This window comes from Nerophis ophidion, linkage group LG08 (assembly GCF_033978795.1).
Source record: "Nerophis ophidion isolate RoL-2023_Sa linkage group LG08, RoL_Noph_v1.0, whole genome shotgun sequence".
Lineage (NCBI taxonomy): Eukaryota > Metazoa > Chordata > Actinopteri > Syngnathiformes > Syngnathidae > Nerophis > Nerophis ophidion.
In genome coordinates this window covers 55,124,997-55,269,175 of record NC_084618.1, presented here as the reverse complement: position 1 = coordinate 55,269,175, position 144,179 = coordinate 55,124,997, and the positions used below count along the sequence as shown (strand labels likewise).

Here is a 144,179-nt window from a genome sequence, read left to right as displayed (position 1 = left end):
TTTTGATTTTGATTATGGCTTCTCACGATCTCAAAAAAATTATAAAAATAAAAAAACAATTAATGGGCCTCGCAAAGTACATGCAAATTCCAGAGCTTGTAATAATGAAAGGGGGAGTAATGAATGAATGAAAAAAAGAGTTAAAGTTGGGGAGGAGACCCTGCCCCAAGTGGAGGAGTTCAAGTACCTAGGAGTCTTGTTCACGAGTGAGGGATGAGTGGATCGTGAGATCGACAGGCAGATCGGTGCGGCGTCTTCAGTAATACGAACGTTGACCGAACCGTTGTGGTGAAGAAGGAGCTGAGCCGGAAGGCAAAGCTCTCAATTTACCGGTCGATCTACGTTCCCATCCTCACCTATGGTCATGAGCTTTGGGTCATGACCGAAAGGATAACATCACGGGTACAAGCGGCCGAAATGAGTTTCCTCCGCTGTGTGGCGGGGCTCTCCCTTAGAGATAGGGTGAGAAGCTCTGCCATCCGGGAGGAACTCAAAGTAAAGCCGCTGCTCCTCCACATTGAGAGGAGCCAGATGAGGTGGTTTGGGCATCTGGTCAGGATGCCACCCGAACGCCTCCCTAGGGAGGTGTTTAAGGCACGTCCAACCGGTAGGAGGCCACGGGGAAGACCCAGGACACGTTGGGAAGACTATGTCTCCCGGCTGGCCTGGGAACGCCTCGGGATCCCCCGGGAAGAGCTAGACGAAGTGGTTGGGGAGAGGGAAGTCTGGGTTTCCCTGCTTAGGCTGTTGCCCCCGCGACCCAACCTCGGATAAGCGGAAGAAGATGGATGGATGGATGAAAAAAAGAGCATGTTGACTAGAATTTAAAGCTCTCACATTGGTTGCTATTTTTATGTTTGACACAGCACTATTATGCATAATCAATAATGACGAATCACATTATTGGCCAATAAAAGGGAATTCGCTGTAAAACGCAAAATATCAGGGAAGTTTACATAAATATGACTAAAGTGCTGTCATTGTGAGAAGGTGAAACATTTGTTTGGGGAAAATAATGTGTCCGATACCACTCATTCATCCCCGAAACACTCAACCGCCCGGTCCTGAACTAAATAAAGCATGTGGCCACTTAAAACAGCGACTAAACTACAAAGCTTAAAGCTCGCAATAACAATCAATCTTATCTTATCTGCTCGTGTTGTTCTGAATGACATCTTTGATGTAACATCAATGTACAAACAGCAGTCGCAACTTGAGAGTTGGCTCTTTTTCTTTGTTAAGAGCCTCAGGTCGCCTCTTTACTCGTCAAGCTGAGAACAACAGCGCAGCACACTTCCCCTTTCACCATGATACTGCGGTCCTCCAAATCCGGTCTCACTGTTGTAACAATATAAAGGTTTCAAAAAACTACCTTACACCAGCATAATCCCTTTAAAGCATATATGTATCATATTGACCTAAAATACTGGTCAAAACTTTGTATTGCACCAACAAATGTGAGGATTTTTGCATTTAATTAAAAATGTTGTAACATTTTATTGGACACAAAAATCACACATTATGTGGTGTAAAATAAGTTTAAAAGGTAAAAAACGGAATTAAAACATAAAAACTTAGTTTTTTATATTGCTTTTATTAAATGTATTGTTATCACTAATGTCTTACTAGTTGGGGTTTATTCATTACTACTCTTATCAGATTTGTTTGACTATTTAAAGTTGAGTCTTGATGGTACAGTAAATACTTATGTTTTCACATTAATGAACAATCGGGTGATTAATCATGATTATCACTATCAAAATTAATCGTGAGTATTATTTTTGCCATAATTGTTCAGCCCAACTGTAATCTGCATGAAACAATACATTTAATACGGTCAAATAATGCATTCTTAAATCCAGATCAACATGTTAAGATTTACAAAAAATTTTCCCAAAGGTAATGTTTAAACGAACATTGACATAATACAAGTGTAAAATAGGATTACAATATAAAACCAGTAGGCATTATCTAACTTGTAGCAGTTTTAAGTAACAATAAACTGTAATACATGTGTAAAAAAAAGTTAATCACTGTTAATATTAAATTGTAAAAGCACTTAAGTTTAATGATGAATATGTAATGCTAATGTGTTTTTATTTTAGAAAGTACACCTGCTTGACGATGATTTGAATCCCTAAGTGCACAACTTTTTACATATGGTTTAATTCAGTAATTGTACAACCTCAGGAGTGTAGAATTTCCACTTCCTGTTGACTGCAGTGTGTTAAGCTCCACCCTGCTATTGCCAGTGTGCACCTCAGTTACCTGGTACCTTTCTCAACTGATGAAGTTCCTGCTAAAATGAGCACTAAATTAGATCCTTCGCGTATTTATAAATGGTTAACTTATATAGACTAGTAAAGTAAAGTTTTTGTACCTGACAAGTTTCGGCTACTAACTAGCCTAAATAAATCAACCATTTATAAATACACATCAGTAGGCTATATTAACCTCTTCAACATACAGTGGGGGAAAAAAGAATTTAGTCAGCCACCGATTGTGCAAGTTCTCCCACTTAAAATGATGACAGAGGACTGTAAATTTCATCATAGGTACACATCAACGGTGAGAGACAGAATGTGAAAAAAAAATCCAGGAATTCACTTTGTAGGAATTTTAAAGAATTTATTTGTAAATTATGGTGGAAAATAAGTATTTGGTCAACCATTCAAAGCTCTCACTGATGGAAGGAGGTTTTGGCTCAAAATCTCACGATACATGGCCCCATTCATTCTTTCCTTAACTTGGATCAATCGTCCTGTCCCCTTAGCAGAAAAACAGCCCCAAGGCATGATGTTTCCACCCCCATGCTTCACAGTAGGTATGGTGTTCTTGGGATGCAACTCAGTATTTTTCTTCCTCCAAACACGACGAGTTGAGTTTATACCAAAAAGTTCTATTTTGGTTTCATCTGACCACATGACATTCTCCCAATCCTCTGCTGTATCATCCATGTATCCATTTTGGTATAAATTCAACTCGTCGTTTTTGGAGGAAGAAGAATACTGAGTTGCATCCCAAGAACACCATACCTACTGTGAAGCATGGGGGTGGAAACACCATGCTTTTGGCCTTTTTTTCTGCTAAGGGGACAGGACGATTGATCAGTGTTAAGGAAAGAATGAATGGGGCCATGTATCGTGAGATTTTGAGGCAAAACCTCCTTCCATCAGTGAGACCTTTGAATGGTTGACCAAATACTTATTTTCCACCATAATTTACAAATAAAATATTTAGAATTCCTGGATTTTTTTTTCACATTCTGTCTCTCACTGTTGAAGTGTACCTATGATGAAAATTACAGACCTCTGTCATCATATTAATTGGGAGAACTTGCACAATCGGTGGCTGACTAAATACTTTTTTGCCCCACTGTAGATCCTTGGGGACGGCATGGCGTGGTTGGGAGAGTGGCCGTGCCAGCAACCTGAGGGTTCCTGGTTCAATCCCCACCTTCTACCAACCTCGTCACGTCCGTTGTGTCCTTGAGCAAGACGCTTCACCCTTGTTCTTGTTGGGTCGTGGTTAGTGCCTTGCATGGCAGCTCCCGCCATCAGTGTGTGAATGTGTGTGTGAATGGGTGAATGTGGAAATAGTGTCAAAGCGCTTTGAGTAGCTTGGAAGTAGAAAAGCGCTATACAAGGATAACTTGTTTACCATTTATCCTTGATGGATAAAAAAAGACATCCCTTTCATGATCTCTTTGTACCCCGACAGAAATCACAGGTTTTAAGGCCAACCCGGACCCGTCCCTTGCCCCTTTGCATTCAGACCCGCCCTCCCCTTCGTCCCCTCTCCGCCTTTCCCCTCAACGCCCCCTGGTGGAGTCCTGCACAGACGGTGGCGGGCGCCTGGAGGACTTCCTGGAGAGCACCACGGGGGCCCCGTTGCTGGGCGTGGGGCTGGGCGGCGGCCTGACGCTCATCGACGACCTCCACAGCCAAATGCTGAGCAGCACCAGCATCCTGGACCACACTCCATCCCCCATGGACACGTCCGACATGGGCTTCTCCCCGCACTCCACGGGGCTGGACTTCGGGGACCCCACTCTTGAATGCATGGACTGGCTGGACATCTCCATGGTGGGCAGCGCCGACGGCGGGAGTGGCAGCGGCTGTGAAGGGGAAGCCAAGGAGGGAGACGGAGGGACAAGCTTAACCCCGCTGGCGCCGCACACGCCGCCCAGCGTCTTCTCTGCAGACTTCCTGGACAGCGCAGACCTGCAGCTGCATTGGGAGTCCTGTCTGTAGTACAGAGCCCTGACTTGATCTCCATGCTGTCTATCACTGTCGGGCTCTCTGGCGCACGCACACACGGCTCTTCTGTTACTAGCGCTTTATGCACTGGAAGGTGGAATAACGGCAGATTGTACTTGACCTGCGCACACACCTCGTTACACATCACAGACTCTGTATGTTTGTGGCAGTGCCTCCTAAACTTTGCACTTATGTTGCATCTGATTGGTTTAAAAGGGGGCTTTCAGGTCAGCAGCCCCGATTTGCCATCTTTGTGTTGTTTCACTGATCAGCCAAGGTGTGGGGGAAAGAAGGCAGCTGCCAGTGGCCTCCTTTCACTGTGGCAACACTAGTCAAAAAACTCATTGGCTGGCAGTTGCTGTTGAAAAGAATCAGTGGCAACAGTTTTAATTGAAGCCTCGTTAGAGGTTGTGTATTATTGGTAACATTATGGTAGACCACTATGTTCTGTGCATACAGAAAATATTCACTTTGCTTCAAATCTTCCACATTTTGTTCCCATCCAACCTGATGGAGCTTGAGAGGTGCTGTAAAGAGAAATGGGCAAAACTGCCCAAAGATAGGTGTGCCAAGCTTGTGGCATCGTATTCAAAAGACTTGAGGCAGTAATTGCTGCCAAAGGTGCATCAACAAAATATTGAGCAAAGGCTCTCAATACTCATGTACATATGAATTTTTTGTTTAGTTTTTTTTTTTTTTCAAGAAATTGATCAAACTTAACATTGTCATTGTGGGGTTTTGTTGTCTAGAATTTTGAGGACAAAAATGAATTCATTCCATTTTGGAATAAGGCTGTAACATAACTAAATGTGGAAAAAGTGAAGCGCTGTGAATACTTTCCGGTTGCACTGTATTGCTGTATATGGGGTGTATATTATCAACTGTTCATATGACATATTTTTCTTTGCTGGTTGTTTAGTTAAGCAAGCCAGCTGGAGAAAATAGGGTGACTACAGGGCCTCTGAAAACTTGGACCTTCTTTCTTTTTAAATAAAAAAACAAAAAACACTGAATAAACATGCTATGATCAAATCATTACAGTGATATCTCTTGTTTTAACAGTTTGTATTTGTACCTCACACTTTTTAAAAGTAATGGAACAGTTGGCTACTCATCTGTTTCATGACCAGGTGTGTGTTTTTTACCTCATTATCTCAACTAAAAGGAGTAGATAGTCTCGAACAGGGAGGGGTCTTTTCCAAACCAAGGACCCCCAAACTGTTAATAGTATATTATCAAGATATCCTGTATAAAAAATGTTTTTTAATTAAAAGGTAGCTTATTGTGCAATACAAATATATACATATATATATATATATATAATACAGTATAGTGCCGCTAATTGCTAGCTGGCAACCATTGTACTAATCACTAGCTATCTTTAAAGGTAGCAAAAATGTAATGCAATAAATCATGTTTTTGTTTTAAACCTACAAGTTATATGGTGAGTAGGGGGACTATTTCTATTAACTCCATTATATAGTGAGCTAGAATTAATGCTGTCAAATTATTTATAAATAAGTTTAATCTTACTTTTGAACACTGATTAATGATGATTAATCACAGTAAATACTTGCCTCCATAATTTATGTTAACCTATAAAAAAGAACACATTTAAAAACAAATGCGATTTTATTGTTAGAATGTCATGCAGGAACATTTATTAAATGTTTTACTTGAATCATTAATTTTCGCAAAATTTGGTGACAGTGTCTTTTTAGGTGGAATTATGCAATATTGATTTTAATCAATCACTTGAGTTAACTCGTTATTTTTGACATTCCTAAAACATATATATATTAAACAAAAACTGATCATACAGCACATCTATACAACATTTTTTAAATATACTTATGTTGTCTCGGCTTATTATAACTGACACATTAAAATTGAATTTTAGGTTTCAATAAGTAAATAAAAATACTAGAAAAAGTTACCTAAATATAAGACCAGTGAACACTAATTGCTTTGTTTATTGTTTTGACCATATTTACATTGACAGGTCAAATTATGATTATTACCATAATTTTTTTTTTTTTACTTGATAAAAGTTATCAGCTCTTTATCGTGGCGTGGAGTTATTTACAAATCACAGGAGATTGGATACAACTATAAGCACCAATGTTCTCCACCTGCATGCGACAACTTCAGGTTTAGGTTCTTATTTGTGCATGTTGGTAACAATATTTACTAATTAACTGTACTTAATTATTATTATTAATATTATCATTATTATTATGAATGTTATTAATTTAAGCAGAATGCTGGTGGTAACTCAGCTCACTAGAGCCGATCTAGTTAGCTTTCACTGTTATGCTGATGACACCCAACTTTACATGCCCCTAAAGCTGACCAACACGCCGGACTGTAGTCAGTTGGAAGCGTGTCTTAATGAAATTAAACAATGGATGTCCGCTAACTTTTTGCAACTTAATGCCAAAAAAACGGAAATGCTGATTATCGGTCCTGCTAGACACCGACCTCTATTTAATAATACAACTTTAACATTTGACAACCAAATAATAAAACGAGGTGACTCTGTAAAAAATCTGGGTATTATCTTCGACCCAACTCTCTCCTTTGAGTCACACATTAAAAGCGTTACTAAAACGGCCTTCTTTCATCTCCATAATATTGCTAAAATTCGCTCCATTTTGTCCACTAAAGACGCGGAGATCATTATCCATGCGTTTGTTACGTCTCGTCTCGATTACTGTAACGTATTATTTTCGGGTCTCCCCATGTCTAGCATTAAAAGATTACAGTTGGTACAAAATGCGGCTGCTAGACTTTTGACAAGAACAAGAAAGTTTGATCATATTACGCCTGTACTGGCTCACCTGCACTGGCTTCCTGTGCACTTAAGATGTGACTTTAAGGTTTTACTACTTACGTATAAAATACTACACGGTCTAGCTCCAGCCTATCTTGCCGATTGTATTGTACCGTATGTCCCGGCAAGAAATCTGCGTTCAAAAGACTCTGGCTTATTAGTGATTCCTAGAGCTCAAAAAAAGTCTGCGGGCTATAGAGCGTTTTCCGTTCGGGCTCCAGTACTCTGGAATGCCCTCCCGGTAACAGTTCGAGATGCTACCTCAGTAGAAGCATTTAAGTCTCATCTTAAAACTCATCTGTATACTCTAGCCTTTAAATAGACCTCCTTTTTAGACCAGTTGATCTGCCGCTTCTTTTCTTTCTCCTATGTCCCCCCCTCCCTTGTGGAGGGGGTCCGGTCCGATGACCATGGATGAAGTACTGACTGTCCAGAGTCGAGACCCAGGATGGACCGCTCGTCGGGACCCAGGATGGACCGCTCGCCTGTATCGGTTGGGGACATCTCTACGCTGCTGATCCGCTTGAGATGGTTTCCTGTGGACGGGACTCTCACTGCTGTCTTGGAGCCACTATGGATTGAACTTTCACAGTATCATGTTAGACCCGCTCGACATCCATTGCTTTCGGTCCCCTAGAGGGGGGGGGGTTGCCCACATCTGAGGTCCTCTCCAAGGTTTCTCATAGTCAGCATTGTCACTGGCGTCCCACTGAATGTGAATTCTCCCTGCCCACTGGGTGTGAGTTTTCCTTGCCCTTTTGTGGGTTCTTCCGAGGATGTTGTAGTCGTAATGATTTGTGCAGTCCTTTGAGACATTTGTGATTTGGGGCTATATAAATAAACATTGATTGATTGATTGATTGATTGATTGATCTCCTGACCCTGAAAAGTAAACATTGTATCTATATGGATGATAACTATAGCGATATAGTATAACAGGGGTGTCAAACGTACGGCCCAAGGGCCGGATCAGGCCCACGAACAACTTCTATCCAGCCCGTGGGATGAGTTTGCTAAGTATAAAACCGAGCCGTAATTTTTTAATGAAAGAAACTGCTGTTCTAAATATGTCCACTGGATGTCGCAATAGCAATTATTTGTATCTTTGTAGATCATGGGTGTCAAACTCTGGCCCGCGGGCCAAATTTGGCTTGCCGTGTAATTTAATTTGGCCCTTGAGGCAATATCTAATTAACAGTAGAGCTGGCTCGCCGGTATTATACAACGGTGGTGCTGCTGTAACACCGCATTCACCGCTAGTACTCATACTTGCCAACCCTTCCGATTTTCCCAGGAGATTCCCAAAGTTCAGTGCCCCTCCTGAAAATCTCCCGGGACAACCATTCTTCCGAATTTCTCCCAAATTCCATCGGGACAACAATATTGGGAGCGGGCCTTAAGGACATTGCCTTTAGCGTTCTCTGCAACCTGTTTTCAGGTCCGCTTTTCCTCCATACAAACAGTGTGCCGGTCCAGTCACATAATATTAACGGCTTTTACACACACATAAGTGAATGCAAGGCATACTTGGTCAACAACCATACAGGTCAAAATGAGGGTGGCCGTATGAACAACTTTAACACTGTTACAAATATGCGCCACATTGTGAACCCACACCAAACAAGAATGACAAACACATTTCGGGAGAACATCTGCACCGTAACACAACACAAACACAACAGAACAAATACCCAGAACCCCTTGCAGCACTAAGTCTTCTGGGACGCTACAATATACACCCCGCTACCACCAAACCTTGACTCCCTAGCTTGTTCAATATTCAATGCAAAACTAGTTTGGGTCCCTATTAAAAGGTTAATTTGTTCAACCTTGGCCCGCGGCTTTGTTCAGTTTTAAATTTTGGCCCACTCTTTATTTGAGTTTGACACCCCTGTTGTAGATGATGCTACATATGTAAAATAAATAAATAAAAATCACATAATGTTAGTGCATCAGTTGAGGAAAATTAGTAAACTGCATAAATAACATCCTGTAATTTAATTTTGATATTATTATTATTATTATTTTTTTTTTTATCTTGATATATTGAAAATGATCACCAATGAGTAGACTGATGAACATTATCACATAATTTATTCAGAAAGTATAAATTACAATAAATAAAGATCAAATAACATGTAAGTGTAAAAAAAAATCCCCAACAACATTATGATTTGTACATTTTCAGAATGTGCTTGTTGTATTTTTAAACAAAGAAAAGAATATGAAATTGTCTTTATTTTTAAGTTATCGTGGTGTGATTTTACAAGATCGGCCTTTTTGGGAGTAGATTTTTCTCCAAGTGGCCCCCGATTCTAAAAAGAGTTTGACACCCCTGTATTAGATGATGGCATGTACAGTTGTACCTAATACAGGGGCTAACAAATAAATGTCGACCACAGTTACATCATTTTACACGACAATGACGATGACGACGGGCACACTCCAATATAAATAGAATATATAAAGATAACATCAAAAATCCCTTAACTGAAAAGGTCGCGCCTTCTCTTTGCAAATTGGCTTAACATGGTCTAAAAAAAGCACTTCTGCTCATTTTCAAATAAACCTGCTGATGCTAAACTTACAGCAATAATATTCCATCCATCCATTTTCTACTGCTTGCCCCCCCCCCCCTTTTTTTTTAAAGTACATTTGTGTAGTTCACATTTATCTTTAAAGGGACGCACTACTTGGTGGTAACCACTAGATGGCGAAACATATCCAGGCCAAACAAATGTTGTCCATTGAAGGACTGACGAAGTCAAAGAAAGTACTTTGACTCTACGTTTTCAACAATATTTGGGAGAATTTTGAGCTGTTAGCAGGCATTTTGTGGCTCAAAACAATATTTTGAGTTTGTTGGAATTACTTCAGAATAATTACATTTTACATTGGTGTTTTTACTAATCAGGATTAATAAAATAACGTAACAAGCCAGAGCAATTTCCTTCACTTTTCTACTCTTCTGTCTTCGGAACTTCTGTAAAACTTCTTTCTTCTTCATTTTGTAATCAGCACTTATTTCCTCTTTCTGATAAATGATAAACAAATTGCACTGCAGTCTTATCGTCGCACCTGCTTATCTTAATTCGTGCTGGATAGACCGATACAAATATCGGTAGCATCGATATCCAAGTCAGTATCAGTATTTCTTTTTATTCTAACTTGATGGGTCAATATTTTTTAGTTTGTTTACTGTCACAAATATCATTTTTTTGTGTGTGTTCATATCATTGCATTGTTACCGCATTATTGTATTTATGCTGTATAGGTAATTCAGTTGATTTTCTACAAACCAAAAGGTAAGATCTTGGACACAAGAAAGCTGCATTCGGGTGGAAGGCCGGGTACACCCAGGACAAGTCGCCACCTCATCGCAGCAGGCCCGGGATTGAACCCAGGACCTTGTTATTGTGAGGCACATACACTACCCCCTGTGCCGGTATACTATATACAAAATAATATAAAATAATCTCTCTCTCTCTCTCTCTCTCTCTCTCTCTCTCTCTCTCTCTCTCTCTCTCATATATGTGTATGTATATATGTATATATATATATATATATATATATATATATATATATATATATATATATATATATACATACAAACCCCGTTTCCATATGAGTTGGGAAATTGTGTGAGATGTAAAAATAAATGGAATACAATGACTTGCAAATTCTTTTCAACCCATATTCAATTGAATGCACTACAAAGACAAGATATTTGATGTTCAAACTCATAAACTTTATTTTTTTGCAACTAATAATTAACTTAGAATTTCATGGCTGATACACGTGCCAATGTAGTTGGGAAAGGACATGCTCACCACTGTGTTACGTCACCTTTTCTTTTAACAACACTCAATAAACTTTTGGGAACTGAAAAAAACTAATTGTTGAAGTTTGACAGTAGATGTCTTTCCCATTCTTGTTTCATGTAGAGCTTCAGCCGTTCCAACAGTCCGGGATCTATGCTGTCGTATTTTACGTTGCATAATGCGCCACACATTTTCTGGGGCAGGTCTGGACTGCAGGCAGGCCAGGAAAGTACCTCCACTCTCTTTTTACGAAGCCATGCTGTTGTAACACTTGTCTTGCTGAAATAAGCAGGAGCGTCCATGATAACGTTGCTTGGATGACAACATATGTTGCTCCAAAACCTGTATGGACCATTCAGCATTAATGGTGCCTTCACAGATGTGTAAGTTACCCATGCTTTGGGCACTAATACACCCTCATACCATCACAGATGCTGGCTTTTGAACTTAGCGCCTATAACAATCCGAATGGTTATTTTCCTCTTTGTTCTGGAGGACACCACATCCTCTTTTTCCAAATATGATTTGAAATGTGGACTCGTCAGACCACAGAACACCTTTCCACTTTGCATCAGTCCATCTTAGGTGAGCTCGGGCCCAGCCAAGCCGGCGGCGTTTCAGGATATTGTTGATAAATGGGTTTGGCTTTGCATACCAGAGTTTTAACTTGCACTTACAGATGTAGCGACCAACTGTAGTTACTGTCAGGGGTTTTATGAAGTGTTCCTGAACCCATGTGGTGATATCCTTTACACACCGATGTCGGTTTTTGGTGCAGTACCGCCTAAGGGATGTAAAGTCCGTAATATCATCGCTTACGTGCAGTGATTTCTCCAGATTCTCTGAACTTTTTGATGATTTTACGGACCGTAGATGGTAAAATCCCTAAATTCCTTGCAAAAGCTCGTTGAGAAATGTTGTTCTAAAACTGTTCGACAATTTGCTTACAAATTGGTGACCCTCGCCCCTGTTTGTGAATTACTTATCATTTCATGGAAGCTGCTTTTATATCCAATCATGGCACCCACCTGTTCCCAATTAGCCTGCACACCTGTGGGATGTTCCATATAAGTGTTTGATGAGCATTCCTCAACTTTATCAGTATTTATTGCCACCTTTCCCAACTTCTTTGTCACGTGTTGCTGGCATCAAATTCTAAAGTTAATGATTATTTCCAACAAAAATAATGTTTATCAGTTTGAAGATCAAATATGTTGTCTTTGTAGCATATTCAACTGAATATGGGTTGAAAATGATTTGCAAATCATAATATTCCTTTTATATTTACATCTAAATCAATTTCCCAACTCATATGGAAACTGGGTTTGTATATATATATATATATATATATATATATATATATATATATGTACATATATAAATATAAATACACATACACACACACACTCACTCACACACACACACACGCACGCACGCACGCACGCACGCACACACACACACACACACACACACACACACACACACACACACACACACACACACAGGTATAAATAGATTGATTGATTGAAACTTTTATTAGTAGATTGCACAGTACAGTACATGTTTTGTACAATTGACCACTAAATGGTAACACCCAAATAAGTTTTTCAACTTGTTTAAGTCGGAGTCCACGTTAATCAATTCATGTTAGAAGAAGGTTATAAAAAGCATAGATACTAGGTATTTATTATAAATAGAAAAATATAACATTTTAGAATACCATAACTAATTTCCATTGTATCATAGCTACATGTTTGAAGTTTGTCTTAAAAAAATAAAAATAAAAAGTGCGAAAATCAGTTTAGTGTTTAAAAAATGTATGACAGATGAAATGTGCTGTCAATTCATTGCGCCTGTCACTAGATGGCGATGTCGACCGGTTCAAGATGGCGGCCCCACACTTGTCAGCGCCAATGGGCAGTTGCAGTCGATGCAGCATCCGTATATACAGGTACATCCATCCATTTTCTAACGCTTGTCCCTTTTGGGGTCGCGGGTGGTGCTGGAGCCTATCTCAGCTGCGTTCGGGTGGAAGGCGTCGTACACCCTGGACATGTCGTTATCACATCATAGGGCCAACACAGATAGACAGACAACATTCACACTCACATTCACACACTAGAGCCAATTTGGTGTTGCCAATCAACCTATCCCCAGGTGCATGTCTTTGGAAGTGGGAGGAAGCCAGAGTACCTGGAGGGAACCCACGCAGTCACGGGGAGAACATGCAAACTCCACACAGAAATATCCCGAGCCCGGGATTGAACTCCTATCATCCATCCATTTTCTACCGCTTGTTTCGTTCGGGGTGTTGGCGGGTGGCTGGAGCCTATCTCAGCTGCATTTTGGCAGAAGGCGGGGTACACCCTGGACAAGTCGCCACCTCATCACAGGGCCAACACAGATAGACAGACAACATTCACACTCACATTCACACACTAGGGCCAATTGCAGCAAACAGACTAATGTAATGACAACATTATAATGTAAATACTCTTTGTTAGGAGATGCAGGCTATTTTGTCTTTAAACACATAAATTGGTTGAGTATCTACGTCGGGTTGGTTTACAAACTCAACATTATTTACAGTATGGAGGTCCTTGGTGGAAAAAATTAGGACACTCGTGAATTAGACAAACTTGGTATTGCTTTGGTGAAGTCCCCAGTGGCGAAATGATGATGAGGATGAACTGCATCCAAGCACATTTCCGGATAGCAGAATCAAAGCAAAGAAGTTAAGTATCACAGACTTCTTAACAAAGTGATCTCTGCCTCTCCACCATTGGACTGAGCGAGCTTTAACGCCTCGTTTGAGTCATGTGCTCCTCCCAGTCCCCGAAGCCTCAATTCGACGTTGCTCCTCATCTTTGGTCAAAGGCGCACAGATGATCCCATGGTGCTGCAGCTCTCATATACATTTTCGTCATGCAAACATGCAAGGCGCCTCTTTCATGTCACACAAGACACAGAAGGTCAAAGCTTCTCTACCTCTCGCTCTTCTATAGTGCAGATATAAAACCCTAAGGCCGTGCCACTAATTAACGATAGCGAGCTCTACTGCTCTGGGGCCACAAGGGCTGAAGATGTCTCCTCTGTCCTTCTTCCCACCGACACCAATGCAATAAGTGGTCACGCATCATTTTTAATAAACAACTTGCACCATGACAGACATGAATATGTGTTGACCCTTCTAGATCCCTAAGGCCCAAAACGTATATTACATGTGTTCCTTATACGATATGATTGTTTCAATTGAAGGATAGCGTTCTGAAATTTCACAAGGGATTTTTTTTTTAGTAAACTTAAATTGTGTTTTTGATTGCAAGGTTGTTAGAATAAGATTCAAAGTATGCACAAGTTCTCATAAGACCTACTTCCGCACCATTGACTCCGGTTATAACGTCTGATGCCAAGGTACTGAACAACTATCAGCCCTTATCAAACCTGACATTTTTGGGCAAATTCTTAGAAAAAAATGTGTATACCAACAGCTCATTGACTTTCACCTGTACAACAATCAATCAATCAAAGTTTATTTATATAGCCCTAAATCACGAAGGTCTCAAAGGGCTGCAAAAGCCACAACGACATCCTCGGCTCAGATCCCACATCAGGGCAAGGAAAAAGTCAACCCAATGGCATCTTGAGTGGAGACAAGTCGGCAGTGCAGAGACGTCCCCAACTGATGCACAGATGAGTGGTCCACCCCAGGTTCTGACTTTGAACAGCTAGCGCTTCATCTGTGGTCACCTAATATGTGGCCCCCCTCTCCATGAAGGAGAGGGGGGCAGAGAAAAAAAGAGACTGGTCTAAAAAGGGGGTCTATTTAAAGGCAAGAGTATACAAATTAGTTTTACGATGGGACTTAAATGCTTCTACTAAGGTAGCATCTCTAACTATTACCGGGAGAGCATTCCAGAGTACTGGAGCCCGAATACAAAACGCTCTATAGCCCGCAGACTTTTTTTGGGCTCTGCGAATCACTAACAAGCTAAGTTCTTTGAAAGCAGATTTCTTGCCGGGACATATGGTACAATACAATCGGCAAGATAGGATGGAGCTAGACTAGGGGTGTAACGGTACACAAACATTTTGGTTCGGTACATACCTCGGTTCAGAGGTCTCGGTTCGGTTCATTTTCGGTATAGTAAGAAAACGACAAAATATACATTTTTTTGATTATTTAACAAATTTGCTAAATCTTCCACCAAAAATATTTTTCTTAGTGGAATATTTGATGTGAAGTAATCGGAAACTTGGATAGGTCAATAATTCATAATAACAGATTTTGATTCAATATTATTTTTTGAGCAATGACAGTTTGAAAGAAAAAACGGCTTTGTTTTGTTAGTCAACGTTGCAACTTTTTCTAAATTACATTTAGCCTTTAAGCTTTTGTATTTCACTTTTGTTTATGTTTTTGTTTATTTTAATAGTATTTTTCGAATGTGCCTTGGGCCTTTAAAACATTAGCTGTGGGCCGCAAATGGCCTCCGGGGCACACTTTTGACACCCCTGCGGTAGATAATAAAAAAATAAATCTGATAAATCTATGGATAAAAAGCAGAGCCTGGCGACGCATGCGTGTTTATCATAATTCTCTCGCTCTCTGTCTCTGGCTCGTCCTCACGAATGCTGCTGCGTGCAGCACTTTTTTGGGGGTTTCTTAACCCAGAACGTACATTGAAAATACACGCAACCCTAACTCAAAATGCCGGACATTCGAGGCATTTAAGAAACTCCACCTGGACAGCTCCGCAAAGAGGACATATCCGGTGAAAAGAGGAGGTGTGGTCAGTCTATCATAGCCCAGTCGTTGCTACCATTCCGTGTGTTGTTGTTTTAATTGATTGAAACTTTTATTAGTAGATTGCACAGTACAGTACATATTCCGTACAATAGACCACTGAATGGTAACACCCCAATAAGTTTTTCAACTTGTTTAAGTTGGGGTCCACGTAAATCAATTCATGGTGTCTCGGTCTGCATTGTTTACACAACGTGCGCGGTGCGCTTTTTAATATGTCCGTGTCATTCGGTACACCTCCGAACCGAACCGAAACCCCCGTACCGAAACGGTTCAATACAGTGTAGCTTAGGGGTGTAACGGTTGGGTGTATTTACAAATACACGTACCGTTACACCTCTAAGCTAGACTGTGTAGTATTTTATACTTAAGTAGTAAAACCTTGAAGTCACATCTTAAGTTCACAGGAAGTCAGTGCAGGTGAGCCAGTACAGGCGTAATATGATCAAACTTTCTTGTTCTTGTCAAAAGTCTAGCAGCCGTATTTTGTACCAACTGTAATCTTTTAATGCTAGACATGGGGAGACCCGAAAATATTATGTTACAGTAATCGAAAAGAGATGTAACGAACGCATAAATAATTATTGTTGGATTTACTATGTGTTTTTGTTATGTGTATGTGTATTTATGGCGGGTTTGCTTGGGAATTTTAAGCTGGGCGTGGCTACCACTGTCAGATGACTACTTAGGTAGCTTTTAAAACTGGCGTCATACATTTAATAAAGTCACATTCAAATAAGACAACAAGAGAAGTATCTTACACTTCTCTTTTGTAAAGTAAATCTGAACAGCCGATATGGGCATTTACATCAACTATATGATTTGCGGCTTCACGGTGGCAGAGGGGTTAGTGCGTCTGCCTCACAATACGAAGGTCCTGCAGTCCTGGGTTTAAATACAGGCTCGGGATCTTTCTGTGTGGAGTTTGCATGTTCTCCCCGTGAATGCGTGGGTTCCCTCCGGGTACACCGGCTTCCTCCCACTTCCAAAGACATGCACCTGGGGATAGGTTGATTGGCAACACTAAATTGGCCCTAGTGTGTGAATGTGAGTGTGAAGCTTGTCTGTCTATCTGTGTTGGCCCTGCGATGAGGTGGCGACTTGTCCAGGGTGTACCCCGCCTTCCGCCCGATTGTAGCTGAGATAGGCGCCAGCGCCCCCCGCGACCCCGAACGGGAATAAGCGGCAGAAAATGGATGGATATATGATTTGCCTGAGAAGCTGGACAGGACAAAAAAAAAAAAACTGGCGTCATTGCTCGTTTGGTAAAAAAAACAGCGTGCTTTGTCACCGACATACCCCACTGGTAAGATCCTTTTATGTCCGCTTTTCTTGGTTAGATCAACTGAATTATTGTTTAAATTCCATGCTTGCTCGCTTCCTTTCTTTTTTGTTTGTTGTGTGTTCGCTAAATCCGTGGCGCTTGTTGTGCGTCTGGCTGGCTGTTTGACAGCCAGAGCAAACACGCACTGTTTTAGCTTTTCAACGACATCGGCAAAATGATTAAGTTAAAGGGTACAACCACAGTAATGTGCAGATTGAAATCTGTTGTATTAGAGTGTTGTCACGTTGTGTGTGTCCGGCTGAATTTGAGTGATCGTAGGTTTATTCTTGGCTTGAGTTTGAAAATACCGGCACTTTACTTCCTTGTTTGGGTGATGGGATTTGTAGTTCTTAAATGTAGCCAAGCTTAAATGTGTAATGTGTGGCTCAAACAGAGCGCCTTTGTTTGTTCTTTTTTAGTATGGTTGGCCATGAATCATGGCGACATTATAAATAATTCTGATCACATTTAAAACATTATTTGACATAAATTAATGGTGATAATAAAATGTAATGCTAAAATTAATGAGTTAGGATAAAATAACAGTAATTGATCATATGTCATATCATGGTTGACAACAATATGATTCAGTTGATTATTTCATGTCTATTGTTTGCATTATGATGATTCAAGATACATACATTGTTTTGTTGTGTTCATGTTTACTTTTAGGTTATTACCTGCTGCTGCTACTGCTACTGCTACTGCTACTGCTGCTGTTGCAGTACCAAATAAAACAAGCAAAAAAGTGCACAGCGAGTAATTCCTTTCATGCTGAGTGACGACCCCTATTCAGAGGGCCAATACGGAAAAAAATGAACATTATCTCAGCGTCACTGGTAGACAAAATGGAACAAATGTTTGCGATATTACTGAGATGAAAGAAGGCCGTTTTAGTAACATTCTTAATGTATGACTGAACTGAACTTTTATTCTTTCTTAATATCATAACATGTTTGAACTACATTTTTGTTGTTTGCGCCGCAAACTTCACAGTGCAATGCGGCGAGGTACGACTGTATTATAATACTCACTAGACTGCAGTCAGACCTATAGTCCCTGCTGATATCAACCAAACCTAACCCCTCCGCCCCAACCTCCTCCACATCCCACCCCTCGGATTGGAAATAATGTAAATAATTCAATGTATATACTCTGATGATTAACTTGTGTGAAGACTGTATTACGCTGATAGTATTGGTACCATGAATTGATTAACGTGGACCCCGACTTAAACAAGTTGAAAAACATATTCGGGTGTTACTATTTAGTGGTCAATTGTACGGAATATGTACTGAACTGTGCAATCTACAAATAAAAGTTTCAATCAATCAATCAATCATGTTACACAGTAACAATAATCAAACAAAATATTGTTTTGAGCCACAAAAAGCCTGCTAACACAACATGAGAAGTGTCCTGGCTGGTCTACCAGCACTAGATGATCGAAGGGACAGGGATGCCATTCTCCCCATTACAAGCCAGTGTAACAGCCATCAAACTGATCTTTGAACAGAAACAGACAAGAAACGGGTTCATCAAAGTGTGAACATCCCAATGGAGACCGCAGAGTTTAATAACGTGACACAACAGAGCGTGCATATCTTTCCAATTAGAACTTTGGAATAAAAGATCTACATCTATTGCATCTGGTCTTAAACAGAAATAACCCGAATGACATCACTGTGACATCTTTTGTCAATTGTAAGCATAGAAAGAATGACACACTTCCCCTTAAGAGCACTAAAAGTTTGAGGCGTTCACTTCCTCACGCCAATCACACAGTGTTCTTCATTTAATGATAAAAAAAATGATCCTAATTTCATCTTTGCATCGTTACTCCAGTTACAAACAACTATTGGTGTTTCCTGCTACAACTGTGAAGACTTTGATAGCAGAGAGGATGTGAAGGACCTCATTTGCACAGGCTAGACAGAGCTGTGGTTTGAAGAGAGAGGCGTTAGCCCGGCTGCACAGCGGCTGACAAAGAGGTTTGAAAATAGAAACAGCCGTGGAAGCTTTGTTCATACACTTCGTTTACAGCACAAGCAAGTAGGGGAGAACTGGAGTTGGTTGTCGTAGTCATATTTTACCACCACAAGGTTCTGCCTCTCAAATTGTGGTATGGAAAAGTACAGCGTTGATGTCAGCGCTCACCTACAGTGGGGCAAAAAAGTATTTAGTCAGCCACTGATTGTGGAAGTTCTTCCACTTAAAATGATGACAGAGGTCTGTAATTGTCATCATAGGTACACTTCAACTGTGAGAGACAGAATGTGAAAAAAAAATCCAGGGATTCACATTGTAGGAATTTTAAAGAATGTATTTGTAAATTATGGTGGGAAATAAGTATTTGGTCAACCATTCAAAGCTCTCACTGATGGAAGGAGGTTTTGGCTCAAAATCTCACGATACATGGCCCCATTCATTCTTTCTTTAACGCGGATCAATCACCCTGTCCCTTTAGCAGAAAAACAGCCCCAAAGCATGATGTTTCCACCCCCATGCTCACAGTAGGTATGGTGTTCTTGGGATGCAACTCAGTATTCTTCTTCCTCTAGACAGGACGAGTTGAGTTTATCCCAAAAAGTTCTATTTTGGTTTCATCTGACCACATGACATTCTCCCAATCCTCTGCTGTATCATCCATGTATCCATTTTGGTATAAACTTAACTCGTCGTGTTTGGAGGAAAAAGAATACTGAGTTGCATCCCAAGAACACCACATCTACTGTGAAGCATGGGGGTGGAAACATCATGCTTTTGGGGCTGTTTTTCTGCGAAGGGTACAGGACGATTGATCCGTGTTAAGGAAAGAATGAATGGGGCCATGTATCGTGAGATTTTGAGCCAACACCTCCTTCCATCAGTGAGAGCTTTGAATGGTTGACCAAATACTTATTTTCCACCATAATTTACAAATAAATTCTTCAAAATTCCTACAATGTGAATTCCTGGATTTTTTTTTCACATTCTGTCTCTCACCGTTGATGTGTACCTATGATGAAAATTACAGGCCTCTGTCATCATTTTAAGGGGGAGAACTTGCACAATCGGTGGCTGACTAAATACTTTTTTCCCCACTGTATATAGCAGGGGCGCTCACACTTTTTCTGCAGGCGAACTACTTTTCAATTGACCAAGTCGAGGAGATCTACCTCATTCCTATTTATAATTTATATTTATTTATTTATGAAAGAGACACTTTAGTTAACAAGTTAATGGTGTTTAATCATAATACAAGCATGTTTAACACACATAGATTCCTTTCTTTCATGAAGACAAGAATATAAGTCGGTGTATTTGATTCTGATGACTTGCATTGATTGAAATTAGACAGTGGTGCTGATAACGTCCGCATTTTCAAATGGAGGGAAAAAAAAGTCCTCCTTTCTGTCCAATACCACATGCAAGTGGTTGGATTTGGCATCTCATTTGTCCAACTTGCATACTCGTTTTTAAACACTTTGTTATGAGAGTAGCATATGTGTGTGGCCCTTTAATGTCTGGCAGCAGGTGAGTGACGTCAGTGAGTGTGCGGGTGGGCAAGCAAGTGAGAAAGCGGTCGCTGAGGGCGGGGGAGAAATACATTGGCATCAAACACCGTAGCTTGCTAGCTTGTGCACACTAGCTTTCTGAGACTCTTATTTTGTTAGCACAGGCAGGATGAAACAGGTCTTTTATGGTGAAGACAGGAACTGTGCTGTCGGTCTTTAGAGTTTTGACAGTAGGTACGGAGTCTCTAGAAATAAAATGTGTTTCTCTGCGTCCGCCCTGTTAGTGATTTTTTTCTTAAATATGAGCTCACAGCAGCCAGCGTCATCTCACAAGATCCTCAGGTGCCGAGAATGTCAAACAACTGACGAAAGTGAAGTCTTGGTATGATTGATGATTGCTCATTTTTATGTCTATTTTTTAATGCCTGGCTTGAGAGCGACTGACACACCCTCCGAGATCGACCAGTCGATCGCGGTCGACGTAATGGGCACCCCTGGTATATAGTCTTCTCTTGAGTAAGACAGCTAAAGTTGAGGTGAGGAGGGAAAGTATTCACATTTGTGTTTTTTATGTCACAATGGCATAACAAAACATGCCATTGTGACAGGTGCGTTTACTGTCCGATTGCTTATTTTGTGTTAGGTTCAGGGCTGTCAAAGTTTCAGTTTCAGTTTATTTCGAACATGCATACGATACAATGTAATGCATCACATATTTCCAGTTGTTTCAGCACATCCGAAAAGGAGCAGGAAGAAGCTGAGCTTATTTAATCCTACCCCTTTTTAATACCATAGCAATTGTATCCTATTTCTTTGTTCTCTGTAACAGAACAGTAAACAATATATCATAGTAAGTAAACAAATATTAAATACGTAAAATATCTTTGTCTCAATAAATAAAAATTTTAAAAAAGGGTTCAAGATGTTCATCATAATTCTTGTTCTGTGTACTTTGTGAATACTTGTAGTTTGAACAGTCTTCTAAACTGAATCATATTGGTGCTTTCTTTGATTTCTTTGGTAAATTCATTCCATAATTTATTTCCACATACTGATATTCTAAAGGTTTTAAGTGTTGTATGTTCATACAAATGTTTTAAATTGTATTTTCCTCTGGAGGTTATATTTCTCCTCTTTTGTTGAGAAGAATTGTTGTACATTCTTGTGTAGCAGGTTGTAGTTTGCTTTGTACTTCATTTTGCAAATGCACAAAATTGTTGAATTTCAATATTTGTGATTCAATTCGGTTAACACGATAATAATGACTTAACAAAAATGTCCTTTAAAGGCACTATTTTAATTGACACACAATTAATTATACGTGTGTCCTGTGCAAAAAGGAGATGCTTTCCAGTTCATGTTGAGCCACAAATGGGAAAAAAATAGAAATCAACAAAAAAGAGGGTACTTTGACAAATTCTGATATTGATATTATTATTCATTTCATTTTCTGATAGATTAACAATTAACACTAACGGGAGCAATTTAAATCTCTGCCAGACTTAATTCCACCTATTTAATTGATAATTATTATCACATCATCTACTCCGAAAGTATTACAGACATTAAAACATTGTAATTTTGTACGTTTTCAAAATGTGCTTTTTTTATTTTTATTTTTTTAACAAAAGATACAATCTGCATTTGTCGTTATTTCTAAGATATCATGCCAGGATTTCACCAGTCCAACCTACTTGGGAGTAGATTTTCCGCAATGTGGCTAAAATGAGTTTGACACCCCTGCTCAAGTGGGTCAGTAGAAAAAGTTGTTCTGATGCCCTCAGGTGGTCAAAAGAATTTTCCCCAAAAAGGTTTTGCATTGTTCATTTCTAAAGTTGCCACTTACGATGTTTAATTTCTGTGTCTTCATCTAAATATATTTCCATTGCATTATCAATATTTGTATACATTTTAAAATGTTTAGGATTGGCCAAACCGTATTTCCATGGTAGCAATGATTAACTAAATGGGATATTCTATTTCAAGAAGGTCAAGTTTGAGCCAAATCACTGCATGTGGAGTTTGCTGGGGAGTGGAAAATGTGTCTGGACTGTGAACGATGAAGCCTGAATACCAAGCTTACCTGCTCATGTCTGCAAGTGTGTTGGGGCTGCTAAGTCAAATGACTGACGTGAGTATAGAGAAGCGATAAGATCACCTACCTATCCATCCATCCATCCATCTTCTTCCGCTTATCCGAGGTCGGGTCGCGGGGGCAACAGCCTAAGCAGGGAAACCCAGACTTCCCTTTCCCCAGCCACTTCGTCTAGCTCTTCCCGGGGGATCCCGAGGCGTTCCCAGGCCAGCCGGGAGACATAGTCTTCCCAACGTGTCCTGGGTCTTCCCCGTGGCCTCCTACCGGTTGGACGTGCCCTAAACACCTCCCTAGGGAGGCGTTCGGGTGGCATCCTGACCAGATGCCCGAATCACCTCATCTGGCTCCTCTCGATGTGGAGGAGCAGCGGCTTTACTTTGAGTTCCTCCCGGATGGCAGAGCTTCTCACCCTATCTCTAAGGGAGAGCCCCGCCACACGGCGGAGGAAACTCATTTCGGCCGCTTGTACCCGTGATCTTATCCTTTCGGTCATGACCCAAAGCTCATGACCATAGGTGAGGATGGGAACGTAGATCGACCGGTAAATTGAGAGCTTTGCCTTCCGGCTCAGCTCCTTCTTCACCACAACGGATCGGTACAACGTCCGCATTACTGAAGACGCCGCACTGGAAATGTGTTCGACTTACTGCCGGCAATGCGGACCAAGCTCTGGCACTGATCGTACAGGGAGCGGACCGCCACAATAAGACATTCCGATACCCCATACTCTCTGAGCACTCCCCACAGGACTTCCCGAGGGACACGGTTGAATGCCTTCTCCAAGTCCACAAAGCACATGTAGACTGGTTGGGCAAACTCCCATGCACCCTCAAGAACCCTGCCGAGAGTATAGCGCTGGTCCACAGTTCCACGACCAGGACAAAAACCACACTGTTCCTCCTGAATCCTAGGTTCGACTATCCGGCATAGCCTCCTCTCCAGTACACCTGAATAAACCTTACCGGGAAGGCTGAGGAGTGTGATCCCACGATAGTTGGAACACATCCTCCGGTCCCCCTTCTTAAAGAGAGGGACCACCACCCCGGTCTGCCAATCCAGAGGTACCGCCCCCGATGTCCACGCAATGCTGCAGAGTCTTGTCAACCAAGACAGCCCCACAGCATCCAGAGCCTTAAGGAACTCCGGGCGGATCTCGTCCACCCCCGGGGCCTTGCCACTGAGGAGCTTTTTCACTACCCCAGCGACCTCAGCCCCAGAAATAGGAGAGTCCACCACAGATTCCCCAGGCACTGCTTCCTCATAGGAAGACGTGTTGGTGGGATTGAGGAGGTCTTCGAAGTATTCCTTCCACCTATCCACAACATCCGCACTTGAGGTCCGCAGAACACCATCCGCACCATACACGGTGTTGATAGTGCACTGCTTCCCCTTCCTGAGGCGGCGGACGGTGGTCCAGAATCGCTTCGAAGCCGTCCGAAAGTCCTTTTCCATGGCTTCCCCGAACTCCTCCTATGTCCGAGTTTTTGCCTCAGCGACCGCTGAAGCCGCACACCGGAGTCCTATGAGCCAAAAGGACCCGATAGGACTCCTTCTTCAGCTTGACGGCATCCCTCACCGCTGGTGTCCACCAAGGGGTTTTAGGATTGCCGCCCCGACAGTCACCAACTACCTTGCGGCCACAACTCCGATCTGCCGCCTCGACAATAAAGGTGCGGAACATGGTCCACTCGGACTCAATGTCCACCACCTCCCTCGTGACATGTTCGAAGTTCTTCCGTAGGTGGGAATTGAAACTTTCTCTGACAGGAGACTCTGCCAGACGTTCCCAGCAGACCCTCACAATGCGCTTGGGCCTGCCAGGTCTGTCCGGCATCCTCCCCCACCATCGCAGCCAACTCACCACCAGGTGGTGATTGGTAGAAAGCTCCGCCCCTCTCTTCACCCGAGTGTCCAAAACATAAGGCCGCAAATCCAATGACACAACTACAAAGTCGATCATGGAACTGCGGCCTAGGGTGTCCTGGTGCCAAGTGCACATATGGACACCCTTATGTTTGAACATGGTGTTTGTAATGGACAAATTGTGACGAGCACAAAAGTCCAATAACAAAACACCACTTGGGTTCAGATCCGGGTGGCCAGTCTTCCCAATCACGCCTCTCCAGGTTTCACTGTCGTCGCCAACATGAGCGTTGAAGTCCCCCAGTAGGACAAGGGAATCACCCGGGGGAGCACTTTCCAGTACTCCCTCGAGTGTACCCAAAAAGGGTGGGTACTCTGAACTGCTGTTTGGTGCGTAAGCACAAACAACAGTCAGGACCCGTCCCCCCACCCGAAGGTGGAGGGAGGCTACCCTTTCGTCCACTGGGTTGAACTTCAACGTGCAGGCTTTTAGCCGGGGGGCAACCAGAATTGCCACCCCAGCCCGTCGCCTCTCACTGTCGGCAAGGCCAGAGTGGAAGAGGGTCCAGTCCCTCTCGAGAGAAGTGGTTCCAGAGCCCTTGCTGTGCGTCGAAGTGAGTCCGACTATATCCAGCCGGAACTTCTCCACTTCGCGCACTAGCTCAGGCTCTTTCCCCCCCAGTGAGGTGACGTTCCACGTCCCAAGAGCTAGCTTCTTTAGCCGAGGATCGGACCGCCAAGTGCCCTGCCTTCGGCTGCCGCCCAGCTCACATTGTACCCGACCTCTATGGCCCCTGCTATGGGTGGTGAGCCCATTGGAGGGGTGACCCACGTTGCCTCTTCGGGCTGTGCCCGGCCGGGCCCCATGGGAACAGGCCCGGCCACCAGGCGCTCGCCATCGTGCCCCACCTCCGGGCCTGGCTCCAGAGGGGGGCCCCGGTGACCCGCGTCCGGGCGAGGGAAATCTGGGTCCATGTTTTGTCTTCTTCATAGAGGTCTTCGAGCTGCTCTTTGTCTGATCCCTCACCTAGAACCTGTTTGCCTTGGGAGACCCTACCAGGGGGCATAAAGCCCCCGGACAACATAGCTCCTAGGATCATTGGGACACGCAAACTCCTCTACCACGATAAGGTGGCAGCTCAGAGAGGAGTATCACCTACCTAGCGTGACGCAATTCCACACTAACTTTTTTTTTTTAATGTATATTGCATGCAAGGTTGCACATCATTCAGTAGAAAGGGCTAAAATTCAGCATTCATCAGTATCCCTCAGATAATCAATTCAGTGTTTATGAGTTTCAACTGACACACACACACACACACACACACACACACACACACACTCAGAGTTGAGTGGCAGTGCAATGACTCGGTATGGTGTGAGCCTGAGGACAATATGATAATTCAAACGTTTAAAAGGGGCTGTTTGCAACTCGCTCCAAATTGCATTTTTCAAACCAAAAAAATATAACTAGAACACCACAGGCCAGTTTATGTCACCATTAGTGATTTTAACACAACGTTCTGTAACAAAGGTTTTTACTCAAAGACGTTAAAAAATACTTACATGTTGTATGATAATTAGCGAGTTTAATGATCACGTTAATTTCAGGCACACACACACCTCAAATGAATGCAAGGCATAATTGATCAACAGCCTTACATGTCACACTGAGGTTGGCTGTGTAAACAACTTTAACACTGTCACAAATATGCGCCACACAGTGAACCCACACCAAACAAGAATGACAAACACATTTCGGGATAGCATCCGCACCGCAACACAACATAAACACAACAGACCAAATACCCAGAACCCCTTGCAGCACTAACTCTTCCTGGACACTACAATATACAGTGGGGCAAAAAAGTATTTAGTCAGCCACAGATTGTGCAAGTTCTCCCACTTAAAATGATGACAGAGGTCTGTAATTTTCATCATAGGTACACTTCAACTGTGAGAGACAGAATGTGGAAAAAAATCCAGGATTTCATATTGTAGGACTTTTAAAGAATCTATTTGTAAATTATGGTGGAAAATACGTATTTGGTCAACCATTCAAAGCTCTCACTGATGGAAGGAGGTTTTGGCTCAAAATCTCACGGTACATGGCCCCATTCATTCTTTCTTTAACACGGATCAATCGTCCTGTCCCCTTAGCAGAAAAACAGCCCCAAAGCATAATGTTTCCACCCCCATTCTTCACAGTAGGTGTGGTGTTCTTGGGATGCAACTCAGTATTCGTCTTCCTCCAAACACGACGAGTTGAGTTAATATCAAAATGTTCTATTTTGGTTTCATCTGACCACATGACATTCGCCCAATCCTCTGCTGTATCATCCATGTATCCATTTTGGTATAAACTTGACTCGTGTTTGGAGAAAGAAGAATACTGAGTTGCATCCCAAGAACACCACACCTACTGTGAAGCATGGGGGTGGAAACATCATGCTTTGGGGCTTTTTTTCTGCTAAGGGGACAGGACGATTGATCCGTGTTAAAGAAAGAATGAATGGGGCCATGTACCGTGAGATTTTGAGCCAAAACCTCCTTCCATCAGTGAGAGCTTTGAATGGTTTACCAAATACTTATTTTCCACCATAATTTACAAATAAATTCTTTAAAATTCCTACAATGTGAATTCCTGGATTTTTTTTTTCACATTCTGTCTCTCACAGTTGAAGTGTACCTATGATGAAAATTACAGACCTCTGTCATCATTTTAAGTGGGAGAACTTGCACAATCGGTGGCTGACCAAATACTTTTTTGCACCACTGTATATTTTTAAAATCTCAACATCTTTCATGATTACTAATTATAATGAATAAAAACGGATTGTTTCAGACTGTCACTCCAAGCTGTCTCATACACACGTACATGCCCGCACCGTGTGCACATACACAAAAGAATGTGTATGTGAACACACACTTTTAGCTCCAAAATGTGGACGTCACCTACAGAAGACTGGAGGCAATTTCATATTGCGCCCCTTATTTTTCTGGCGCACCTGTTCATGGACGAACTGTCTATGAACAGGTCTATTTTCATACATTAGGCGCACCGGATTATAAGGCGCATTCAAAGGATGATAGGATTTTTTTTCTTCATTGAAAACACTTTCTTGTGGTCTACATGCCATGTTATGGTGATTATTTTGTCAAAATGTTGCAAAGGTTTTGTTTTACAGAACTTCTACAGCTGCTTTTTGATCGTCTCCGCAGGATGCGCCGTTTTTTTGGCCGGACTTATTTACGTGTCTCCTTTTAGACTTTGTCTTTTTGCTGCTCGCCATGTTTTTTCTTCCATAATGAGTTTTTACTGACGGATATAAATTCGAACTATGCGCTATTTCGTATTAGAAATTTCAGCAGCGGAGGATGCATGCCCCACAACAAGAGAATAAAGAAATTGATCTTTATGTCTACTGTGCGGACTACAATGACGGACGCGCGCAAGGCACTTTGGGTACATTCATACCATATATGGAGGATCCGGTGACGGTTTTCCCAATCGGTCCGGTACAATCGATGGAAGGCATCATTGCTTTATAAATTACTCCGCTATGCCTCAACAGTTTGATTTCAAATTTTTGTGATGTAGCACAGAAAGAGGCCAGACAACGCGATGATATTGAGGGAGAAGTGTTTTGGTTGAAGTTTGGATGAAAAAAATTCAGGCAAAATGCGATCGTGAAACACAGGAGTACCCTCGTGAGGAGAAAAAATTAGTTATAACCTGCAGAAAAATGGAGAAAGAAGAGATAACACCTGTTGTGGTTGTTGTCATTGTTGTGTTTGCTGAGAACTTGTTCGTGAAATTTGGACTCTGTGGGTCTTCATACATAGTACCGATGTACAAAGCAGAAAGAGATGCTGAGAACAAGCAGAGGAAGGCGATGAAGATATAAAAAATAACAGGATACTATGAAGAGAGAAAAAGAATATGAGAGGGAGGCCCTGCAGAGTCAAGGCGGTTTCCTGTAATTAACTTGGAAAGAAATAGGAAGTCTGCTGGAGGACCTACTGAAATAGTTTTTCCTTATTAAAATCAACCACTGCACCTGCCACTCATCTGGGTGACTGCTGTTTAGCATTGTAGATGCAACAAGGAACCAAACTTCACCCAGGGGAGCATGTTCTAGGCACGGGCAGGAAGTTGGGAGATAGATTTTCATCCCTCCAAAAAGACACCAGCACCTGCACAAAAGAAGCCATTTTTTAAAACAGTCAATTTATAGAAAAACTTGACTAATTCTGTAACTGGTATAATAAAATAAAAACAATAGCACAGAAATATGGTCATTGACCTCCCGCCTGGCATACTTTTGTGTCTAAAGGATAATGTTTCATACATGAGCACAACAATTGAATATCAAACTGGATTTTCCTTAATTCTGCGAAAAGTAGTTTAATTTGAGTCCAACTTTTCAATTCTATTTTTTTTCTGGGATTAACCTGAAATTATTTTTGAAAAAAGCCTGTACATGACCTCATCAATTGGTTGATTTTTACTAAAAATGCAATACAAAAGTACCACACCCTAACAAGAGAATGGACTCATACACACAGTAGGGGTGTTCCATACGATATTGGAGACTTGAGTATTGGCCGATATCAATATTATTAAGATACAATATCAGCACAAATCATAGCACATACTTTTATTATTTTGTAGTGGCCGGGACATCTTATAAAAGGCTTGATCAAGTGATATTACTCAGAACAATAGTAAGTATGAAAAACACTAGCCTTTTGAAGTTGAGTGATCATTAAGTGGTCACAATAATTTTCATGCCACAGTGAGCTGAAATATGCGACATGCTTCTTATTATAGATCAGGGGTCACCAACATTTTTGAAAACAAGAGCTACTTCTTGACTTCTTGGGTACTGATTAATGCGAAGGGCTACCAGTTTGATACACACTTAAATAAATTGCTAGAAATAGCCAATTTGCTGAATTTACCTTGAATAAATACATCTACATGTATATATATAAAAAAGTGGGTATTTCTGTCTGTCATTCCGTCGTACATTTTTTTTTCCTTTTACGGAAGGTTTTTTTTGTAGAGAATAAATGATGAAAAAAACACTTAATTGAACGGTTTAAAAGAGGAGAAAACACAAAAAAAATGAAAATTAAAATTTGAAACATAGTTGATCTTCAATTTCGACTCTTTAAAATTCAAAATTCAACCGAAAAAGATGAAGAGAAAAACTAGCTAATACGAATCTTTTTGAAAAAATGTAAAAAAGAATTTATGGAACATCATTAGTAATTTTTCCTGCTTAAGATTAATTTTAGAATTTTGATGACATGTTTTAAATAGGTTAAAATACAATGTGCACTTTGGTCCAATCTGTTATATATTTTAACAATCTATATTTCTAACAAAGACAAATCATTATTTCTTCTAGATTTTCCTGAACAAAAATTTAAAAAGAAATTCAAAAGACTTTGAAATAAGATTTAAATTTGATTCTACAGATTTTCTAGATTTGCCAGAATAATTCTTTTTGAATTTTAATCACAATAAGTTTGAAGAAATATTTAACAAATATTCTTTGTTGAAAATACAGAAGCTAAAATTAAAAATTTTATTAAAATGTATTTATTATTCTTTACAATAAAAAAAATGTACTTGAACATTGATTTGAATTTTCAGAAAAGAAGAGGAAAGAATTTAAAAGGTAAAAAGGTATATGTGTTTAAAAATCCTAAAATAATTTTTAAGGTTGTATTTTTTTCTCTAAAATTGTCTTTCTGAAAGATATAAGAAGCAAAGTAAAAAAATAAATGAATTTATTTAAACAAGTGAAGACCAAGTCTTAAAAATGTTTTCTTGGATTTTCAAATTCTATTTGAGTTTTGTCTCTCTTAGAATTAAAAATGTCGAGCAAAGCGAAACCAGCTTACAAGTAAATAAATAAAATTTAAAAAATAGAGGCTGCGATGAGGTGGCGACTTGTCCAGGGTGTACCCCGCCTTCCGCCCGACTGTAGCTGAGATAGGCGCCAGCGCCCCCCGCGACTCCAAAAGGGAATAAGCGGTAGAAAATGGATGGAAGGATAAAAAATAGAGGCAGCTCACTGGTAAGTGCTGCTATTTGAGCTATTTTCAGAACAGGCCAGCGGGCTACTCATCTGGTCCTTACGGGCTACCTGGTGCCTGGGGGCACCGTGTTGGTGACCCCTGTTATAGATACTTTTATATACTTTTGCCTTGGAGAATTAAAATCTGTAAGTGATGTGCAACTATAATTATTTAAATCTTGTCTATATTAAAAAATGTGGTGTGATGAATTGCAATATGACTTTTATTACGAATGTCTAGCTTGTGTGCTATTGTGCGCTTATCTGCTGTGTAGCTGCTAGCTCCTAGTACGTATTTGTAAAGGACTTCACGAAAATACAAGGACAAAAATAAATTTGAGAACATTTCATTGTTAACTGGCTTTGTGCAAGTAAGTACGCTGCCGGACTGCTTGTATCAGACATTTTAGATGCAAGCTGATATCATCCGAAACTCTTTTTCTTTTTCGTTGATATCGGTCGATATCCACTGCTGGGCAAGGCACTTGGAAAATGCAGCAAGCTAAGCTACAAGTTACGATTAAATGTAGCTAAGGTACAGGGGACGTTATCCCCAGAGAACTGTGGCAAGCCACAAGCTACACGGCAAAAGTAGCTTGCTACATTAAAGCAACATTTAACGGCATTTATATTTATGGGCCCACATGTATAATATCAATGTTAATGTAACTGAGAGTGTACAAATGGACTCAATAAGGGTCCATTACTATTAACTAGCTGTCATTTAGTTGGGAACACCCTACAACTACATCTAGGGGTCCTTGCACCCCACTGTTTGTATTTATTTGAGTTTGCCTTTTCTTTGGCCCACTCCTATAATGTTATTCATTTCTCTACAGTAAAAAACGGCATCTATCAATATCTTGAGAAAAAAAAAACAATGACTTGTGTGTTGTTTGGGAACAGTTGATAATGGTTATGTACAGTAAAACTTTTCACGAACTGACCTTAATGTGTGTTCCTAAATTTGTGTTGGATGTCTTCGATGAAGAGAGCAGTTATGGTTCCGGTTTTCAGCGTAAACAACAAAAAACTACGGTTTTGGGCACTGTTTTCTCTAAACGCAGACATTTGTCTAAACTTGGTCAAGGACAATGAAGTGGCGACTTTTCCAGGGTGTACCCCGGCTTCCGCCCGAATGTAACTGGGCGGGGATGGATCACTTTGGGGTCCATCCCCGCGTAACCCAAAGGGACATGTGATAGAAAACAGATGGATGGATGGCCAAGGACCCACATTGTTGTTCACATCGTCTTCATCCCTGAAAGTAAAGTCTAATCCGTGGGAGAGAATCCCGCTTCCATTTTCAAATATGATTATTTTTTTTGAGTGGTCGGCTTTAAGCGTCCCTCTGTCTCTGAGTCCCTCGTCGTTGTGTGACATGAGTTCGTATCTGTTAAGATTTTGCGTCCTGGTTTCGATGACCCGTCTTATCTTGCCAAACACCAACCAATCATCATGGATTTTCTCCCTTTGTATGGATGTTCTCATTCATCCAGGTCATTGTATTTTCTCTCTATTTTTGGGGGGCCTGAATACGCAGTCCATTTTCTCTCTTTATAGCTTTTAGCCTTGATGGAAGCTACCCAGCTACATAGGTCTAAAAATTTCAAAGCTACAAAAAAACTACTCATTCAAAATGTATAGCTAAGCTATCACCAAGCTCATACACACAGCAGAACTCTTAGTATAGTTCACCCAATAATTCTGGAGACATTATCCAATATCCATCAGTCATCTCTGTGAACGTTTGGTCACATTTTCACTTTTCCATGTTTGGACTGTCTGGCTTGTCAGAAAGTTTGTGTTGATGAAAACACCAAATGAGAAATGTTGACACTTTGACATTTAACAACAACGAGGGGGAAAACAATTGGATTGGATGGAAATATCCCTGAACTTCATCAATGGATTTTATGTCTGGTGGTGCAGAGTTGAATCTCAGACATTTTCACAATAAAACATCATTTACTGTGTGTGTGAGTATGTATGTATGTGTGTGTGTGTGTGTGTGGAAAGCACATGACTACAAAGAAAAGAAAGCAATACAACAAAAACATAATGATGGTCTCCTTAAATCAATACATTTAGTGATGAGAGCGTCCATCAGTTATTAGCATGACATTGTGTAATTCAAAATGTACATAGAGCATAGAATAACCTTTTAAAGACTTCATTATAAGAAAAGTGTATTATAACTCATCTTTTACATATGACCTTTCAACCATATGATTGCTTGTCCTATATAGAGCGACATAATGGGTATTTTGGTAGGCCAATAAATAAGTGTGAGGAAACCTGAAAGGCAGCACAGGTAGACACTGCTGGGAAATGGGATTCGTCACCATTGTGTCAAAAAAAGAAATGCTGCTGATGGAGGCATTCTTTTTTTATTTGAAAGTGGTCCTCGGGAGTGACTGCTACTCTCACAGAGCTCATTGTGGAAATTAAATGAGACATGTCAAGCATAAATAAAGCTGAATATGTGCATCTCCTTTCATTTTGGAAAAGGTCATCCATGACAGTGAGGTCCGAAGGAGCATAAATAGAAAGCACACATGCACGCGCGCACACACACACACACACACACACACACACACACACACACACACACACACACACAAACAATTCTAAATTCATCACACTATTAAATAAGCAATGAAAACATGTTTTCATTATGATGCAGTACAATCACTTCAAACTACAACTACAACAGAAAAAGTATTATACTTCATCTTGCTTAAAGTACCCATATACTCTCGGAACTTCTGCAGGTGTACCTAATGTTATGGCCAGTGAGTTCGACCATTGCTTGTTCAACAACGAAAAATAAAAATTTCACTAAAATGTCTATTGAATGCTTCGTACATGTGAATGTAAAGTGTTTGTGATGCCTTTGTGAAGTTTGTGCTTAGGGGATGTTGTTGTTGTTAATTCTACACTGTGATTCATCCCCTCTGGGCATTGATGCCCTCTTTGTCTTTGCTTTTCTAATTGAACAACTGAGTGCAAATGGTCACCAATCATTCAACGGACTAACTGACTAATTACCCCATGCTGCATTGTCTGTCTAATTCAACACTATCTGCTCCTCTGTTGAGGACACACAACAAAGTACTACAGTTCCTACATTTTCACAGTTTTGACAAAACCATCAAAAAAAATATTAATTTCTATTTATTTGCATTGATGAAATAAAAATAAAAACAATGGTGTCACATTTATGTATCGTTGCTGTAGTTGTGACCCCATCGACAGAAGCTAAAAATGTATCTAATACAATCACAAGGAGATGCACAGGAAACATAAGAAAGAAAAGCTATGCAGGTACAAAGCAAACAAAAATGTTTTCCAGTGTCAGGATGGGGGGGTCGCAGCTTGCTGTGCTGTCGTTCTCCCAGGAAGGCAGACAGACTACTCAAAACATGGCGTTCAGGTAAAAACATTTAATTTTAACTAAAAAAAAGGTACAAACAAAAATTAGTGGTGTAAAAATGTCTCTGCAAGGATTATTTTGGCGACATTGCGACAAGCAGACCAGCCAGTAAGCCACACACTCATTATTTTTAGGTTCCACACAGACAGGTAAGAATAAGAAGCGGGACAATACCCAGAAGCCTCATGTTAGGTTTGTGTGCAAATTGTGTGATTTTTACTGAAGTGATTGTTCAAAAAAGTTTTTTAATCATACAGCAGATATATTTATAACACAGTTTAATGAGCAAATATTATATGATGGTTTTCCAAACATTTTTGATACCGTTTTTACCCCCTCACCTGCCTACCCAGGACCCAAATCCCTGCAGTGGAATTTGTTTATGTCGATGGCTGAATGGAAATATGTGGTTGTAGACTTAACTGAAAACATAACTTGCCATTGCAAGCATGTTTGTTTGTCATATGTTAATTTCAGTAAGGTAGGGCTGTCTTTAAACAGTCGAAGATTTGACAATTTGATTTGGAGGAGTCTAAATCAATCACGTTGTCGACTTCACCTATCTTCGAAGTAACATCTCAAGTACAGGAGACGTGGAGAAAGACGTCATTAACATAATTGGCAAAGCTGCAGGTGTGTTCCAACGGCTCCGAAACATCTGGTCTTCCAAAGCCATCACAACGGCCATCAAGCTACGCTTTTACATGTCAGTGGTTATACCAACAGCAACCTACGCCCGTGAGATGTGGATGAAGACACCCAGTATCAACAACAAGCTGGAGGTCTTCCACCGACGATTCCTCAGATCCATCCTGAAGATCTTCTGGAGAGACCACATCTCCAACAAGGAGGTGATGAGAAGGGCAGGTGTAGAAGCATTGTCTGACATTGTCTCAGAAAGGAGAAGAAGAATGATGGGGCACGTACTCCGACTGCCAAAGGAGAGACCGACAAGTGTGGCAATGGACTGGATGCCAGAAGGGGGAATAAGGAAGAAAGGCAGGCCGAAGAAGACCTAAGAGAGATGGGTGTCAGCTAGCATGCAGCAAGAAGAGACGCCAAAGACCAGACACAATGGAGGAGACACGTCGCCCAATGTTCCAATAGGAACGGGAGGAACTAAGTCTAAGTCTAAATCAAATATAGTCAGACATTAAACTCTACTCCTTCCTCTGTGGGAGCAGTAAGGCCCAACACAAGTAAAGCAGGTGTGTTGAGAGGATGGATGATTGCGTTCATCATTAGTAATATACTCTTTTGTGCAGAGAGAGTAAGAGATCATTCTTATTTGCATAAAACTGGCTGTCACTTGAAAGCGACTACTGCTTCCGGTTGCTGATTCTTGGTGTGACATCTCCTGTGTAAAACAGCTGGCCGTGTGTTTTGGCCTCCCACGTCTCCGTTTCTAAAACGTATTTGTATGCAGACAATATTTTTTTTACTGATAGTGTTGATAAGATGTTTCTACATGGGGGACGCCCCGGAGGTGTAGTGCCCCACTGGCCAAAAGTAATGGTCCTCCCGCAGGTTCAAATATAGAAACTTTGTTAAGACTTTTACTTCTTCTATTTAGTCAACTTTAACATCTTGTTGGCGCAGCGCCAGAACAGTCAAATCTCTACCATGTTTATTTGTTTCACAGTGGTTTAGCCTTTTTCTGAGGTGTGAAAAGTTGCAACATAAGATTTGTGTTTTGTACACTTTAATGAAAGATTGTATTCCTTTAATAAAGACCTGAAATAACCACCTTACCTCAGCAAGGTTTACATTATGCAATGTTATACTTACATCTAGTGACCTATCATCACAATCTGCAATTTTTTCTTATAAAAAACACCATAGATTTGACAGATCGAACACTATGGGAAAAATCTAATTAATCAGATTTGGCTATGAAAATCCTGAGTTGAAGCCCTACCGTAAGGTACAGATGGATGATACATTTTAAACCTAAAGCAGTTTGACATGTTTATGCTTATTTGATATTTTATACTCTTTTCTCACTGCTTGTTGCGTTCTGGTCGCATCGCATACTGGGAAGGACCGGTCATGACAGGCTACTGGGCTGGAGGCAAAGGTGGTGTCGATGGATGACCCACTGGAGGGTAAGATAGCGCCGACAGAGGACCCACTGGATACCAGGTTGGCGTCGACAGAGGACCCATTGGACAAAAGTCTGGCGTCGACAGAGGACACACTGGAGACGATGCTGGCAGCGACGTTGGATCCATTGGATGTGAGGCTGGATGTGGTGTTGGCGGCGGGACCACAGAAGCAGCACTGGAGGTAACGTCAAACCAATTGGAGACGAGACTACTGGCATTGACGGCAGACCTGCAGGAAGCAAATATTTTGACTCCGACTCATTTCAATTTGCTAAATTGAAATGAATGCCTTCTTATTCAGATGAGCATGACGAGAAACAGATTCTGACTGGCTCCGAGGCGGGAAGTACTCGCTCCAGTTCACGTCTACCACTAGACAAATGTCACCGAGCAGCGACTCAGTTTGTAATCAAAAGCTTGCACCAATTTGCCACAGTAGACCCTCCATTTGTCCGAGTAAGTGAATGTTGAATTTTAGTCAGAGAAAAGTTGCATGTTTTCCTCCAAGCAGATTTTCCCTTCGTCCTTGGATGGAACTCAAAAAATTACAAGTCTATTCAGTCCATGAAACGGATATGTTATATTAATTTATTACATGCAAGGTGACAGATGTTCTAATTTTGATGATCATGGCTTACAGTTTTTGAAATCCCATATTTTCTGAGATTTTAATTTAAGTCTATAAGAAATTGTAAGCCATAATCATTAAAATTATAACAAAGGATTGACATATCCATGCATTTTCTACCGCTTGTCCTGGGGTCGCTGGAGTCTATCTCAGCTGCATTCACATGTTACCAAATGTTATATTGTTGAGTAACTTCCACATATTTTATTTTGTTAAATTCTGCAGAAGAATATTTCTTATATATATTTTCAAAAGTTATTTTTTTTTCTATGCTACGCATGTGCCTCTTGAGACCTCACTGTAGGCTTTTCAAGGTCCTGTTACCTGTAAACTTAATAAAATTGAGGTTAATCCACCTTTTTTTAAATCTCTTTTTTCCAAATAGGTATTATGTGTACAAGAGGAAGGAGACAGCACAGACAGGAGGGATGTCGTATTAACTCTATATATATACAAACCCTGTTTCCATATGAGTTGGGAAATTGTGTTAGATGTAAATATGAACGGAATACTATGATTTGCAAATCCTTTTCAACCCATATTCAATTGAATATGCTACAAAGACAACATATTTGATGTTCAAACTCATAAACATTTTTTTTTTTGCAAATAATAATTAACTACAGAATTTGATGCCAGCAACACGTGACAAAGAAGTTGGGAAAGGCGGCAATAAATACTAATAAAGTTGAGGAATGCTCATCAAACACTTATTTGGAACATCCCACAGGTGTGCAGGCTAATTGGGAACAGGTGGTTGCCATTGGTGGGTATAAAAGCAGCTTCCATGAAATGCTAAGTAATTCACAAACAAGGATGGGGCGAGGGTCACCAATTTGTAAGCAAATTGTCGAACAGTTTTAGTACAACATTTCTCAACGAGCTATTGCAAGGAATTTAGGGATTTTACCATCTACGGTCCGTAAAATCATCAAAAGGTTGAGAGAATTTTGAGAAATCACTGCACGTAAGCGTTGACATTACGGATCTTTGATCCCTCAGGCGGTACAGCATCAAAAAGCGGCATCAGTGTGTAAAGGATTTCACCACATGGGCTCAGGAACACTTCAGAAAACCACTGTCAGTAACTGTAGTTGGTTGCTTCATCGGTAAGTGCAAGTTAAAACTCTACTATGCAAAGTGAAAGCCATTTATCAACAACACACAGGAACGCCGCCGGCTTCTCTGGGCCCGAGCTCACCTAAGATGGACTGATGCAAAGTGGAAAAGTGTTCTGTGGTCTGACGAGTCCACATTTCAAATTATATTTGGAAACTGTGGACGTGGTGTCCTCCGGAACAAAGAGGAAAATAACCATCCGGATTGTTGTAAGGCGCAATGTTCAAAAGCCAGTATCTGTGATGGTATGGGGGTGCATTAGTGCCCAAGGCATAGGTAACTTACACATCTGTGAAGGCACCATTAATGCTGAATGGTCCATACAGGTTTTGAAGCAACATATATTGTCATCCAAGCAACGTTATCATGGACGCCCCTGCTTATTTCAGCAAAACAATGCCAAGCCACGTGTTAAAACAGCGTGGCTTTGTAGTAAAAGAGTGTGGGTACTTTCCTGGCCCGCCTGCAGTCCAGACATGTCTCCCATCGAATATGTGTGGCGCATTATGAAGCGTAAAATACGACAACAAGACCCCGGAATGTTGAACAACTTAAGCTGTACATCAAGCAAGAATGGTAAAGAATTCCACTTTCAAAGCTTCAACAATTAGTTTCCTCAGTTCCCAAACGTTTATTAAGTGTTGTTAAAGGAAAAGGTGATGTAACACAGTGGTGAACATGCCCTTTCCCAACTACTTTGGCGCATCTTGCTGCCATGAAATTCTAAGAAAAAAAAAGTTTATGAGTTTGAACATCAAATATATTGTCTTTGTAGTGCATTCAATTGAATATGGGTTGAAACAGATTTGCAAATCATTGTATTCTGTTTCTATTTACATCTAACACAATTTCCCAACTCATATGGAAACGGGGGGTTTGTACAAGGAAAGGCAAAAAAAGCAATTCTGGCCACAAGAACGTAAACAACGGAGGAATATGAGAGCTGCCAACATAAATATACACTCAACTAAGGAGAGGAACAACCAAACCAACACAGGACAAGGCCGGAGCGACTTTGACACTGCTGTTGTAATTCCATAGCATGTCTTGTAGATGCACAGTTTGTTAGTTGCTGTGGTAGAGGTCCAGGTCAATATTCAATAATAGCTGAAAAACGGTTTAATGGCGGTACAGTATTTTTACAAATTTTGCACATAGAGCTAACTTTGGACATAGCATCATATGTGCACACTGCATAGTCTAACCATGCACATTATTTAATAGCATATGCAAAAGGAGCATACATGCACATTTGAACCCAAAACTGAAGGGATTTTAATTTGTAATTATCTTTTCCAGTTCCATGGTGAATGAACCTTTCATATTAGTATGTGGATGAATGAGAAGTGAACAAATGAGAGCGTGGCATCGTTAGAAATGTAGCCGAAACATTGCCCAAATAAACATGCAGCATGAAATTGAATTGCCTTTCATTAAAAAGACCTAACAAGCGCAAAAGATTCAACATTTGTCAGCTTCTTATTTTGTGTGATGGGTTTATGTTCTACGGCCCGCACAAATACAGACCCTGAATCACCTCAGACCAGCCTGTGACTTCATTTTAAGCCCTGGAAGTGATTGTTTTGTAAATTCTTCCAGTCATTTTGAAAAGCTTTGACTAGTGTTTCTGCATTAGAGACATGGTATGCATGGTGTCACCAGAATATCTAAATATCTGTTGTTGCCACCATCCTATTTTTTGGCAGCACCTGTCAGTCAGTGCCCACTGGAATTTGAGGTGGGAATCTTTGGGCACCTCGCGATACAATGACGATTCAGGGTCTACGATTTGATAATAAACCAAATATGTTTCCATCTTAAATGTACAATATATCATTATTGCCCCTGTAGTTTAGTTGTGGTGCCTTATATCAGTGGTTCTCAACCTTTTTTCAGTGATGTACCTCCTGTTAACATTTTTTTAACTCAAGTACCCCCTAATCAGAGCAAAGCATTTTTGGTTGAAAAAAATAGATAAAGAAGTCAAATACAGCACTATGTCATCAGTTTCTGATTTATTAAATTGTATAACAGTGCAAAATATTGCTCATGTGTAGTTTCTTTCTTGAACTATTTGGAAAAAAAGATATAAAAATAACTAAAAACTTGTTGAAAAATAAACAAGTGATTCAAATATGAATATAGATTTCTACACATAGAAGTAATCATCAACTTATAGTGCTTTCTTTGGGGATTTTAATAGAGAGCCATCTGGATTCATGAACTTAATTTTAAACATTTCTCCGCAAAAAAATAAATGTTTAACATCAATATTTATGGAACATGTCCACAAAAAATCTAGCTGGCAACACTGAATATTGCATTGTTGCATTTTTTTCACAATTTATGAACTTACATTTCTATTTTGTTGAAGTATTATTCAATAAATATACTTAAAAAATTTTTGAATTGTTGCTATTTTTAGAATATTTAAAAAAAATCTCACGTACCCTTTGGCATACCTTGAAGTACCCCCAGGGTTACACGTACCCCCATTTGAGAACCACTGCCTTATATAACCACAGAATGCCTAGACACTCTGCACCCGGTCATTGTAAGCACTCATTCATATCCATAGCTCAAAGTGTTGTTGAGCTGTGTGGAAATTATTTCTTCTCCCAAATAATTATTCTACTTGCTAATTTCCTCTTCTTAGCTGGTTACTCTTTGCAGTGACAAAATTCCATCTCTGTCCAAGTGTACAAAAAACTTATTCTTGTCTAATTCAAATTCAGGCTAGCTTAGCAGTTAGCTGTTTGTTGTTAGCTGTCCTCTTGCTGTGTTTTGATCCGTGTGTACCAGTTTTCCAGATCTATTACTAATAATTAACTAACAACAGTTGGTTTGCTAACATTTTTTCATTTAAACCTTTTTTATACTCATCGTGACGTACGGTGGCCAACAGAAGCAAACGTCTTCAGGCTTGTCAAGCACATTAGCACGACTGATGAGGTTAGCACTAGAGTTGGTAGTCTTTGGGCAACTCACCATTTATTTCCAAATCTTGGGGCGATGTTTCTATTCAGAACCGATTCTGGATTCAACACGATTCTCGTAATGTATTATTTGTAGGGGTGTAACGGGGTGTATTGAGCAGTTTCGGTACGGGAGTTCCGGTTCGGTGCGGAGGAGTACCGAACGAATTCCACACGAACATATGAAGTAGCCGCCTACGCTAAAGTCTGAACAAGCTGCTCCGCTCCGTTCTGCCTCTGTTTCCTGCACAGCACCCTGCAGAATCCCACCCACACAACCATCGTATTGGTTTCAACAGTAGCGATAACAAGCCAATCAGCAGTGCGTATTCAGAGCGCATGTCGTCAGCGCTTCAGCGTCGAGCAGATAGGTCTTTAGCAGGAGAGCAACGGACTCTCCCCAAATTATACTAAACACTTCCAAGTCAACTACTTTCTAAACATCACTATGAGCCCGTTGACCTTCTAGAAACAAACTGCAGCTCAGCTCACTCGCAGTCCTGGCTTTAGGTGGAGGCTAGTTAGCTTTTAGCATAACGTTAGCTCATTTTGCGGTGTGTGTGTGTGTGTGTGTGTGTGTGTGCGTGTGTGTGTGTGTGTGTGTGTGTGTGTGAGTGTGTGTGAGTGTGTTACGGACAGTGTTGATTGAGGTGTGTTGAAGCAGCAAAAAAGGACATTATGTTAAATGAAAAGTTTCTGTCTCTGATAGTGTATATACTAATGTAAGAGCATCATAAAGCCTACATGAACTCCTGTTGCTATTGTACTATTTTTTAGCAATAGTTACATTAATCATTAGTAATGTAGCAGCGTAGTTTTGAATGGCAGGGTCTCTGCTATCACATGTTGATACAAATATAACATTTACATAATAAAAAAATCAACTACAGGCTTCCCCAATGCTGTAATAAATTAAGCACGATGAGTTGACTTGAAACTGTTTAATGTTGCACTTTTTATATGTAGAAGAAAAGTTGTGTCATTTTATTTCATCTAAGCAACAACTTGAGGCAGTTTAATGTGGATTAACGTGGGCAGAATTATTATAGTGTTCCCAATGTTAAAAGGATAAAGCCTTTGTTTACAAATTTGGTAAATAAATAACCAAAACATTTATATTTTGTTGTTTTCTTACTGTACCGAAAATTAACCGAACCGTGACCTCTAAACCGAGGTACCTACCGAACCGAAATTTTTGTGTACCGTTACACCCCTAATTATTTGGTGTATAGATTATCATAAAACCTTTTCAAAACTTTTGCTGGGGTGGTGTCAGAACGGTCGGGGACAGGAACAGAACAGATTATTATGATTAAGAGAGCTGACTTCCTCCTAGGTTGCCCACTTGACAGCATTGAAGAAGTGCCAGCTGGAGTTCACACCCATATTGTCCAATCCCTCTCACCCCACGCATGATACTGTAGAGCAGAGGTGTCAAAAGTAACAGGCCCGTGAACAGGTTTTATCCAGCCAGCAAGATGATTTTGGTAAGTTTAAAAATTTGCTGCAATTTTTGAATGAAAGAAACTGTTCTTTTAAATGTGTCCAATGGATGTCACAATAGCAATTCTTTGTATCCCCTGCCGCAGGAGTGCGCATGACTTCAGAGGGGGCGGAGCTATGTGCCCAGTTAAGATAGAAGACTGGGGACACATTATCTCGGGGCACATAAATATGCTGAAATAACATGTATCCCCTTCTAACTTCATGTGTGATTCATGAAATTAGTTAAAAAAAAACACATTTAGTAGTAGAGATTGCTACATATGTACAGAATAAACCACATGATGTTAGTACATCAGTTAACAAAAATTAGTAAATGACATTAATAACATACTGTAATTTGATTTTGATATTACTATTTATTACATCTTCTGATATATTCAAATTTTATACCAATGAGAGCATTTTAAAACTCTGCCAGACCTATTTGACTGACAAACATTATCACATCATCTATTGAGAAATTATAAATCCCAACAAATAAAGATAGACTACTATGAACAGCAACATGTAAGCATACTTGCCAACCTTGAGACCTCGGATTTCGGGAGGTGGGGGGTGGGGGGCGTGGTTAGGGCGAGGGCGTGGTTAAGAGGGGAGGAGTATATTTACATCTACAATTCACTAACTCGAGTATTTCATATATATTCCATATATATATATATATGTATGAAATACTTGACTTTCAGTGAATTCTAGCTATATATATTGATTTTATTATATATATATATATAAATGGAAGAAATAGTTGAATTTCAGACGGCACCTATCAAATGCACAGTAATAAAAACACAGTTGTTCTACTAACTGTACTCAATAACCAGGCGAGGTGATGAAGTTACGTCTCTTTACTGTGGGCTTCAGAACAGACTCCCTCACTTGCCGTCAGGTGCACAACACCACGTAAATCGTTGGCCAGTCAAAAAGCAACACCATAACGCTATAGCCAACATTCACCAGGAGATGGCAACAGACAACATAGATCACTCTATTACAGACGACGTCGCCATTGCTGTAACTTCCTCATTCTTCTGCTTCATCTCCTTGTGTGTGCAGTTTTTTATTAAAATCTGTAGATGTTGTAACATGATTGGGCAGGCAAGCTGTTTATATAGTGGGAAAGCGGACGTAAAAAACAGGCTGTCCCCACTCAGGTCCGCATGGAGCTGGAGAGGGCGTGGCCTCCAACTCCGGCTGAATTTCGGGAGAAAATTTCTTCCGGGAGGTTTTCGGGAGAGGTGCTGAATTTCGGGAGTCTCCCAGAAAATCCGGGAGGGTTGGCAAGTATTCATGTAAGTATAAAAAGAACAAAAAATATGATTTATATGTTTTCAGATTGTGCTTGTTTTATTTTTTTGTAACAAAGAAAACAATCTGAAGTTGTCTTTATTTTCAAGTTATCACCACTTGGGAATATATTTTCCTGTATGTGGCCCCTGAGCTAAAATTAGTTTGACATTCCTGTAGCTCCTTCAGCATTTGACTGCTACATCCACGGTGCAGAAAGAAGCGCTACCACAGGTCTTTTCCACCCACAGATATATTTGGGGCTTTGTCGCAGGCTAACTTCTAGTTTCATCGTATTGCCATTGTGTTTCATCCCCATTTCCATTGTTTTGGGGGTTTGTCTGTGTTTCGGACATTGTTGCGCATTGTGTATTGTGTTTTGTGAAATTGCATGTATTTTGGCAGTTTGTGTTTGTTCTGCACGTTGCTACCTGTTTTTTGGGGGTTTGTGTGTGTTTTTGACGTGGCAGTGCGTTTAACTCGCAATGTTTTTTTTTGTTGTTTTTAAGTAGCCTACGTTTTGGCGGTGAGGGTGTGTGCTGGATGTCGCTATGTGTTTGCCCCTGTCGGTAGCCGTATTTAAGTATCACAATTTTGTAATAAAAGAGAGGAGAACAGAGAATGTGTACTATTGAATTAAAGATGATAGCTTATGCAATGATGGCCAACAGAAAATAAGGAAAACTTGTGCAAGGAACAAAAAAAAATAACCTAAAAAATAGATAGTCTATGGCTTGAACAAAGAAATATTAAGAAGATGAACAAATCGTTCATTACACATTTTGTATGTATTTATATCATATCTGTGCCGCTTTTTATGTTCGTATGAGAGCAAATGACTACCTCGCAATTTATAGTGTACTACCTCGCCTTATTCCTGTGACACTGCACCCTATAAGCACAGATCGATACGCTGATGTTCATCTGATCAATGGACTTCCTGTTGAAGTATACACTCATTCACTTTGTCCCGCAGGAGATGACCTTCTAATTGCCTCACACAACACCCTGGCCTCTGTCAAACCAGCTGGGAGACACATCTGTCAGCATGCTAGACAGTGATGTTACTGTGTGTGTGTGTGTGTGCGTGCATGCGTGCGTGTGTGTGTGCGTGTGAGCATGCGTGCGCATGCATGTGTGTGATGCTGCAAGTCGTGCAGATGCTTTATTAATTTTATTAAACATTGTAGAGTGAATATGTGTCTAAGAAGCGGAGCAGCAAAAGCTTTCATTTTTTTGTAAAATAAAAATGCGGTATGTAATAAAAGGCATTGATCCTAAAGTCAAAATGTTAAGTGCTATGTGATAAACAATATGTCGGTTTTAGTGTATCGTTACATAATTCAAGTAATTCTTAATCAGTGCGAGAAATAAAAAAAATGCTTAATTAAAAAACAATACAAACTTGAAAGATTTTTACATTTTTTTAATATTTGTATCGCATCCTACAAGATCTTTTACCTTAACTGTAGGTGGTTACCTGAAAAGGCGGCGTATGTTGCTGTACCGTAAGTGATCAGGTCAATATAGGGATGGGTGATATGGCCTAAATCTAGATAAATATATATTGTGTAGCCTGTGATTTATGTATATGACGATATGTAATTTGGTATATAAATGATGATATTGTTATGTTTAGCTCTTTGTGTCGGTGGCGTGACCCAGAGATGCAATGACTTAGTGGCACTTGATGTGAAAAAAGTATTTATTAACAAAACAGGAGGTGCTTAAAAGTTGTGGCACAATACACAAAATCATGCAAAAAGGCCAGAATGCTCAGAATGCACAGGGAAAAGGTCTGTGAAGCAATAAAGTGCAAATATACAAAAACACAAAGCTGAGTGAGACTTAGAATTTTTAAAAAGTCACGTTATCTTCAGGAGAAAGCAGCTACTAGAAAGCAATAGTGTCTGACAACCAACTAAGATGTGAAAATTGCTGAATAGTCCTCATGTGATGAATAGTAGCAGGTGAAAAGCATAATTGCCAATCATTGGCAAGCAGGGGCATGTCTGTCTGTGTTGGCCCTGCGATGAGGTGGCGACTTGTCCAGGGTGTACTCCGCCTTCCGCTCGATTGTAGCTGAGATAGGCACCAGCGACCCCAAAGGGAATAAGCGGTAGAAAATGGATTGATGGATGGCAAGCAGGGGTGAATCCACTGCAAGCCAACACGTACAGAAAATGAGGTGGGAACTAAATAAGAGCAGAAAACCGGACGTACTCCCCCCAGAAAAAAAAAACTAAACAAGACATGACCTTGAAATGACAGGTCATGACAGTACCCCCCAACCCCTCCTCCCTTACGGGACAGATTCCAGACGTCCCAAACAAAACAAGTCTAAAGTTACGGGAAGGTGGTGGGAGGATTTGGCGGCGAGTTGCCAGGCCGTGTTTCCTCAAAGCCAGCAGGGACAAATCAGGTGTCGGCGACGAGTGGAAAGCCGTTCCAGCTGGCAAGGCGGGCGTCCACAAACTGGCTACATCCATGGTTCATGAAGAGGCAGATGTGGGCGAGAATAGATCCTCAGCAGCCATTTTGGTCCACGCCCCAAGTCCTGGGAATGGCTGTCGATGGTGCAGAGGGCTTCCATGGACTGGCCCCATTCATGGCCATCAAGGAGGAGTGTGGGCGCCTTACTTTTGCAGTAGCGAGCTGACTGCAGGCCTGGAGGCAAGGCTGGAAGCATCGTCGTCTGGAGACCTACTGGAGACGGAGACAAGGATGGTGGCATTATTGACAGACCCAATGAAGACAAGAATGGCGGCGGCGTTGGAAGACCCACTGGAGACGAGGATGGCGGCGGCGGCGGAAAACCCACTGGAGATCATGATGGCAGCGTCGTCAGAAGACCCACTGGAGACGAGGATGTTGGCGGCGTCGGAAGACCTACTGGAGATGCCGATAATGGCGGCGTCGTCAGAAGACCCACTGGAGACGAGGATGGCGGCGTCGTCGGAAGACCCACTGGAGATGATGATGATGGCGGCGGCTGGACTAGGTGTAGAACTGGGAGCGGTTGCCTTGTCCTAGCCCTCCCTCAAGAAGCGATTCCAGGCTATATCTCAAGCTTGGGGGAGGAGCTGTTGACCCAAGGTAGGGTGGGCTTTGGGAAGCCAGGAAGCCGGTAATGGTGGGAGCCGGGCTTTGAGAAGCCAGGGTGCCAGTATTGGTGCTTGGGCGAGCGGCAGCGAGCTCGGGGTGCTGGCCTCACTGCGTGGACAAGCTTGGGCAAGCTTCAGCTGCTTTTGTCGCTGCTTGAGTGAGGCTAAACGAGCTGGTGTCCCTGATGCAGTTGGGGTAGTGAGCTTAGTTGAGCCTGGGTTTAACTGGCTGGTCGCATGGGTTAGAAAAAATTATGCGAAATGTGCCATGTGATTTTCCAACATAACTTGGGGTGGACAGGATGGCTGCTGCGCTTGGCCATGACACTGAAAAAGAGGTGGAACAGCATGTCGAAACCACTGGGGTCGGCTTCCGCCTGTGTCGAGGACATGTAGGATAAGTGGCACCTGGCCACGTAGAGACTATCGGGACCAGTTGGCATTTGGCCACCACATCATTTCTTTCAACTCATCCGACGTGTATCGCAGGCTCTTGGGCTCCGTGGCCTTCAAATTGTGCAAATTCCACACAGCCATCTCTGCGTCGCTATGCGTCATTGCAGTGTCATTGTCGGGTCATTCAGTTATGTTAGGCTCTTTGTGTCAGTGACGTGACCCCAAGATGCAATAACATTACAATAAATTACAAGAAAAAAGGTTGGAATATCCTAACCTTATGCTTTCAAAGCGGAGTGTTTATGTTTTGGCGACAGTTGCTGGTCATGTTAAGTCATTCAATTAGGGCATGAAGCAATATTTAGAATAATGCAAACAGGTTTGGATACGCTTCTGTCTTGGAGACTCCGTATCTGTAAGTAATTTGCAACTACAGTAGGAAGGGGATTCACATAGCCCCATTTGTCGGGGTTTACCTGACACATGAAACGTGACAAATTGGGGCGTGCACGATTCGCTTTAGCCGGCAGATGGCAGGAGAATGTTGAATATCCTTAAAAAGTGTTTGAGTTTGAGTTTGAGTTTGAGTTTGGAACATGCATGCATACAACATGATACATCACAATATCCGGTTTCTCTATTCAACATGTTTGAAAAGGAATAGGAAGAAGCAGAGCGTATTTAATCCTACCCCTTTTCCTTTACATAGTATTTGCTAAAACTTTTGTTCACTTCTTGTTCTCAATTTATTCACATTATTCTCAAGAAGTAAACGCCATAAAAATAAAAAAATTATAATTGGTGAAGTATGATAGCTATATTTCATATGGTGAGATGAGGTAGATTATCTTGAAAATGAATGGATGGATAAAATAATTTCTGAATGTTTATCATGGTTCTTCTTCTTTGTATTTTGTAAAAACTTTAATTTTGAAGAGTTTCTTGAAGTGGATCATATTAGTACATTGTTTGATTTCTTTGCCTAATCCCTTCCATAATCTAATTCCACATACAGATATACTGAAGGTCTTAGGTGTTGTTCGTGCGTACAAATGTTTTTAAATGACAATTTTCTCTAAAATTAGATTTCTCCTCTTATTTTGAGAAGAATTATTGTATATTATTGGGTAGCAGATTATAGTTTGCTCTGTGTTTAATTCTAGCTGTTTGCAAATTCACTTTGTCGTGGAATTTCAGTATTTTTGATTAAAAAAATAAAGGGTTTGTATGTTCTCTATATCCAACATTATGTATTATTCTAACTGATCTTTTTTGTGGCAGCACGGTGGAAGGGGGGGTGCATCTGCCTCACAATACGAAGGTCCTGGGTTCAATCGCGGGTTGGACGTCTTCCTGTGTGGAGTCTGAATGTTCTCCCTGTGACTGCATGGGTTCCTTCAGTGTACTCCGGCTTCCTCCCACCTCCAAAGACTTGCACCTGGGGATAGGTTGATTGGCAACACTAAATTGACCCCAGTGTGTGAATGTGAGTGTGAATATTGTCTGTCTATCTGTGTTGGCCCTGCGATGAGGTGGCGACTACGCCAGGGTGTACCGCGCCTTCCGCCTGAATCCAGCGACCCCCCGCGACCTCAAAAAGGACAAGCGGTAGGAAATGGATGGATGGATGGATCTTTTTTGTAACACTGTTAATGAATGAAGTTTACTTTTTTTCATGATCGGTGGTCTGGATTATGTTTTTGTTATTTTCTGTTTGTTTTGAACTCCTTTAGTTCCTGTTTGTGCACCTCCTGAGTTTAGTCACAAAGGTTACTTATGATTTTCACCTGCCGCTTGCGCTTGGGACACACCTGTTTGTAATCAATTGACACAATTTAAACCTGCCCTTGTTTATCATTCGTCCTGGCTTCATTGTTTGCGTCCTGTTTATGCCAAGTGAGTTTTGTTAGTTCCATGCCATAGCCTATGCTAAGTCCTGGCTTCACGTGAGTTAGACACGCTTGCCTTTTTGTTGTTTGTCTGTATTTTGGTAGTTGAGTGATTTATGTTAAATGAATCAAATTCTACATTTACGCCTCCGGCAGTTTTGCATTCCGGGAGAATGAACCTCTTTCAGTCGACCCCCGTCGTGACACTTTTGTAGTTATTTCTCCATAATTCTACACAATAACTCAGATATGGTAACACTAGTGAGGAGTAAAGAATATGAAGTGATTTTTGGTTTCGAACATGTTTTGCTTTATTCATTATTGACGTGTTTCTTGCTACTTTATGTTGCATAGTTTTTACATGGGATTTCCAGTTCAATTTATCATAAATCATTATACCTACAAATTTGGTTTAATTTTGTCTTTCAATTTCTATTTTGTGTATTGGTATTTGTGTTTGACTTGCTCTTCTATTGTTACCTGTTGTGTGTTAATCACAACATTGGCCACAGTGTTAGTTGCTAAGAAGAGTGGCTCTTTCCATTATTTTCAGCAGAATGCATTGCAAATTATGAACCCCCCTCTTCCTCTCTCAGATCCACCCAGGAATGGGGTCATTGGAATCCCTTCTCGGCCGTATAATTATTTGATCAATTTTTGTTGACAAATTGGCTGTTTTAAACAGCAATATTGTTCAATGAAGGACACTTATTACGTATGTCTAGCTTGTGTGCTATAGTGTGCTTAGCTGTTGCGTAGGTGCTAGCTCATAGTAGTCTACCATGTTTACCTTTTGTTCAATCTGTAAATGATTTAACTAAATTACAAGAAAATACCATCCTTGTTTGCTTATTGGAGGACATTTAGATGTTAACTAGCTGCGCAGCTGCAGGAATGCTTCTATCAGAGATTTTAGATGCAAGCCAAAATCATCTCATACTTTTTTTTTTTTAATCTGATATCAGTAATCGGGACACCCCTAGTTGAAAAACTAGGGGTGTCATGTACACATTCCGCTTTGGTGTTATCGTCATCAAATATGAACACAATCCACCCAGTATAACTAATAAACATCTTTCTTTGGTCGACTACCAAACATTTCTTCTTCTCTGTTCCTCCCCCACTTAACTTCCTTTCTTCTCAGTCGACCTCCTCCCCACTGTCCTACATTCACACATCTTTATACTCTCTCCATTACACTCCCCCATCTCTCTCACACACACACGGCATAGCGGTGGAGGAAGTGCAGAGTTTTCTTCCAGATGACGACACATAAAGGGTTTTGGGAGATGCGATTAGTAGCAAAAAAAGCAAAAAGTTGCCTGTCAGTCTGACTTATAATTTCATTAGAAATGTTCATGCAGTGGTTTATTTTGAGGAGGGAGGGGAGCTCAACGGCATCTGCTGATGTGAGAAAGTGTGTGTTTGTGGTTGTTACAGAAGGTCGTCCAAGCTGCAGTTGGACCCTGACGACCTGTATAAACTGTCGAGGCAAACACACACACACACGCACACACACACACACACACACACACACACACACACGCACACTTTCTTGTATTTGTTACCTTCTTGAGAGCTCCGAAAAATGCCACCTCTTTGGGACCACCCTTTCTAGAGGTATAAAGATTTGTATTTAATAATATATACATACTATGCAAATATAAAAAAGTTAAGCCTTTAGTTATTTTTTTTCTGTTATTGGTTTTTAATGTGAATTGTTTACTTCAAATTATTACAGTATGTCTATGTATTCATATTGATTTATTTATTTATTTTTAATCAATTTTGGCCAAATAGGGCGCATTTCAATTTCTTACACACACTTGTAATTACATATGTTGGCCAGAGGGGGAGCAGTTCAAATTTTTACACACACCTATTTCATATGTTGACCTTTATGGTTGATTGATTGAAACTTTTATTAGTAGATTGCCCAGTTTAGTACATATTCCGTACAATTGACCACTAAATGGTAACACCCAAATAAGTTTTTGAACTTGTTTAAGTAGGGGTCCACGTTAATCAGAGGGGGAGCACTTTTAAAACCGACACACAGTTTTCAGCACAGTCCCACCCAAGAGCCGACAAACATTACCGGGAGACAAAACCAAACCAACTTCCGGCGCCCCTTAAAAAGGTAGATAACAGATAAACATTGCTGTGTGTGTGGGCGAGGGGCTGAGTAAAAAAAATTCAGTCTAAGGCTGGAATCTTGGGGAGAGGGCCCAGACTTAGACCAGGAAAGAATAACTCAATAGCCATATCACATACAAGCATGTTACAAAGAATACGCAAGACTTGCAACAGAGTCAATTTGAAAAATATCTCCTTTTTGGAGACATTCTCTATTAGATGCAATAGTTTTCTGTATTGGGACCAGTGTTTCGGTCCCAACAAGTACCTTCATATGGAAGGTACTTTTCCTTGTTGATGTCTCAAGAATGGTAGAAATACAAAAACACACACACGCACACGTGCACACACACAAAAACTACTGCAAAATCTGTGAATGAGGAATACAGCGAAGGTGAAGAAGTGCCGCCAACAGACGGAAGAGGAGAGAAAGGTTTGTGAGAGTGTGTGTAAGTGTGTGTGCGTGCATGAACAGACGGGGACGAGAGTAGCGATAAGGAAACGATGAGCAAGAGTGACCACAGCAGATGTTGGCTGTCCTCTGCCTGCCACACTAACACACACACGTACACACTAATTAGATACTACAAGACTGCCTTGGTAATGGTGAGGAAGGTTGTTGCCAGGCAGAATAACAAAAGAAAGTAGGGTTTTCCCGATAGATTATACAGGTACTAAAATGTCTTTCGATACTTTTCAAAATAAAGGGAACCACAACAATGGCAAACAGGTTACAAAGGCTCCTAATTTGGCTGCTGATGTAAGCAGTGACGTATTGTGTCATTTCTGATAGTATTCATTTGTCACATTTATGAGGGGCAAGCAGTAGAAAATGGATTATTCTTGTAATTTTTCATTTACTGTTGATATCTGGATATTTTCTGTTTTAACATGTTCACTACTTTTAAAGACCTACTGAAACTAGATTTTCTTATTTAAACGGGGATAGCAGGTCCATTCTGTGTCATACTTGATCATTTCGCGATATTGCCATATTTTTGCTGAAAGGATTTAGTAGAGAACATTGACGATAAAGTTCGCAACTTTAGGTTGCTAATAAAAAAGCCTTGCCTGTACTGGAAGTAGCAGACGATGTGCGCGTGACGTCACGGGTTGTGGTGCTCCTCACATCCTCACATTGTTTATAATCATAGCCACCAGCAGCAAGAGCGATTCGGACCGAGAAAGCAACAATTTCTCCATTAATTTGAGCGAGGATGAAAGATTTTTAGATGAGGATAGTGAGACTGAAGGAATAGAAGAAAAAAAAAAGAAAGAAAAAAAATGCCAGGGCAGTGAGAGTGATTCAGATGTTATTAGGCACATTTACTAGGATAATTCTGGAAAATCCCTTATCTGCTTATTGTGTTACTAGTGTTTTAGTGAGATTGTAAAGTGATACCTGAAAGTCGGAGGGGTGTGGTGACCGCCAGTGTCTCTGATGGAAGCCAAGGAGGAGCCAAAAAGTCGCAGCTGCCTCTTTGACAGCTGCAGGAGGACGCAAGCTCCGCTCATGTCTCCAGTAAGAGCCGACTTAATTCCACAATTTTCTGCCGGTTGACATGTGGTAGAACCATGTTTGCTTGACCTCTCTATTCCATATTAAAGCTTCACAACAAACAAAGAAACACCGACTGTGTTTGTGTTGCTAAACGCAGCTGCAATCTACCGCTTTCCACCAACAGCATTCTTCTTTATAGTCTCCATTATTAATTGAACAAATTGCAAAAGATTCAGCAACACAGATCTCCAGAATACTGTGTAATTATGCGATTAAATCGGACGACTTTTAGCCGTGAGTGGTGCTGGGATAAAATGTCCGCTCCAACCAATAACGTCACAAGCACGCGTCAACATAAGCGTCATCATTCCGCGACGTTTTCAACATGACACTTCGCGAGAAATTTAAAATTGCAATTTAGTAAACTAAAAAGGCCGTATTGGCATGTGTTGCAATGTTAATATTTCATCATTGATATATAAACTATCAGACTGCGTGGTCGGCAGTAGTGGGTTTCAGTAGGCCTTTAAAATGTAAAACGCACTCATTCTTCTGTTGTATGGATACTTTCCATTAGTTTTGGGTGATACCAAGTAGTTACGGGGTCATATACATTGGACATATTTAAAGTCCTCATGTGTCCATGGATGCTGAGTTCATAAATAAAATAATTAAAAACATTTTTTGATTTAAAAAATATTTATACAGCTCTTGTACTTGGTATTGTTACAATCCATATCTGTGTAGACCTGCCCTTTTGTTTCAATTCAGGCGCGCTAGCTTGCTGTTAACCTTTAGCTATTGTATCCGCCTACATTGTGTTGTGAAACATGTTTAGCTTTTCCTCGTCCTGCAAGGATGAAACTTGTAAGAAACTTACTTTGTTTGTCGCCATGGAGTCGAGGCTTACTGATTTAGAAGTAGCTAAACACTTCGGAGAGATAGTGACATTAGCTAGCTATTAGCTAGCCATGTTTTAAAGCAATGTTTATAGCTCCACCTTTATTATTAGGATTAAAGCCTAAATATTTCCATTCTCCTTCTTTTTTATCTAAACTGTTTCTGCTTGCAAGTGCTTTGAGTGCGTGTGTTGCCAGCATTGTCACCGTGGCCCGCACCATGTGGATGAAGAAACAAGTATCTTTTAAAGGCAGTCTAGTACCTATAGGAAGAACTTTTCTCCTCCACATATTCGTTGAATCTCTGAAATCAAGTCATTGTCAATTTTCAGTTTCCATCCATCCATTTTCTACCGCTTTTCCCTATTGGTGTCGCGGGGGGTGCTGGAGCTTATCTCAGCTGCAGTCGGGCGGAAGGCGGGGTACACCCTAAAATAGGCCCTATTGTGTGAATTTTCCAGATTAATCGTCTTCTATTTATTTTACAGTGTGATTGACTGATCAAAACAGACAGAGACCATCTCAGCCCCTAAATCAAACAGTTGGTTCACTCAGGAGAGTCTTCTCAAAAAGGTCTCTGCAAAAGCGGCTCCCTCAGAACATCCCGCTCAGAGAGTGTCCCTGCAGTACGAGCATGCCCTCAGGAGAGAATCTGTGTCCCTTGCTCCTTCTCCGCCCAGCACATTTAGTTCAGAGCAAGCTTTGATCCAGAGGGGTCCTCTGGCATCTCCCCACCTCCGCTTGCTTCTGGTCATCTGGGCCTGTCTTGTAAGGGATGATTCAGCTGGCTTGCAGAACTTCCTCACACCAGCTTGTTAATCCCAGCACCTCTTGATCTTCGTATCCACAGATAGCACTGGCTCAAACTTCCTGAGAGCCATATTTTTATGAGTGTGAGTCAAATGTTACCACGAGGCTAATTACATTTCAAAGGAACAAATCTGACGTGAAGAAAAGGAACTAATCAGAGTTCAAAGAAGAACACTAAGAAATTGTCATTATTCCTATCATTTATAATATCTCAATATCTAGTAATACTACATATTATGTAGAAGTGGCTGGTTGTATCCCCTGCTTTAATGTCTTTATTGTCCTTTGTGTTCTTTGATGTTTGATGTTTCCCTCTTACACACATGTGAGAGGCATGTGTACTATGGCTATGAGTTGTTTTTTTCCCTTGGCCTCATTCTGGACCCCCTCTCCAGGGCCCAGGCTTAGACCAATATTTTTTTTAATTTTATTTTATTTTAATCTTCTATTTTTTCTCTCATTCCCCCCCAGGCTTAGACCAATATTTTTTTATTTTATTTTATTTTACCTGTATCTCACCTTTTTTGTAAGGGGCGCTGGAAGCCGGCAGACCCGTCAGCGTTCCTGTTCTGTCTCCCTGTAATGTTTGTCTGATCTTGAATGGGATTGTGCTTAAAATTCTAAATTTCCTGAAGGAACTGTCCTGAAGGAATAAATCAAATACTATCTAATCTAATATATGCACAATTAACATACACCCGACATCATATTAAATATACAGTACAGGCCAAATATTTGGACACAACTTCTCATTAAATGCATTTTCTTTATTTTCATGACTATTTACATTGTAGATTGTCACTGAAGGCATCAAAACTATGAATGAACACATGTGGAGTAATGTACTTAACAAATAAAGGTGAAACAACTGAAAACATGTTTTATATTCTAGTTTATTTCAAAATAGCCACCCTTTGCTCTGATTACTTTTTTGCACACTTTTGGCATTCTCTGGATGAGCTTCAAGAGGTAGTCACCTGAAATACTTTTTACTTCACAGGTGTGCTTTAGGCTCACCGAAAGAATGCCAAGAGTGTGCAAAGCAGTAATCAGAGCAAATGGAAGCTATTTTGAAGAAACTAGTTATCCGTTATTTCATGTGTACTGTTCACATGTGTTTATTCATACTTTTAATGACTTCAGTGACAATCTACAATGTAAATGGTCATGAAGATAAAAAAACGCATTGAAATGAGAAGGTGTGTCCAAACATTTGGCCTGTACTGTATTTGTCTACATATATACACACACACACGTATTTGTATACATTCAAATGCACTCACTACGTACTAATTCCTATATACCTTTTTTAATTAATTGGTACCGCTGAACTTTATTAGTACCGTTACACCATACACTCCTACAAGAAAGTAATGTGTTACATCAGGACAGTCTAAAAATTTTTCATTGACGGCCAAGAACAGAAAAGGGAGGAACTTGGATGGTTTATACTTTAGTTTGAACATGATAACATCAAATATATGTTATTGTTATATTTAAAAGAAGGAGACACAACTACATATGAACATGTGATCAAAGAGTTATGGTTCTCTTTACACTTTTTCATGCACTCCGTAGCATTATAAATGTAGTCGCAAGCTGTAAATGACCAATCGGCCAGAATTTGGTCACTGGTGTATTACAGAATCCCCAGATTGTTCCTGTCCTTGATATTGGATTTGATCTTTTTGGAAAAAATGTTGAATGAATGAATTCATGTTAAGATATAAAGTGGAACCTAGATTTATGAAAACTTCCCGAACCACAGACCGAATAAAAATATGCTTTGTTGTCCGAACCTTCTCAGTCTACGACCATTTCATCCACCCATTGTGTGCCTGCAACACAGCCATTATGTGCCCGGCAGCACAGGAATTGTGGGCGGGCTGATCACTCTCTGGTGCTCATTCAGTCAGCACAGTTCATCTGTTGTCAGCTTTTAGTACTTTTTACGTGTTATTTAGCCTCTTAACTGCATTTTTTATGTTTTGCTAGCTCAGTATGAGCCCCAACAAATCAATGTGCATGCGATGTCAGACCGGTGTGTGTTCTGTGCCATTCTACTACCCTGTGCAAAATCCTATGTCTGTGATATGTTTTTTTGAGTGTTGCTGCAATAAAAAACAAAGTACAGGTCTCAGCCTAATATAGCGCAAGAGTTAAGTTTTAAAGCCCAGATTTTAAAGGCTGTGTAGTGCACAAACGGCTCACTGCTGCCACTTAATACAAGCAGAATCATCTCCTTTTTGGTGTTGTTGTTGTCGAGAATTGCCTGTGTGTCTGGCAGAGCGATGGCAACTCTTTCATCCCTTCTGATAAACTACAATATTTTGTTTCAAGTTTAACACTAAACCCCCCCAAAACAGCTCAAATTATTTATTGTTTATTGAATGGATCCCCATTAGCTGACGCCAAAGCGACTGCTAGTCTTCCTGGGGTCCATATAGGAGCATACAAAATTAAAATACAAAGAATACATGCATTACCAAACATAATACAATGGAAAAATACAACATAAGATAAAACAGCTAGTTAAACCCGGTATTAAAAATTCAGGTCATGTGGGCAGCTGCAATAGGTGTATCTTCAAAGCTGTCTTGAATGACAATTTACTTTGTGAGAGATTAATGTGAGATGGCAACCCATTCCAGAATGATATACATACATGACTGTATGTTTGAGGAGATTGGTCCTGGGAGCAGGAAGTGCCAAATAGCCATTGCTGGCATTCCTAGTGTCATGAATATGTGTGTTAGTTAATTTTAAAAACTGTTTATAAAAGTAATCCGGTGATTGATCTAACATGATAGTTCTAAAGAACATAAGGAGACTACAATGCATCTTTTGTTCAACAGACAACCAGGGCAGGTGTGAATGCATAAATGAAATATTAGTGCGCTAAGAACATTAAAGTACCAGTCTAGTCGCTCTGTTCTGAACAAGTTGCAGTTTGTTCAGGTCAGACTTAGTCGGAGCGGACCATATTATAGGAAAGTAATGAAGATGACAGAAAACCAAGGACTGTATGACTTGGCCCATTGATGAGGATGTCAAGAAGGTGGAGCACTTCCTGACCATGGCTAAACCTCTTCCCATCCTCATTAAAATACCATCAATATGATCGGACCATGACAGTTGACTGTCTAATAGCACACCAAGCAGTTTTGCTTTTTTGACCTGCTCAATAGGTATACCTGACATTGTAATATGAAGCTGAGCGTCATCAACAAGCATATGCCTGGATCCAAAAAGAATGCTTTTTGTTTTTTCAATTTTCACAACAAATTTACTATCGTTTATCTCATTGAAAATGTGGCGAAGCTGACAAGTGAGCAATGTTTTCAGTATTAAACATTTCTAACGTTACTGTGTTTGCTTTATGAAAATGTACGGCCCAGTGAATGATTTTCTCTTCTTTTCTGTGCATTGAGAATCCCAGTTTTATTTCAATGTTCCAAATTGACTAAATGTGAGGAAAATTGAGGTATTTATTTAAAATATATCAGTTAGTGCGATTGATTTTTTTATATTGGGCACCCCTGAATTATATTTGAATTTTAACAGTACTTTACACCCTCCCCTTCTCCAAATACACACTATCTCTATCTCTCCTCTGCCTCTCTCTGCCTATCTGGCACCGACAAGAGGTAAACAGAGGAGGAGATCTCATTTGGTTCCTGAACTGTTGCAGTGCTCAGTGTAGCATCATCCCCCAACACAAACACACACACTTACACACACACGCTCATGTGCACACGTGTGAATGTGCGCTTACACAACACACAGGCTCTGCAGGAGACTTGTGGACTCGTACTGAACAAGCAAGAAGAGAAGAGCAAGGACTTTTTTTCTGGAGGACAAGGAGAGGAGCGTATGGTTCTTGACTGAGGATGGAGAACACATGAAGAGGAGACGACGAGAGCCCCGGGGGGAGAGATGCTGCTGAGTAAACTTTGCAGATGTTTCTAGAGAACATTTTCAACCTTTGGACGTTTGGGGAAGGCTTGCAGAAGAAGCTGACAGAAAAGGTGAGAACAAGTTTCTGCTTGATTGTGACTCTTTCCAAATAATTATCATAAACTCTTATTTTGAAGGTGTCTTTTGCGTAATTGGTTTGTTTACAGTTTCTCAGAGTATTGCGTCTGTAAGTGAAGGTGTCTTGTCATAATGAGAACATGAATACACAGTCTCACATATTTGGTTTCATTAGGAAGCCAAACAATTAGCTGGCCCTGCGATTTGGTGGTGACTTGTCCAGGGTGTAGCCCGTCTTCTGCCCGAATGCAGCTGAGATAGGCTCCAGCAAAAATATCAACTTAAGACTAAATAATTGTCAATATTTGAATAAATAATAATTTTATGTATTGCGATAAGCGAAGAGAGAGGAGGGGAGGAAAGAGCCACACGGACGCTAACTTTGTATTTTGCTATTATGTCTTAAATTCGCAGTCGCGACTTTCTTTGGCCCCTCGGTGGCGTATTTAGCAGTCGTACTCAACAAAAAAAGCACAGAGGTTGAGTCACCAACGCTTTGTAGCGTTTCTTTCACCACTATATTCCGTGGAATGATTCGCAGACAAGCAGACATGTTTGTTTCATGTAATGTTTGTGTGATGGATTAAAAAACCACAGCAAACCCTTGTTGAAAATGTGGGGCTAAAACTGACACCTAAAAACCCAGCTGGAGCTGCTAATCTGTCAATAAAATGGTATTAAGAAGGAGATCAAAATTACAGAGAACAAGGAAATAGGATAAAATTGCTATAGGATGAAAAGGGGTAGGATAAAATGAGCTCTGCTTCTTCCTACTCCTTTTTAGACGTGCTGTAATGAAACACCTGGAAATATGTGATGAATTACGTTGTATTGTATGCACGTTCAAAATAAACTGAAACTGAACTGAAAATATGCTAATAATATAGTTTGTTTAAGCTTCTGATGGCTAAAACATAGTTTGTGTGTTTTCGTGTGGGAATTTTAATCCATACATTTTGAAATACCAGTCTTTGTGTTCAGTTCAGTTCAGTTTCAGTTTATTCCGAACATGCATACGATACAATGTAATGCATCACATATTTCCAGTTGTTTCATTACAGCACGTCTGAAAAGAAGAAGCAGAGTTTATTTAATCCTACCCCTTTTCAGACCATAGAAATTGTATCCAATTTCCTTGTTCTCTGTATCATAACAGTGGACAAATAAATGATAAATAAATACTTTAACATGGTAAGCAAACACATATTAAATACATAAATATGTGTCTCGATAAAAATAAGGGGATAAGAGGTTTCAAGATCCATGCATCCATTTCCTACCGCTTGTCTCTTTTGGGGTCGTGGGGCTTGTTGGAGCCTGTCTCAGCTGCATTCGGGCGGAAGGCAGGGTACACCCTGAACAAGTCATTCATCATAATTCTTGTTGTCTACTTTGTGAACACTTGTAGTTTGAACACTCTCTTAAACTGAATCATATTGGTGCTTTCTGTGATTTATTTCGTTAATCCATTGCATAATGTAATTCTACATACAGATATGCCAAAGGTTTGAAGTGTTGTACGAGCATATGAATGTTTTAAATTAGATTTTCCTCTAAGATTATTCTTCTCCTCTTTTGTGTGGATTTAGCCTGAAATTATTGTTCTGGCCACTGACCTTTGTCATTTCTTCCTTTACATGAAGGCTGGACACGGGACAGAGGGCCCTGCCAGCAGCATGGCACCGGACTTTCTGCTCCCCTTCCATCTTTTCTTCCTCTTTTTCCTCTCTTTCCTAATCACACAGCCTGCCCTGACTCAGGATGCATCGGTTACCCCAGTAACGGCAACAGAAGACAGCCTCTTCATTGTCCCGTCCACCCTGGTCAACCAGACTACTGCCAGCTATGTGGAGACAACCCAGAATCCCCTTCAGGAAGACACAGGCCTGTCCACTCCCTCGAGCGGCGGGGATGGGGACGACGAGGACGGCCCACCTGTCGGCGGGACTCGTTGCCAGGGTTACTACGACGTGATGGGCCAGTGGGACCCGCCCTTCAACTGCAACGCCGGTGTCTTTCTGTACTGCTGCGGTACCTGCTTCTATCGCTTCTGCTGCCAGTTCCGCCAGCAGCGGCTGGACCAGAGGATCTGCTCCAACTACGACACGCCCATCTGGGCCAACACCGGCAAGCCCGTGGCTGCCATCACCGAGGGCCAGGAGGACCAGGAACGGGACCGCACGCACCTCATTGTCTACATCATCTGCGGGGTGGTGGCCATCATGGTCCTGGTGGGCATTTTTACCAAGCTGGGCCTGGAGAAAAGTCGTGGAGGGGCAGTGGCGACCCGGGCGACGCATACTGACCTCAACACCAGGTAGGTGGCATGACAAAGTGTGTGCGTATTGAGAGGGATGTGTGTTGTGTAACTAAAGCAAAGAAGAGTACAGGGACCATGTCAAGTGTACAAAAAGGTGTACATGGTCACTGGTCAAATTGCAAATAAACTGAAAGCTGATGTCCACTCATTTATACAGCTGGGAGCGTGGTGAGCTGTGCCAGCATGCAATGGTACGTTTTGTGTTTGGTGAAATGTGCAGGATGGTTGGAAAGTTGGAAATTCCACCCCCAAAAGATGGAATAGTAACACAACAATGACATTAGTGTGTCAACAACATTGGAAATTAAAACTAAGTCAAATGCATGCAAAAATGTAGGCCCACTGACATTTGCATGTGTCTATGTGTGTGTATTTAATCATTTCTGTAATAAATAGCTTCATTGTTTTTAGTTCCATGGACAACCTAAATAAAACACATGATAGCCGTGAAAGAAACACAAACTAATCCTGACTTTTAAGCTTCCGCTTAAGCATCCGCAAAGTATTCACAGCTCTTCACTTTTTCCACATTTTAATATGTTACAGCAGGGGTAGGGAACCTATGGCTCTAGAGCCAGATGTGGCTCTTTTGATGACTGCATCTGGCTCTCAGATAAATCTTAGCTGACATTGCTTAACATGTTAAGTAATGAATAATTCCGCTGGTAATCATAGTGTTTAAAACAAGGTTTGAAATATAAAACATTGTCATGTATTTTTAATCCATCCATTCGTTTTTAACCGCACCCGTTTAAGAATTCGCATTAATGGTAAGAAGTATTTTATTTATTATTGTAACTGAACACAAACATTATGTTAAAATGTTATAATCATATTTATTACTACAAACATACATTTTTAAGTGCAAATAATTGTGCAGAGACATCCACTGTTTCAAGCAATTTTTATAAAAAAAAACCTTACAATTCAGTGTTTTTAAAAGGAAAAACATTGAGTGTAAAAAATGTTCACCAATGTTAATTTTGACAGGTTCTTAAATTAGTTTCAGTTAGTCTTTTAACCAAAATGTGTTTTAGTCATGGGTTAGTCATCTAAATTAATTTAGATTTGGTCAACGAAATTCCTAAACATCGTCTTGAAAGGATTTTATTAATTATAATATCAGAGCATCTCAAAAACTGAATTCACAACAACACCTGCTCTCCATCAATAATATTTCAATAATAACATTTCACACACACACTACTATCGACAGCACAGTGTAAGGGGGATTTGAGCGTGTGCCTCACAATACAAAGGTCCTGAGTTCAATCCCGGGCTCAAGATCTTTCTGTGTGGAGTTTGCATGTTCTCCCTGTGACTGTGCAGGTTTCCACCTGGTACGGGACAAACGGTAGAAATGGATGGATGGATGGTTAGCTTCAGAATAACAATGTTATTAAGAAGAATAAGAGACTTATTATACTCTAAAAATGTTGGTGTTACTTAAAAGTCCATCCATCCATTTTCTACTGCTTATTCGTTAATGCACGCATCTAGTTGTATTCAGTGTTAAAAAATATTATATGGCTCTCACGAAAATACATTTTTAAATATGTGGCTTTCATGGCTCTCTCAGCCAAAAAGGTTCCTGACCCCTGTGTTACAGCCTTATTCCAAAATTTGATATTCCATTTTTGCCCTTAAAATGATAATTTAGAGACAATTTCCCACAATGAAAATTTGTTTTTTTTATATTTTAGAAATGTATTAAAACTATAAAACAAAACAAAAATCACATGTACATAAGTATTCAGAGCGTTTGCTTAATACTTTTACCTTTGGCAGCAATTACAGCCTCAAGTCTTTTGGAATACGAAGCCACAAGCTTGGCACACCTATCTTTGGGCAGTTTTGCCCATTCCTCTTTGCAGCACCACAGCTCCATCAGGTTGGATGGGAAGTTTTGGTTTTCATCCAGGATGTCTCTGTACATTGCTGCATTCATCTCAGTCTAGTCAGGGAGGTGACCAAGAACCTGATTGTCACTCTGTCAGAGCTACAGCATTCTTGTGTGGAGAGAGGAGAACCTTCCAGAAGGACAACCATCTCTGCAGCAAACCACCAATCAGGCCTGTATAGTAGAGTGGCCAGACAGAAACCATTTCTTAGTAAACAGTTTGCCAAAATGCACCCGAAAGACTCTCAAACCAATTAAAAACAAAATTCTCTGGTGTTATGGGACAAAGAATTAAAGGCCTACTGAAACCCACTACTACCGACCACGCAGTCTGATAGTTTATATATCAATGATGAAATATTAACATTGCAACACATGCCAATAAGGCCGGTTTAGTTTACTAAATTACTATTTTAAATTTCCCGCGGAGTTTCTTGTTGAAAACGTCGCGGAATGATGACGCGTGTTTGTGACGTCTCGGGTTGGAGGGGACATACTAGCTCAGCACCACACGCGGCTAAAAGTCGTCTCTTTCTATCGCATAATTACACAGTAATTTGGACATCTGTGTTGCTGAATCTTTTGCAATTTGTTCAATTAATAATGGAGACTATAAAGAATAATGCTGTTGGTGGAAAGCGGTGGATTGTAGCTGCCTTTAGCACCGAAACACAGCCTGTGTTTCTTTGTTTGTTGTGAAGCTTTAACACAGAGCGGCCAAGCGAACATGTTTCTCTACGTCAACCAGCAAGTTTTTGGATGGGAAAATTGTAGTATTAAGTCGGCTCTTACCGACTTAATACCACTTCAGTGGATTATGCGTCCTCCTGCAGTAGCTGTCAAAAAAGGCAGCTGTGATCTTGGCTCCTCCATTGGCTTCTCTGAGAGACACTGGCGTCCACCGCAGCCATCCGACTTTCAGGTATGACTTTACAATCTCACTAAAACACTATTAAAACAATAAGCAGACAAGGGATTTTCCAGAATTATCCTAGTAAATGTGTCTAATTACATCTGAAACGGTCCCACTGCTGAGGCCTGGAGCCGTCACTTTTTTTTTTCTTCTTCTTTTCTTTTGTGTGCTTCACTCTAACTTTCCTCATCAACGAATCTTTCATCCTCGCCCAAATTAATGGGGAAATTGTCGCTTTCTCAGTCCGAATAGCTCTTGCTGCTGGAGGCTCACATTATAAACAATGTGAGGATGTGAGGAGCCCTCACACCGGTGACGTCACGCGCACATCTTCTGCTACTTCCGGCAAAGGCAAGGCTTTTTTTATTAGTGACCAAAAGTTGCGAACTTTATCGTCAATGTTCTTTACTAAATCCTTTCAGCAAAAATATGGCAAAAATCGTGGAATGATCAAGTATGACACATGGAATGGACCTGCTATTCCCGTTTTAAATAAGAAAATCTCATTTCAGTAGGCCTTTAACTCTTTGGCGTGAATGCCAGGCATCATGTTTGGAGGAAACCACGCACCACTGAATAACAGGACAATACCATCCGTACACTGAAGCATGGCGGTGGCAGCATCCTGCTCTGGGGATGTTTTTCATTGGCAGGAATTGGGAGGCTAGTCAGAATAGAGGGAAAGATGAATGCAGCAATGTAGTTATTATTTTTTTAAATACCTTTTTCACATTATCATTAGTGTTTGTATATTTTTAGGACAAAAATACATTCATTGCATTTTGGAATAAGGCTGTAACATAACAAAATGTGGAAAAAGTGAAGTGCTGTGAATACTTTCTGGATGCACTGTAAAAAAAACTTTATGTTGTCGTGCTTCATGACTTATCATTAATAAGTAAGTCACTGATTTGGAGAATGACTGCAGTAAAGCTGCACGTTTTTCATTTTGCTGTTTTTCTAATATGGCCATTTTTCTTTGTTTTTATGTGTGTGTGTGTTTTCCTTTGCTGTTGTCTTTTTCTACATGCTTTTGTATTTTGCCCCCTTTTGTATCATTCGCTTTGCTTGTAAGCATGACTTATATATGAAATAAACCAGGCATTTCCAAGAACACTAATTAGCCTACAGCGGCTATCTTTGCTGCAGTAGGCACTTTTTGTTGCTTCTTTGACTCCAAATGTCAGTTGAATTAAAAAAAAATGAATGCGAGTGTGAATGTTGTCTGTCTATCTGTGTTGGCCCTGTGATGGGGTGGTGATTTGTCCAGGGTGTACCCCGCCTTCCGCCCGATTGTAGCTGAGATAGGCGCCAGCGCCCCCCGCGACCCCGAAAGGGAATAAGCGGTAGGAAATGGATGGATGGATGTTTGTGAGTTCATAAAGCAGGGTTATTCAACTTGCCGACCGGGGCCAAATCCGCCCAGGGAATGACAACATACCGGCCTCTGAGTTCATTTCAATACTTGGGATACAAACATTTTTGCAGCAAATTCCTATAAACACAAAAATGCTCCTGTTGTATACAGGAACTTGGACCACTGTAAACACAATGGCAGATCCTTGCATTGACATTTTAATCTTGCTAGCAAACATAAAACACTGGGGTCCAAACTTATGATTTACATAACAGAGGTGTTCCTCAAGGCACCCATATACATCCTCTCCTTTCTGGCAGTAACACATTTTTTATTGTAATGTGATTTATGTAACTAACGCGGCATTTGTTATACTAGTGGTGTTCCTCAAGGTTCCATTTTAGGTCCTCTCTTTGTATCATTTTCAACTGGTGGCTAGTAGTTCAAAAAAACTTGTGAGAATGTCACATTTTTGGAGCAAATTTTTAAAAACACTACAATGCTGTTATAGAGAGGATCTTTTTACTAACTTTTTTGGTCCTTAAAAAAGGCACAGCACTTCTGTATCCCTGACAAAATAGACAAAATGTCTACTGTAGAGGACAATTGTTCTCAGGAATATACAAAATAAGAATAATAGCCTTCTGATTCCTACCTTTCTGGAAATGTGACCGGTGAACATTTCAGTTGCATGTAAATGATGTGATGCCGCGCCAATTAGTATCAAATCGACCAAAAGTAAAAGGGACACTTTCAGGAAGTGAAAATCCTGAATTGTGAGGTCACCAATATTGGCCTGGCTCAAAGTTTGTGTTCTGGTTCATTCTCAATGTGTTTGATGGGAATTGAGGTCATAGCTCTGTGCAGACCAGTGGAATTCCTAAGCACTCAACTCTTAGAATAACAGAATTGGCCAAAATGCCTTTGTAAGGGTAATCAATTCCATTTTAAGGGAGACCAAGAGGAGTGAGTAAGCCCTGATTAATCAACTAATTGGTTCAAATGAAATGTGGCTTTATTTGCTTTTGTCCATAACATAGTTTCTTTTTTCTCATATTAACACACAAAAGAAGTTCACACAGTCAAAAGTGTCCAAAGTGCAGCTCGGGAGATATTTTTATTGGCCTGAGGAATAATCAGTACATGGATCTCATAGTTAACTAGAAAAATAAACAAACATCTAAACCACAAGTGTCAAAAACTCAAGGCCTGGGGCCACATCTGGCCTGGAAATGATATGTGTCAATCAAGTACTTTATCTTTCTACCCATTTCCATTTTGACCAAAAATATACATGTACTGCATGGAGTTGCATATCTTTTAACCTCTACTGTGATCTAATAATGCAACAAATATTATTTGACCATACATTCCAAACTTCTTTGCTGTTAAAATAAAAATAAGTACTTACATACTACTGTGTGAGTGCAAATACAAATACAAATACTACAGGATCTGCCTGATTTGTAATTTCAAAGCAGGACATCCATCAAATTGTACACTGTAAAAATGACAACAGATTTTAAGGTAAAAACTGGCGGGTCAGTTGCCAGAAATCTACTGTAAAAAAAGACAATTTACTGTTTATCCATTTACAGTAATACACTGTAAAAACGACTATAGATTTTACGGTAAAAATCTGGCAGGTCAGTGGCCAAAATTTGGTATCATTGTTTCATTTATTATTATTGGTAATACAAAAAAAATGTATACATTTTTACAGAAAAATTCTGCCAATTTTTTGATCACATTATCTATAGATATATTTTACAGTGTAGGTAACAACAATAATAACCAATAACATAGGCAATTGTTTAACAATATCATGTGGCACATTTGTATAAATTAATCTTCAAATAAGTATTATTCGCTGTTACAAGTGGCCCTTTGAGGACAGCCATACCTGCGATGTGGCTCTCAATTAAAAAGAGTTTGACACTCTTTGCTGCCTCTTATCGTGCTCTTCTAACACAATTTCACATTGCGCCATCATTATAAATAAAGGATGACGTTTCTATATATTTTCTAGTCAGTATTCTTAAACCTCTCTCAAATCAACACCCTCCCTCCACAAATCCATCTCAGCAGATTAACGTCCTCTCATTGAGATGCAACTAATTTCTCCCAGATTACGGTTCTGCCGTCTGCGCACTCGATTCGTTTTTAAGCATGATGACAGAAATCCCTGCTTCATGAAGCTGCATGTACACTACTACTACATCTCAGCACTTGCTGATGTAAAAAGCGGAAATGTACATACGTCCTCCGCCTACAGAAACACTAATGCGCTGTCACGCTGTTTTACTTACCTTTATTTAAGACTAGTGTCATGTTTCACTTTACTGTTGTCACTGCTTCTCATGCTGCTGCGCATGCAGAGGATGATTATCACCTCTTAAATCCCAGCACTCTCAGCTTTGGAAGTGAAAATCCAAAGTGATTCTCCGCTTAAATTAAACAGACACACCTTCTGGCACCTTTCCAGCATCTGAAATTAGTGTACAATTTAGGATCTGTATGACGAAAAAACAGCCAAATAAACGACTATAAGAGGATGGATGGATGATACTTATATCCCAAGAAGGGCAGTGTTGAAGTGTGATATACAGTATATAGTGCTGTTTAGACATGCACAAACAAGGCTGATGTAAAAGCCTAAAAAAAATGTTTTTTAAAAATAATAGCATTTTTCTAAAGTCAATTACTACGTTTGTGAGTCGCAATTTGCGTTTTTTTGGGCTTGTTTTTGAATGCGGGGTTACGCACCGCTGCTGCTCACTGCTCCCCTCTCCTCCGAGGGGGTGATCAAGGGTGATGGGTCAAATGCAGAGAATAATTTCGTCACACATAGTGTGTGTGTGACAATCATTGGTTCTTTAAATTATCTTAAAGGGGAACATTATCACAATTTCAGAAGGGTTAAAACCAATAAAAATCAGTTCCCAGTGGTTTATTTTATTTTTCGAAGTTTTTTTCAAAATTTTACGCATCATGGAATATTCCGAAAAAAGGCTTTAAAGTGCCTGATTTTCGCTATCTGTAAATCCACTCGTCCATTTTCCGGTGACGTCACATAGTGACGCCAATACAAACAAACATGGCGGATAGCACAGCAAGATATAGCGACATTAGCTCGGATTCAGACTCGGATTTCAGCGGTTTAAGCGATTCAACAGATTACGCATGTATTGAAACGGATGGTTGGAGTGTGGAGGCAGATAGCGAAAACTAAATTGAAGAAGAAACTGAAGCTATTGAGCGAATAACTATTGACGCTATTCGGCGATCGCCTTCCAACCAACGATTGCATCTTTTGACCACTGGAGCAACCTAAATCCGTCGATTGGTAAGTGTTTGTTTTGGCATTAAATGTGGGTGGAGGGAAAGGCTGGATGTAAATATAGCTACAAATGTACATACAGCTAGCCTAAATAGCATGTTAGCATCGATTAGCTGGCAGTCATGCCGTAACCAAATATGTCTGATTAGCACATAAGTCAATAACATCAACAAAACTCACCTTTGTGATTTCGTTCATTTTATCGTTGGAAATGCATCTGCTTTGAGTGTCGCAGGATATCCACACACCTCTGTGCCATGTCTGCCATGTTAGAATCGATTAGCATGCAGTGCTAATTGATGCACAATCCAACATTTAATAGGACAACTTTAATCCGTCCCTGATCGTGTTGTTACACCCTCCGACAACACACAGACGAGGCATGATGTCTCCAAGGTACGGAAAACAGTCAAAAAAACGGAAAATAACAGAGCTGATTTGACTTGTGTGTGTAATGTGTCTGAGAAAATGGTGGATTGCTTCCCATTGTAACGTCACGGGTGGAAGGCCATCGCTCCGACAGCGAACAATTGAAAGGCGTTTAAATCGCCAAATTCACCCTATTAGAATTCGGAAACATATGGTCTTTCTTCAAGGTATATATTGACGCTTACATAGGTCTGGTGATATTGTTCCCCCTTTAACTTATTCTGGCTTGCTTTTCTGTCACCACAATGCGCTATGTAGTTTGTATTTTGCTACCGGTCGATTTGGCACACCACAAACACAAACACGCAATTGACGCACGTGCAAGTACACTGAAACCCAGACTGACAGACGAATAAGTGATGAGACAGAGGGAGAGTTGGTGGCAGTAAGTGCGTAAAATTTTATAAAAACAGTATTTAAAATATGTATGTTAGGGCTGTCAATATACATATATATATATATACATATATGTATATATATTTATATATAACTGTACACACACATACTACATATGTAGAGGCTATATACGTATAGGCTGTAAATACATGTATATACGTACATATATACTACATATATACATATATATATACATGTATACTGTATGTATATACATAGATATTTATTATGTATATACATAAATATCGATACACATATATATGTACATACATACATACATCTTACATTTATATATATATATATATATATATATATATATATATATATATATATATATATATATATATATATATATTAGAACTGTGAATCTTTGGGCACCAAATGATCGATTTAGAATCAATTCTCCATTCAAAGTGATTCTCGATTCAAAATCCATACTTTTTTAATAGCATTGGGTGCCAGTTCTATGGATAACTACATTCGTTAATAAAATAGGTAAATGAACAGCTCTAACAAATTTCTATATCATCTAAAAGAAAACTGGTTTTGTAAAAAAAAAAAAAAAATCTGCCAAAACATTTATCCATCCGTCCCATCCATTTGCTACCGCATATTCCCTTTTGGGATTGCGGGGGGTGCTGGTCCCTATCTCAGCTACAATTGGGCAGAAGGCGGGGTACACTCAGGACAAGTCGCCACCTCATCAAAGGGCCAACACAGATAGACAGACAACATTCCCACTCACATTCACACACTAGGGCCAATTCAGTAATGCCAATCAACCTATCCCCAGGTGCATGTCTTTGGAAGTGGGAGGAAGCTGGAATACCCGGAGGGAACCCAGGCAGTCAAACTCCACACAGAAAGATCCCGAGCCCGGGATTGAACCCAGGACACTCAGGACCTTCGCATTGTGAGGCAGACGCACTAACCCCTCTCCCCCGTGCTGCCCTCCAAACATTTAATGAAGTCGAATACAAATAAGGCAAGAGAAGTTCTCCACACTTCTCCTTTCTAAAATAAATCTGTACAGCAGATATGGGCATCTACTGTACATCAACTAAATGATAAATTAATGCTGGTAAATTATATATATATATAAAAAAGTCTGATTAATTACACTTTTGAATGTAGAGTAATCACGTAAAATCACAGTTCACTACTTGTTCACTATGTCATGTGCTCAAAACTTGGTAACAGTGTATTATATTATGAAGAGCACTTTTTAAACTATTCTGCAATATTATTGCAAATAAGTCACTGATGTACACCAATACATAATCCACCTAACACAAAAAGGACCTTTATTCCGTCAGTCCTGTTTTAGAAACGAAGGGAATTTGTGAAAGAAGTATGTACAGTCAAAATTCATTCAAATACTTTGATTTATTGTTGAATTAACAACAGCAATGATAGTACTGGGATTCAGTCTCATGTCACCAGGACGATCACTCGGTGAGATGCACTATATTATAACTGCGTAAATATCCAGCAGAGGTCACATGCTCCAAGCAGTTTGTGTGTGTGTGTGTGTGTGTGTGTGTGTGTGTGTGTGTGTGTGTGTGTGTCCAAGTACAAATATGGGGCAGTGAATGCATACATGCAGGTTTGTGTTTGCATGTGCGTGCGTGCTTGTTAAGTCCTAATGAGTAGATCAATCTTCAACCAGTGTTTTTACTCTGGGTGCGTTGTTGTTTGTGGATCTATATATGTTTGACTGGCTTTGCATTAGTGTGTGCGTGTGCGTGTCAACAAGTGCGGTAGGCTTATTATGTAATGAAGGGCACAGTCACTTCAGGGGTTTGACTGCTCTCACTTGATTTAAGTCAGACAGATAAGCAATATTCAATACAGAATGAACATGCAGTACATATGGACGTGTGTGACCAATGGGACCACTTTGCCTTTGACACGCAGGTAGTGTCACCATTTTAATACAGAGAATTATTGCTGTCCAATAATAAAAAAAAAGCATGTATGTGCAAATGTTGTGAGTTTTTCTTTTATTTACATGAGTTTTCTGTGAGTTTAGTGGCCTAGTGACCTACTCAGTGGCCTAGTGGTTAGAGTGTCCGCCCTAAGAGCGGTAGGTCGTGAGTTCAAATCCAGGCTGAGTCATACCAAAGACTATAAAAATGGGACCCGTTACCTCCCTGCTTGGCACTCAGCAATAAGGGTTGGAATTGGGGGTTAAATCACCAAAACTGATTCCCGGGCGCTGCACCGCTGCTGGCCACTGCTCCTCTCACCTCCCAGGGGGTGATCAAGGGTGATGGGTCAAATGCAGAAAATAATTTCGCCACATCTAGTATGTGTGTGACAATCATTGGTACTTTAACTTAACTTTAACTTTTCCTTTGAGTTTGTCCTTTTTGCTCATCAAGTCCTGAAGCGCCGTGTTCTTATTACTCAAACGTGCCCGCTTATGTCGAAATCGACATACATGTTTGATCGCTATTGTCAACATAAAATATGAAAAAGTGGGCATTTTCATGAAAATTGTCCAGTTTATGCACACGTCTTATTATAGTATTCTCAACTTCCTCATTACTGCTCAGAAATGTGACACAACATTACAGTCTCATTACACAGCAATAAAATATGCACTCAGTAACTTCCTGTTGACTGAAAACTAAGGTTCAAAATAAAAGCATGGCAGTATTAACCAGGACCCTATACCTAAGCATTGTTTATTTTTAGGTTGAGGGACTTGCGTAAGTACAAAAGGAAATCGACATTAGTTCAACAGCTGTGTTAGACAAGAGTATAAATATATTGGTGGAAAGACAATTACGCAGACTGACGTCACTCAAATTAGCCTTGTATTGGTATAGGTCATATTAGGCCTGGGCAATTACTTTGACCCGGGGGGGTCAAATTTTGAGAAAAAAATGTGTCTGGGGATGATGTATCTATCTATCTATGTATACATATGTACGTTCGGTCAGGAAAAAACACAGTGGCTGTTTCATCCCTAAAAGCCTGTTTCGCAGGTTTCTCTGCTCTTCAGTGAAGAGAGAAAAATCCCCTGAAGAGCAGAGAAACCTGCAAAACAGGCTTGTGGGGATGAAATGGCCTCATCGCGGGGCCAAATTGTCTCTCCTCAAATATATATTTAACGTTCAGGAATATAAAAGTGAATTGCAACAAACTTTGGCGACATATGTTACACTTCTTTTATGTGACGTTTCCACCAAGAATATACTCATTCAACAATAAATATGAACATAGTCATTTGGCTTAAAGGGGAACTGCACTTTTTGGGGGGAAGTTTGCCTATCATTCACAATCTTTATGTGAGACAAGAACACATATGTTTTTCTTTTTTTATGCATTCTATATATTAAATAAATGCATCAAAAGTCAGCTTACAATGGAGCCTGGGCCTATAAAATCCCTTAAAAACATTAAAATATCTCCATTAAGGTTGTATGTACATGCAAGGGGCGGCATGGCGTATTGGGTAGAGCGGCCGTGCTAGAAACCTGAGGGTTGCAGGTTCGCTTCCCACCTATTGACATCCAAATCGCTGCCGTTGTGTCCTTGGGCAGGACACTTCACCCTTGCCCCCGGTGCCGTTCACACTGGTGAATGAATGATGAATGAATGATTGGTTTGTTTTCGGAGGGGCCGTAGGCGCAAACTGGCAGCCACGCTTCCGTCAGTCTACCCCAGGGCAGGTGTGGCTACTGGTGTAGCTTACCACCACCAGGTGTGAATGAATGATGGGTTCCCACTTCTCTGTGAGCACTTTGAGTATCTAATAATAGAAAAGCGCAATATAAATCTAATCCATTATTAGTTATTATTATTATTATATATGTAGTGTAGTAACATGCACGTTTATATTATTTACTATTTACACATTTTGCTGATTTTAATCATACGTGGCGCATTAATTTCAAAGCCCCATAACGACATTCGCCTTTTTTTTGCTTCATCACTGATTATTACTCACTGCAGATTTTGTGAGAGCCAACAAACGTAAAAAAAAAAACATCACTTACTGTACAATGTCTGCTGTCGTTGGCATGCCGACTGATGGAATCTCATTTGGATGAAAAAAGACTCATAATCCTCGCAAAGAAAAGGGGGATGAAACCTAGCGTCTTTTCGTGATGTTCTCGCCATTCCGGGTGTAAATTGGCTGTAAAAGTGTACCAACTTGTCACATTACATATCCGTCCTTCTACTATCCAGGTGAGAAGCATGAGTTATGATCTACAATAAACTTCCACAAGCAAGGAAACAAGGACACAGGTTACCACTCGATGATGTAAACAAAAGCAAACAAGCGAGTGATCATGGAACCGTTATAGATAGTTTGTCTGCGTTAGCGCATATAATTACAATATCGCTAATACTTGGTCAATATTCAAGTCTGTAAATGGAGTATCGTTGGCGCTTTTTGGACATTTTTTTATTTTATTTTATGGGCGGAATAGAGGATCTCTCATTGGCTCCCCCCCACTAAAATACAGTTCCCCTTTAACAGTACCTGCCAGTAGATGCTTTCTGGTATTACTATTTGGTACAATATTTAGGGGCGTGCTGATTCGACCAGAGGCGTGATAATTAGGTAACGTTGTGTAAAAATGGTTAAACTATCTACAGATAATTTTTGCTTCATCGTGGTTGCAGAAAAGCAAGCCCAAATAAGCAATCTTCCTTCCATCTTTTTCTCACTTGCGTTTACCTCCCGGGTGTAGCTGTCACACTTTATCACCGCTCACCTGTCACCACTGCTGGTTCAAGCATACCACTTTAAGTTAAGTTTGGACACAAATGTTGCACTTGGGCACCTGCACCACAATTGCAAGACTATTCCCTCTAAAGGGACACATTCAAATTAAAGTGCATGTTAAATATGACAATTTGAACCCTCCAGCACTATTCCACCTTTTTCTGCTCTTCAGTCAGTCCCCCAAAGTACCTTTTTGGGGCTTTGTTAACTTTTGGTGGTGAATGCCATCCATCCATCCATCATCTTCCGCTTATCCGAGGTCGGGTCGCGGGGGCAGCAGCCTAAGCAGGGAAGCCCAGACTTCCCTATCTCCAGCCACTTCGTCTAGCTCTTCCCGGGGGATCCCGAGGCGTTCCCAGGCCAGCCGGGAGACATAGTCTTTCCAACGTGTCCTGGGTCTTCCCCGTGGCCTCCTACCAGCTGGACGTGCCCTAAACACATCCCTAGGGAGGCGTTCGGGTGGCATCCTGACCAGATGCCCGAACCACCTCATCTGGCTCCTCTCGATGTGGAGGAGCAGCGGCTTTACTTTGAGCTCCTCCCGGATGGCAGAGCTTCTCACCCTATCTCTAAGGGAGAGCCCCGCCACCCGGCGGAGGAAACTCATTTCGGCCGCTTGTACCCGTGATCTTATCCTTTCGGTCATGACCCAAAGCTCATGACCATAGGTGAGGATGGGAACGTATATCGACCGGTAAATTGAGAGCTTTGCCTTCCGGCTCAGCTCCTTCTTCACCACAACGGATTGATACAACGTCCGCATTACTGAAGACGCCGCACCGATCCGCCTGTCGATCTCACGATCCACTCTTCCCCCACTCGTGAACAAGACTCCTAGGTACTTGAACTCCTCCACTTGGGGCAGGGTCTCCTCCCCAACCCGGAGATGGCACTCCACCCTGGTGAATGCTTGACATAAAAAATATATATATTTCTATTGTGCTTTTTAAACATTTATTTTACATACAAATTCAGAAAAATCATTGTGACTGTATCTACTTTTCACCCTTTCCCTTGAGTTCCAATGCACTGTTATTAACTGAAATGCAATAATTTAGGCGTGTCGGCACAATAGTGGTGATGCTCTACTTTTTTTTTAAATGTATTTTTTATTCTGTTAAAAGGTGGTTTATAAAATAAAAAACTGTATACTGCATGCACTGTAAAAATATATTCAGTATAGTAATAGACAACAATATTGTATTGTAAAAATAACAGTGGTACTTTATTGCAATGCACACCTTAATTTAGGAACCCATGAAATTAAGTGTGGGGTTCTCCAAGGCTCAACTTTAGGCCCCATTCTCTTTCATCTTTAGATGCTGCCTCATGTAGATGTCATCAGAGGACACTGCATCAGTTTCCACAGTTACGCTAATAATACACATACACGGTACATTGCCGTGTGTCCTGATGACACATATACCCTTTTTACTGCATCGTGGACATCAAGTCATGGATGGCAGTGAATTTCGTACAGCTAAACAAGGACAAAACTGAGCTTTTAGTTATGGGTCCTGAAGGCCAGAGAGTGGAACCTTTACCAAAAATGACAGCATTTGTAACCAACACAGTCCATAAAAAATCGTCTTTTTTTTATTTACTTTGAGCTAACTGTTATCCCATCCATCCACCCATTTTCTACTGCTAGTCCCTAATCTTAGAAATGTTTTTTTTCCATCATATTAACAACATAGCCAGAGTCCGTTTTTAGTTATATTCTCCAGTGTGGATGCCTCAAAGGTGGTGTTTTCCTCAATCCTCAGTGCCATGTCATGTTATTTTATTGTCAATTGTGCAGTGTGTGCGTGTGTATGTGTGTGTGTGTGTGGGTGTGTGTGTGTGTGTGTGTGTGTGTGTGTGTGTGTGTGTGTGTGTGTGTGCGTGCGTGCGTGCGTGCGTGCGTGCCAGTCTGTGTTTTTTTTCCTCCTTTTTAATTGGTACAAAGCATTTTGTGTTGCAACTTGCCTGTGTATGAAAAGTCCATCCATCCATTTTTCTACCGCTTATACCCTTTGGGGTCGTGGGGGCACTGGTGCCTATCTCAGCTACAATCGGGCGGAAGGTGTCGTACACCCTGGACAAGTCACTACCTCATCGCAGGGCCAACACAGATAGACAGACAACATATGCGGTCCTCTCCAAGGTTTCTCATTGTCATCATTGTCTATGTCCCACTGGGGTGAGTTTTTCCTTGCCCTTATGTGGGCTCTACCGAGGATGTCGTTGTGGTTTGTGCAGCCCTTTGAGACAGTTGTGATTTAGGGCTATATAACTAAACATTGATTGATTGATTGATTGATTGATTGATTCACACCCACATTCACACACAAGGGCCAATTTATTTTTGCCAATCAACCTATCCCCAGGTGCATGTCTTTGGAAGTGGGAGGAAACCGGAGTATCCGGAGGGAACCCACGCATTCACAGGGAGAACATGCAAATTCCACACAGAAAGATCCCGACCCCGGGATTGAACCCAGGACTACTTAAGACCTTCGTATTGTGAGGAAGACGCACTAACCCCTCTTCCACCGTGTTGTCTGAAGGTGTACAATGAAATAAAAATAAAAATACAAACTACTGACCTCTGCATAAATGTCAAATATTTAAACACACATAAAGTAATTTAGAAGTATTGCTAACCAATTAATGTTTAAAAACATATCTTAAATACAACACATTAACATTTTATCAATTTGATTTGATTTAGCAGGACTCATAAATGAGCTTTCTTTGTATAAAAATCGTATGTACCTTAAGAGTATGAATGTAAAAAGAAACACAATGTAAACAGATAAGCCTTATATTGGGTCCCGATGGTTGTATGCCAACACTATGAAAGCAACTTTCCTCCTATTCTGAGATATGCTTGGCTCTACTAGATAGAAACATGTTAGCGTAAAAGAGCTCTACGTCTCACAGCTAAACAGAAAGCCTGGCAGTTATGTGCGCCGCTTGGGAAGTGTAAAAATCATCACATGCGTCATCATTAATCCTGTTTGTTACGCGTTGCATGTTGCGTTTACTCACACAAGGCAGTCAGATGCACATGTCGGGACTTGTTGGCTCCATCTTTCTTAGGACCAAAAGGCAAATAAAGTTGAGCGGCCCTAATTCGGTATTGCTTTAATATGTACCTCTATAATGCTGCTGCTGCTGCTGAAGAAGTAAGAAAATTACATTTCTCAGGATTTTTGAATGACAAATTTTCATTGATGTAACTCAAAGCTAATTCAGTCATGTCTAGAATTATTCAAATTAGCCTTTATTTTATCAGTAGTGTGATAAATGCTTTTAGACTGCACCTTTGATGAAAACTACAGAGGCGAACTAAAGTGACAGATATTTGCCGGGGTCATTTTGGGTTTTCAGTGAAGGATTATCTCAAAGTGTTTCCAGATAATCTGCACGCTGTCAAGTTAAAATTTGGTCAAGATGTGCGGCATAAGTAGATTACTGCACTGACGATGCCAAATCTGCCATCTTTGATCAGTCGGTATAACTTTAACGTCACAAAAAGGAAAGAACATACTGGACGGTGTGGATGACGACCACATACACACACGCACACACACACACACACACGTACGCAGGCACGTGAATTGTCCGCGAAAATGTGGAAATCCGCATTTTTAAACATCACTCCTGCCTTTTTTTAATGAAATATTGCAGCGTGTAAGAACAACAGTCTAAGGATGAGTGTCAAAAGACATTCTGACTTTGTTTGGTTTTGCAGGGGTGTCAAACTCATTTCAGATCAGGGGCCACAACGAGAAAAATCTACTTCCAAGTGGGCCAGACTGGTAAAATCATGGTACGATAACTTAAAAATAAAGCATACTTGCCAACCCTCCCGAATTTTCCGGGAGACTCCCGGAATTCAGCGCCTCTCCCAAAAACCTCCCGGGACAAATTTCCCGAGTGACATGTCGAAAGCCTGTTTTCACGTCCGCTTTCTCACAATATAAACAGAGTGCCTGCCCCATGACCTTATAACTGTAGAATGATCGAGGGCGAGTTCTTGGTTTCTTATGTGGGTTTATGTCCAGGGTGTACGCCGCCTTCCGCCCGATTGTAGCTGAGATAGGCACTAGCGCCCCCCGCGACCCAAAAGGGAATAAGCGGTAGAAATGGATAGATGGATAGCTGTAAATATACTCCTCCCCTCTTAACCACGCCCTCAACCACGCCCCTCGCTCAACCCCCGACCATGCCCCCCACCTCCCAAAATCCGAGGTCTCAAGGTTGGCAAGTATGAAATAAAGACAACTTTAGATTGTATAAATGTATAAATCATAATATTGTTGGTTTTTTTTTTTTTTTACACTTACATGTTGCGCTTAATAGTATTTTATACTTGCCAACCCTCACGGATTTTCCGGGAGACTCCTGAAACTCAGCGCCTCTCCCGAAAACCTCCCGAGACACATTTTCTCCAGAAAATCTCCCGAAATTCAGGCAGAGCTGGAGGCCACGCCCACTCCAGCTCCATGCGGATCTGAGTGAGGACGTCTGCCGTAAACAGCAATGTTGTGACACTCTTAAACAGTACAATACTGCCATCTCCTGTACATGCACCTCCAGGCAACACCTACAGGGAACTTAAACCCTTTAGTAATACCCTCCTCCATTCACATCTGATCTCCTAAATAACCTAATGTAAATAATCGAATGTATTTCTAATGTATATACTTGTTCTTATGCTTTCTTAACTCACTATGTTCTTTGCTCGCTGTACATATCCTACTTAGTAAGACCTACACTGTTCCAATGTCCATTTCTCTGTTGATGCAATTGTTGATGACTGAAGTACTGATATCAACCAAAGCTCCTCATCCCACCCCCCGGATTGTAAATAATGTAAATAATTCAATGTATGTACTATGATGATTAACTTGTGTGATGACTGTATTATGCTGATAGTATATATTTGTATCACTAATTGATTAACGTAGACCCCGACTTAAACAAGTTGAAAAACTTATTCGGGTGTTACCATTTAGTGGTTAATTGTACGGAATATGTACTGTACTGTGCAATCTACTAATAAAAGTTTCAATCAATCAATCAATCATGCATATGTGACTATAACATCTATGGCTTTTAGAGAGTGCAGTGCACAAAATTGCACACAACAGCTGTAAATATACTCCTCCCCTCTTAACCACGCCCCCCACACCCACCTACCGAAATCGGAGGTCTCAAGGTTGGCAAGTATGTAGTATTCTATATTTTTTTGTCGTTACTCATACTTTCTGAATAATTTCTGTAATACTGTTTATCAGTCAACTCATTGGTGTTGATTTTCAATCTATAAAAAAACAAAATAATATCAAAATCAAATTACAGGATATTATTTATGTAGTTTGCTCATTTTTGGTTTGCTCATCAACATGTGTTTTTTTTTTTAACATATGCAGCATCACCTACAAAGATACAAAGAATTGCTATTGTGACACCTAGTGGACACATTTTGAACAGCAGTTTCTTTCATTCAAAAATTTCGGCAAATTTTTTTTTACTTAGCAAACTCATCCAACGGGCCGGATAAAACCGTTTGACACCCCTGATCCCTCAGCGCAACAAAGCACAATACTGGAAATGTGACGTGTGGAAACCCGTTCCACCGGAACTCTCTAACAAGAAAAGTTCCGTGGGTGAATTATGTAAACCCACTACTTTATCAAAAAAATTGGTTCCAAACAAAATGTGTTGGACGCTGGCCTAAGCGGCAGGTACTCGCTGTTCTGCCTAAACGCGGCACTGAATTGCAGGACAGGGAGACAACAGGGGCGCCGAAACAAGCTCGCTAGTTAGCATAGTTAGCATCACCTAGCTAGCTTACTTGTTGTCGCTGTCACGCCAAATTTCTTCGCTCCTACAAAAACCTTCCCCCCCATTTACTTCCGGGGTCATGATTAATACAGACTTTTTGTTAACGCTACATTCTAAAAATATAACGCTATATTATAAAAATATAACGCTATATCATAAAAATATAACGCTATATTATAAAAAATACTGACCTTTTGTTAACGCTATATTATAAAAAAAAAAAAATTTACACACACAAGCTATGGGATGACGCATTTACTTCCGGGGTCACGTTTCCTCTTACATCATCCCATAGCTTGTGTTTGTAAATAGTTTTTTATTTTTTTTAATCTTTTTTTATAATATAGCGTTAACAAAACGTCTGTATTTTTATAATATATTGTTATATTTTTATAATATAGCGTTATATTTTTATAATATAGCGTTATATTTTTATAATATAGCGTTATATTTTTTATAATATAGCGTTATATTTTTATAATATAGCGTTAACAAAATGTCTGTATTAATCATGACCCTGGAAGTAAATGGGGGGGAAGGTTTTTGTACAAGGGAAGAAATTTGGCATTTCCTCTCCCATTCATAACATAGATGGCATTCTACTTTGCTGCTAATCACATTTTGTAGTTGTAGTTCTAGAGCAGGGGTGTCAAACGTACGGTCCGCGGGCCGGTTAAGGCCCGCAAACAGGTTTTATCCGGTCTGCGGGATGAGTTTGCTAAATCTAAAAATGAGCCGAAATTTGTGAATGAAAGAAACTTATATTCTAGATGTGTCCACTAGATGTCACAATAGCTTTGTATCTTTGTTGATGATTTATTGAAATATTTATTTCAAACCTGCACAATACAACAAAACACTTTTTTTTTTCTTTTTTACATTTTGGCAGAGATAATCATGCAAGACTTGAAAAGGGGTTTGATGAAGCAGATGCTTATAATATCCCAACCCCTCTCACTCATTCCACATTTAGCATAAACAATATAATACAAGAACAATAGTATATAAACAAAAACAATACGATAGTACCTCTGTTACTATGAGACAAGACGAGACAAAACACACACACACACACACACACACCCACACACACGCAGGCCCAAACACTCTCTGACCATACACCTCTCTCCCATGGCTCTGTGCTGAGGGCATCACTCTCTTTCCTCCTCGTACTTCTTCAATTCTTCTTTTTTAAACAGCATTTTAAATTGAATCATGTTAGAACACATTTTTAACTTGTCCCCTAAGTTGTTCCGCAGAGTGACTCCACACACTGAAATGCACATGGATTTTAAAGGCCTACTGAAACCCACTACTACCCACCACGCAGTCTGATAGTTTATATATCAATGATGAAATATTAACATTGCAACACATGCCAATACGGCCTTTTTAGTTTACTAAATTGCAATTTTAAATTTCCCGGGAGTTTCGTCTTGAAAACGTTGTGTAATGATGACGTGTACGCAAGACGTCACAGGCTTTTAGGAAGTATGAGCGCTACGCACACACACAGCTAAATGTTGTCTGCTTTAACGGCATAATTACACAGTATTTTGGAGATCTGTGTTGCTGAATCTTTTGCAATTTGTTCAATTAATATTGGAGAAGTCAAAGTAGCAAGATGGAGTTGGGAAGCTTTAGCCTTTAGCCACACAAACACACGGTGATTCCTTGTTTAAAATTCCTGAAGGTGAAAATTTACTATGGATCAGAGCGCGGTCAAGCGAACATGAAACACGACGGAATGTCAACCAGCAGGTTTCGGTGAGAAAATTGTGGTTAAAAAGTCACTTCTTACTGGAGAAAAGCTGAGCTTGCCGCGTTCATAAAGCTGCCGTCGACTCGCCTGAGAAACTGCGCGTCAACACACCCGTGGACGTACACCTCCGACTATCAGGTACTGTTAAACTCACTAAAACACAAGCAACGCAATAGAAAGATAAGGGATTTCCCAGAATTATCCTACTAAATGTGTCTAAAAACATCGGAATCCGTCCCAATGCGTGTGCGTTTTTTTTTTAACTTTTTTTTTTTTACTTTTTTTTTTTTTCTAGTCCGTCGCTACCAATATCCTCAAACACGAATCTTTCATCCTCACTCAAATAATGGGGAAATTGTCGTTTTCTCGGTCCGAATAGCACTTTTTGTTGGAGGCTCCCATTATAATCAATGTGAATATGTGAGGAGCCCCCACACGTGCGACGTCATCGTCTGCGACTTCCGGTAAAGGCAGGGATTTTCTCTTAGCACCGAAAGTTGCAAACTTTATCGTGGATGTTCTCTACTAAATCCTTTCAGCAAAAATATGGCAATATAGCGAAATGATCAAGTATGACACATAGAATGGACCTGCTATACCCGTTTAAATAAGAAAATCTCATTTCAGTAGGCCTTTAAAGTTGTTATAAATTCAGGCAAATATAATTTGTTGTTTCCTCTTAAACTGTAACCATGGTAATCATCTCTATCATGGAATAGGTTCTGTCTATTGGATGGTAGAGAGTTTTGGGATGCCCTAAACATAATTTGAGCAGTTTTAAAGTTGATCACATCGTTCAGTTTAAGTTGCTTTAAGTCCATAAATAGTGGATTTGAATGATGTCTGTAGTGAACATTGGACACAATCCTGATAGCCTTTTTCTGCAGAGTGACTAAAGGCTGTAGATGTGATTTATAACAATTTCCCCAGACTTCAACACAATAGTTTAAATATGACATAATAAATGAATGATACAATAACATCAGAGCATTGGTGTTCAATAAATGACATGATCTCCTCATCATTCCAACACATTTAGCAACTGTTGTCGTCAGGTAATTTATATGATGCTTCCATGAGATATTTTCATCTATTACCACTTCTAAGAAAATTTTTTGTTGAGCATATTCTACTAATATGTAATATGATGCTACATATGTAAAAAAAACAAAAAACATGATGTTAATGCACCAGTCGAGGAAAATAAACAAACTACATAAATATTTTCTTGTAATTTTATTTTGATTTTTTTTTTAAATCTTGATAGATTGAAATTAGTTGACTGATGAACATTATCACATGATTTATTCAGAAAGTATAAATGACGACAAATAAAGATAGAATACTATTAACTGCAACATGTAAGTGTAAAAAAAACCCCAACAACATTGTCTTTTTTTTTTAAGTTATAGTGCTGGGATTTGACCAGTCCGGCCCACTTGGAAGTAGATTTTTCTCCTTGTGGCCCCCGATCTTAAATGAGTTTGACACCCCTGCAAAACCAAACAAAGTCTGAATATCTTTTGACACTCCTCCTTAGACTGTTGTCCTTACACGCTGCAATATTTCATTAAAAAAAGGCAGGAGTGATTTTTAAAAATGCGGATTTCCACATTTTCGTGGACATTTCACGTGCCTGCATAAGGTGCATATTGGACGTGACAGATGTAAACAGAGGTCACAACATTAGAAGTATACTACCCAAGGGCGCGCGGCTGTAGGGTAGAGTTGTCAAGCAGGAAATGTTTTCTGAGTTCTTTGCATGCATGTAATATAATTTTACATTACATTTTCAATAATAATGTTACTAAATTATCTAATGAAAAAAACAAAAAAGTCTGTGGTACATTACATGGAACATGTGAGTGTCAAAAAGACAGCCAAAAGAGGTTAGCAGATGAGAGAACATCTAAAGGTGAAAATTAGTCCACAAATGTACTCAAAAATGTTTTTCGGGGCTTTCGCGGCAGCACTTTATGCCGATTGAAACTTTCCTCTTTTTTTGCTGTTTTCCCTTTTTTTCTGCCAAAAGGGTGCTCACGTGCCTGCGTATGGGACAGGATGCACATGTAAAGGCACGCCACAATGCAAGCTTGACATTTTCATCAATCCAATCAATAAATTCTCACTGCAGAGAGACTGCAGCATTGGATTTTACTAATCAGTGTCTGTTTTCTGATGCGCCACACCAGTTATGGATCGCTACAGCACATTAATGAAGCCTCCATGTGATTGAAGCGCGCAAACGTGCTTGATCCCACTGTGCTGTCAGCCATGTTGTTACATAACGGTTGATAATTAGCTGCATGTGGTGGTCATATATGCCCTTTTAACATCTCAGGGTTCCAGTGCACTTTTGAGTGTAGTCCTGCACCCATCTATTAGTTCAGTATTCTATTGATTTTTATTTTTTTTTCGTTTAAATGAGTGATCGGATAAAACACACTTAAAAGCCTCCATGTGTTTAGTAGGAAAAATAGTAAATAAACAAAAACAATCTGCTTGCCATAACCTTCATTCTTTTTTTCCAACAAATTCACATTATCAACATCCATCCATCCATTTTCTACCGCTTAATCGAAATTGAAATTTTAACTTGAAACTATGTCTGCATATTTTAATTTCCTGGCACTACATGCGATCCAGATTTTCTACATTTTAATTTTTACACAATTAATGGACGCGACAGAATATGAACAGAAGACAAATAATTTTTTTTAAATCGATTGTAGTTTGATTTACCATTGCAGCCCTATTTGAGTTCAGAACTAAATAAATGCATACATTAAGTTAAAAAGAATATTCAAGCTTCCACTCAAAAATATTTTTGAGTTTTTCTTAATAATAAAAAGTTGGTCAATGGCGAAATAAATCAAAATGCTACTCTGCTAATAATCTTGGCAATAGCAGTAATGAGATTTTGTTATGCTATCTGTTTATGTTACTTTCATTATACAAACATTCTAATTGATTTAATATTGGTTTATTTATTTTGTTATTTATTTAATATTTAATATTTTATTAAAAAAATATTACATTTTTAAATTGCTGATAAATTTAAGCATTCATTTTAATACATTTGTATTCTAAAACTGAATAAATAACCTTTCCTTATAATTCTACACAAAAAAATCCCATAATGACAGCATGAAAAAAGTTTTTACGAAATATTTTGCATCATCATCATCATCAACAAAGGCTGTAAATATTTATGTACATGTGATTTATTAGTCTTTTTTCGCCATACGTTTGCAAAAATCGCACAAAAAAAAGGTTTTCATGTTGTGATTATGGGATTGTCTGTGTGGAATTTTGAGAGAGAGAAAAAAAAGATCCATCATGAAATAAGGCTATAACTTGGAAAAAGTGGAGCACTTTAAATACTTTCTGAAGACTAGTGTACATGATTTTTATGTGTTGTGATTCTTTTATAAAAATGTTTTATTGTACATTCGTCCTTCGCCATAGAAATATCGCAGCTACAACACATCGTAGATTTTAAAAAAAAAGTTGTCCAATATTAATAATTTTGAAGCATGAACATGGCAAAAAAAAATATATATATATTTTACTAAAGTAGTATTGGCCATTAGAGATGACCAAAGTGTTTAGAGCACACTTTTCAGTATGGTGGCCACTGATTGGCTCAGCCTCAGAAAGCACTACTATATTGAATTAAAACAACATAAAGGTGACTAAAGGATGTTACTGCATGTCTCGGCAGCTCTTATAATGTTAAAATTGTAATTAGAAGGTGATCAACTTTTTTTACGCCCTCGCTCTGAAAATGTTTGATTTAAAATAAATGAGCCCTACTTCACGTAGTTGTTTTATCGTACCAATGTCCAGAACCAATTAACAACGATAAACAAGGAAGTACTGTTGCTGGTTTTAAGATTACATTGAGCTGCTCTTAAGTTGCTGAAAGGTGTACTTCTGGTTTTGGTGACTAAAAGTATATAAAAAATTCAATACTTTATAAAAAGTCATTAATATCTAAGTTGTAAAAAACCACAGGCTGAATATTTGTGTCGCCCAGTGAGTCCATAATCTTCTCATCAGCCCACAGCACTGCCATTCACCCAGTTTCAAAGCTTCCCCAAGAAAGTAGCATGAAGCTGAGCCAAAGCTCCATAAACACTGGATCGCTTGGGGACAGGTGCGGTTTTTGTTAAAGATTAAAAGTCCAAATCAGCAAGTTGTTTGAGCGGCGAGCCGAGAGAGGGATGCGCGTGGCGGCCCGAGGCTCTGCATGGCAATGAGTCAGAGAGGGGATGAGGAGACAGAGACTAACGGTATGCTCATGGAGGAGGAAGACGGGGGGAGAAGGTTTAGTTCTGGGGAGGACGCGAGGAGTGAGGTGCTTTTGTTGCACCAATGCATATGCATTAGAATGGGGCATAATTAAATCAAGTCTTCCAGTTGCACAAAATAATTCCCAGTTAGATGATTACGATCGGAATTCATTTGAATGAATGAATGTAATATGGTTGCGTGAAAAGAAATGTCTGTAAGTGGCCGTTTTTTTAATAATGGAACATGTACAGGACTTGTGAGGCCGTATAGCTTGGTTTGTAGAGTGCCCGTGCCAGCAATTTGAGGGTTCCAGGTTCGATCCCCGCTTCCGCCATCCTAGTCGCTGCCGTTGTGTCCTTGGGCAAGATACTTTACCCACCTGCTCTCAATGCCACCCCCACTGGTTTAAATGTAACTTAGATATTGGGTTTCTCTATGTAAAATGGTAAATTAGTTGTACTTGTATAGCGTTTTTCTACCCCTTTTTAAGGAGCCCAAAGCGCTTTGACAGTATTTCCACATTCGCCCATTCACACACACATTCACACACTGACGGCGGGAGCTGCCATGCAAGGCGCTCACCAGGGCCCATCAGGAGCAAGGGTGAAGTGTCTTGCCCAAGGACTCAACGGACGTGACTAGGATGGTAGAAGGTGGGGATTGAACCAGTAACCCTCAGATTGCTGGGACAGCCACTCTACCAACTTCGCCACGCCGTCACCCAGTACTTTGAGTCACTAGACAAAAGGGGCTATATACGGATAATTCACTTTACTTCACTTGGTAATTTAGTGCATTTTATCATCACCCATTTATAATCCCAAAGCAGGAGTGTCCAAAAATGTTTCCAATGATGGCCGCTTCCATAAATACTTACTTACTTGACTTTTTTTCTTTTTTTGGTGAAAAGTTATAGAAAGGTTTGCTCAAGTAAAATTAGTAAAACCGAGAACAAAAGTAAGTTTGAAAAACACCAACCTATTTATTATTAACTGTCTGGAATGGACTTATGCTGTCTTAAGTGAATGTGGAGTGGTCATTAGTTTTTTGGTGACACCTAATAGCCACAACAATTCATTAAGTTAAACTCAATAGGTTGAATGATGCGGACACATTTGTTACTGAATACCTCTCAATATACTGCAGACTTTGTATCAATAAGTAACATGCAAGTGTAATTGATTTATACTTGTTAATATTGACAACTGCCGTGTTTTAGACATCAGTATTGTTCAAATAAGGCAGTTCTTTTCAAATAGTGGGTCAGGCCCCCCTGCATTGCGATGTTGGGGAGGGGAGGCACGGGGGACCCCGGGGATCATGCATTATCAGTATCATGCTTCATACCTCAAATCTGTACACAACAAAACATGCTCATTATAGCAATTAATCCGAAATGTGTTTAAAAAATCAATTGTTTTGTAGGTTACAGTGTTTATATATTGTACTCCCGAGTTAATGTTGTTATTTATTAGGGCTGCGAATCTTTGGGTGTCCCACGATTCGATTCAATATCGATTCTTGGGGTCGCGATTCGATAATAAATCGATTTTTTTTTCGATTCAACGCAATTCTCGATTCAAAACTTATATTTTTCCGATTCAAAACGATTCTGTATTCATTCAAAACATAGGATTTCAGCAGGATCTATACCCCAGTCTGCTGACATGCTAGCAGAGTAGTAGATTTTTTTTAAAAAGCTTTTATAATTATAAAGGACTACGTTTTAACTGCTTTCAATAATGTAATTTTTTTTAAACTATTAAACTAACCAAAAATACGAATTATTTTATCTTTGAGAAAACATTGGACACAGTGTGTTGTCAAGCTTATGAGATGCGATGCAAGTGTAAGCCACTGTGACACTATTGTTCTTTTTTTACATTTTTTATAAATGTCTAATGCTAATGTCAATGAGGGATTTTTAATCACTGCTATGCTGAAATTATAACTAATATTGATACTGTTGTTGATAATATTCATTTTTGTTTCACTACTTTTTGTTGCGATCTGCTGCGCAGATCTTCACGTGTTTGTTTTTTCATTCTCAGTCTGACCCGTTTATTTCCTGTTTTTGTCCATCACTATGGTTACACATCAGTCCACCTGTTAGTCTCGCCCCGCACACCTGCTACTAATTTTCACCCTCCTATTTAAGCTCACCTTTTCTGTTTACTCATTCTCGGATCCTAATTTGCCCACGCGCATCAGTGACGACTCTCATCATTCGTATGTATTTTCTCGCTAGCTCTCACGCCAAGCCACTTTATTGTCTAGCTTTCATGCTAAATGTTTTGTTTACTCTTTTGTGTCCTCGTACCAAGTTCTAGTTTTCCTTGTTTTATCCTAGCTTTCACGCTAGCGTCTTTTGTTTACTTTTTCTCTTTACACCAGTATTTTTGTTCATAGACTTTTGTTATTAAATACCTTTTATCTTACCTATGCTGTGTTCTGCTTCGACGCATCCACGGGAAAACCACACCGGCATTACAATGCCGAAGAAGAGTCATCACAGTAGGATCCGAGCATCAAGTTGTTTTTCCGCGTCGAAACCACGGGAGGAACCCTTCGACTTAGGGTTGTGGTTGGAGCCCGTGGCTTGGGAGCAGGAAAGACTCGACTGTGGGCCTGAAGTCTCCTCCGAAGCCGTTCGCGCTGCCCCGAAGAAGCGGGGGGTCCAGTGGAGAGGTCCCCCGCGCGGCAGTAATGTTCCAGCACCACTTATTCCTCCCCATGGACACAGCAAGTTTCACCCCGTCCAGGATTCACCCGTCATTACCGGTAATCCTGCTTGTTTTTTTTCAAATCATTCCTTAAGCTGCCATGACACTTTTTCTGACACAAGCGATGACGTCATTTGGGGAACGCCCACCGGTGTCGCAACACCGGCCTCTGTTGATGACATTTTTTCAGAAGATTTTTTTATTGTGGACGATATATCTCAGCCATTTTCCAAAAACTTGGACAGTAATAATACTTTCACACAGTATCAGGACATTTATATTGATTCTAGTCACCCTCAGTATATTGTTAATTGTCAAGATCAGCCTCCCATTACTTTGGCCCCGCCCACATCTCAGCCTATTTCACGTCCTACCCCTACGTCACCTGATTTTGAAACTGACCTAGAAAAATATAGTCCTGCCTGGATGGACGAGTGGTACAGGAGAGTTTTGATTGAACTGGAGCTGGAGGAGAAATTTCTTGCTGCTCAGAACAATCCTCTCCTCATACAGACTAATGGGGTGGAGTCTGCCCTCCTCCAAACCTCCCACCGCCCGCCCTTACGGTCAGCCTCTATCCAACGGGACCCCGTCTGGAATCCGGGTCTCGAGGGGAGGGCCAGTATTACTACTAAGCCTCCTAGACCTCCACCACCGGTGTTCACCCCTGTTAAACCTGTTAAGCCACTACGGCCTCCTAGACCTCCTCCACCGGTGTTCTCCCCGGTCAAGTCACGCCCTCTTAGACCTCCTCCACCTGTGTTCCGTCCGTGCCCTAGTTCTAGTTTTAGTCACAGTCTCTCTCAGAGTTCGAGTCCCAGCCTTCTTCGTAGCCCATGCTCTAGTCCTACTCGTAGACCGACTTGTAGACTGAGTCGTAGTCCAAGTCCTGGTCCGAGTTTCCGTTCTGATTCTAGTTGTAGTCCTAGTCTTTCTCGTAGTCGTCGTAGTCCTAGTTCCACTCGTAGACTGATCCGTAGTCCGAGTCCTGTTTCGAGTCCGGTCCCGAGTCTTGTTTCTTGCCTTTGTAATATTAGTACTGATTCCCCTCGTGGTCTTAGTCCGAACCCTAGTCCTTACCCAAGTTCTTGTCCGAGCCCCAGTGTTACTGTAAGTCCTAGTCTTTGTCCTAGTCCTTGCCCGAGCACCAGTTTGATTGTTAGTCCCAGTCCTTGCCCAAGCCCTAGTTTGACCGTTTGTCCTAGTTCTTGCCCAAGCCCTGGTATGACTGTAAGTCCTGGTCGTTGCCCAAGCCCTTCTCAAAGCACTAGTGTGATTGTAAGTCCTGGTCCTCTCTCAAGTCCTTGCCCGAGTCCTAGTGTTTGTCTTATCACTCATCATAGTCCTAGTCCTGCTCACAGCCAGTCCCCTAGTTCTCCTCGGCAGACCCCTGTGCCTGCTCCTCGGCTGAAGCCGACACCTGCTCCTCGGCTGAAGCCGACACCTGCTCCTCGGCTGAAGCCGACACCTGCTCCTCGGCTGAAGCCGACACCTGCTCCTCGGCTGAAGCCGACACCTGCTCCCCACACCAGCACATGACTCTCGCCTGGTTTTCACACCAGAAAATGTTTCTAGCCTTGTTCTCACGCCAGTTTCAGACTCTAAACTGGTTCTCACGCCAGCACCAGTTCCTAAGCTGGAGCCCACTCCGGTACCAGCACCACGACAGGTACCGGTGCCAGCTCCGTGCCGCCAAGCACCGGTGCCAGCTCCGCGCCGCCAAGCACCGCCGACGACGGGGCTGGAGCCCACACCAGCGTCGACGACGGGGCTGGAGCCCACACCAGCGTCGACGACGGGGCTGGAACCTTCACCTGTGTCGACAGGGCTGGAGCCCACTCCAGTGCCAGCTCCTCGACAAGCGCCGGTACCAGCTCCACGCCGCCAAGCACTGCCGACGAAGAAGCTGGAGCCCACACCGGCGCCGACGATGAGGCTGGAGCTCACACCAGTCACGACTCCTGCGGCTCCCAGGCCGCCTCCGACGACTCCTGCGGCTCCCAGGCCGCCTCCGACGACTCCTGCGGCTCCCAGGCCGCCTCCGACGACTCCTGCGGCTCCCAGGCCGCCTCCGACGACTCCTGCGGCTCCCAGGCCGCCTCCGACGACTCCTGCGGCTCCCAGGCCGCCTCCGACGACTCCTGCGGCTCCCAGGCCGCCTCCGACGACTCCTGCGGCTGCAGCACCCGCATCATCCTCGCCAGCTGCACTCGGGCCTGCTTTGGCTGCAGTCCCCGCACCCTCGTCTGCTGCTTCCAAGCCTGCTGGGATTTCGGTGCTGAGGCGTCGTCCACCACGTCGATCACGGGCGTGGCCTCTGCGAGGTCATCCTCCTCGCCAGACACTCCCTCCTCCATGTCGGCCACGGATGTGGCCGTGCCCGGGTCGTCCGCCTCGCCGGGCACCTCATCCTGCGATGCGGCCACTAATGTGGCCTTTTCGAGGTCGCCCGCCAAAACTTTTTCGGCAGCAGCGTTCCACCCGCCGCCGCCACATGATGTGTCCTCGGTGGATTCGGGGACATGCGATCTGGCGACCCTCCACCGTGGCCTCCCTCCGCCCTCCCTTCGTTTGTGAACTTTCTGGTTTTGGGGAGGGGGTTCAAGTTTTTGTTTGTTTTTTAAGACATCTGGTATCTGTCTTTTGTTGGGGGGGAATACTGTTGCGATCTGCTGCGCAGATCTTCACGTGTTTGTTTTTTCATTCTCAGTCTGACCCGTTTATTTCCTGTTTTTGTCCATCACTATGGTTACACATCAGTCCACCTGTTAGTCTCGCCCCGCACACCTGCTACTAATTTTCACCCTCCTATTTAAGCTCACCTTTTCTGTTTACTCATTCTCGGATCCTAATTTGCCCACGCGCATCAGTGACGACTCTCATCATTCGTATGTATTTTCTCGCTAGCTCTCACGCCAAGCCACTTTATTGTCTAGCTTTCATGCTAAATGTTTTGTTTACTCTTTTGTGTCCTCGTACCAAGTTCTAGTTTTCCTTGTTTTATCCTAGCTTTCACGCTAGCGTCTTTTGTTTACTTTTTCTCTTTACACCAGTATTTTTGTTCATAGACTTTTGTTATTAAATACCTTTTATCTTACCTATGCTGTGTTCTGCTTCGACGCATCCACGGGAAAACCACACCGGCATTACAATGCCGAAGAAGAGTCATCACACTTTTGGTTTGTTCTGTGTCGTGTTTGTGTCTCCTCTCAATTGCTCTGTTTATTGCAGTTCTGAGTGTTGCTGGGTCAGGTTTGGTTTTGGAATTGGATTGCATTGTTATGGTATTGCTGTGTAGTGGTTTTTTGGATTGATTAAAAAATAAATAAATAAATAAATAAATAAAAATCGATTTAAAAAAAAAATCAATTCTCAATCGCACAACGTATTCGATTCGATTCATATTAGAATCGATTTTTTCCCAGAACCATATTATTTATTGTTAGTTACATTTTATTTCTCAGTATCAAAGGGTTGAAGTGGGTCAAAAAATGGTGTCGTTTGACTAAGGATTTGTTATTTTTTTATTTTCAGACAAATGGATGCACTTTAGGGCAGCACGATGGAGAGGAGTTAGTGCGTCTGCCTCACAATACGAAGGTCCTGAGTAGTCCTGGGTTCAATCCTGGGCTCGGGATCTTTCTGTGTGGAGTTTGCATGTCCTCCCCGTGAATGTGTGTGTTCCCTCCGGGTACGCCGGCTTCCTCCCACTTCCAAAGACATGCCCATGGGATAGGTGATTGGCGACACTAAATTGGCCCTTGTGTGTGAATGTGAGTGTGAATGTTGTCCGTCTATCCGTCTATCCCTTTAAGCATGAGATTTACAAACAGAACCATATGCATAAAAACACACCAAGAATATACATGATAAGGAAACACAGAAGCAACACAAAGTGTAGAACAAGCATTTTGGCATCCGTGACACAATTTTCCAGCGACATCAGCCCAAGCGGACAATTTGTAAAAGATCACAACCCAGGACAGTGGGTCAGACTTTTCTACTTCGCTGGTAGAGTAAGAGAGAGTTGCCGCCGGCCGTCGCTGTCAGTTGTCGTTTGTGAGCGCGGTAGTGAGTGTTACCACATGAGCTTCATTAGCAGAACAGAGACGCCGCTGTTTGAATTATTGATCAAGGGAGTGAATAGCATCAATGCTCAAATCCAAAAACAGTGTTAATGTGATTTCTGCGAGTCTGAGTGTGCGTGTGGGGGTGTAGCAAACTCTACAGCCAAAAGGACCATATTGCAGGAAAGCTTAGCCCATATGTTGTGTAGCAAAACAAGCCGCCAGTCAAATACAGCTGACTGCAGCTGGAAGCAAGAGCAAAACGTCAACGTAGGAGATGTTCTATTTGTAAAATACATTTGTCTTTGAACCAAGGGTAGCAGCACTGCAATACAATTACTAACTTAAAAAACACATTAAAGCATAAGAAAGGGTTATTACTCTGACTTGAGCTACTGTGTCTTAGAGATCACTCAAAATCAGTTACTTAAAGCAGGTGTGTCCAAACCATTTCCACGAGGGCCGCATACTCCACTGCAAATTTTACATTTTATTTAAAGACTTTGCAACACGGTCGAACAGGGGTTAGTGCATCTGCCTCACAATGCAAAGGTCCTGGGTTCGATCCTGCGCTTGGGATCTTTCTGTGTGGAGTTTGCATGTTCTCCCCGAGACTACGTGGGTTCCCTCCGGGTAATCCGGCTTCTTCCCACCTCCAAAAACATCCACCTGGGAATAGATTGAATGGCAACACTAAATGGTCCCTAGTGTGTGAATGTGAGTGTGAATTTTGTCTGTCTATCTGTGTTGGCCATGCGATAAGATAGCGACTTGTCCAGGGTGTACTCCGCCTTCCGCCCGAATGCAGCTAAGATAGGCTCCAGCGACCCCCTCGCGACCCTGATAGGGACAAGCGATAGAAAATGGATGGATGGATTATGGCATAAGAAAGGGTTATTTTTTTTACTTGTGTCAGACGTCATTCAAAATCAATTACTTAAGGCAGGTGTGTCCAAACTTTTTCCATGAGGGCAGAATACTACAACCCGAGGATACTTAATTTAAGAATTGCAAGTTGAACAACGCTTGTTTTCAGAAAAAAACTAAACATTTTTAGTTTAAAAGTCCTGTTAATTTATAGATAAAGAAATCTTAATTTAGGATGTCTCATCGTGGAAAATTAACGAGCTGCATAAACAGATAATTTCACTAGTTTTGAGTTTTACCTGAAATCAAGTCTTTTTATGTTATATTTTGTCAGGTCGTTTTTGCAGTGTACTCAACTCATGTAGCTTAAGATGATATATATATACACACAGTATATTTAAAAATAAACATAACCTGCATGTCTGCTTTGTCTCGTTACATTATGCCTCTGAGCCCCTTTCGAAAATGTTATTTTTTTAGTACCTCAATTTATGAGGTTAATTAATTCTAATCAATTTTATCTCAATTCAACGTGTCCCACTGAACTGAATTGAAATCAATTTAATTGGTGCTTGCTATCCCCAAAAAAGAGCGCCATTTTAACATCCACCCATCCATTTTCTACCGCTTATTCCCTTTGGGGTTGCGGGGGGCAGCTACAATCAGGCAGAAGGCGGCGTACACCCTGGACAAGTCGCTAGCTCATCACAGACCATTTTAACATGTAACATGTATTTAAAAAAATACTGTATTAAAACAATACAATATACTACCAATAACTACAGTAGTTTTATGAAGTTATGCAGTAATAGTAGTATTACAGCATTTACCTTAGATAGTTGATTTTGACAGTATCTCCTTCCAGCTGCTTCTTCGTCAAACCCACCAGCAGGAGCTCTTCTATACTTTCATGGATAAATGTTTGCCGTTTGGATATTATTTAAAAATAATTAGCCGGTGTTGGACTCGTTCTGCTTCAGTATGGTGCAGATTGGCAGTGATACATTCAAATTATTTTACCAATTTGGCGACATGGTTTGTCAGGTTTTTAATTCTTATTTTTTTCTAATTCTATGAACCTAAACCACATTACATTACGAGGTTCATTGTGATATTTGCTACTGTACTGCAACTAATTGTTAGGGTATCCGTCAAGGTGTTGACCCCAGGATGCAGAGACGGCAGGCAAGGCTGAATTACAAAAAGGAAATCTTTTAATTAGTCAGAAAAGGGGTAAACAAAAGGTGATGGGGCAGAAGCGCACACCATGTATCACAGACCAAAATAGATTCTTCAGAAGTCAGCAGGGGGATAGGCCAGGGCGCATGGAGCACAGCAAAAAAGTTCAACAAAAAATATCTTCTCTACCTAAGGGAGGCTCTGAAAAACACACAAATAGGTTAGGGATATCAGGACTAAGGAACGATTAACGTACCAGGACTGACGAGGTGAAGAAAGCGCATGAGACGTGAGAAGTTCAGAAGACAATAACCGGCAAGGCCAAGCTGTCAGTGACGACCTTAAGTACTAACGGGCTACATAGTTGCAGGTGTGCCTCAAGGTCTGCCCATCACCGAGGACGAATGAACTGAAGACAAAATGCAGACATCAGAATTAGGGAGAAGGCAGGGGAATGATAGAACACAACACTAATCGAAGAGATGCTTGGAACTCAAAATTATGCTTGAAACTTAAAGCATACCAGCTCTTAGCTCAAAACACACGACATTTTAGAATGTGCAGCGGACCAATAAAAAAAATTAGCTTTGGGCAGCAAAACGCATTTTAGGCACCTCAGCCTGCAAGATTGATTAGGCTTGGTTAAGAATTGCCAATGATTGGGACGTGGATTATTTTGAGGCATGTCTTACAGTGGTAATTGTCCTCTACTGAATGTATGTATCTGACCACTGGTTCGTATTATTGGAAAAACAAGATTTTTGTCTCATGTGCTGCCCCCCAGGATACTGACTGACCTTCTGAAGCAACAGGGAGGTGAGGTGAGCGCATTGGAAAATGCTGAGACCACTTCACCCAATGGAGGGAGAGCTAACGGCGTCTCAGCCAGGATGCATCGCAGCAGGAGCGGTGAGCTAAATGGAGACACGCACGCACGCACACACACACATGCACACACACGCACACACACGTTGAGTGACACATACAGAAAACACATGCATTGCAGTAAATGTGCAAGTATTGGCAAGTTGCTGCTAATATTATGTATTGTTTCTTGCCGACTTACATTTTTGTGTTATTCCTTTTAGAAGCTCAGTGTACATTGTAGAATTATTCTACTTCAATGCATAAAACTTTTCTTCCTTGCAGTTGATGGACACATGTGCTGCATACACAGTGTTTATATGAACATTCACTCACATGCCATCACACTTTCTACTTTGTATTTAAATGGAGGTCTCGGGCCGCTTATAGGCAGGCGTAAATGTATGCATCATGTATACACCTTGTTTCATGCTGCAGCACATTTTTTCTGTGCTAATAGAGCAGGGGCGTCGCCAGACAGATTTCACTGGGGCACGTGCCCCACTGTTGATCTGCAGTGCCCCAGTAAAAATTTCACCAATAAAAAAAAACACTCCAGAGTTTTAAGTCTACATAACATAGACAACAGCGCACATACTACTTAGTATGGTAATTGATTGCTTCTGTATTCCCTCCACGTAACAATGCGCACATGGCTAATTAATATGGTAATTTATTCACGTGTGGATCGAGACTTCAGTTGAGAGAGAGAGAGCCAGAGAGAGAGAGCGAGAGAGAGAGAGAGAGGATGCGAATCACTGCGTGAGGTAGGTAGCGTTAGCCAACAACAATGTGTTAATTACATTATTTTGATTTTGATTTGACTCAAACTGTAACTCCTAGATGGATTTAAGAAAGTTATTCGCCTGCAGCAGGGAAGAAGCAACAGGAATGAGAGATGTAAGTGAAGTCCTAGCTAGCTAGGCAACATCATTGTCTTAGGTTTATGCTAAATTAGCTAACGTTATTCCTTGTATCAAGACAAACATATTCATTTGCTGTACGAGCTGTTGGGGGAATTTCCAATGAACATGAAACATAATGTTGGTTATTGTCAGCTGGTTCTGCATCAATGATGATATGGAGTCAGCATGTGTGAGTTGAGTGCTTCTCAAATGGTTTATCTTCAGGAAGAAAAACATTTTTTGTATATCATCAAGTCGTGAGCCAAATTTTTAAATCATTCAAGTTTATTTCATAGAAAAATAGCACAGTAGACTTGTCTTGTTAATCGGTGTGACTTTGACTAAAATAATCTTGTTTTGTCACCAGAAAAATGGCTACAGCTAAAGCATCTTGTTTTGTTTCCAGAAAAAATAGTTACATGTCTGTATTTGTTTTCAGAAAGATGGCTGAAAATGTTGCCCCATTTAGATTTTTAAAAAATATATTTCCATGTCTGTCCTGAGTCCTCCTCCAACTTGTTAGTCGGTTTGCCTTTTGCTGAAATACTCACTAATAGTCACTAGAAAAATGGCTAAAAATATCTGGTTTTGTTGCCACAATTTGATTTTTTTTCTCCCCAAACTTTTTTTTTTTCATGCACACATCTGACTGCGACTCACTGAAAATGACACACAATCCACTTTTATGTCACGACCCACCAGTTGGGAACCACTGGTCAACTGTATAACAGTTACTGTAATATTTCCATGTCTGTCCAGAGTGATTGACCACTTTGCAAAAATGAAAACGAGACGTTCCAGTTTGCTTCTCGGAAAATGATTCCCTGAACAGACACACAACAGTTGTTCGTTTATTCTACTACTGTGGCTTTATTGTTTTGTGTATCTGAAATAGGATTATCCACACTGCCATAAATGGAAATTAAATAATATAAAAGAACCCAGAGATGTAGGGGTGCTTTATTTTGTGTTTTACTTTTGTAGATGTTAAATTTGCAGATGATTACTGCAATATATATTTCAAAAAGATTCATTGCTCTTCCTTCTTGCTTTTACCAGTAGCAGTTTAGAAGTCTGGAGTATAAAAGTGAACAAGTAGGTCAAATACATTAGTTAATTTCAGGTGGTTAATCAAAGATCCATACAACATAATCTGATATGATTTTGTAGTTTAAAGCACTATTTATGTATTTTTTATGATAAATAAGTGCTAAAAATGTTTTTGCTTGCGCGCTTTGCACGCTCACATTAATTATTTGTGCCCCAGGTGTGCCCCAGTACAGTATTAGGTTTAGTGACGCCCCTGTAATAGAGTTATAACATTGCTGCCTTCTTCATTAAATTTGGTTGAGAGCTACGTATCCATATCCGTATCTGCTCAGTGGCGTTGTGGTTAGAGTGTCCACGTGAGATCTGTAGTTCGTGAGTTCAAACCCTGGCCGAGTCATACCAAAGACTATAAAAATGGAACCCATTACCTCCCTGCTTGGCACTCAGCATCATGGGTTGGAATTGGGGGTTAAATCACCAAAAATTTTAACCGGGCGTGGCCTGCGCTCTACTCTCCTCACCTCCCAGAGGACAAATTTCACCACACCTAGTTCGTGTGTGTGACAATCATTGGTACTTTAACTTTAACTTAACTTTAACTCCTGCCTGGAGAAATGGATTGTACTTTGTCAGGCCTCTACCTTCACACCTGTACAACTACTACCTGTAGACCAAACTCCTGTTAGTATATTTCTTTAGGTCAAAGGGAACTTTGCCTATCATTGACAATCGTTATGAAAGACAAGACAACGGATGGATATTTTTAATGCATTCTACCTCGTAAATATAAGTCATTTTATAACACAGTCAATTGTGGCCACTCTATTCTGCCTATGAATCCCTGTAAAAAAACATCCAAAAAGCGTCAACAATATTCCATTTACATTTTGGGATTTGAATATTAACCAAGTATTAGTGACATTGTTATTATAAGTGCTAACATAGAAGAAGTGTTTTAGCCGCACGGTGATCACAGGGAGCTAACAGCTTGTGCTGGCTGTATTGATATCAGCGGCTCGAGCGAGTTTTCGCGCCTTGGGAGTTTATTCTGAATAATAAATAATGCCTTTCACCTGGATTGTAGAAGGATAAAGACATAATCTGCCGAGTTGGTCAACTTTGGCATCCAATTTAAAGCCCAGAAATGGCGAGAACGACACAAAAGACTTGTTTCCACGCCGCATGCTAGTGAGAGCAGACAATGCACAATAAGTGATGTTTTATTATATTTGTTGGCTCTCATGAAGTCTGCAGTGAGTAATAATCAGTGATGTCGTGACGCGTTTTTGTAATTAACGCGCCGCCAAATACTTAAAATACGTAAATATGACATGTTATTTTGAATGTGCCTGTTACTTCCTTACATATAGACTTACATCATGTATATAAAACCTTAATGGAGGCGTTTGGGTATTTTTTGAGCCCTTTAGGGCAGAATAGAGCGACGCCTATTGGCTCCATTTTAAGCGGACATTTGATTGCATTTGTTAACTATTTTGAATGCACAATAATAAGAAAAACATGTCCTTGTCTCACATAAGGATTGTTGATGATAAGCAAAATTACTAAAAAAGCTCTGTTGCCCTTTGAGGTCACTTACGTATGCAACTCTCTGACCACAAAAAGTAGTAATCCCTCAGGGGGGGAACTAAAAATAAAAGTTGAATAAAGGGTCTGAATCGAGATTGTCGTTGTGGCTTGTGCAGCCCTTTGAGACACTTGTGATTTAGAGCTATAAAAATAAACATTGATTGAAAGTATCCTACATCCGCATTTTATCAACAATCACACCACATTTACTTAAACTTGATTGCCCAATTCTTAAACTGAATTTAACTTTAAGTAGGACTTCTCACACACACACACACACACACACACACACACACACACACACACAATATTTACAAAACAAGGGGGTGACAGAGATGAGAGAAGATGTTGCATTGTGTCCATTTTTCAGCAAATTTCTCCTTTTATCACCTTGTAATATATCAATTTTGTGAGTATATCAAAATGTACTTTCTCAACTTCAAACATTTCGATTTAAAGGGGCAAGACATTTATTGGAGGGGGCAGAGCCCCCTCTTGCTCCCACGTAGAGCCGGCCTCGTGGAGGCGCCATGACTATATGAGGCAGTAAAACTAGCTGTACAGATCACTAATGCTGATCCAACAGTTTGAGATGTACTGTAGTCAGGTCGAATGGAGGGGAAAGACAGTGAAAAGGGGAGACACCAACAGAGAATCTTTAACTGTAAGTAGAACACGTGCAACATCGCAGGAGGACAACACACACTCTAATTACTATGTTAATGTAGGCAGGCTGCAGCTCTTCAGGCAGCATGTGCTGTGTCGTGCATACACAACACATGAATCAGGTACATGCCACTTTGCAGCTTATATTACAGATAAAAAACAGTTTTTTTTTGTTTATTTGACTTATTAGCCACTGGCGTGCCTCCATGTGATCATGTGAACATGCATGGGTGTGTGCACATGTGAGGTTGAGGATAGGGGCGAAAAATGTTTGGCAGCCTGCAGCTTAAAAAATGTCAGTAAGGAGAAGTTAATAAACTCTTAATGATGTAAAAGGGACGTTTTACACACTGCACTTCAAAAGCTTGTCATAGAGCCTCCAGCTGCCAAGATAGTCCACATAGGTTTTAACGTCATGTATATTCATTGCATTGTAAATATTGATGAAGTTATGACGGTCGATTTTGCATTTTTTCCAGTTTCAATCCACAACACTAACAGTGACAGTTACTGTGTGTGTGAGTGTGTGAGTGTGTGTGTGTGCGTGCGTGCGTGCGTGTGTGTGTTCAGTAAAACTACTTGAAAGAGAATACACTGTAAGAACAAAGAGAAATTTACTGTAAAAAAAATTTTTTTTAAACTTGCAGCTCAGTCGCCGGAAAAAAAATATTTTTCTTAAAATAACAGTTATACAATTTTTCCATTTACACTAATTTTCTGTAAAAAAAAATTTTTTTTTTAATTGATATTTTTCGGAAAAATTCTGGCGACAGCCGTTTTGACAGGAAATTTTGGAACTTGGAAAACTGAAGGTCTGAAATAGTAATAAAAATAACAATAATAACAATTTCATTAATTTTGGGGTAGAATACCATATTGCATTCAGTATTCACACAGTAATGACAGTTTTACACCCAAACAGCAATGTGAAATAAATAAATATTGAATGAAATGTACAAAAAATAAACATTTATCATCCTTTTTTTGAAGAACTTTAATGGCAAAGACGGCGATCAGCAGAGAGAGAGGAGGGCAGGGGAGAGCCATGTGTGCACACTTAAAAAAAAAAAAAACACCGAAAAATTTATAGTAACAAAATGGCAGCTCAGTCGCCAAAATTTGACTGTAACCATTTTTCCATTTTCAATAATAAGCTGTTAAAATAACTTACGGGATTGTTTGGTAAAAAAACAAACAAAACAAAAAAAAAAACCTGGCAGCTCAGTCAACATCATTTCACCATAAAAATAGCAGTAGCATTGTTTAGAAATTTATAGTAATACTCTGTAAAGAATACCATTCATTTTATAGTAAAATTCTGTCAACTGAGCTGAGTTTTTTTTTTTTTTTTACCATAAAATCCACATAATCTCATTTACAACATCTTTGCAGCAGATAATTAAAAACACGAGAGTGTTATTATTTAGAGGATCTTTAACTTCTTTTTGGCAGAAGGTCCTTAAAAACAGAAGAGCACGGCTATTTTTGGATTTTCCTAAATTTAGCAACACGGACAAAATAAACTGAAAAAAAAATCGAATGCCCACTACAGAGGATACTTGTTCTCCAGAATATAACAAATATGACTACTAGTGAATGAATAAGTCGGGCCTCCTAGTCTTTCGCGATCTGGAAATGTGGCCCCCAAAACAAATTAGTTAAACAACCCTAAGCTACAACAGTGCACATGCAGGCTTGTGAAAAACTCAGAATTTGGAATTTCAATTTAGTTTTTATTAAATTCATTCAAAAAATTTGGCTCCACCCCATGGGATGTTGAATTGGAATTACAAGTAGTTCATTGCAATTAAAATACATTTTATAGTAGCTGAATAACTGAAATTCGAAAACTATTTTACAAACACTAAAATTAAGCACAAATTCCCTCCATTTTGAACACTTTGATAAAGAAAAGCATTCAGAGAAAGCTAAGTGTTTTTCCACCATTTGACATAACTTGAAGATTATTGTTACGGTGTACAGGGGAAGAAGACGGCACAGACAGCAGGGATGTTGTTTAGCTCTATATTTATTATTATATATAATAAGAAATGAAGTATGTAAACTATTTCAAAATGTGTATGGTGTGACTATGTGTAGCGATTAACTGAGGAGTGTTACTAGGCGTGTTGAGCGAGAGGCAGAAGTCCAAGTGGGGCAAGGCAGGCTCGAAGGTCCAGAAACAGGCAGAATGTCAAGGGCAATAGCAAGGCGTCAAAAGTCTGTATCCAGGTTGAGATCCAAGAGGCAGCCAGGGAACCAGAGGGAATACGGGGAGACGAGACACACTGCTCGTGATGCAGGAACGAAGGAATGCTGCTGCAATGCGACAAAGGGAAACGAGACAAATGAACATGGAGGGGGAGAAAACAGAGAGAGAGGGAGAGAGGGTGCATAGAGCTAGATGGGTCGGCTTACTGTACTGAACAGTTCACTACGTTCTGGCCCGGAATGCAGGTTTGCACTGGCTTGAGAAGCCCCGGCAGCTCATCTGTGACAGTTGTGTAGATTGCTGATGGAAAGCAGGTGCCTGCTGCAGCCAGAGTGGCAAGCAGGAACACGCTTGGACGTGCGCCCAGAGCAGCTCACAGATGAACGTGCACTGGGGTGCGCCCGGGCTGTGACAGTTATAATACATTCAGTTTAATGATCTGTCTTTACAGAGGATGTTTTATTCTTACTGTCAAAAAACATTTTTGCATTAATTATAATATAAACATGAGGTTAATAGTAATATTTCATTGAAATATGTGCAACAGTCAGGTATGGATAAAAGCATTATTCCGGAATACACCAAAACTATCAATTCGTATTTTAATTTCTTTAGTTCGAATTGGAATTGCAAATCTACTTCTTGTTTTCAACCTCAATTCAAATTCAATTTGAATTCATTGGAATTTGGGAGACATTGTAATCCTGTTTACGTAAAACACACATCATTTATTTGCTCAAAACTTAGATAGAGTTTTGTCTAAAGTTCAGTTGGTTATATTTTGAGGAAAATTGCAAGTGAGTACACTAGTTTGAGTCCCATTACTCATCTTTGCACTGACCTACGTATTGACTTGATCACTGACTAACAATCAACAGTTACGGTAAAGGAGTATTTGAACTCAAAATAAATTGTGTGATTAATCTACGATTAAACATGATTAAGCCAATATTTTTTTCCAACAATCACATGAGGTACCTTGTTATTTTTCACAGCTATAATATGTATATATTGTATTTATATTGCGTTTAGGAGTGGTAAAAAAATGTATCCATATCTGAATCGTAATTCTTATTTGTTCCGACTCTAAGAGGAATCGCTGTGCGTATACATCATGCATCAGCAGCCAAGAGGAGATGTTACAACCTGTAACCGGTTTTGAAAAGGTTTTATTAGCATTTTCAAACCAAATAATTAGTTGTGAGAATGGGTTTGAATCAAGAATGGTGTTGAACTGAAAATCAATTCTGAAACGAATCATTAGCCCAAGAATTGGAATTGAATTGTGAATTATTGTAAGACTCACATCTCTTATTGTATTTTTTTTTTCTTGCAAGGTGCCTGTTATACCTTTCTGTTATACCAAATCTGGTACTTTTTTTGGCACTGACCAAACCCTACCGGCAAAACCCAACCGTGCCATATAACAGTATCCGTCAGGCCCGTTTGCCAACGTAGGCCCACTTCGGCACTTAGCGATCACGCCAGCAGCCCTGAGAGCTGACTCAGCCATATTACCTCTAGGTAATGTTGCAATTTCCAATGCCAACAAAGAAATTGACTAAAAAAAAAACGCTACAACCTAAGTTAAGTAAGGCTCTGCTTTTCAACAAAATATGCTAGGTTGATGCTCATATACATTAACATTGCTATTGACATGCTACTGATTAACATTAGCAATTTTATATGGTGATTTCGACACCTCTAAATTTGTTAATAAAAAATACAACTAAGATGCACGTTACAATTAAACAGCTGGTATGTAGTAAGTACAATACTTACAGTTTTAACACTTTTTAGAGTGCAACAACAAACTAGATTGAGCAAAGACTGAAGTCACTGGCCAACACACCATTAACTACACACTACTACATCTAATGTCTGAGACTTGAAACTCTAATTTCAACTTGTTATCATACTTTTAAAAAATTAAGACTCAGAAATGTGATGATAAAACAAGATTGCAACTGGCCAGGAATTATCATAATCAGCCTTTTTCTAAATGTTGTGATTAATTTTATTATCAAACTAAATATTTATTAACATGCACAAAAGTTCCAAAAATTGTTAAAGTTGAGTACCGGTATCGATTCCCAGGCTCAAGGAATTGGTACGTACCGATTAAAATTTTAACGGTACACATACCCATGTGTAACTGACTGAACACTTCAGCTTGTTCATTATATTTGTATATTTTGGGATGCTCGATCCACCTCTGATTTAAGGGGGACCTATGATGATGTTTTTAATCTATGTTCAACACACTTTCTTTTGGTCTAGATCAGGGATGTTGAACTTGTTTTATTGGGAGCCAAATCGCAGTTATGGCTGCCATCAGAGGGTAACTCGCCACAGTGAATAATACATGAATATAAATGTATTAGGATTTGCCTTGTATTTTTACATAATTCAAAAAAATATCTGTAGATTTTGCGATATGAAAACTGGAAGCTCAGTTGCCAGAATTTTAGCAGCAAATGTACAGCATTTTTTATTACTGTAAATTCAAAAAACGTCAACACTGTATTTGACAGTAAAATTTTGACTACTGAGCAAGCTGCCAGTTTCTTGCACAATTTTTCATTTTTTTTAACAAAACAATGTTTGATATGTAGGATAAGGCTAGGCAAGGCAAGGCAAGTGTTTTTTATATAGCACTATTCGCACGCAAGGCAATTATTTACAAAAAATCATAAACATGATCATAATTCAAATGAAAAACAAAATCAAATCATCATAACAAGTTGTCATATGCACAATTCAATAAAAGTGTTTTCATCCTGAATTTGAACATTGCCAACATTTAGGACGGTCTCACATCTTAAAGAAGACTAAAACTGAAACAAACCCTCACCATTTTTTGATCTGCCTCTGAACACCTGCAGGAGCCCACTACCTGAGGTTCTCAGAGCTCGAGATGGTTCATATGGCCCCAACATGTAAGATGTACTTTGGCACAAGACCATGAAAAGATATGTAGACAAGTTGAGCTGTTTTAAAGTCGTTTCTCGGAGCAACAGGAGGCTAGTGCAGTGACCTAAACACTAGACTAATGTGGTCATATATCCTGATTTTCGTCGAGACTCAAGCAGCAGCTTTTTGGATGTACTGCATCCCACACAGTATTTGTTAGAATATTAGAAAATATCAAAGTTCAAAAGATATGCAAGTGTGCGGAGTACATGTATTGGAAATGGAAAGAACGACTACATTTAGTTAGAAAAGATCAAGTACTTAATTGACTCATATTATTTCCAGGCTTCCGTGGGCCACATAAAATGATGTGGCGGGCCAGATCTGGCCCAAAAGCCTTGAGTTTGACACCTGTGGTTTAGATAATATGTACTAAAAAGCTCTGGTATAAATTTTGTGCAGTCACATTTATAACTCCTTTTTTGAGTTTGTCGTGTGTGGAGGAGTTCCCTTTAGGAGCAAATGAAACCCTCCTGCGTGCAAGCACACGCCCAAATGCATGAACCTTTTAAGCCCTTTGAGACACTTGTGATTAAAGGTTATATAAATAAATGATTGATTGATTGATTGATTGATTGATTGATTGATTGATTGATTGATTGATTGATTGATTGATTGATTGATTGATTGATTGATTGATTGGAATGGTATTGTATAACACGAGCATCCAACATTGTAACAGCATTTATAAGTCAGAAAAGAGGAAATCATCATAGTCCCCTTAAAAGTCAAGTGCATGTGTGTGTGAATTGAACCCTGAGACAAAGTGGAACACCGGATAGTTTGCATGGGCTAAAAACAGCAGGATCATATTGATTTTTCCAGAGTAGAAAAGACAGCAAAGGACCACACAGAGTAATTGAGCATGTTGAAAGTGATGTTAAAAGGTCTGTCTGTCGTTGACATCCCCTTTATAGATTAAAGTGAAACAAGTTAATGTTTCAAGTTTAAGTTTTCAGTAGGGGATAGGCAGCAAAAATGTGGTCCAAATTTCTCCAGCAGACATGACTCATTGCAGAAAGTAAGCTGGAAGCAAAAAAAATAAAAAAAATAAAAAGCTGACCTATTTAACGAACACGACTGCAGAACCAACGTGACTCAGAGGAACACCGCATCACATCATCAATAACACTTTTCACCTTTGCTTGAACCTTAAACCTCAGCGCTTCAGAGGGTTTGCTCTTTGGCCTCTCGTTTACTAACTGGTCCGTCCTCGTTCTCAACCCTTGTGCGGAGAAAGAACAGAGAAAATGACTTATTTTAAGTTGGAAACCTCAAGGGTGATAAAAAGTTGCAGATTTCACATCACACTGATGACGAACGCACTGTGCGTTCATGCTATATTTCCCTGTAGGCGGGTCTACATACAGTCACAAACACACACATCCTCTGCTTTTTTGCTCACCCCCTGGCCCTTAATACTCTTCTATGTTTCATTTCACACACACACAAACACACACAAAAACATACAACATTAGGAAACATGCCGAGGATGCCCTTCACTACTCTTTCTTTCACGGCCATAAGCACTCACAATAGCGCACCAGAAGAAACTGCATTAGGAATGTGTGCTTGTGTTTGCCTGCGTGTGTTTGTGGGTGTGCACGTGCGAAGGATTCCAAGCTTTCAATACCAACTCTGCGTCAATTTATGACGCAGACTGTCACCATTGAAACGTCTGTCAGCAGCCATCCCCAATAATGAAACATCTTACCATGTAGCGTCACCTCACTTGAGCAATAGAAATGACATTCAACATCAAATATACACCAGAAAAGGTACTTCAGGAACTGAAACTACCTAAAAAAGGTTCTGAGTCCGAATGCAATTCCCCAAAAAACTTTTTTCTTTGCCTGTGGGTTTTAATTTAGAGTGCAAAAGTTTAAGCAACCAGAAGAAATGTTTTAGCAGAGCTAAGGATTCTTGGACCAACAGCAGTTTTGTTATTATAGTTTTCACTAATTTGTGCAAATTTATTTTTTTAATTTTTGTGATCCATCTATCCGTCCTTTCATTTTCAAACACTTATTCCCTTTGTGATGGCGGGGGGTGCTGTCGCCTATCTCAGCCACAATCGGGCGGAAGGCTGGGTACACCGTGATATTGTGGTGAAAAGGAACGTACTTCGATAGCGATAAACACATTTTTCCAAATTAGGATTATTAATAATAAATCAAATATGTTCATAGTTGGGGCTTCACGGTGGCATAGGGGTTAGTGCGTCTGCCTCACAATACGAAGGTCCTGCAGTCCTGGGTTCAAATCCAGGCTCGGGATCTTTCTGTGTGGAGTTTGCATGTTCTCCCCGTGAATGCGTGGGTTCCCTCCGGGTACTCCGGCTTCCTCCCACTTCCAAAGACATGCACCTGGGGATAGGTTGATTGGCAACACTAAATTGGCCCTAGTGTGTGAATGTGAGTGTGAATGTTGTCTGTCTATCTGTGTTGGCCCTGCGACGAGGTGGCGACTTGTCCAGGGTGTACCCTGCCTTCCGCCCGATTGTAGCTGAGATAGGCGCCAGTGCCCCCCGCGACCCCGAAAGGGAATAAGCGGTAGAAAATGGATGGATGGATGTTCATAGTTAAGAGCATAAAAAACTGTTTACGACCTTCTAAAGATAGAGCCCCATTGACATGAAATAACCATCATATGTTAAAGTTAAAAGTTAAAGTACCAATGATTGTCACACACATACTAGATGTGGCAAAATTATTCTCTACATTGGACCCATCACCCTTGATCACCCCCTGGGAGGTGAGGGGAGCAGTGGGCAGCAGCGGTGCCGTGCCCGGGAATCATTTATGGTGATTTAACCCCCAATTTCAACCCTTAATGCTGAGTGCCAAGCAGGAAGGTAATGGGTCCCATTTTTATAGTCTTTGGTATGACTCGGCCGGGATTTGAACTCACAACCTACTGATCTCAGGGCGGACACTCTAACCACTAGGCCACTGAGAAGGCATATGGTCACGTCTACATTGATTTATCCAACATTTTAATATATGATTATTATTATTAGTATTATTATTATTATTATTATCATCATCATCATCATCATCATCATCATCATCATTATTATTATTATTATTATTATTATTATCATTATTATTATTATATATTATTTTTTCTATTTGTGTTGGCCCTGCGATGAGGTGGCGACTTGTCCAGGGTGTACACCGCCTTCTGCCCATGTGCAGCTGAGATAGGCTCCAGCACCCCTCCGCAATCCTGAAAGGGACAAGCGGTATGAAATGGATGGATGGATAGATGGATGGATTTTTTTAATTATTATTTTGTGTATTTATATAAGATTTTTTATTTTCCTCTGGGAACTCTCCTGAAGGAATCAATAAAGTACTATCTATCTATCTATCCATCTATCTATCTATCTGGTAACACTCCAAGCGTCATTGCTATGGCCGTCACTCGGCTACTACAACACAGCCACGACGTGGAAATACTTCCTCTATTAATTCCTCTAAGTTAGAACTAATGGGCTTCTATGTGCTGAAAACATGGACGTTAAGTTGTTCTGCAAAACTTGGTCAAATTAATAGGTGCAGCTATGAGCATTAGCTTTGTTGTTACCTTTTAGCATTCTATCTTGTTAGCACAGCGTGTCAACTTTGTCTTTCCACATGGATCACGCCCAAGCTGTGATGTTGATGTTGAATATGAAGTGCATCTTGAATCAAGAGATTACATCTTCAATGTACCTGGACAGCTGTTGGTAGCAGTGTAAGTTAGCCTGAAGTGCCATGCCCAGTGTTCGATGCACCGACTTTCGGAACACAACAGCATGAAGTGTGGCACGCAATGGGCAGCAAAGGAAAAGTTATTTAATCAGAAACATATAGATAGAAGAAAAGTATAAAATAGGCTAATAAAATTAGAAAGTGCTGGGCCGACATCATCCACAGGGATAAGGGGTCATACATTCTTCCGCACCCCTGGGACACTGTCCTTTATTGGTGACGCCAGGGCGGAGAGGAGATACGGAAGAGATACGGATCATACATAGTTTTTGTTCTTGAGTCCTTTTTGTGTGCTTCCCTGATTATTTTTGGACTCTTCCGATCCCTGGTTTGTGCACTCCATTGTTTTGTCTGGTTACCTTGGTTTCACAATTGTCCCTCCTTCTCTTGTTTTTACGCACACCTGGTTTTCATTGATTGCTTGAGTATTTAAGCCTGCCTTCTACCTTGTTTCTGTCTGGATGGTTTGTTTGCTCCACGCCACATACACGTTGGTATATCTTTGATGTCTTTTCTAGTGCTAAGTCTCGCCTTAGCTTCTCGTGCGCCCGTCACGCTTATTTTGGACTCTGCTAAATTTTAGCTTAGCTTACCGTGCGTTCGGCACGCCTTTTCTTTGCCTGTTTTGCACCAGTGTTCTTTTATTTTTGTATTAAATCAAGTCTTACCTACAATTCCTGCCTGTCTTGGTCCTTGTGCATCTTGGGGTGACTCAACGCGCATACAAAATGCGTTCCCTACATGACACTTTTTGATTGATTGATTGAAACTTTTATAAGTAGATTGCACAGTACAGTACATATTCCGTACAATTGACCACTAAATGGTAACACCCGAATAAGTTTTTCAACTTGTTTAAGTCGGGGTCCGCGTAAATCAATTCATGGTACAAATATATACTATCAGCATAATACAGTCATCACACAGGTTAATCATAAGAGTATACATTGAATTATTTACATTATTTACAATCTTGGGGGCTGGGATGAGGAGGGTTTGGTTGATATCAGCACTTCAGTCATCAACAATTGCATCATCAGAGAAATGGACATTGAAACAGTGTAGGTCTGACTTAGTAGGATATGTACAGCCAGCAGAGAACATAGTGAGTTCAGATAGCATAAGAACAACTATATACATTAGAAATATATTTGACTATTTACATTTGGTTATTTACAATCCGGGGAGATGGGATGTGAAGGGGGGAGGGTGTTAGTAATGGGTTAGATAGATAGTACTTTATTGATTCCTTCAGGAGAGTTCCTTTAGGAAAATTAAAATTCCAGCAGCAGTGTACACAGTTGAGATCAATTTAAATAAAAGTAAAAAGTAAATAATGGGGGTTTAAATGGAAACAAAATAGAGAAATATTACAATAAGAATATAAAAACTCAAAAGCAACAATGGGAATAACAATTTAACAGTAATATAAGAATATAACAAGACAAAGTAGGCAGTAGTGACCATGTTATGAAAACGTATTGCACTGTTATTGTTTTGCATCCCCTGTCATCCTAGTGCCCTCTGCCCCAGAGAGGAGTTGTACAGTCTAATGGCATGTGGGACAAAGGAGTTTTTGAGTCTATTAGTCCTGCACTTGGGATGAAGCAGTCTAGCTCTGAACAGGCTCCTCTGGCTACTGATAACGCTATGCAGAGGGTGACTGGCATCATCCAGGATGCTCACTAGTTTGTCAACAGTCCTCTTCTCTGCCACCGTCACCAGTGTGTCCAGTTTCATTCTGATTGTAGAACCGGCCCGCCTGATCAGTTTCTCAAGTCTGGAGCTGTCCTTCTTAGATGTACTGCCCCCCAGCACACTACCATGTAGAACAGAACACTGGCAACCACAGACTGGTAGTACATCCACAGGAGTTTTTTGCAGACGTTGAAGGAGTGCAGTCTCCTGAGGAAGTACAGCCTGCTCTGTCCTTTCTTGTACTGATGGTCCGTGTTAACAGTCCAGTCCAGCTTATTGTCCACCCAAACCCCGAGGTACTTGAATGAGTCCACGGTCTGTACCTCAACTCTCTCGATCACAATAGGTTGTGACCGTGGATTTGACCTCCCAAAGTCAATGACCAGCTCCTTGGTCTTTGATGGATTGAGCTGCAAGAGGTTCGTGTGGCACCAGACAACAAAGTCCCTCACCAGATTCCGAAACTCCTCCTCTCTGCCGTCCCTGATGCACCCGACGATGGCTGTGTCATCCGCGTACTTCTGGATGTGACACAGCTCTGAGTTGTAGCAGAAGTCAGCGGTGTACAGGGTGAAGAGAAGAGGGGCCACTACCGTTCCCTGCGGTGCTCCGGTGCTGCTGATCACAGTGTCAGACGTGATGTCCTTCAGTCTGACGTACTGTGGCCTGTCGGTGAGGTAGTTCAAAATCCAGGCAACCAGGCAGGGGTCCACTCGCATTTTGTAGCGCTTGTCCTGAAGGAGGCGGGGCTGGATGGTATTAAAGGCACTCGAGAAGTCCAGGAACAGGATCCTCACAGTGTCATTTCCCTTATCCAGATGTGAGTGGGCTCGATGCAGCAGGTAAAGGATAGCATCCTCCACACCAACGCCTGCCTGGTACGCAAACTGCAGTCTGTCCTGGGCATGTTGCACCTGTGGTCTGAGGAGGCTGAGAAAGAGCCGCTCCAATATCTTCATTAGATGAGAGGTGAGCGCCACTGGTCTGTAGTCGTTCAGCTCACTGGGGCAGTTCTTTTTGGGAACTGGAACGATGCATGACGTCTTCCAGAGGGTTTGGCACTATTCCCAGCTGCAGGCTGAGGTTGAAGATCCTTTGAAGTGGTTCACCCAGTTCTGCATCACAGGTCCTCAGGAGTCGGGGGCACAACTTGTCTGGGCCTGCTGCTTTCCTTGGCTGTAGCTTCCTCAGTTGACCTCTGACCTGGTCCGCAGAGATGACTAATGTCTGCATAGAGGTGGTGGAGGGGGGTGCTGCCATTGCTGGGGGGGAGTTTCGTTGAGGGGAGCAAAAGAGGGGGTGGCTGTGATGGGGAGTAGGGGTTGGAGAGGCCACGGGCTGGTTAAACCGGTTGAAGAAGTTATTCATCTCATTGGCCCTCTCTATTGTCCCCACAACAGCTCTGGTCTTTGTCTTGTGGCCTGTGATGGTTTTCACACCTTCCCAGACCTCCCTCATGTTGTTCTGCTGCAGCTTCTGCTCCAGCTTCTTCCTGTAGCTGTCCTTAGCCTCCCTCACGCGTCGTTTCACCTCCCGCTGTGCTGCTCTCATTTCCTCCCTGTCTCCACTCCTGAAGGCAGCTTTCTTTTTGTTGAGGACAGCTTTAACTTCTTGTGTTACCCAGGGTTTGTTGTTAGGGTAGCACCGAACAGTCTTAGCAGGGCAGATCACGTCCACCCAGAAGTTGAGGTAATCTGTGAGACAGTGAGTCAGCCTATCAATGTCCTCACCCTGTGGAAGCAGCACGTCCCAGTCTGTGGTGTCGTAGCAGTCTCTGAGGGCATCTTCCAATTCAGGGGACCACTTCCTCACATAGCAAGTGTTAACAGGCTGTCTTTGGACCATGGGGGTGTATTTTGGCCGCAAATGAACAAGATTGTGGTCAGACTTCCCTAGTGGGGGGAGGGGTGTGACCTTGTATGCATCCCTGACATTAGAATACAGTAGGTCAATTGTCCTGTTGTTTCTCGTGGGACAATACACAGCCTGGTAAAAAGCAGCTAACGTTGAGTCCAAAGTAGCATGATTGAAGTCCCCAGAAATGATGAAAAAAGCCTCAGGATGTTTTGTCTGTAGCCTTGATGTGATGGCGTGGATCATCTCACATGCATTAGCAGCATCTGCCCTCGGGGGAATGTAAACACAGAGGGAGATCACGTGACTGAACTCCCTCGGCAGATAGTATGGCCGGAGGCTAATAGCTAGTAGCTCCAGGTCCGGGCAACACAAGACTTTCTTCACAGAGATGTGTCCTGGGTTACACCAGCGGTTGTTAACATATATGATGAGTCCCCCACCTTTTCTTTTCCCACATGCTTTCGTGTCTCTGTCAGCTCTCACTGCGGTGAATCCCTGCACGTCCACGTTAGCATCCGGTACCAGGTGGTTTAGCCATGTTTCCGTGAAGATGAGCAGGCTGCTCTCTCGATACGCACGTTGAAGTTGCCTGGAGTTGTTGTTTTAGAGCGGTTTTGAAGGAGGATAGAGATGCACTTACTTTTACACCTGTTGGGAGTGCATTACACATTGACGACGCATAGAAAGAGAATGAGTTAAGACCTTTGTTAGATCGGTGAAATTGTTGTTACTTAAGAATGAGGAAGACCCATACAGGGCAATGTTAGCATATAGAGTCACAACATTGCACCATGGGCTGTCACCAAGCGAACTCCTGATGGGAAGGCGTCTCCGCTCGCCGCTGCCACAAATGCCATCCAACCTTAAACACAGCGGCCCAGAACAAAGGCCTTCAAGAAAAAGGACAATCAGCTGAAATGCACACAGGCTCAGAACTTTGACAGCAGACACCGGGGCACACAAAAGCCCGATCTGAATCCTGGACAGTCAGTATGGATATCTCCCTCAAAACAAACAGCTACAGAGATCAGGAAAGCCAACAGGCCACGCTCCTATGTGGTCGACACTGGAGCAGAGGAAGTGAGGAGAAACAGGGCTTACCTTCAGCTCAAGCCACAGTCGCCTCCACAAGAGCCACCAACCACACAAAAGAAACACAGAACAGAGAGGGAAGCAACACCAGGTACACCAATCAGAGAACATGTAACCCAAGCACCGAAAGCAAGCGATGCTCCAAGACGGCATGTAAAGCCATTGCAGTGGCTTAAAGACTATGTCTCGTGAAAGGACAGGACATAATGAAACCCATCTTGTGTATGTCAAAGTTAGTTTGCGACGAACCCCAAGATGCAGAGAAGGAGGGAGGCATTTTCCAGGAAAACATTATTTGATTAAAATATTACAATAAGAACAAACAAAAGGGTACTAACAAAGGACGCGCACGAGGCAGATAACAAACAAAAAGGTCTTTAGCATGGAAGCTAGCAAGAAAAAAAAAGGGGCATAGCGTGGAAGCTAGTGGGTAGCAAACAGGAAAACAGAAGTCGTTACTTGTAGAGTGAAAACAAAACGGAAGCAGGGAACAAAAAACAGTAAGCTACAAACAGATACCGAAAGATAGCTTACCGCTACGCTGCAATGACTCCACATGAAACGACACGACAGGACAATACGGAAGTCATCGACAAGACAATAATCCAGCACTGACTGGAAGACAAAGCAGGTACAAATAGGAGTGGGCTGATTGACACCAGGTGTGGCCAGGTGCGGCCAGGTGCCAATCAGCCACAGTTGAGGGGAAACAAAGCACTCAGGGAGACAAACAGGAAGGTGAACCAAAATAAGAATGCTGACAGGAACTAAGGACAGGAAATACTAAACATACAGAGGAAAAACTAAAACACAAACAAACTGTCAGTGGAAAGCCTGACAGTGTAATGTTGAAGCCTAAAAAGGCAATTACTGTTTGATTGTAAGTTGGCAACACTGTTGTTTTGTTTTGTTGTTGTTTTTTTTCTTTCTCAGGGAGAAATGAGGATGGTAAGGAATTTGTTATGCAATTCTCATATATAATGTCTTTATAGGGTGTTAGGTTGATTCATTATAAATGGTGATGCTTATTTATAAATACATTGCAATGATTGTTCATTCCTTGTTGTACATTGGAGAAGGGGAGATGTAGTGGATGTCCCTAATGGGCATCCGTACTTGTGTATGTATGTTCGGAGCATGCGCAGTTGGTTCGGTAAAGTCTACACCACTGATGTGGACAGCTGTGTGTGTGTCACTGATTTCTACAGGGTTGTGGAACTTTATTTAGTAGGTAAATCTGTTAAAATGTTCGTTTCTGTACTTTTGTTGAAAATTTCTTGAATGTTAAAAATGTGAGCAGAAAATGTTTTTTCTTGTAATTTAACCCAAAATGTCGGTTTCACTTTATTCAAATAAGATGTGAATCCATTGGCCATTAATTGTTGTTTACTTGGTAATTTATTTATACATAATTGTTACGCACGGGTCGCATGGTGATGCGCGATTTTGTTCTCCCGGGGATGCAAATGGACACTCCGGACGAAAACGTAAAGGTAGGATGATTTAATAAATAATACACAGTACTTAACAGACAGAAACAAACAAAAGAACAGCGTGCCGAACGCGCTGGAAGCTAAGGCTAACACTTAGCACAGAGTCTGAAAACAACAGAACAGCGTGCCGAACACACGGGAAGCTAAGGCTAAAACTTAGCACAGAAGTCTGGAACCAGAAACATAAACGCGACCGTTGCTTACCGCAAACAGGGAACCCAGGACGAGTGATAAAAAGGGCAGGCTTAAATATAGTCTCTTGATTGGACACAGGTGTGTCCCAAAAAACCGAGGCAGGTGAAAATCATACATAACTATGGTGACGAAACAAACAACGAAGTGCAACCAACCAGGAACTAAAGAAGTCCAAAACTAACAGAACATAATACAAAAATACTCAAAAATGTAAACATAATATGATCCGGGCAGCGGATCATAACAATAATTCCTTTGCATAAGATAACAGGAATTTAGGAAACTTCACCTGCATTGTCCAGTATTAACACTGCTTTATTTTTTTGCTAAAAAAAGTTACTAAATGTATTTTAGCTCACTGAATTGTTTCAGATCGAATTGTTCTAAAAAAAAAAATCAGAACGTTCCTGAATCGTATCGGCAACCACAAATATCGAATTGAATCTAATTCTTGTTAAAACGAATCATTACACCCCTAAAATAAATATATTTTTTAAACAATTAAAATTTATTAACACAACTGAACACACACAAAAGTACTGTAAATTAATACCATGGTGTATCGGTATCGATTCCCAGGCACCAATTCCGTACGGCTTCAAATGTAAAAGGTTCCCATCCCTATCAATGGGTGCACAGTTTGTTGTAATCAGACATTAGTTGTGTTGGCTTAGGAAGGTGACGTTTAAGCCGTGTACACGCATACGCTGAGGAAAGAGTTTTGAAATTGTCCATCCTGGCCAGCATTTACAAAAGTGTGCATTTTTAATAAGAAAACTATGTTTGCGTGTAAACAAGAGGCCTAAACGCATAAAAAATATGCGTTTATAAAGTATCCGTGTTCCTGTGGACATGGTCTAGTGGGCAATTTTTAATGATAGTGGTAATGAAGCGATTTAAATGGGCTGTTGATTTTTCAAACCTAAAAATGCAATCGAGAACACGGGCCGCTATCTTACGTTATCATTAGTGGTTCAACACAACTACTGCGTAAAAATGTTGCAAACAGCCCCTCTGATGCTATGAAAAGTTTCATACTGAAAATAATGGGTGTAGTGTCAACATGGTAACTCCACTCATGCACTGATATTAAGTGAGCACTTCTTCACCCAGCTCATCTCTTTTTTGCACACCTTAACTGCTTGCTGTCTGCATTAGTCACTTACTTGCATGGGAGATAATTATTACATAACTCATTAATCAGTGTTTTTGCCCTCTTGGTCTTTGTTTGTTTGTCGAGATTCTATAAATGGATGGAGAAATTAATATGTGCAAGCACAGAGCAAAATCCACAACCTGAAACCCTTCGCATCCCAAATCCCTCAATTCCTATTTTATTTACTGGCTTTCATGCAGACACACACACACACACACACACACACACACACACACACACACGAACATACAAAGTTACCCAATTACAGTAAGTATTTCTCTATTTCCATTTTAGGAGGCAGAAGGGGCTAATCGTCTTGTTAACAGCAGTTTTATATTCATCTTTAAATAGACTGCAATGGCTATCGGTTGCTCCAAGATACTGCATAGTTCCTGTTATCATTAATACAGATCGAAGACATTTTAGAACTGACACTAGCAAGCATACACAACTAGCTGAGGGGGAAAAAAACAGAATGAAAATGATGAAGAAGGAAATTTTCCTCCAAATCCATATGTCACATGCTGAGAGGTCACTGGATTATATTAGAGAGGATCCTTTCCATGTTGGCACACATACACTCAGCATTCAAAACATCTCACCGGGTAATCAGCTTAAGCCAATGTGTGTGTTTGGCTCGTGCATGTGTGTGTTTCCAAGGTAAAGACGCCACTTGCACATTAATATGTAATCTATTTCATCCAGCCTTCCTTCGCCTCTTTTGCTCTGCTCGTCACCCTAACCACCAGTGACTCTCACTCTATATTTGCAGAGTGTGTGACAAGAGATTAGTATTCCAAAGTTTCGCCATGTATTGTTCTACACAGGCCAGTCATTGACGCAATGAGATCTTCTTTCTCTGATGCAGCACTCAAGTACAAACAGACTTGACTTGACCATGCAAAGTCAGCCAAATGGGCACACAATAATGAGAAAACAATCTAAACTGTGACACTGACGCGTACATTTTATGGGTTAAAGACGTTGCCGTCATTCTAAATGCCACTGAACTGGTTGCACTCTCCCTAAAAGGAAGTTAAAAGTTGCGTGTGCGCTGCAAGCATCCCTGAGGCTGACATCAAGTGCGTTGGCTGCATCAGTGGACTTCATTAATGCTAATAACCAGGGATTTACTCTCCCAGCTAGTTTGCTGCATTGTTCATTAACCTCAGTTCATTTGACGTAGGACTGACTGGCTGTCAGGCTCAGGGCTTTTGTGCCTCACAGTCCTGAACAGGATTCCACTATGTGCCTTCCTAGTGAAATAAGTATACGGTTTGTGAATCGGGTCAAGAGTAAAAACTAGTGAAAATACAAATCTGGGATGGAAGGATATCTTACTTAACCACAGATTAGAGTTACAGCAGTGAAGCGAATACGTCAATCACTAGGGGTTTCCCAATCCGATATTGATATGATGAAGTGCTGGCTGTCCAGAGTCGGGACTGCTTACCTCTGCATTGGTTGGGGACATCTCTGCACTGCTGACCCGTCTTCGCTTGGGATGGTCTCCCGCTTTCCCCACTATGGACTGAACTCTCACTATTATGTTAGATCCACTATGGACTGGACTTTCACAATAGTATGTTAGACCCACTCGACGTCTATTGCGTTCAGTCTCCCCTACAGTGGGGGAGGGGGGATAGCCCACGTATGCGGTTCTCTCCAAGGTTTCTCATAGTCATTAACACCGACGTCCCACTGGGGTGAGTTTTTCCTTGCCTGTATGTGGGCTCTGCACCGCGGATGTCGTTGTGGCTTGTGCAGCCCTTTGAGACACGTGTGATTTATGGCTGTATAAATAAACATTGAATAAATGAATATCAGTCTGATATCAGACGAAAAAAAGAAGTATCGGATAACATCGTCTTGCATCTGAAACCTCCGATAAAAACAGTCCTGCAGCACGTTAACTTGTGCCAAGCTGGACAGTCAGTTAACATCTACAAACCCCGTTTCCATATGAGTTGGGAAATTGTGGTAGATGTAAATATAAACGGAATACAATGATTTGCAAATCCCTTTCAACCCATATTCAATTGATAATAATAAATATTAATTAACCTAGAATTTCATGGCTGCAGCACGTGCCAAAGTAGTTGGGAAAGGGCATGTTCACCGTTGTGTTACATCACCTTTTCTTTTAACAACACTCAATTAACGTTTGGGAACTGAGGAAACTAATTGTTGAAGCTTTGAAAGTGGAATTCATTCCCATTCTTGTTTTATGAAGAGCTTTAGTCGTTCAACAGTCCGGGGTCTTCGCTGTCGTATTTTACGCTTCATAATGCAACACACATTTTGGATGGGAGCCAGGTCTGGACTGCAGGCGGGCCAGGAATGTACCCGTACTCTTTTTTTGCAAAGCCATGCTGTTGTAACACGTGCTGAATGTGGATTGGCATTGTCTTGCTGAAATAAGCAGGGGCGTCCATGAAAAAGACGGCACTTAGATGGCAGCATATGTTGTTCCAAAACCTGTATGTACCTTTCAGCATTAATGGTGCCTTCATGGATGTGTAAGTTACCCATGCCTTGGGCACTAATGCACCCACATACCATCACAGATGCTGGATTTTTAACTTTGCGTCGATAACATTCTGGATGGTTCGCTTATCTTTTGGTCCGGGTGACATGGTGTCGAATATTTCCAAAAACTATTTGAAATGTGGACTCTTCAGACCGCAGAGCACTTTTCCACTTTGCATCAGTACATCTTAGATGATTTCGGGCCCAGAGAAGCCGGGGTCGTTTCTGGATCTTGTTGATAAATGGCTTTCGCTTTGCATAGTAGAGCCTTAACTTGCACTTAGAGATGTAGTGACAAACTGTATTTAGTTACAGTGGTTTTCTGAAGTGTTCCTGAGCCCATGTGGTGATATCCTTTAGAAATTGATGTCGGTTTTTGATACAGTGCCGCCTGAAGGATCGAAGGTCATGGTCATTCAATGTTGGTTTCCGGCCATGCCGCTTACGTGGAGTGATTTCTCCAGATTCTCTGAACCTTTTGATGATATTATGGACCGTAGATGTTGAAATCCCTAAATTTCTTGCAATTGCACCTTGAGAAACGTTGTTCTTAAACTGTTTGACTATTTGCTCACTCAGTTGTGGACAAAGCGGTGTACCTCGCCCCATCCTTTCTTGTGAAAGACTGAGCATTTTTTGGGAAGCTGCTTTTATACCCAATCATGGCACCCACCTGTTCCCAATTAGCCTGCACACCTGTGGGATGTTCCAGATACTTGTTTGATGAGCATTCCTCAACTTTTTCAGTATTTATTGCCGCCTTTCCCAATTTCTTTGTCACGTGTTGCTGGCATCAAATTGTAAAGTTAATGATTGTTTGCAACAACAAAAAAATGTTAATCAGTTTGAACATCAAATATGTTGTCTTTGTAGCATATTCAACTGAATATGTGTTGAAAATAATTTGCAAATCATTGTATTCCATTTATATTTACATCTAACACAATTTCCCAACTCATATGGAAACGGGGTTTGTAAATATCCTCCAATAAACTCACGTTTGGTCTTTCCATATATTTCGGTTAATTTTTTTACAAAAGTTAGACATGATAGCTATAGGATACACGGAGCTAGCAGCGGGAAACAATTAAGCAGACAATAACACACAATTTTAGACATACGCAACAAATGTTTTTAAATGAACAATAGTGCAGTCTAAAAACCACAATTTTCAATATAAACAAGTATCAAATAGTTAAAGTCGCATATTACTTACATAAACAAAGTCTCCAAAGCAGAAGAGTATTAGAATGTATCCAGTAACAAACGTGTCCGCTTCAGTCAACTTACTTCGTCATGAGCCTAATTCAATTAATTATTGCGACCACTCCCAACAACCAATCAACACTCCACTTCAAAAGCATTAATCCGTTATAAGGCTGTATGATAAGTAATTTAACTTAATCAAACATTTTGTAACATTCCACACTGAAAAGTAACAAAAGTAGGCATTATGATTCCTGTTGATTTCAGATTAATATCAGCAAAGGTCAATACTCAAGGCTCTAATATCGGTATTGTATCGGAAGTGAAAAAGTTGACACTCTTGTCTCTATTTAAAGATGGACAAAAAAAACTGCAAAATTTGAATCAAGGTAACTGGACTCTTCTTGTTTGTTGAAAACGTTTTACCTTTAAACAATATCCATCGCCTATTGTTTGCTTACAACAATATTCTCCCCCCCACCCCAAAAGATGGCCCCAGGCCCCGTTTGCACTAAGCCGGATAAGGTTATCTAGGGTAAATCACACCTAACCTTATCCGTGTCCACACACAACAATGCCACCGTTTAAGACCCCCGGCAACCTAGTACGCATGCGTGAAAAAAAAAAAAAAAGTGTCCATCTGCTCACAGCTCTCCAGTGGATGACTTTACTTCACTGTGAAGTTATCCAAAAGAGCTATATTGTAAATACAAACATAGTTTGCTGTGCATTTAACATTTGTTTGCTTTGTTTTGTGTGCAAGTTTTTAAATTAAAATCTATCTCCTTTGAACCATATCCAGTGTTGTGGTATTTCAATTAACTAGAATCCAGTCTGCTGTGGGGCCCTATTGTAGTGAATCACACCTGAGCCATCATAAATTATTCAAATCTTTTATCAACATTAGAAAGTACACAATGCGATAAACAGTATGGGACACGAGGGAATGGTTCAATCTTTCAGCTGCGCGCAAATTGCGGAATTAGCGAAGATGTGGGCATCATGCATGCTGCCTGGCCATTTTACAGTCACATCCATAAAGTAATATTTGTAGTCACACACTGCCTGTATGACATCCACGGGAGGAAGGACCAAGTTTTCCGGTAAGTAGAATCACAGCTGACTGTTCAAAAGTTCTATTGCCGTCTGTGATGTGTAGTATCCAAAATAGCTGCAATCGCCCGTTGCCTTCTCTTAGGTATTGATTTGTGATTCCCAAAAGCGCCTGTACATGTACAAGAAGGAGAAACAGGGGCATGTCCAGATGATCCGCCTCCGTCTTTGTTATGTCCGCGCCTGTGTGGGGCGCGGACTTTCTGGCGTCACTTCCTGTCTGGGCTTAGGCTAAATAATTATTTGTTTAAGGCGTTAAACGACTTAGTGTAGACATCAATCAATCAATCAATGTTTACTTATATAGCCCTAAATCACTAGTGTCTCAAAGGGCTGCACAAACCACAACACAAACCACTACGACATCCTCGGTAGGCCCACATAAGGGCAAGGAAAACTCACACCCAGTGGGACGTCAGTGACAATGATGACTATGAGAACCTTGGAGAGGACGAAAGCAATGGATGTCAAGCGGGTCTCACATGATACTGTGAAAGTTCAATCCATAATGGATCTAACACAGCCGCGAGAGTCCAGTCCAAAGCGGATCCAACACAGCAGCGAGAGTCACGTTCACAGCGGAGCCAGCAGGAAACCATCCCAAGTGTAGGCGGATCAGCAGCGCAGGGATGTCCCAAGCCGATACACAGGCGAGCGGTCCATCCTGGGTCCCGACTGGACGAGCGGTTCATCCAGGGTCCCGACTCTGGACAGCCAGTACGTCATCCATGGCCACCGGATCGGACCGCACCCCCTCCACAAGTGAGAGTGGGACTTGGGGAAAAAGAAAAGAAACGGCAGATCAACTGGTCTAAAAAGGGAGTCTATTTAAAGGCTAGTGTATACAGATTAGTTTTAAGGTGAGACTTAAATGCTTCTACTGAGGTGGCATCTCGAACTGTTACCGGGAGGGCATTCCAGAGTACTGGAGCCCGAAATGAAAACACTCTATAGCCCGCAGACATTTTTTGGGCTTTGGGAATCACTAATAAGCCGGAGTCCTTTGAACGCAGATTTCTTGCCTGGACATATGGTACAATACAATCGGCAAGATAGGATGGAGCTAGACCGTGTAGTATTTTATACGTAAGTAGTAAAACCTTAAAGTCACATCTTTGGTCTCATTCAACGGAAAGAGTGGCTTCTATCGAGTTGCTTTGCTACCTGGCGGGCAAATGACTTGTTATGCAGGACTGTTGTTTACCACAACAGCAACAACAACCTCATCGTGACCACTTCTGCGGGACACACCCGCCAGAGACACAAATAAGGAAACTTCCCTCCTTGAATTTAGACTGAAGAAGCCTCAATTCAACATTTGCAGATTATCATGACTGGATGACTGAGAATCTTTATAGACAGTTGATGAAGTTAGTTCCAGAAACAGTTGAGTCAAAGATATTTTGAAGTGTCCAAAAACAGGCTGAACACAACAAATAAGCAATAACAAAATGAGCAAGTAGAAAGGTGATTGACAACAAGCTCCTCCAAAAGAAGATCATAGAGTGTGGAGCGTATAGCAGAAAACCTGGTGGGAAGAGCAGCAGACAGGTGACAGGCAGATTAGAAGGTGGGCGAGAAAGCATCGATAAATATGAAAAAGAGCAGAAGCAGAAATGCAAAAAGAGACAGAAACTATGTGGGACACAATGTTCAAAATGGGTTTTTGTCACATACAGAATAATCCACGACTGAGGAATCTGTGAGAATGGCCTCACACTGTGCGTGCAATGTTATAAAGCTTATTTGCTATGTTTCGCTTGCAAATCATTTATTGTTTGCCAATCATTTTTGGTTACAAATCATTTTTTGGGGGGTTACAACTTCAGTCTTGTGGGTGGGGCTTCCTCTGAACGTTATCCAAGAAGTAGGGCGGTCCGATCAACATTTTTGGCCTCAAATCTGATTTGATTTTAAGTCCCGATCTGATACTTTGAGAATAAATTGTAGAACTGAAAATGTTTTATAGCAAGTAACTAAAATAAAGACATTAACACTTTTACCATGCTAATCTTGTTACATTTAGTATTTGCTAGTATTGTTGTAAATCAGATGAGGTACTAAAATTGTGGTTTTGAATGTTGTATAAAAAAATGAATTAAAAAATTATTATTATTTTTATTATTATTATTATTATACTATTGGCCCCCATTTAAATCATTTGGGCTTTGCCCTCAAAGGTTTTTTGTATCCAGACTTAATCTCTGAGTTTGTGGACAATGATAAAAACAACCTCATAAAAAATGATGGTATCGTTTATGTACTGATACGATACCAGGTTTCTGTAGTATGGACAATTGGTTCGATCACCCATACTTTACATTGAAGCTTTAGCAGTTGGCTTCTTTTACTGCTCAGTGTGTGTGTGTGTGTGTGTGTGTGTGTGTTTGTGTGTGTTTGTGTGAGTGTGTGTGTGTGTGTGTGTGTGTGTGTAGCATACTTAGCCATTCCATCCATCCATCCATCCATTTTCTACCGCTTATTCCCTTTTGGGGTTGCGGGGGGCGCTGGCGCCTATCTCAGCTACAATCGGGCGGAAGGCGGGGTACACCCTGGACAAGTCGCCACCTCATCGCAGGGCCAACACAGATAGACAGACAACATTCACACACTAGGGCCAATTTTAGTGTTGCCAATCAACCTATCCCCAGGTGCATGTCTTTGGAAGTGGGAGGAAGCCGGAGTACCCGGAGGGAACCCACGCATTCACGGGGAGAACATGCAAACTCCACACAGGAAGATCCCGAGCCTGGATTTGAACCCAGGACTGCAGGAACTTCGTATTGTGAGGCAGACGCACTAACCCCTCTGCCACCGTGAAGCCCTACTTAGCCATTCCTTTTCTTCAAATATTTTTTTCCCGGCTGCAAATCCATGTTTTGTTGGTTGTATAAAAAGACAGACATTTCTTCCCATTGCATAATGTGATTAATGGGTAAGGAAAAGCTGAACATTGTGTAAACCAAAACCAAGCAGATTCAACTATAGCAAGCATACTTGAAGACAAAAAGTCTATTTTTTACTTTATATTACAGCATGAAATGTATGGTAAATATATTGTGTACTGACCAACAGACTCAGATTTTGGATACAAGCAGCAGACATCCAGAAGGAGAAAAAAGAGACTAAACAACTGTGACTGGGTGCAATTAACACTATCACTTGTTTTTGTGCCACCAGAACAATACCATCTAAACAACTCAGCTCACGGCCAATTTGGACCAGGCCTTCCTCACTCACACAGCAACCACAGCACAGTGGGACTCAACAAGTACACCTCCCTCAAAGCCGTGGGTAAGTTGTACGACTTAGACTTCCACACAATGACCCTAAATACAAGTGGCACCTAACCTTTTGTGGAGAGCAGGTTGGCAGCGCAAGGGCAGCCAGCTAATGTCTTGGTGTCTTCGCCTGGTGGCAAACTGCGTTGATCTTAAAGTGCACTGCTGTCTGGCATTGTGATGTGATTTACCCGGCCAACACATATATAGCAATTGTATAATACTGTCCACACATTGCACTCTATTATAATCTGCCTTATTCATTTAACACAGTTTCCAAGAGCAAAACTGGTACTGCTTTTGGGCATAATTTCTTTATGCCCAAAAGCGCCACAGTATGGAAAATGTATCTTTTCTGAAAGTCATGCTCTTTATTTCAATTAAACTAAACGCTGCAATCCCATATGTGGCCAACAAAACAATGTACATACAGTATGCTAGCACTCTAAAAACAGCACTATATTTCCATGCACTAAATTAGTCTGATTTCTCAAATATTTTTTTTGTTTTTTCACAACTTCATGTAAAGTCTAGGCCATGTGCCTCCTGTACACTGGGGGGTGTTTATTTATTTTTAACGGATAAACGTGTAGCTTTACCGGTTGACCTATGCGTCAAACCATCTGCGGCTCCTTACAAATTACCAGCCTAGCTGTGTTGTAACTGATGTCCGCTGTAATATTGGCACAGATTACAAATATTACGTCTCTAATGGCTATGCTGATAATAAATAGCAGACAGCATCAAGAAATCATCTTATATTGCGCTACGAACATGACGCGACTACCAAGAATGTCTCGGAGCGGATGCAGGTCCCAAGCAAAGAAAGACAGAGAGTTTTTTCGAAGGAATTTTCAGACGACAAATCATGGAAACAAAACTTTAGAATGTCTTGGAGTTCACTCATAAGGTTCTGTGTATTGATAGACGGCATTTTAAATCCGAAGGAAAAGACCGTTTGTGCCCAGATTGATACTGTTCCAGATCAAGGTTGCAGTTGTTTTGGACTATCTTGCGTGTTGTGTACAATACAGAGTAATCGTTAATCAGTTTGTTCGCAAGTCCAAATTAAGCCGACTTTCTCCATTTCCTCAGCTACCTCCTTAAATAAATGTGTTACTTTTTTTCTCCCTTCGATGCATTGAGACTTGCGCATAAGCGATGCGAAGGCTCCCTGACAGTGGCACACACCCACTCGAAAGAACTGGTTTTCAATCGGATAATCCAGGTGTGTTAGTCCGACTTTTCAAAAACCAAACTTGATCGGATTAAGGTGTTTCAATGGGTTGTAGAATGCTAATTTAGTGCACACTACTGTCGTACTACTGTTTTCCATTTTCTATTGAGTAATGCAGGACAAAGTGTGTGCCTTGTGGTTTATTACCTCCTCCAAGAAGTTATGTATTTGTAAATAATCGTTTTTGAAATAACTAAAAAATATTTGCAGATTTTCATTAAACTTTTCAGAAAATGTCAGAATTGGGATAAGGAACAACTGATTATATTTTGGGATTGACTCAGACATTTTATACTACTGTATGTTACAATATGTACGTATTTTGGTATGGACAGTTTGTAAGTATTGCAACACCGCATCATACTATGTCAACAACAAAAAACAACAGCAACAGAGCTACATCAGCAGGTGACAGCATATATAAATATGGTATCATAAAAACTTATTTGTGCAGTGAACACAAAAATACAGCATGAACAATGATCATTATTATACTATGATTACAACAGTAATAATATTAATAGTTACAACAATATAAATGAAGGAATAACAATAGTTAACTTTATTATCAGTATTACTATCAACTAAAAGGAGACAATACATACATTAGATATGTAATTATAAGGGAAGGGAGAAACAAAAAAAAGAAAGAAAGTAATTAACGTATACAGCGTCATTAGAAGAATAGGTCACGTTTAGTGGTGTGCCATGTTTTAGGTGATGGAGATGTGTACTTTTATGTATTGTTATGGTGTGGTTCTTGACAGTTTTATTATTACTGTAAAAAAAAAAGGCATCTGCCACAAAATTTGGTACACAGATACAATCTAATGTGCTTGTGGTTTACAGAATAAAATATTTTAAAATGTGTCCCAGTTCTTGCAGTGGATATCATGAAATGATGTTAAAGCTTTTAAGTGTTAAGTGTGACAGGGTTTCCCACAAGCAGACCCAGCCCTCTCAGTCTACAGATTTGTATTTGATGCTGTGAGAGGCGGGGCGTGGTCACGCGCCGCCTGCCGGCGATGGCATGCACAGGAGCCGGCTGGAAGCAAGATGACAGGTGAGTGGATACCTCAGCTGGAACGAGTTATCTAATCACCTGTCTCTATTTAGCAGCGTTGGTGACTGCAGGGCGGGGCTGAAATGCCAGAAGGACCCCAGGAGGTGCTGAGGACGCCAGAAGGGTTGTGGGAGGACTGAGCGAGTTAAAAACTTTGTGAGTGAACGAACTAAGACTGAAAAGACTTGGGGAGCGAACAAAGTAGATGAACTGTTGTGAAAATTAAAAATGAAAAGAAAATCCTTTTGGGGACAAATGAAAGAAGAAATATTGTGTGTAAAAAGATTAAAAATAATTGTCAACTTGAACTCCTGCTGTGATCCTTCGGTCCTGAAGACCCCACGACACAAACCTGTCACAGTTGGCGCCCAACCAAGCAAGGACCGAGGAAGGATGACGGCCCCAAACCCGATGGAGGCACTGGGAAGAGTGCTGGTGGAGGTGTCAGGAGCCACCCAGCAGCAGATGGAGGCAAGCATCCAACAGACGCATGTACTGCAAGCACTGGTGAGCCAGTCCAGAGGAAAGGAGAAGGGGAAGGGGACCGCCATGCAGAGGATGTCGGAGGGAGAGGACCCGCAAGTATTCCTCGATGTATTTGAGACCACAGCGACAGCATGCGGCTGGCCGGACACCGAGTGGGGTGTCAAGCTGCTGCCGCTCCTGGCGGGGGAGGCGCAGTGGGCGGCGCTTAGTCTCCCAGCGCACGCTCGGGTGCAGTTCCCCAACCTACGCCGGGTAATATTAGACCGCATCGGCAGCCACCCGGAGGACCACCGACGCTGGTTCCGTGCCATGCGACTGGGGCCCGAGGACCGACCATTCGTGCTGGCGCAGCAGCTTCGGGATGCGGCCGTCCGGTGGCTGGAACCCTAGGAGGCCGATAGCAAGATGCTGGAGCGGATCCTCCTGGAGCAGTTTGTGGAGGCCATCCCAGCCCAGACGGCCGCTTGGGTGCGGTACCATCGCCCGCAGGATCTGATGGCCGCGGTGGCCCTGGCCGAGGATCATCTGGCGGTATACCGGGAAGGAAGCGCCAAGACCGCCGAAAGACCCACACCAGCGTCACGGGCAGCCGACAGATCCAGAGCAGCACCACGAGCGGCCGAGCGGCCCATCCCAGCACCCCGGAGACGGAGCTGGCAGACGCATGAGGCCGCCAGCCCGGACTTGGACATGCACACACACACGCACACACACACACACACGCACACACACACACACACACACACACACACACTCACACACGCACACACAACATCATCCTCCAGCACTATTGAGGGGGGGAGAAGGGGATTATAAAATGTGTGACATTCCTCCCTCTGTCCCTCTGCGCAACAAGGGCTTCCCCCGCAGACGGCACCTCGAACGCCAGGGCCGGTGTGCTGGGGTTGCGGCCAACCTGGTCACGTGCGCAGGGAGTGCTCACTGATGGAAGTGGGGCAGGTGACACGGGTGGTCGAGCCCCCAGCTCCCGCCTCCGATCCAGGGGAGGCGTATTGTGTCCCGGTAAGGGTTCAAGGGAGTATATACCGGGCAATGATGGATTCGGGGTGCAAACAAACCATGATCCACCAAAACCTGGTTCGGCCCGGGGTGTTGACGCAGGCGACACAGGGGCGAATTAGATGTATTCATGGGGATGTGCACACGTATCCCATTGTTCCAGTAGAAATTTGGCATCGGGGACAAAAGCATAGTGTGAAGGTTGCTGTAAGTGCGCACCTTACGCCTCCCATAATATTAGGGACAAATTGGCCGGGGTTTCCACTTCTCGTGACGCAATGTGTGGGGAGGCGTTCACGGACCGTAGGAAAAGGGAGTATCCGCGTGGTTCTTAGTGGCGAGGCGGGGCCTTCTGCCACTGCCGAGCGGGAACCGTTGGGGGCTTCGCGGGACGCCCCCCCGGCCTCCTATTGGCATCGTACGGAGGATTTTCCCCTCGAGCAGTCGCGAGACGAAACTTTGCGCGCGGCCTGGGACCAAGTCGACTATATCGACGGTCAGCTAATGCGCCCGGGAGCGGCGCGGGTATTCCCTCATTTCTCCATTATGAGAGATAGGCTGTATAGACTTGGAGAAGGCATTCGACCGTGTCCCTCGGGAAGTCCTGTGGGGAGTGCTAAGAGAGTATGGGGTATCGGACTGTCTTATTGTGGCGGTCCATTCCCTGTACGATCAGTGCCAGAGCTTGGTCCGCATTGCCGGCAGTAAGTCAAACACATTTCCAGTGAGGGTTGGACTCCGCCAAGGCTGTCCTTTGTCACCGATTCTGTTCATAACTTTTATGGATAGAATTTCTAGGCGCAGTCAAGGCGTTGAGGGGTTCCGGTTTGGTAACCGCAGGATTAGGTCTCTGCTTTTTGCAGATGATGTGGTCCTGATGGCTTCATCTGACCGGGATCTTCAGCTCTCGCTGGATCGGTTCGCAGCCGAGTGTGAAGCACCCGGAATGAGAATCAGCACCTCCAAGTCCGAGTCCATGGTTCTCGCCCGGAAAAGGGTGGAATGCCATCTCCGGGTTGGGGAGGAGACCCTGCCCCAAGTGGAGGAGTTCAAATACCTAGGAGTCTTGTTCACGAGTGAGGGAAGAGTGGATCGTGAGATCGACAGGCGGATCGGTGCGGCGTCTTCAGTAATGCGGACGTTGTACCGATCCGTTGTGGTGAAGAAGGAGCTGAGCCGGAAGGCAAAGCTCTCAATTTACCGGTCGATCTACGTTCCCATCCTCACTTATGGTCATGAGCTTTGGGTCAAGACCGAAAGGATAAGATCACGGGTACAAGCGGCCGAAATGAGTTTCCTCCGCCGTGTGGCGGGTCTCTCCCTTAGAGATAAGGTGAGAAGCTCTGCCATCCGGGACGGACTCAAAGTAAAGCCGCTGCTCCTTCACATCGAGAGGAGCCAGATGAGGTGGTTCGGGCATCTGGTCAGGATGCCACCCGAACGCCTCCCTAGGGAGGTGTTTAGGGCACGTCCAACCGGTAGGAGGCCACGGGGAAGACCCAGGACACTTTGGGAAGACTATGTCTCCCGGCTGGCCTGGGAACGCCTCGGGATCCCCCGGGAAGAGCTAGACGAAGTGGCTGGGGAGAGGGAAGTCTGGGTTTCCCTGCTTAGGCTGTTGCCCCTGCGACCCGACCTCGGATAAGCGGAAGATGATGGATGGATGGATGGAGGCTGTATAGAGTGACCCGTGACACTCAGACGCGAGAAGAGATCACCCAGTTGCTGGTGCCGAAACGCCACCGGGAAATGGTTTTCCAGGCGGTGCATGTGAACCCAATGGCTGGACATACGGGTTATGACAAAACACTTAATCGGGTAATGGCCCGGTTCTATTGGCCAGGCATTCGGGCAGACGTGCGCCGCTGGTGCGCCGCCTGCCCGGAATGCCAACTGGTAAATCCAGCGGCCGTCCCGAAGGCGCCCTTGCGCCCATTACCACTTATAGAGGTCCCATTCGAAAGAATAGGCATGGACCTCATCGGGCCATTGCACCCGAGCTCACGGGGATATCGCTTTGTGTTACTCCTAGTGGATTACGCAACGTGCTATCCCAAAGCAGTGCCTCTGCGCTCCATCTCCGCAAGGAGCGTAGCGCAAGCGCTGTTTCAAATGATCTCCCGGGTCGGGATCCCGAAAGAGATCCCGATCGACCAAGGCACGTCCTTCATGTCACGCACAGTCAAGGAACTATACGGATTACTCGGTATCAAAGCGATCCGCACCAGCGTATATCACCCCCAAACAGATGGGCTGGTGGAACACTTGAACAAAACGCTAAAAACCATGATCCGTAAGTTCATGCACAAGGACAAACCAAATTGGGACAAATGGCTGGATCCCCTCATGTTTGCGATGCGGGAGGTACCCCAGTCCTCCCTAGGTTTTACACCATTCGAGTTGTTGTACGGCAGAAAGCCGCGTGGAGTGCTGGACATAATTAAGGAAAGCTGGGAGGAAGTTTCCGAGCTCCAGTAAAACTGAAGTCAAGTACGTTATGGACTTGAGAGCAAAACAACACACATTGGGGCACTTATCACGGGAGAATTTGCTCCAAGCCCAAGAACGCCAAAAACGCACGTACAACCAGGGAACCCAACTGCGAAAATTTGCACCGGGAGAAAAAGTCCTTTTATTACTTCGCAGTTCCAGCTCTAAATTACTTGCGCGATGGCAAGGACCCTTTGAGGTCACACGGCAAGTGGGGGATGTGGACTATGAGGTTCGGCGCTTGGACCGGGGCAGAGACACTCAAATTTACCACCTCAATCTGCTGAAAGCATGGAAGGAGGCGCAGCCTGTTTCCATGGTGACAGTAGTAAGAGAGGAAGAGGAGTTGGGGCCAGAGGTCCCGCGCTCTGCCCCTTCCCCTCCCCTCACCTGTGATGATCACCTCACGCTCAAACAGAAAGCGGATGTTGCAGCGCTGCAACAGCGCTTTTCTGATGTGTTCTCCGCGCGGCCCGGCCGCACGAACCTCATCCGTTATCACATCGAGACCAGCCCGGGGGTTACGGTGCGGACTCGACCATACAGACTTCCCGAGCACAAGTGCAAAGTAGTTCGGGAAGAATTAAAAACCATGCTGGAACTGGGGGTGATAGAAGAATCCCACAGCGCGTGGTGTAGCCCAATCGTTCTGTTGGGAAAGAAGGATGGCTCAGTACGCTTCTGTGTGGATTACCGCAAGGTGAATGAGGTGTCACGTTTTGACGCGTACCCAATGCCCCGGGTCGACGAGCTCCTGGATCGGCTAGGCACTGCTCGCTTTTTCACCACACTGGATTTAACCAAGGGCTACTGGCAGATTCCCTTATCACCGGAGTCCAAGGAAAAAACGGCCTTCTCCACTCCGGAAGGTTTATTACAGTTCGTGACACTGCCGTTTGGTTTGTTCGGTGTCCCCGCCACGTTCCAGCGTCTCATGGACCGGGTGCTGCGCCCCCACGCGGCATACGCGGCCGCATATTTGGATGACGTCATCAACCAAAGCAGCGGCTGGGAACAGCACATGCAGCGGGTGGGGGCGGTGCTCGAGTCCCTGAGGTGGGCGGGGCTCACCGCCAACCCGGCAAAGTGTGCGGTTGGCCGGAGGGAGGTACAGTACCTCGGGTACCACTTGGGGGGGGGCAGGTGCGCCCACAGGTAGACAAAACAGCTGCGATTGCGGCCTGTCCACCCCCCAAGACAAAAGAGGAGGTGAGGCAGTTTTTGGGCCTGGCGGGATATTACCGCCACTTTATTCCACGGTTCGTGGACTTGACCAGCCCATTAACTGACCTCACCCGAAAGGGTGCCCCAGAGCTGGTCCAGTGGACGGAGCAGTGCCAGCGGGCGTTCGAGCAGGCAAAGACGGCACTCTGCGAGAAACCGGTACTGTGTATGCCTGACTTCACCATTCCCTTTTGTCTGCAGGCGGACGCATCGGGCAGGGGACTGAGGGCGGTGCAGTCCCAGCGGGTGGGGGGTGTCGACAGCCCCATTCTGTACATCAGTCGGAAACTCTCAGACCGGGAGGCGAGGTACAGTACGGTGAAGAGGGAGTGCCTCGCCATCCGATGGGCGGTCGGGGCCCTCCGCTACTACCTGCTGGGGCGCGCCTTCAGTCTCTGTTCGGACCACAAACCGCTCCAATGGCTCCACCGGATGAAGGATGCAAACGCACGGATCACCCGGTGGTACCTCGCATTACAGCCATACAACTTCCGGGTGGTCCACAGGCCGGGCGCGCAGATGGCCGTGGCGGACTTCCTCTCTCGCCCTCCGGGGGGGAGGTGTCGGCGCGGCCGTACAGGTGCCCGGCCTGAAACGGACGGTGGAGGCCTGTGAGAGGGGGGGCGTGGTCACGCGCCGCCTGCCGGCGATGGCATGCACAGGAGCCGGCTGGAAGCAAGATGACAGGTGAGTGGATACCTCAGCTGGAACGAGTTATCTAATCACCTATTTCTATTTAGCAGCGTTGGTGACTGCAGGGCGGAGCTGAAAAGCCAGAAGGACCCCAGGAGGTGCTGAGGACGCCAGAAGGGTTGTGGGAGGACTGAGCGAGTTAAAAACTTTGTGAGTGAACGAACTAAGACTGAAAAGACTTGGGGAGCGAACGAAGAAGATGAACTGTTGTGAAAATTAAAAATGAAAAGAAAATCCTTTTGGGAACAAACGAAAGAAGAAATATTGTGTGTAAAAAGATTAAAAAGAATTGTCAACTTGAACTCCTGCTGTGATCCTTCGGTCCTGAAGACCCCACGACACAAACCTGTCACAGATGCATTGTACTTAAGCACTGCTGTACTGTACTTCATGCGGCCAGAAGTGATTGTGATGCAACAACAAAGCTACTGCGCCTTGGAAACAAACCAGGTTTTTTTTTTTTGTCAACCAGATGTTATCTGCTAAAGGTCACAGATGCAAAACTCTGTTGTCGTCCTTGAGTTGGTGTTACATTCCACAGAACTGAAGCACGCCATTAGAACCAAACAAACCTTAGCTGAAGGCAAATTGCTGTTTGACAAGACAGATTTTGTTAACCTTCACCACCCACCATTGAGGCTTTCCTTCTGTTGAAAAGTTTGCAATTTCAAGAGCAGGACAAAGTGCGTATTAATCAAATTCAATAGGGTTATTTCTTTGAAATACAGAAATGACAACAGTTTTCTCATACTTTATTATAGTGGATAGCCATTCTAGTTCAATGCAGTAATCTTTTTTTTTTTTTTTTTTTTAAATGATTCAAAGGTTTTAGACGAACTGAAACAACGACGAGTTACAAATCACATGGTCAAAAAGCTTGAAGCTATAACCTTAATGTTCATTTTATTTATATAATTCTCTTTGACATTAATGCCATCCCTTGACAAATACATAAACATGCACACAAAGGACTCTGGGCGAGAGTATTTATAAACCACCAGTGCCACATTACCACATCGTGGCACACATACCTTTATGCACTTCTCAGTGTCTGTCCCTTCATCACATTATCTAGAAACTGTCCTCGAGCATCAAAACAAGGAAGAATTATGTTAACTCATATCACACTAACTTATTTCAGTTGTTTTGTTTTAAGGTCGTTCAAGGTTTAACTAACCAGGCCATTGCCTTGTCAGCAGTGTACAGTAGGAGCAGTGAATTAACTTGGGATCCTATTAATTTGTTATAATTCTTATGTGTTCCTTGACAATCAAATCTAACTTTATTTATTGAGCGCTTTTCATACATACAAGAAATGCAACACAAAGTGTTCTACGGTCTTAAAAATAATGCCCCCCAGCATCAGTCACATACACTGTATGGAGCCAGGGTTTCAAAGTCGTTTTCATGGAGGGCCACGTCACAGTTATGGCTACCTGCTTACAATGAGTATATATGAGTATAAACAGATAATCGCCTCAAGATTGCCTATACATTTGGTTATATTTTTACATACAAATTAATAGATAACTTTCTTAAAAAAAAACAAGTTAAAGTCAGAAACAAATATTTAAGTTTTTATTTTTACTTTTTTAATACAGTGTATAATGTATTTATTGCATGATCAGATATTATTGAAGTTTAAAAAGATATGCAAGTTCATGTAGTAGCAAAAAGATGAAGTACATTATCGATGCATATTATCTCCAGACTTTTGTGGGCCACACATATTTATGTGGCAGGCCAGATCTGGTCACCATACCACTTTAAACACATTGGAAGACTCTTGCTTTGACATTTTAATCTTGTTAACAAACATAGGAAAACTGGGGTCCAAACTTGTGATTTATGTAACTGAGGCTCATCTTTGGCAGTTACATATTGTAGCTTGTTCACACCAGGTGCAGTCAGTAGTCATTTCTTCAACATATTTAGTGTTCCTCAAGGTTCCATTTTAGGCCCGCTCTTTTTCATTATTTGGGCTATTTACTAGTGGCCCGTAAGTTTTGTTAAAAAAACTTGTGAAATTCTCACATTTTTGCAGCAGATTCTTAAAAACACTCGTGTGCAATCATAGTGACGGTCTCTGACTAACTTTGCAGAAGGTCCTTAAAGGGGAACGTTATCACAATTTCAGAAGGGTTAGAACCAATAAAAAATCAGTTCCCAGTGGCTTATTTGATTTTTTGAAGTTTTTTTAAACATTTTATCCATCGTGGAATATCCCGAAAAAAGGCTTTAAAGTCCCTGATTTTCGCTATCTGTGAAGCCCCCGTCTTATTTCCTGTGACGTCATCCAGTGATATACATGCTATCCAGGCGGATAGCACAGCAAGATATAACGACTTTAGCTCGGATTCAGACTCGGATTTCAGCGGCTTAAGCGATTCAACAGATTACGCATGTATTGAAACGGATGGTTGGAGTATGGAGGCAGGTAGCAAAAATGAAATTGAAGAAGAAAATGAAGCTATTGAGCGAATAGCTATTGACGCTATTCGGCCATGTCTGCCTTAGCATTGACGGTAAAATGTGTAGACCAAACGATCGGGACTTTTGCATCTTGTGACACTGGAGCAACTTAAATCTGTCGATTGGTAAGTGTTTGTTTGGCATTAAATGTGGGTGGAGGGAAACGCTGGATGCAAATATAGCTACAAATGTACATACAGCTAGCCTAAATAGCATGTTAGCATTGATTAGCTGGCAGTCATGCCGCGACCAAATATGTCTGATTAGCACATAAGTCAATAACATCAACAAAACTCACCTTTGTTATTTCGTTGACTTTATCGTTGGAAATGCATCTGCAGGATATCCATACATCTCTGTGCAATGTCTGCCTTAGCATCGCCAGTAAAATGTGCAGACCAAACAATTTGGACTTTCGCATCTTGTGACACTGGAGCAACTTAAATATGTCGATTGGTAAGTGTTTGTTTGGCATTAAATGTGGGTGGAGGGAAACGCTGGATGCAAATATAGCTACAAATGTACATACAGCTAGCCTAAATAGCACGTTAGCATTGATTAGCTGGCAGTCATGCCGCGACCAAATATGTCTGATTAGCACATAAGTCAATAACATCAACAATACTCACCTTTGTTATTTCGTTGACTTTATTGTTGGAAATGCATCTGCAGGATATCCATAAATCTCTGTGCAATGTCTGCCTTAGCGTAGCCGGTAAAACGTGCAGACCAAACGATCGGGACTTTCACATCTTGTGACACTGGAGCAACTTAAATATGTCGATTGGTAAGTGTTTGTTTGGCATTAAATGTGGGTGGAGAGAAAGGCTGGATGAAAATATAGCTACAAATGTACATACAGCTAGCCTAAATAGCATGTTAGCATCGATTAGCATGCCGTGCTAATTGATGCACATTCTACGTAAATCAACTTGAATCCGTTCCTGATCGTGTTGTTACACCCTCCGACAACACACCGACGAGGTATGATGTCTCCAAGGTACGGAAAACAGTCGAAAAAACAGAAAATAACAGAGCTGATTTGACTCGATGTTTGTAATGTGTTTGAGAAAATAGCGGTTGACTACCTAGGTGACGTCACTTTGTGACGTCATCGCTCCGAGAGCAAATAATAGAAAGGCTTTTAATTCGCCAAAATTCACCCATTTAGAGTTCGGAAATCGGTTAAAAAAAAAAAAAGGTCTTTTTTCTGCAACATCAAGGTATATATTGACGCTTACATAGGTCTGATGATAATGTTCCCCTTTAAAAACAGTAGAGCGATCCTGTAACTCTGAAAAAAATAAATGGACCAAAATCAAATGTTTACTAGAGAGGAAGCTGGTTCTCCAAAATGTACAAAATAAGTGTAATACAAAGTCTGGCTCCCCGGTCCTTTACTTTCTGGAAATGTGGCCCCCAAAAATATTTAGTTGATTAACCCTCTTCTAAGGGGACACGTTCAAATAAGCACAGGGAGAACATGTAAACTTCAGATGTGCCAATCAAATATACCACCGTCTAATGAAAATATTTATCTTTCTTTTTTGTCTCCTTTCCAATTTGCAGCGGACAGTGCATCTCATCCCTACTACAAGAGCTTCCCACTCATGGACTTTGCCCACTATCAGGCACCTCAAGCATTCCACCCGGCGCCAGTACAGCCCAAAGAGAAGTCCTACATCCACCAGCACCTTCCATCGCAAACCAACCTCCACGCGCCACTTTCCATCTCCATACCCCCCAGCCATCTGGAGCACCCCCACATCCCGAAGACCACCACACACCCACTGCTCTCTAGCTCGACCTTCAAAACCTGGGAGCCGACAGGTCGCCATGTCCAGAGGCAGATCTCTGCCCCGGGGTCTGCATCCATGCACACCTCCCATTGGAGACACTGCTACTCCACCCGTAGGCAGCAGAGCATTGAGAACATGCCGAATGTTTTTAACCAACCCTACGGAATGGTGTATGCTGGGTGTATGGCAGGCCATGGCGCACATTTCCATGCGCAACACCCACCTCAAGCGCCGTACTACCACCAAACCAGGCAAAAGAGCTACTCCACCCACAGTGCGACCGAAGTGACTGTCTGAGCACCACAGCTGTACTGATGCACAGTTACACACACTTTGGAGTCAACACCGGAAGCCTAAGAGTAATTCTATGCTCAGCGAAAAAGGTGAAAAGGGTGCAGTTAAAACATTTTGGAAGAACACAGAGGTTATGGAAACAACTAAAAAAGTTGTTAGTAGCCAGTAAATTTTAAAGGAGTGTATCTGGGAGAAACACTAAAATACGGTCAACATTTGTTTACGTGCAGACAATGTGGGGACCAAGCTAAAAAAAATGTATGTGTCTGTATTACACCTGGGTTTTTTTTTTTTGCAAATCTGAAACAATGTATACCTTTCCATGAGTCCATCCTTTTGGAAATAGGCCAGTGTCCTTTATCGCCCAGTTTAATACAATATAGAGTTTTTAGACTGAGTGGCCTCACTTGTTGTACACAAAAAGTACTGTTTCATTTCAATGTCTACCTCCATGCATTCCCCTATTGCAACATTTCCTATCTCTCAAGAGCCTCCATCCTATCTCCACTATGTACTATTTTGCTTGTGGTGCCATCAGGCCCAGCATGCAGGAACAGCACCCCCGAGGTGACATTAACTCAACAGAGAGGACAATGCCACCATCATGTCAGCTCCCATCAGCCTCCATCTCAACCATGGAGAAGAGGAAAGGGAGCTTGTTAAAAGCCAGAGGCTCGGTCTCTTTAGAAAAGAGGAGAAAGAGAGGGCAGAGAAGAGAAAATGCATGTTTTTTTTTCCTAAGGGGAAAGGAAAAGCAAGGGAGTCACTGTGAATCTGAGTTTCTCACTACCGAGTTGTCTGGGTCATAACTCGCGAGTGTGTGGACCAGTGAGGACACTCCTGTGTTATTTCTCCGCCTCCAGGCACTATTGCCGGAAAATGTGTGGAGGCATTTGCATGCCTCAAGCTTTAAACATAACTAATTTATTCTCTGAAGCCTGGATAGCAAAAGACACCGCGCACTGTATGCTGCTGCAGACAAGCAACAGTTTGTTTTATTTGGAAAGTCAACCTCAGGAAATGGGGGTAGGAGAAACAAATTAATATAAAGGATTTTAACAACTTTTCGATTTTTAGATTTAGACTTAAATAAACATTATTGATTCACACGAGAATATTTTGGGTGCATGAGGTTTTCCCCTCAAGTAAAAAATTATAAAAAAGACCACCGACTGAGCAACAAAACACTTTTTTGCAGCGAAACAACCTGCAGTGTTTCGTTTTATTATGTACTTGTAACTGGGTCATGTGAACACACCCTGCTTTCATGTTTAAATTTGTAACTCTTGTTCAACACATGTTGAGTTGCAGTTGTTTAAATGTCCTGTATTTTTGTTAGACTATTGGTTTTTTTATGCAATAGCTGTTTCTCCATCACAACTTGGTTGTCAGAGCGTATTGTGTCCACCTATTAGTTATCAATAACGTTTTTTAGTCTTTTACTTTCAATAGCATTTGCAGGATTTCTGTAATATTTTGTAAATATGTGTAACACGATGTGAGGCTATGTAGATCTTGTACTCATTTTGTTGAGAAAAGGGCTTTATGAAGGAGATATTTATATGTAGGAATTTATTATAGCCTATGTCAGATTCAAACAGAATTTATTATTGCATAGAATAACATTAAATATGACACATCCAGTGTTCTATACTAAAAGTGCGCTATTCTAATGTGCAAGTGAGGCGCTTGAAGTAAGCCTTCAGTACCGTTTGTCACATTGTTCCAGTGGGCTTTCTGTTTTATGGCAAAAGTACTGGCAGAATTAAGATATGGTAGTAGAATAAAAAAGACCGGCGTGGACATGGTGTCCAAACAATTGATTAAATTTTTGTTGTGTGACTCTACCGTACTGACTGGTAAATGAAGCATGTATTATGGAAATTGGAATAGGAAAAGTCATAATGCACTTCTATAGGTTATTATATTAACTGTACGGCATGTAAGACAATTACCACCAGTAAGTATTATACCTTAGTGTAATATGTTGGAGGCTGGAGCAAAAGAAAGTGAACTGTACAATATTTACCAAAAACCCAGAAATGTTACAGGACTGTTTTTCTTCACTGAAACGTTTAAAAGAGAAGTATTAAAGATTGGGAAAATTACCAAAGTTGTGTTTGTGTATCCATCAAAGATAGAGAACAGAACTTAAAACATTTTAATTTCACAGCAAATTACTGGCTAACAATTGCATTACTTCACAGTAACATTTGCAGTAATTTACTGTGAAATATAGTTCCAGCAATTTACTGTAACTGCAGAGGTGAGATTTTAGAGTTAATTAAAATAAAGTTACAACTAAATGCTTCACAATTATAATTTCATTTTTAATTACTATCTCAATATAACAGCATACCACCATCTTCTGTATGCAACGTAGTCTATGGAACCTCTTAAAACATAGGTCTTTCACAGGGGGTCCATGATCTCCAGAGGGTTCGCTACAGGTGGGGTTGTGAAAATTTGGTTGATTAGACCTTTTTTTTTTTTTTAATATAGTTTTTCCCAATTTCGCCTGCAGTTTTTGGCAAATGTCTTTAAATAAGCATTAACTTTGATCCAATACATTGTAGTGTAGTTTATAAATAACAGTGTCACGGCCGCCCAACTCACTGTAAGTTAAAGTTAAAGTACCAATGATTGTCACACACACACTAGGTGTGGTGAAATTTGTCCTCTGCATTTGATCCATCCCCTTCATCACCCCCTCGGAAGGGAGGGGAGCAGTGGGCAGCAACGGTTCCGCGCCCGGGAATCATTTATGGTGATTTAACCCCCAATTCCAACCCTTGATGCTGAGTGCCAAGCAGGAAGGTAATGGGTCCCATTTTTATAGTCTTTGCTAAGACTCGGCCGGGGTTTGAACTCACAACCTACCGATCTCAGGGCGGACACTCTAACCACTAGGCCACTGAGTAGGTAATAAAATGAATAATTATATTATCATATTCATTTTAGCATTTAAGATGGCCACCGATTAGTGCTCTGATTGCCAGCTAGCAATTGGCGTGCCAGTTGCCGGCTAGCAATTAGCGTGCTAGTTGTCAGCTGGTAATGCAGCGCTATATTGTATTATTTGAATATCTTAGTACAGTATTGCAAAATAACAAGGTATCTTTAGGACCCATCCATCCATCCATCCATCCATTTTCTACCGCTTATTCCCTTTCGGGGTCGCGGGGGTCGCTGGCGCCTATCTCAGCTACAATCGGGCGGAAGGATTTAAAGTACAATCACAATATTAGTAGGTGGTACCTGTGCTTCTCTGGATGAGATCAGGGATGGAAGAATTTCGCCTGTCGTTAACAATCATTATGAGACAAGAACACGCATGTCTTTTTTTGTTTCTTTTTTGGGGGGGGCTGGATTTTAAAGATGGTAAAAAAAACGCTTGCAAGATACAGCTAATTGGAGTCACTGTTGTAGCCTTCTAAGCCCTCTAAAACAACTTTAAAACCCGCCATCCACATTTTGCATACACACTGTAAGTAAATTTATAACATAGTAACAGACACGTTCATAACAATACGCAATATTTTCAATATTAACCGTAGTTTGGTAAGTTTAAGCAATACTGGAACTTCTTTTCTCTACGCATTAATTTCCAATTCCTTAGCAGCGCACTTCCGACTTATTTAATAACACCACCTTAACATTTGACAACCAAACAATTACACAAGGCGACTCAGTAAAGAAACTCGATATTATCTTCGACCCAACTCTCTCATTTGGGTCACACATTAAAAGTGTTACTAAAACAGACTTCTTTCATCTCCCTAACATTGCTCAAATTCGTCCCATTTTGTCCACCACCGACGCTGAGATCATTATTCATGCGTTTGTTAAGCCTCGATTACTGTAACATATTATTTCCGGGTCTCGCATCAAAAGATTACAGTTGGTACAAAATGCGGCTGCTAGACTTTTGAGAAAGTTTGATCATATCACGCCTCTATTGGCTCACCTGCACTGGCTTCCTGTGCATTTAAGATGCGAGTTTAGGGTTTTACTACTTATGTATAAAATTCCAAACGGTCTAGCTCCATCTTATCTTGCTGATTGTATTGTACCATGTGTCCCGGCAAGAAATCTGCCTTCAAAAAACTCTGGCTTATTTGCCCAAAGAAGTATGCAAGCTTTAGAGCGTTTTCTATTCGGGCTCCAGTACTCTGGAATGCCCCCCCGGTAACAGTTAGAGATGTTAGAGATGTTATCTCAGCCCAAGCATTTAAGTCCCAGCTTAAAACTCATTTATACACGCGAGCCTTTAAATAGACCCCTTTTTCGATCAGTTGATCTTCTGTATGTCTTTTCTGCTCTTCCCCTCCTCTCCTGTGTGGAGAGGTTATCAGGTGCCACAGACTGTTCCATGTCGGGACAGATGTGGGATCTGAGCTGAGGATGTCGTTGTGGCTTGTACAGCCCTTTGAGACATTTGTGATTAAGGGCTTATATAGATAGACTTTAATTGACTTCAGGCAACAAATGTGTGTTCCTACTTCCGGAAACAAATGTGTGTGTTCTAATCATGACAACTTGGTAATAGACGATGACGACAACTATTGTTGGACAAATGAGGATTCACAACCTTATTTTTTTTTAACCTGGATATACGGAGGATGAACCACTGTGAACTTTGGCGCAGAGGGCATAACTTGTTCACGCTGCAAATGTGGCACTCAGAGCCAAGCTATGTCGTAATAAATTTGCTTACCCAAATCAACTGGAAACATCCCCAACCAACTGGACCAAACAGACAACTCTCTATTCGGTAAGTCACTGTAATATTGATCATGACACACGCAATCACTGTACAACTACAGTACATACACTGTTAACCTTGCTGTGTACAAACAAAACATGAAATGTGAGCTAATACTTTACAGATACTGTAATATGATTGTTTATGTTTTTCAGTCAGTACAGATGGGTGTTTTATTGCATTGTGTTGTGCATTACAAACTCAAAAGCCATTCAGTGTTGACACAGTTTCTACCTTAGCTCCTTTCGTAGTCAGTGATGTGTTACGATGCTAGCAAAACTGTTCCTAGGTGTTTGCACTTATAATAATGATATTGCTACAGCTTGGTTATTATACAGGTTACAGAACGTAAATTAAGTAGTGTTGGCAGTTTTTAGGTACATGTTTAAAGTAATTTTGAGGCAGAATGGATTTCTCTCATTAGCTGCATTGCTAGCCACCAAGAACAAGATGATTATTACAAGTTAAAAAAAAATTAAAACCTTTTTTTGTCTTTTTGTGAACATTAGGCAAAATTTTAAGAAAAACTCCAGTTTTTCTCCAGGTCGCAGGGGGTGCTGGTGCCTATCTCAGCTTCAATCGGGCAGTAGTTAATTGTTCTGAAATATAAGAGTATCATCATTTTGACAGTTATTTGTTGTTACCGTACATTTTCATTCTGGTATTTTACTGTAAAAAAATACTGTTCTATGTTTTGAAATGTGATGCATTCTTATAGCGCATTTTCATTTTGGTTAATTTTTTCAGGTCCATCTCGATAAATTACTATCATGTAAAAATTTATTTAATTTCAAAAGTTTAATTAAGACTTAATTACCAACTGACGGGCTTAGGAAGTTTTTGATTCTTTTCAATTGTTAGCGTGGTTGATCATGCATTAAAGATGCTAAATCCAATCCGATATCAGTTAATATTTTCTAATCCTTCTGAAGCAAAAGTCCACATCTTATGTTTGGGTTGAAGTTTAAAAACAACATTAGTTTAATGTATATTAATGTAACTCAATCATAATGAATACATTTTATTTTTTGTTTTTATTTTAGTTTTTTGTTGATTCTATGTAACATGTTTATGTGTGCTGTGGCTATGAGGTTTTTTTTTCTTTGGCCTCAGTCTGGACCCCCTCTCCGGGGCCCAGGCTGAGACTGAATATTTTTTTACTCACTCCCCCTCCCCAGTGTTTATTTACCTTTTCTCACCTTTTTTGAAAGGGGCACCTGAAGTTGGCAGACCCGTCCGCGATCCCGTTCTGACACTTGTAATGTTTGTCTGGTCTTGAACGGGACTGTGCTGAAAATCTCAATTTCACCTCGGGGATTAATAAACTACTTTTGATTCTGATTCTGATTATTTTACAATCCAAACTGTGGGCTCCCGGACCCCATTTTGGCTACCATCGACCTAATCTATAATCAGACATTTAGAAAATGCAGCTAATCCTACACACCTTAATTGTACTGTGCCTCGAAGGACCTGAAAAAAAGTCCACACAAGCAATGGAAAATAGGATTGTATGTATTACTTACACAATTGTATTTAAATGTGTAAGTAATTGTGATCTTACACTCACATCTTGTGGCCATGTTTGATATTACATGAGGCCGAATACACTGTACATAAGATTTAAATACGCTAATCTTGTAAAACAAACCTTGATGTCTGAAAAAATATTGTTTCTCCTTTCAAACCCCACACCGAATTACAACATTTCAATACTCAAATCAATCAAATCGAAGCAATATTCATGGTTGGGTCAAGTTTACAATTGTATACAGTAAACACAGTGTAGTACAGTTGCACAACTAATATTGCACATTTAGATATGTATAGTTTATATTTTCTTCCACTGGTGCTAAAGTTTAACTCGGTGCATCCCACTAAAGAACAAACCGTCAGAGTCAAACCCTACAAATGATACTAAAAAAGTAATTTGGAGAGAATCTGTTGACTTTAAAGATAGTTTTAAAGATTCATCACAAGACAGGCTTCGAGTATAAAATAATAGGTTTCTGCATGACCACAGACCAGTACTAAAGTCACCATAGTAGTTCAAGTGCATAAGGCAAATGGATCTAACGTGCACATGTGCAAAATTGTTGCAAATAATAAGTGTGCTGAAGGAATAAAATACACATCTCTGTTGGCCTATGGTAAAGTGCTGCATACATAGTATACATAAGTGTATGTGTATGAAATATTGCACAAAAATGTGCATTTTTAGAATAGAAATACACAACCATGTAAATCAATTGGAATTGTCAGGTACATCTTGTTTTATTATACAGTATATCTATGCATTTGTCCTCAACACTGACGTATGACATATATCGCATCATACGTCAGCCAAAATAAGCCCATAACCCAACAAAAATTATGGAAAAAAATACGTTTTTGGAGAGCTTATTTGAAAAAGGGAAAAACGCCAGGGCTCCACATTAATTCAGCGATATGCTGAG

At 41.2% G+C, this 144,179-nt stretch overlaps 2 protein-coding genes and 1 long non-coding RNA gene across 6 annotated transcripts in view; all 3 read left to right on the top strand.

Annotated features, from left to right (window-relative positions):
• The window catches only part of mrtfab (myocardin related transcription factor Ab), an 82,550-nt gene extending 77,256 nt beyond the window's left edge, over nucleotides 1-5,294 (top strand). For all 4 annotated transcript variants that reach the window (XM_061908998.1, XM_061908996.1, XM_061908999.1 and 1 more), the window contains one exon: nucleotides 3,721-5,294. In XM_061908998.1, coding sequence (XP_061764982.1) covers nucleotides 3,721-4,253 — 533 coding nt within the window. In that variant the 3' untranslated portion in view covers nucleotides 4,254-5,294. The remainder of the gene's footprint in view (nucleotides 1-3,720) is intronic.
• Nucleotides 5,295-42,229: 36,935 nt separating this feature from the next.
• On the top strand, nucleotides 42,230-44,840 carry LOC133557080 (uncharacterized). Its single transcript, XR_009807684.1, has 3 exons — nucleotides 42,230-42,341; nucleotides 43,512-43,649; nucleotides 44,621-44,840. It is a non-coding gene; the product is annotated as an uncharacterized LOC133557080 (long non-coding RNA).
• A 13,194-nt stretch (nucleotides 44,841-58,034) lies between these two features.
• Nucleotides 58,035-139,071, top strand: shisa8b (shisa family member 8b). Its single transcript, XM_061908995.1, has 5 exons — nucleotides 58,035-58,407; nucleotides 60,058-60,731; nucleotides 95,330-95,454; nucleotides 124,080-124,193; nucleotides 136,435-139,071. Exons 1-5 carry the CDS (start codon nucleotides 58,339-58,341, stop codon nucleotides 136,959-136,961), a joined length of 1,509 nt encoding a protein of 502 aa, XP_061764979.1. The 5' UTR covers nucleotides 58,035-58,338; the 3' UTR covers nucleotides 136,962-139,071.
• Nucleotides 139,072-144,179: the final 5,108 nt, after the last annotated feature.

Excerpts from the sequence above, each read along its gene's own strand:
- shisa8b (XM_061908995.1), top strand. The coding sequence starts at position 58,339 with ATGTTTCTAGAGAACATTTTCAACCTTTGGACGTTTGGGGAAGGCTTG. Across the intron at positions 58,408-60,057 it reads AGAAGAAGCTGACAGAAAAG|GCTGGACACGGGACAGAGGG; the intron begins GTGAGAACAAGT and ends CTTTACATGAAG. Across the intron at positions 95,455-124,079 it reads GATGCATCGCAGCAGGAGCG|AACAATACCATCTAAACAAC; the intron begins GTGAGCTAAATG and ends TTGTGCCACCAG.